Below are 113187 nucleotides of genomic sequence, written 5' to 3' on the forward strand. Positions count from 1 at the left end.
ATATTGTACAGAGTGTATACAGGACATCCAAAAGCACAATACCTTTTACCTACATATCTACTTGTACTTGGTTTTTTTTGTTTGTTTTGTGTGTTGTGTGTGTCTTTTTATACATATATTTCATTTTTATTTTGTTGTGCAATGCCATCTTTTCTATTTATTCTCTACTGCTGTACGTGGAGGAACAACTACATGATGATATATATATATATATATATATATATATATATGTATGTATATATATATATATATATATATATATATATATATATATATATATATATATATATATATATATATATATATATATATATATATATATATATATATATATATATAGGTAGCTGTCAGTCTCGAAGCAGATGTACAGTGTTTTTGTTCGTTTATTTCCTCTGCTACATGGCACAATGAGGTTGTGGGTCTGCTGAACAACAGGGTATTGTGATGTGACCGATTAGCTGTGGTCATGCAAAGCGTAAATGTGACGTAACCCCCGCAGGATCGCAGGTCATAGGACGGCAGAGGAGAGGCCAGATTGTTTGTCTACTTTTCTCCATCACTCAGGCGGTTTTATCGACAATTTGTGTGGAGAGTAATCTGCTCCTGTATTGTTAAACCCAAAGGCACAGACGATAACCCCTTTTAACTGTGTGTCCATCTCTCTCTGGAAAAGATAAAGCACAGTAAATGTTCTCGTCTGTCTCCCCCTCTGTGTTTATGTGTGCAGCAGGATCAACAACTGGGCACTTTAGGGTGACATTTTACTTGAAGACTTGCTTATTAATCAGCTATGCCTCATTTATAAGCACCATGTAAAATGTCCTACTTGCATTATACATGCCCGTAGACATACGTCATAATACTATTTCCAATGTGTAGGTATTGTAAATAAGCATATTGTACATCAATAAAATAGTAATCAGAGCTTCAAGTAAGATGTTACCCATGTAAAGAAACACTGTACCCACTGTCTTTCTGGGAGTAAGCCCTTTGTAACCAGGAAATGTTGTTACAGTAGAAGGTTTGGTGTTGCTATGTACTGTAATATACAGCTTAATGGTATACTGTATTTGACACATCCACTCTTCGGATCTATCGATAAGATAATACTAGCAAAATGTGAATATGTAACTAAAGGTTCCTCTTCATGGCTGTTACTTTTGATTTATTTTGTTCTTGAAGCTGAATTGTTATTGCTGTGTTGTACTTTGCACTAATGTGAGGTCCTGTTAAACTCAAAAATCTGCATTGTAAACATACCCTTTATCTGTTAGATGGCAGGGATGCTCACTTGTACTCTTCTTCTTTTTTTAATATGTTAACTTCAAAAACAAATGTGTAAAAAGAATATGATTTTATTTATATATTTGTTTCTCTTTATTTATTTATTTGTTGATTTATTACTTTACCTTTTGTTTGTTTTGATGCCAGATCGATGGAGTCCAGCCTTTGCGTTGTGGCCATATGAAGCGCTGAAGCTAAAAGAAAATGCTTAAAAAAAAAAGGTGGGGGGGGGGGTTGTAATAAGTTCCTGACTGAGCTCTAATGGGATGTATGGCTGTCAGCGGTGGTGCGCACACTGCATAAATATCAGCTTCACATATCTGGTTGCTCCACACAAATGCCAGATTGCGTGCGCATGTTTATGCAATCTGTTGTGCTGACGTTAACGGGAGGCTGTCATTCTTCATGTCCCTGCACGGAATACGATACAGCAGGGGAGGGGGGAAAAACAATGAGGCGGTGGCGGCAGCGTGCGAGAGCGGTATGGACATCAAGCCGGAGTGAGGGAGGGAGCCGTGCTATTTATAGACAGCGTGTGAAAATATGAAGTTCAACTGCAATAGTCGTGGCCTGTATATGATTCAGCCGTGCTTGTGCATGCGCGAGAGAAGATGAGGTGCATGTGAAGAGTGTGAGCTGAGTTTCTGGTCTGAGTGAGTGAAACGCTGGCAGGAATCAGGACGGACACCTCTGTCCCCGTCCTCCTGCGGCTTGTCTCATCTCATTCATCGATAGAGCAGATTCATTGCTGCCACCTGTGCGTGTGTGTATGTGTGTGCGTGTGTGCGTGTGTGTCTCAACCACTTTTTTGCATTTCTTCACTCTGGCCTGCATGAGGGTGTGTATGTGCATGCTTGTGTGTTGTTGTTGTGCCATCCAATGACGTGTCTGTCAGATGTTTGAAGCTTTCCTGTGGAGGATGCCTACACATTCTGCATGAGTCATCCTTCACAAGTCACCACTTTTAGACGCACACATACACAACAGTCGACAAAACTGGCGAAATGAGGCACACTTAACACAGAAACACAAACTGGAACACATTTTACATTCGCACAGGCCTTGTCAGTGAAGCCTCATTCTCTCATTGGCTGTTTTTGTGCTCTGCGCTGTTGTACAGTCCCCTCTGTCAGCAATCACTCCTCCATAAAACTCCTGTCCACCCCCTCAAATCTCAACTTCATTCCATATCCATCCATATTTTTATTTTTTTTTCTTTCACACATTTTCTTGTACATGTGCAATTGTGAGCAGGTTGCACTTGAACAGACTGAAAACCGACCTTGCTCACATCCGACTGTAGATAGTTGTAAATAATGTTCAAAGGACTTCAAATTTTAGAGATGTGAGGAGAGCGTGCGGCGCAAAGGATGCTGCGGTGGCGTCACCCGCATTTTGTTCTTATTCTTATTAAAAAATAAGTTCAGAGGCAATGACAGCAAAGGTAAAGGTTTTTGTCTACGTGAAAGCTATTCTGACTTTTTGGTTTGGATTTTTCAAAGTATGCTGTGAAAGAAACACCTAGAAAGACGAAACATGCTATGAAATAAATAACAATGGAAATATTTTTAGACTAATGTGTAATAGAACCATGAATTCGGAATAAATAACCCAAAACTGCTGCAGGAGTTATTCATGAAATTAACCTTTTTGAGTCAAAAACACTGATTTGATGTTTGATTGTTCATGGGTAAATTATGTATGTAGCCTTAAATTTGCACGTTATTCAATTCATAATGTAACACTCACATATTAAATATTGGCTGAGGAGCCTCCATGGACATTTACGCGGGCACACAGAAAAATGTCACTTCAAACCCGATGAAGCTCACCTCCGTTCGTTTGCCACCAGTGAGGAAACAGGGTACTTACTGGTCGTGTTGCAGAAGAGCGAGTGTGGTTCACATGTGTTCTTCCATAGCAGGATGGAAAACTGAAACAAAGAGCAAGCCAGTTGTCAAAGGGGGAAAAGCTGTGGGTCATTTCTAGCATCAGAGAGCAGGTCACAGTCACATCCGGTCGAACTTCATGTCCGAGGATCTGAAACGAATCGGTGCTGGAGGATGGAGACGGAGAAACACCCCCACTAAACCTGCCAAACTCTCTGGCTCACCCTTTTACATCTGATCGCCTCTTATCCTCACGAGCTGTTTTCTGCAGACGGGGGGGCGTGTAACGGGGGGCATCCAGCCTAGACTTTGTGGGTAAAGTAGTTTGGTTCAATCCTGTCGCTCTGGCCCTTCATTCCTGCATGGTCCCTATTGGTGTTCCAGCCAGCATGAGAACAAGGACACAAACTGTGAATCATATTTGTATTTTCTAAATAAATTCCTCAGCAGCATTTACGGCTTCGGTTTTGCTAATGGTTTGTTTCTTTTACGCACTTATTTGTTTTGTATATGATTCTCTTGTTTTCTTTTTTCTTGGTTGGAACTTTTTTTATTTTATTTAATTAATTATGATGTATAGATATTTATTCTAGCAATAGTCTTCCTATTAAAATATACTGTGCTGATGCATCCTCTGAATAACTGAAACTACACACACACACACACACACACACACACACACACACACACACACACATATATATATATATATATATATATATATATATATATATATATATATATATATATATATATATATATATATATAGATGATGATAATAATCAGATCTGCAAAATGATTTTCCTAATAAAAGTGTGAATTGAGGCATGTTTTCTGTCCTTTAAATGTTCCACCATTTGTGCAGCTGCTGCATTCAGAATCACCTCTGCACATCTATCCTGGTGTCTCTTTGGTCGTACACACAGACACTCAGAGAGACTCTCAAGGCGCGCATGAACACAATTGTTGATAGATGGTATTACTGTTAAGCTTTGCTACATGGCATAAACCCTTTGCCATTCTAAAACATGTGCATATTCATCAGATCAACTGTATGAATATAAAAGGAAGATTTTCCTCAGCTGGTAGCATGTTTGTCCCATTTAGTTCCCAGCAGGACTGGGTAAACTTAAACTTTGGTAATACTTGGCTGCTTTGTCCCTGCAGTGGTTTGTTTTATGGGTCTTTAAAGACACAACTATCAGGGTTTTTATTTTTCCATTTAAAACCTAAAAAAACAACAACCATAAAGCAAGATAACTGCTCCAGCCACATTAAGATGAAACTGGGGTGTATGGGGTCCCTAAATTGAAAAGTTTAACACTAAAATGACATTTGTGTAAAACCCATGCATTTCTTAACTTAAGTGGCCAGGTCAGAAATGATCAGCGTTGAAGAGTTCACTGAAAAGCTGATTAAGGAAAAGTACTGTTGTAACTTGTAGGGGGGAAAGAACTGTTAAATAATATTACAATAAAACTATCCAGAGGATCAAATTAAGTTCTAACAGTTAGAAGTTTCATTGCTATATAATGCTATTCAATGTAACTGCATAAAATAAACCAGACAATCCTGCGCTGTTAATAGAATGGATTTCCCTTATTTTAGCTGTATAAGATATCTATGATCGAAGCACAATTCTCAGACAAACCACGGGGCATAATAGATTAATATAATGGTGAGCAAATCTTAATATAAAAGAGGGATTTGATCTTTTTAAATAGCACAGTTCAAATGTTCATTCATGTTGTTGGCATACACTTAGCTAAATAGGTTACAGGCTGTAAACTGCACATTTGACTGGAGCTACAAACTCAAAAAATCCTCACAGAGCAAGCAGCCTATGCTCGTGTCTATAATTTGTTACTGCAAATGAATAATGCCTTCCCATCATAGCGTATTGAAAATGAGCTTCTGTTACACTAAGACGTAAGGAAAGTCATCTTGTCCTAACTACTCACAGTAATTGATACTTTCTGCTGTATTACATTGCACGGCAATAAGATCACCTTATTTGTAATTTCTCAGATAAAAAATAACGTATAAACGGATGCTTTTACTGTAAAGCACTTGCACCATGGTTTTGAAAAGTGCACTATAACTGATGTTATTATAATTAATATACTTGTGGACCTACAGTAAGATGTGGGACAACATACCTGCTTTTAAAACATCATTATCTCAGTATTTCTAATGGGGAAAGGGTTTCTTACCAAGGCTGCAGTGACTGTACAGACCATTTTACAGTAGCTGAATTCACACCGAGATGCCGGCTTGGCACTCCCCTCCTCCTCCTCCTCCTCCTCCTCCTCCTCCTCTCTCTGAACCCTCTAACATCTGCTCAGGGATGCTGTGCCTGGCGTGGTTGCCATGGAGACTGTGACGTTGACGACTGTTGTCGCATCAGTGTGGTGTGACCCTGGCGGGGACAGAGATGCGTTATGACAGGCAGAGGTCTCCCAAACTGCTTCTGGGGCCGCGCAACACCTAAAACTTTGCCACCCTGGGCCAGTGTAGCAACCTTTCAGCCGGATCCCAATGAGATAACCACAGACTGACACACATGCGCGATGTGGGAATAACTGGAGGTCTGTGGGCCAGGGATGAAAAGGTGTGTGGGTGTGTGTATTGGGGGGTGCCACCTCTTTAATAAACGGTGACTCATGGGCTTCCACTGCTGATTTCACTGCTTCTGATCCACTGTAACCTACTGCCTCCTCACCGGCACAGACAGGAGGGAGGGAGCGGGTTTGACATGGGAGGAGGAAGTGAGACAAATGAAGAAAGGAGATGGGGAGAGATGGAGCTAAAAGGTGAGGAAATTAAAGAGGAATGTATATGCATCAGCATGATTTCACACATCATTGGGAATGAGGCCAATGCGGTACTCTGACAGTTATAAATAGCTCTCCAATGGTTATAATAAGCAGCCAGAAAAGATGCTTTTAGATGTATAGGCTATGCGTAAATGGCTGAATGCGGCTAAAATCCCACACCAGCCTCACCATTTTCTTTTCTTATCATTTTTTTTTTTTTTTTTTTTTTTGGTCAAAGATGTGGAAGTATCCTACACATCAGACCTCTTGTGCTCAGCGCAGCCGGTCCAAGTTCAGCCAATGATCGCGCAGCAGATGCAGTTCTTTTAGCTTCGTGTGGAGGAGGAGTGGACTCCAGCTCTGTGGAAACGGAGCCTGCCAGGAATAGAAGGAGATGAGGGGAGAGGAGAAGAGAGGAGAGGAGTGGAGAGGCCCACTCCTCCCTGGAGAAGTGGGAGCTGCGGGTGGAGCAATAGCGCCGCAGCGTGGCAGCATGACGCACTTCCCTCGAATTGAGGAAATAAAAGGAAAGAAATAAAATCCCGCTTTTTACAGCAAAATGCACGAATCCAGACGTGCATACCTGTTGTCTTTGAACTGTCAGAAGGGGAATCGACAAGATAGAGCAATACATTTGAGCGCACCACTATTTGAATTGGTTCAACTAGGCTGCAAATATTTCATTAAAACACAGAATGCAAGTTGAATGCATTTAGAAGTTATGCCTATAAGTGGAATATGTCTGCAACATTTGAACAATGGAATCAACATTGCATTATGAGAAATAAAGATATTTTTTAAAGTACAGAGCTATTATATGGCAGTTCTATCCAGCTGAAGGCTGGAACCGAATCATGGGTGTTCTCAGTGTGAGGTGAGAGCGCGTTGCTCCCCTGTTGCACTTTGTTTACCCGATTTTGGTTGCAACAGATGACCCCAGACACTTTCCAATCAAAGTTTGCAGATTACTACGAGTCCACCTCAGAACTGGTGATTCACTCGGAGGCTGTTAATTTTGGGATTGTAACTAGAAATACGTCCACTTAAACTCTGTCTTCGGTTCACATGGCTGCAGACCTGTGTGAATGTTTGACAATGTTTATTTAGGAACCCCTGGGTTGAAACTGCTGTCACCGAATCGGATGGAAGGAGGAGGGGGAGAGGGAGGAGGGGGTGGAGGAGTGGAGGAGTGGACAGACACTGGTAACGGAGGGGGAGGCGTTTGGCTCGGTGAAGACGGGGAGTGAACGAGCGGAGAGGGTGAGAAACCAGCGGATCTGGCCCTTTAAATCACCAATACAGCGCAATCGGAGGTGAGTTTGGAGATATTCGACTATTTTTCTCACCCGTGTGTGATAATTGTAACGCATCTGTGCGCCTCTGCAAGCCCGGCTTCTCGTCTCCGAGGGCGGCCGCAGCGGAGAGGGGCTTCATCAGTGTCACGAATCCGGATTCCCCCAGCCCTTTGCCGGCAGAGAGGGTGGGGAGGACCTGGGACAGGGTCAGTGGAAGATTTCCTCCAGCTCGACTGGACTCTGAGGACGCAGAAGCCACAACTGCTGGCTCTTATATGCCAGAGTAGGCCATTTCCCCCCATCATTTTGCATAATAGCGGAGCATAATGGTATGCGCTCCGGTCTTATGCCCATTGCTGCTGGACAGGTTTATATTGGCTGTTGGAGCCTGCCTCCCTCCAAACATGTCACTACCCAGCTCCCACGGCTAACAATCAGGGCCTATTTGCAGAGCTGGAGCAGTGTGGTCTGATGTCTGGTCGGAAAAATATCTTTGATATGTGCACAAGGTCTGCCTGTGCTTGCGCGCCCGTGCGTATGTGTGTGTGTGTGTGTGTGCGTGCGATGCGTGGATAGCCATGGGAGAGAGAGGACATGCTGTTCTATCCATCAAAATGCCCGCATTGTGTTTTCACACGGCAGAGCACCGAGCAGGGCCTATAGCAGAGGACATGGCTCCGTACTGTAGGCCCGATCAGCGCTCGGGAGCCGCTGGGATCAATAAGGAGTGATGCATATTTGCGCGTCTTGAGAGGCTCAGTGGGCTCCCTGGTTGGTTGGCTCCGCTGGTTGGACGAAGGCCTGTCCGGCTCTGCTTGATGTTTTCTGGTCCAAGCAGACAGAAACAACTATCTTACTGTATATATTTGTTTTTTGTGTACCTTGCTTTCCAAGAACCGTTTTCCGTTTGGGGTGCCGGAGAGCAGAGCAGTGAACTGAGGCAGAAATTGATGCTTCTCATGGGTTCTTTTTGTTTTGTTGTTGTTGCGATTTATTTTCGTGAGCGAGTGTGGCTTTCTCCTCTCTGGTACATTCCAGAAAGTTTGAAAAATCAACAGGCTGAATAAATCAAAGCACTTGTGACTTGTGAACTAGTAAGTGGTTTAGCTGTGCATGACCACTGCCAACTGACTCGACATGTATCAGGTTCTTAAACAGTCATTTCTCAGTGTCTCATCACACTTTGTTTACTTCTGTATCATGGAGCATGTTACATTGTGCATGCTGCACATCAAATGCAAGATAAGCTCACAGTGTTCACCTTTTGTTGTGGGATATACACACCTGCTGGTTTTCTCAGTAAAGCCACACAAGGGGGGTGAATTCGGGACATTCAGTGAAAACTGACAAGATAATACAGGGTGTGTGTGTGTGTGTGTGTGTGTGTGTGTGTGTGTGTGTGTGTGTGTGTGTGTGTGTGTGTGTGTGTGTGTGTGTGTGTGTGTGTGTGTGTGTGTGTGTGTGTGTGCGCGCGTGCGTGCGTGTTACTTCAAAATATTTGTACTCATAAGAAATATGAGGGATAAAAGTCCAGTCTGCACAATACTGTGTGGTCAAACCTTTTTTTGTCAGGATTGGTCACATTCAGGTCTGGGTCAAAGGTTAATATAGGTAAATCTTTTTCACTAAAGTATCGTAACATCTGAGTAAACCCAAAATCCCGCCATGTTTCATTACTGATAATCTGTTGTTGCCAAATGTGAATGCTCTGTAAATATACGTATACATATGAGTCTTTTAATCAAGCATGAACCTAATGAAGGTTCAAACTTAACCAAATCATTTCAACAATATCAAAGGGCCATCCTGTAGTCAAAGGGGAATAATGTGTGTAGGTTTGCAATAATTGGGGGGAGTTTTAGTAAACTCCCTCAAAATAGGAGCCAATTGTTTTAAAATTTGGGATTGAGGTTTTAGTTGCAGGCCACTGAGTGACTGAGTGGGCAGAGACAACGTTTTTGTCAGGTATTTGTAATTTGTAACTCTCTCTCTCTCTCTCTCTCTCTCTCTCTCTCTCTCTCTCTCTCTCTCTCTCTCTCTCTCTCTCTCTCTCTCTCTCTCTATGTCTCTCTCTATGTCTCTCTCTCGTTCTCTCTCTCTCTCTCTCTCTCTCTCTCTCTCTTGCACACGCACACACAGGCACCCAAACGGACAAAAGCCCTAATTACTGACATGAATCCTTGAGCTACTCCACAGTCAGAGTAATTAAAGCAGGACTCTCCTCTGGAGAGAGAGAGAGAGGGTGACAGACGGAGTGACACAGTGAGAGACAGAGCGGTAATACACACATAGTGATGTATGCGAGGTGTATTTTGATCATATGTGCTGATTTATGTGTTGTGCTGAAGAGAGTCGAAAGCAACTGTGTCCCCTGATGAATGAATTTTCCTATATCAGATTAGAAAAGTGGTTCTATGGGTGTTTTGTTGGGAAAAATGAATTTATGATGATAGATTATCGATTATAGATAATGTGGGTTAAGATAGCAGTTTAGGAATGAGGCAAATACCAACTTTTATCTGAGCAGTAAGGCAATTGGAAATGTATTAATTCCCTCTTTGTAACGCACACTGTGTAATAATATTGTTCTGAAAATAGTTTTCTAATTTGAGTGTTGTTTTTAAAAAAAAAAAAAAGTTATTGTTGTTTTATCTCAGCAACCTCTCATCTCATTAAACTAGGGAATATGTGGAGTATGTTTTGTTTGAATTTTGGACTTCCTCATGGTTTTCACATTATAAGATAAGTTGGGATCCATAGAAACCAGAACTCTTCAACTGCTGGTTAGATGCTTCTAATTCAAAATAGGTTTTTATATATCACTGTCACTGCCACAACTGTTCCATTCATAGGAATTTGCATTGAAACCAGTTTTATCATTTTGATTGGTCACAATAAAGTTGGTTCTAAGCATACGTCAGATTATTCCTGCAGCTTCCTCCCTTCTTTTGCACCACAAACTCCAGCATTAGACCAATAACGGCGCTGTTAAGATTTCTAATGTGAATGTCTTTCAATTCAACCTCACCTGCTCCTCTCTCTTGCACAGAGACCAGCCGATGTAAGCTCGGCCGCCGCCCGGCTCCGTCATTCTGACTTGGCAACTCTGTTCCTGTTGTCCCTGCGTTGCTGAGGTCGTCTTTTCCATCCAGTCATATTAGTGTTCAGAGGGAGTCCTGTCTGCACACCATCAGTCAGGTAATGCTCTGTTTGTTGTGCCCACTGACTCATCTTTCATCTTCTATTTCCATTCAGCCTGCATGGCAAAAGTAAATCCACCTTTTCTTCGGCAGTGTGAAACATGCAGCCCGTGGGCTAAAAGCGGCCCGCAAGAGGATCCAATCTGGCCCACAGTATTCCCTGATGATTTTTATTTGTTTTTAACCAAAAATAACAGTTGTTTGCAAGTTGTCGACTGTCCCACTGTAAGAGTAAGAGTGAGGTTTACGATGCAAAACAATCTGATGGAAACAATCATCGTAACCAAGAATATATAAATCACTGCTGGAGCATTTAAAGCTCGCTGTTTAAAACCTTCACACGTTAAATCCAGCAGTTTGAGAAGCAAGAAGCTTTTGCCTGCATTAGTCTGAAAGAAACACTAAAGTTGATCAGATTTCATATCATATCTTGTGTTTTCTGAACATTTCAAGGATTTTTTATTAAAACTGATGAAAAAAGTTATTGCTCTTCTTAGTTGTCCGAACTGTTTGAGATTATACACAGATAAATGTGGTCCCTGAACTAAAATGAATTTACAAATTATATTTTTTAGATCCCCCCAAAAAATCCTTCAAAGGCATATTGTTAACTTAAAGATGCACTCTTGTACCATTATCAATCATGTTGTTTTATATACAGATGATAATCCCCAATAGCTTAAAGTAGATTTACAAAGCTTCTGTATCAACTTCTGTTCCAATTTAATTTCTCAATATACAGAAAATGTATTTAAAAAAAAATAAATCAATAAACTAAAAACAAAACAACAGTGGAAACAAGAAAGCTCCGTCTCACAAATGATTTGCACCAGCATGTAATCTCCTCACAGTGGCGCTGTAGCTCCATCACTGTGATCACAACTGAAACTCACTGGCTCAAAGCCTGATAAAACATTCTCATGACTGTACTTTACTCTTCATGAAGCTGTCAATTAGGGGCCATTTAAATAATTACCCGCAGGGTGGGTGTTGTTAAAAGTTATTTTAAAGCTCATCTAGAACTTTCCAATTTTAATTCTTTTAAGGGCTGTTGTGAAGAGTGAAATGAAAAAAATGTCACTTCCTTGACCAATAGTGCTGCAGTTTCTCCATTTTTTTCCCAATATATATTTTTTAAAATAGAGGTACACCTACTTGTGTACAAAATGTACAAGGCCATCTACTTCATACTTTCAAAAGGCAAAGGCAAGTTCATTCATATAACGCAAGTTAGACTGTAGATAATGTAAGGTGCTTTAACAAAAACTTGGAAATACATTTAAAAAATCAATAGAAACTTGGAATAAAACAAACAATAGAATTCAATTCAATTCAACTTTATTGGTTCAGGTAGGGTAAGGATAAAGGGATAAAGACCCTGGGCCGGGTCAGGCGGTGGGGATTTATTGATCATAAGTAATCAATTGGGAAGGCCACAGTGGACAGATTTAAAGTAGCCACAAATGATCCTTGACATATTTCCATATTTGCTTCAGTGGTAAGCGGCTGTAAAGAGTCTTCTTTTTCCTGATTTAAATCATAAGTCACGCTACTAAGTCATTAATGAGTATTTCCATGATGTGTGATAGTATTCGCTTCCATCTTTCATCTCATCTGTTCATTTAAAAGAGAAAACCCCTGATTTATACCTAAATCATAGATTTAGTGTTCCAGGGAAAATAAGTCAAATGCCGGCAATAAAATGTTAACACAGTAAATTATAATAAGTAGTTTTTGAGAAGAATACTTTTAGTTGAATAAATCACACTTACTTCTACTATTAGTTGAGTATGACATAACCGATGTAATAGAAGTTGTATTTGAGTACAAATATAGCATAAAAATCAGTGTGTTTCTCTTATTGTTGCTGTTTTCTTTCCATGTTTTTAGACATTCTGTTCTCATCATGAATTACACTCTGCAGCATGAGTATTTTTTTCTCTCTTTCTCATCCAGTTTTCTCCTGTGTTGGCGTATTCTGATGGATCAGTATGTCTACCACTAATAATATCGCCCAGGCCAGGAAACTGGTGGAACAGTTGAGGATTGAGGCAGGGATTGAACGCATTAAGGTAAGACAGTCATGCTGTGCTGCGCTCAAACCGCCTGTCACATTTATCTGTTCTGCCCTCATGCATTTATCATTACATCTTTCATTTCTTTTCTCCTTTCCTTTCCTTTCCTTTTTTTTTTTTTTTAATTTACCCACCACACAACTTTTTCTTTGCCCCTTTTCTGCTGCTCGCATCCCTTTCCCTTATTTATTCTCGCCCCCTTCGTCCCACCAGGTGTCCAAAGCGGCGGCAGACCTGATGAGTTACTGTGAGCAGCACGCTCGTAGCGACCCTCTGCTGGTGGGGGTCCCCACATCTGAAAACCCTTTCAAGGACAAGAAACCCTGCATCATCCTATAGCTGCACCCTGCTGTTCCTGTCCTCCCCCCGTCCACCCCCCACCCCCCACCCCACCCCAACACACACACACACACACACACACACACACACACACACACACACACACACACACACACACACACACACACACACACACACACACAGAAAAAACTTCAAGCGGCCCTATCTGATCTTAAATGGCTGCGTCAAGTATTCACACATGCAAAAATACATACACTCCCAAATTGGCCAAAGCGCCGTACCCCAGAGCAGCAGCGAGAGGTGAGGTATCTTGTGCTCGCAGTGGCTGAAATCAGTATATCACTGAGTATGATCCAAGGTGCTTTGGTAATATTCATATATCCTGGTGAATTAACTACAAGTGTCATCTTAACTTGAAAAGGGATTTGGACTTTAATGATCAGTAGGAAACCGGTATTGTTTTTTTTCCTTGTTTTGTTATGAAATGACTTGTTGGGTGAAGCATGAGCAGCCGTGCCATAGGCAGGGAGTAGGAGGATGCATGTGGGCAACAGAAAAGGGTGGTAGGCGCTAGGCCAACTGTGCCAAACACGAACTGGTATCCCATTAGCAGCTCAATAAATGCTCTCCTTTTCTTTTTTTTTTTTTTGTGGGAGTGAAAAACTCAGAGCTTTGTCGTCGAGCCTGTCAGTGTAAATCACGGTGGGTCTCACTTTGGAGCAAGTGGCTGAAGCCCCTTGGCCTTTAATGGACTCTAGCATGTTCCCACCCAAACCTGTAACAGACCTTCTCTGCCTGTGGCCTCACGATGGCTGTCCTCAGCCTTCGGGCCAAGCCTCCAGCTGTGCCAACCTGTACAAAAAGTTCCCTCCTGGTGGTGATCTGCTCCCACTGACCACTGCTGTTGGTCGAGATCACTCAGATCTGCACCACTGAGAGGAACACAGTGAGCGGCTCCACACTGAAGCTGTTAACCGCGGACGTTTACTGCATTTTTCTTAAGAAATACTTGTTTGTGAACTTAATGTATGTTTGGATATTTTTGTTGACAGATAAAAACAATACTGTACTTTTTTTTTTCCAGTTTTACTGCACTTGGGTGTTGCACCTGGCTGATCAGGTTTGGTTTCCTGCTTGTGTTCATGAAATAAGAGGAGATCCGGTTGAAAGCCAGGCGTGATACCTAACCAGATCTTAAACAAAGGTTTCTACTATATCAACTCAAGCTGTGCTTTACCCCGAGAGAGGGCGAGGTCAGTCTGTGGCCTCGCCCTCTCTCGGGGTAAAGCACAGCTTGAGTCATTCTCCTGGAGGAGATGCCCCAAACTTTAAAAAAAATGGAAATAAGTCATTATTTGATCGTTTCAATAGTCTCCTTCTTTAATGCATAATTATTGGGGCTATAAGCCACATCTTTAAAAGCTGGAGTGTCTGCAGTGTAACAGCTGACTTTAATGTGAGCTTGACCTGGTCCTGGTCCCCTGTTCGTGTCCTCTCCTCCACAGCACTCCTCCTCTGACAAACCAAACTTGATTGTAAAAACTGAAGATGAAGAAGAAACAAATGATGTTAAGAGAAACAAACTATATGTATAAACTTTCTTTCAGACATGTGCAGAAGTGATAAGTTGAAGAGTAGCTGTTTTGGGTTTATTCTTTGGAGTTTTCTTCTTTCTATGGAGTCCATGGAACTTGGTCAGTTGAGTATTACCCTGTACAGTGTTTGTAAGATACAAAATCTAAAACACAGAACAAACCTCTGTGGATATTGGATTTATTTTTTTTTTTTTAAGTACCTCTTATTCTGTTCTGTCATTCAGGATCATGTCTGTCTTCTTCTCTTTTTTTTTCAATCAGGCTTTCGAGGCTTGTGATAGTGGAGGTTGGTTTTGACCACAGATACAAACACAACTGATGAGGACAACATAATGTAACAGAAACAGAAGCCCCATCAGGCTCAGGATCGTGTCCTGTTAGAGGATGAATCAACATCGGACCTCATTCCAGTGGTCCAAAACCAACCGCCTGATCTGTCTTTCAACACCTGAGCCATCCACGTGTTTTAATCATTATTGTTTTGTTGGTTTATGGGCAACATGCAACTTGGATAACATGCACATATACACAGAACACACTCCTATACTCACTCTTGCAGGTGAGGGATGATTGTATGAGGTCAAAGAGGAACTGAGCTCTACAGCCTGTCATTTATTGTTAAATACTGATGGGAAAGCAGATTGCTGTCATCATATTTAGCACCTACTTGGGACTTTTGTGAGGAGAAACACCTTGTGGCAGAGCATGTTGGGGTCACACTGACTGCGTGTCACTGGGGTTCATTCCCCAGCTTCGCTGCTGACATGTCACCAGGTCGATGTGACCCGGCTGCTGTGTAAACTTTTGGGAGTCATCACAAGCTGAGGTCCAGAGATAGTGGCAGGCTGATTTTGTGGTTTTTTGGACAGAGCCGAGCGATGTGCGTCCTTGTTTCCAGTCTTCAGGCAAAGCTAAGGTGTCGGAGCGTTCTTGCATTAATGTTTTAAATGCTTAGGTATAGCTCTCAAGATGCAACTTTTGTGTTTGATACAGATTGAATTCGCTATTTTAGCACAAATCTTTCCCTGCAAGTCTAGGCTTGTGAAACAAAGCAATTCATCTCTTATTTAGCCCAAAGCAAGACAGCAGGCCTTTTCCCAAACTCTGTGTGTGTGTGTGTGTGTGTGTGTGTGTGTGTGTGTGTGTGTGTGTGTGTGTGTGTGTGTGTGTGTGTGTGTGTGTGTGTGTGTGTGTGTGTGTGTGTGTGTGTGTGTGTGTGTGTGTGTGTGTGTGTGTAGGTGCCGCAAGCTGAAAAGGATGATTTGGCAGAGTGGGCGGAAAGGAAAAAATAGAGATGCACGCACACATTTGCGTGGTGTGTGCGTGTGTGTGTGTTAGTGGGAGGGACACAGTGTGTGAGAGTGCAGCGTGCCACTGCCGCACGGTGTCACATAGTAATGTTACAGTACTGGACTCCTGTGGTTTCTGGGTCGGGGTCAGTCCGACCACAGTGCAGGTCATATGATGCTGCAAGCCAGAACAGCACGTCTGGTCCCTGCTTGGTGGTTTTATGAGGCAGTCAGGAGCTCGTGTGCCAGAAGAAGACAAAAGGATTCTGTCAGAAGATATAATTGTTCAACTGAAGTGTGGGAAGATTGACGTGATCAACAACAACTCTAACAATAGTCACGAGGCTGCTAGATTCACTTATTGAAGGACTTTATTTCGTCTTCTTAACTCTCTTGTCTTCAGTTCTGTATCTAACCCCCAGAGACCTGAAGCAACAATTTTAGGTTTAATAAAATATACATATTTGGTCTCTGGCTGGGAGTCGAAAGAGAAAATGAACCTTTGTTGAAATCCAACAGTTAGCTCAGCATGAAGACTGGAAACAAGTGGAAACTGGCACTGTTCAAATCTAACTTAAAAACTCACCTTCTACTTGTAATAGAAAACTAAATGTAGTATTTAGTTTTTTTTGCTAGTGGTGAGGTTTAGCTGGTAATGGTTGTTTGCTTTTTACCCTGTTTCAGATCAGGCATGTTGACTTAAAGCAACGGTTCTTAAAGTGCCCAGCAACAGGGAAAATCTGGAGAAGTAAGCGCAGGGTTAAACAGATTCATTGACGATGAATGAAAACTTTAATGCTGCGTATACTCATAGACACGATGCGTTACAAATATCGTTTCCCCGTCATTAGTGGCACATTCCTAACATTCTTAATGTTACATTACGCATCTGAACGTCACATTAACAATGTTAGGAATGTGCCACCAATGGCGGAACAATCATATTTGTAAAGCATCTTGCCTATGTTTAAACGCAGCATAAATAAGCATTTATGCAAAACCATTAGTTTAACAGAAGTGACAGTCGGTACATTAAAAAAAAACATTTCAAATTTGAAAGCTTGTGAAAAGCACGAGAAGAGTTATGCTTTTCATTGCCTATGGATCTCAACAGCCATTAACCATTATGTCTTAAAACGATATAGAAACCTGGCATTCAACCATGAAATACTAGAGCCAAAGTATGCATGAGTGTTTAGGGGGGCGTGCAATGTGGTTCAAGCCCTGTGGGGGGGATGGGAACCCTATGAGACACTATGAGAACCCCTCTCCTAAACTAACACGTTAGCTCATGCTTTGGATAGAGCAAGCATCCCTTTACTGTATGTGTATGAATAAGAAGTGACGATATATCTTATTCAGACTGCTATGAAGAGTTTATAAAATGTATAAAGAAAAAAATGACTTTACTAACAGAGATTTCAACATAAACCCCAAGGAACTGTTCATTTTAATTATTGCAAAACTGAAGAAAATGTGATTCCTTCCTAAGAAAAAAAAAAAAAAGAATAAAATGCAATCAGTTTTCAAGAAAGCTGAAGATGTTAACTCTTGCAACGGTCTGATTAATAAAGCAAGCATGCATAACATATCAGCACACACACATGCACACACGGAAGTTGCCCTCATAATTTCTTTTCTCAATCATTCCATCCCTGGTTGGGCTTCGATCAGCGACAGCCGGCCTGAGGTGCCGGTTCGGCTGACAGTGTGTCTGACTGACTGGTTGTTAGTTTGCCTTATAGTGGCGTATATTGCGTTAATGCTGGTCTTTGGGTTATCAGATCAACAGAATGAACAGTCTTAAAAGAGGAACACGCGGCTCAAGATGGACATCCATCGTTGTTGTGACTCAAAATGAGCCTGGTGAAATGAATTCATGGCTTGCTGAGGGGAGTTGTGACTCCTCGCTGGTGAACCTTCATATCAAACATCACTCAATTGGCTCTGAGCCCTTCCTGAGACTCATCTTTTGTGTTCTGATCTCCTGTGTATGCATACAGTATGTGTATCTTTTTGCCTTGATTAATTATGAAGAAAATATATCTATTTTTTGTAACTGTTCTCTGATGTGCCATAACTCATGTTTTCTTGCACACTGTTAATATTTTGTGGATATTGCTGTTAAAAAAAGATGATATTGAGAAGTAGATAACATTAATAAAAAGATGATATAATAACTCGTGTTTTTGTGCATTTTATTTATTTATTTTATTATTCAAGTGACCATAGTTAATATCTTCTGCATTTCTTTATTTTTCTTTCACTCACTGGTGACAGTCATACAATACATGAATTACTTGTCTTGCCAATCATCACAGTCGACACAGTAAATAATGAAGAACAGTGCTTGAGCAATGAAAATGATCCATTACATAATGTGAGACCGTAACTCAACCACATGCAGTTTGAGACTTTTCAAACTACAAATGGAGATAATATGTGATTCTGGTAAGTAAAATGCTTTCCAACATATTTCATCATGTGCAAATGATACATACTGGTATTTTACATTGACTTCCATGTACTGAAATAACCTCCAGGGTGTGATATTTCAACAAATGCCCTGGTATGGGTGTTGGGACCCACCATGTTTGCACTGTTGCCTCACAGTGAGCATCAGGAAAGCATCAGCAAAGCAAACATTCAATCAAAATCACTTGCATGAGACAAAAGTGTTGCATTGTGAGAGTTGAGAGGTGGGGCAATGTAGTTCAAGCTCTATCAGGGGGAGGCATTACGCCTTCTCCTACACTTTGAAATAGTCTAACTCTTTCCATATGTTTACGTCATTGAAGCTGAGGTTGGAAAATGTCCCTTGGACCCATGCATTTACAATGCAGGATGTTGCTGATGCATTGATTGTGTCACAAATTCATTAGTTGCAAAGGCAATACATTCTACACTTCTGGCTATTGCTTGTGAGACTTTCACTGTAATCTATTATTAAATTTGTGTTCACTTGGAAAGCATTAACATTTGATCTTACATTGCAGGACACATGCAAAAGGGACTTCTTGTTAATTCATTTATCAAAAAAACAAAAACAAAACGGTTGCACTACCTGCACAATTCTTTTGTCTTAATCCAAGACACCTGCAAAAGCAGCATGGAGCATGCCATATTTGGTCAGTTTTAGCTTCCAAGTTTCTCTTAACTAAGACACTATAATAAACATTATAGCTGTAAACATCAGTGTCTGCAATGCTGGGCAGAGCGTTTTACACACAGAGCAGGTAAAGTTCCTGATTGATCTTCTTGGTAATTATTAATAATAACACTTTGTTGCTCTATATTGGGTTTTTTTTTTCTGTGTGAACAGAACACACTGCCACTATGTTATAAGGTACACATGCACACACATACTGAGTAGCCTGATGGGTACATAGTGTGCAGTGCAAACATGAAAACATGATGCACTGACAAAGGAAACAAAAAGTACCACCAGATATAACCTCTGGTTTAGGTCATTTCACAGGAATGTCCTTATTGTCGTTCCTAAGAATCTAGTGTTCTTTTGATGCTCTGCTCCAACACTCACATATACCCCCTCCTCAGTCGGGCTACAAGTAAGGGCCAATCAGAATTAGGGTGGCAAAACTGCAACCAATCACAGAGTAGTCGGCTCACTAGTCACTCCTCTGCCCAGCTGATTGTAAACAAATGGGAGGTCCATGTGCCTGAATGTTCCCCTTTCCCCTGCTCTGCAGTCTGAGCTGTGAACAGACATGTGAGACAGACCAAAGGGAGGAGTGGAGCAGTAAACAGACTGCCATGAAACAGAGATACAGTGACATGGGTGGGGTTACAAACACACACACACACACACACACACACACACACACACACACACACACACACACACACACACACACACACACACACACACACACACACACACACACACACACACACACACACACACACACACACACACACACACACGCATACAGGGGTTTAGCTGCATTATATAACAAGACATGCACACAAATGGAATCTGACTTGATCAACAGGTGACTTTGGATCATTCCTCAAACTTGTTCCCTCGTTCCCAGACTTGTAGGGACGGTAAGTCCGCATCAGCTTGTTTTGCCAGTTTCTCCCAGTGCAAGTAGTTTCTATCTCCACCCAAATCAGTCTGCAAGGGCAGAGCAAACTGGCTCACAAAGGCTTTGCTTCATGTGCGCATGTATTTTCCATTACTACAAACCAAATGCAAACTGTAGCTGTGTGATTCAGCGGTTTCCATGACGCATGCAGGCTGTTTTGAAATTTGAGCAAAGACTCCCCCACAAAAAAAAGTCCATCGTTTATGAATACAATAATTTATTTCACTTAACAACATAAAATAACTCATACAATACAATTAATAAATTAACAGTGTGGCCATTCAATATTAATCATCAAAAAAGGCAGCATTCTTGAAGGCACAACAGATTGTGGTTTCTTTAATAAGTTAAAGCTGACCCGCTCTGATCCGACAAAGCAGTCTTAACAAAAATACATTCGGTTCTGAGCCCTTTTTTGCATTTTTTTTTTCCAGCCCTGCAAAGCCAATAAGTCCTGGGTATTGTGGCAATGATTCCTCTGCATGTTTAGCGTCTCATTCCAAGCATGTGCATACTGCACAGTACACTCAGTCTTTTCTAAAGAAAGACTCAAGTATTGCAAATGCATACCACACAGTCACACATGCATACACACACACGCACACATACACACACCCGTTCTCTCCAGAGACTCTCCCATGTCAAAACACAGGAATGTTGGGCATAGTTTCACCGTTACAACATTCCTGTCCAGTCAATAACAAGCTTTCCAGGTACTCACTGGGGTGTGGACACATTTCAAAGGTACTACTTCCTCAAATAATTATTGTCACACCCCGTGACCATTGTGAGGACCAACACAGACGCACGAAGCAGATACGTAGATTGGGTTTTACTGACATTGTAAGGACAATGTCGCTTGAATGTGAATCTGTGTCTCTGTCTATTGCACAAGACTGATAATAGGTCTCCAGCCCAACTGTTTCACCAGTCATTGAGAGGGAGTCCTTAACTTCCTTCTGTCTTCAGTCAGGATGGTGGACTGGGATGAACCCATCCGAGGACATTCCTGCTTGAGCATCAAGATACTTCAGATCAGTATCTGGACTCAGACAGTTCCTGTACGTTTTCGGGTGTCGGGACCCTTCAGCGCTCCTGAAGGATCAGTTCAGGCACCCACTGGTCAAGACGGCGGCTTTCTTGGCAGTAGGTCCCCACCTCTTGTAGTCTGCAGTGATCAGCTTGAGGGTTCTGCATGGAAAAAAACAAAACAAAAAACATTTTCAGGCACCGAGTTCAATTTGGCTGCAGACAACACCAGCAATTTACAAGTACATTTAAAATAACAAAGAACGAGAGTGCACATTTGAAAAGGTCTCAATAAGCGCAGCATGGAGATAAGCCCACTATAGCATTTCTACTGCGGCCTTGTAGTTACATAAGGGTCAGCTTATAGCCGGGTCAACGCACCGTAACCAGCATGCAGTGAAGGTCTCCGCGCTCCTCCTGATTTCTGTTTGCGTCCACAGCTCCCAGCAGCTGCTGGAGCCGCTGAGCCCCCGAAACCCGCAGAATGGTGATGCCGTTGTCACAGCAGAAGGACTGCAGCAGCGTGAAGTGGATCTGCAGGGCGACATCGTCTTCATCGTCCGCTGCCAGGACACACAGGACCACACTGTCTGGATCCCTGGGGAGGAAAGCAAAACACAGAATTAAAAAACAAAACAAAAGCTCCAACATTTGTGAAGAGTACAGAAGAGAAAAGCCTCCTCTTGTGGGTTATGAACACGATATGCATAGTTTCAAGACTCACGCATTGAGAAGCTTGGCTGATTCATAAATGCCAACAGTCAGGCAGTCTTGTTTCTGGGCTGTTACCAGCAACTCCACCAGAGCCAGGCCTACAGACTGCATCCTGAGGGGAAAAGACAGAACAATCAACTTCTGTGCACAGGAGCACAATAAAACCGAAACCGTTACATTATCTTAGTGTGAAAAGTCACTGAAGTTTTGCCAGTTTTAAGGCAACCAAATGAGCTTGTGATTACTCTTGGTTATGTGACACGTGGACGAGTGATGACGTAGGGAAATGCTAATAATATACATTGTAAATGAGCCTTGGGTCAGGCTGTGCAGCATGCATGCATGCCTGGTACTCTGCAAGGTTTTCCACACTTAAATATTATCTATACATATATTAACAATTTGAACTCAAAATGACTTGTGCATGAAATGAAATAAAGTCTCACATGGAAGATGTATGATGTAAATAATACCAAAGTGTTATGAGACATGCATGGAAAAACTCTGTCTTGCAGGAAGGAAAAGTCCTAAATCGGAGCATACTTGAGATCTGTGGTTTGATTACATGAAGGATCAGCAGTGCAAGGATCATTCCTTCCGGACAGGCACATGATGCCCACGCACGTCTGGGACAGACGTCTTACTTGTCGCTTTATTCTGGCAACCAGGGAAGAATGAAAACATAAGGAAAATAAGCCCATACCTGTTTTCGATAGATCCATAGGTTTCCTCGGGAATCATGATTGTGATTAAAAATGTAATTCCAGTGCGTAAAAGAGGCGAGGTGCTCCAGTTGTCTGCGGTTTCTCTCTGAGGCGCGTCTGCAGCGTTTGTTGTGGGCTGAGTTGCGAAACTGGATTTATACCGAGTCTGACTGGAGGGAGGCACCGAAACTAACAGGGCTCCGCCATTGGCTCTGAAGAAAACCCACGTCTTTCTTTGTCATGTGGGCTCCTGGGGTTTATTTGTTTGTTTTAGGAGACCCATTTCCACAGCACGAATGTGTATCTGCAGTGTCACTCTGACAGTCTGAATTACATGATGCAAAAATGCATGTCATTGGAAAAAACTAAATAGCCATAAATAGCCTAAATAGTCATATGATCACCACAAGATCCAGGCTTGTGCAACACCAGACCCTCATCTATTCATAACATTAAGTTTTCGTAACAGGACAATGATTGTACTACGATGGCTGACATCTAGCGGCTGACTGGGGGAACAACAACAAAAAAGTCTACATAACCTCTTGTAGTTAAACCATCATGAGTCACAGGCCATGCATGAAACTAGAAGGTCTCATGAGGACGAGCACAACCCTGCGAGACCGCATGCAACACAAATGCATCATTAATAATATTAGTGGAAAAAGCAGAATGTTCAGCCAATCGTAATCACGCGCACCATTGGGGAAACCTGATGAACCTGATGAGAAGTTGTAGGTTTTGTAATTACATCTAAAAGTCATATATGTAACTATCCTTTAACTACGACAGACTGAAAAATCTCACCCAACTTATTCTTTTACAGACTGGGAACAGCTTTCATACAGAGTAGCAACACTTTTTAGTATTATTCATAAATATTATTTTAGATTTTAACTTATTAACTGAGAAAAAAGAATCAAAATAGATCACGTTGTAGTTGTAGTTTTTATTCAATTTATCAAGCATTATGCAATCAAGGAGGGGTAATGTTTTAGTTCAGGGTAAATAGCAGATTATATTTATACATTCTGTTCCAGTTATGCATTTTGCTCGAAGTATATTTTGAAATATGTCAGAATTATTTTGGGAATGTGGGAGGATTCAATACCTTCTATGCCAACACGTGATGATTGTCTATATTGCAAACGATTATGTTAAAAAAACCCTAAACAAATTAAAAAAAATCAACCAAAAAAACATATTTATAAATTTTGCACAACACAATATTTCCCCAAATTCCTAACGAACAGTTTGGACATTTTCATTGCATCTGTAGAGCTCCTGCTGGTCATTGTCATCCTGATCCTGGTTCTCAAAAAAGCTGTCAGCAAAATTGAGCACGTGCTGCAGAGAAGATAGCAGCAGCATGTCGACGTCGTCATCTAGGTCCACCTCATTACTGTAGTTCTTCACAGGCAGCACACAGGACAGAGGGACACCCAGCGCCTCACTCAGCTCCTGAGCCTTTCAAGAAAATAAGACAAATGATGGTCATCGAATCAGTGATCACTAATTATGAGAGTGACAATTTAAGGTTAAGTTCTGCTTTTTCTTTTTTTTATATTGACAACTTCATTTTTAAATCTATGATCAGCTTTCGTAAGGTTTTTTTTTATCAAATCAAAATATTAAATAAGCACTGAACTCAAGCTGCTACAACACAATAAACTTGAATGTGGCTTTACCTTCTTCTGGATGTAAACACTGTGGTAAACATTCTTCAGATCCTGGGCCACCAGGGGACAGGCCTCGTCTACTTTAGTCATCAGCACAATCTGAGGAATTCCTATCAAAATGAAAAGAAGCGAGAATGAGGAGATGAAAACCGAGACGACGAGACAAACAAAGACTCTCACTTCCAAAGTCAAGTTGCTTAAGTCAATGAGAGAGTGAGGTAACTTCACTATATGAAGGGATACATGGAGGTAGAGTTGTATTGTACTTGTTTATGTTTAATTATCAAGCTGCCTCATGTTGTAACCTTTCTGATAACGACATGCATGATTGCTGACCCAGCTGGTTTGTCTTTTTCCGGATGGCCGCAAACTTGTCCAGCATGTTTTGAGGAAGGAGAGAGATGTTGGAGGTGTCGATGACGTATATAACACAGTGTATCTTGTCACTCAGAGTCGGGTCTTTCCGATAAGCAGGAGCGTCCTCCGTGAGAGGCGCGGCCGTGCTGAACTGAAAGTGAAAAGCGAAACCATCAGCGATTCCTCAAATTGTAGTTAAATCAGCTGCGCTGAAGTAGGTTTGAATAGAATACTGTACCTGATAGCGATCTCTGACGTGTCCCTTGTAGATGCTGACAATGTCTTCAATGTCCAAACCTCCATCTGCCTCGCCCTCCAGCCCCATTGTGTCACAGAGGATCAGAGGAATCGCTTTCCCACCCTTCCCTGACTTCATGGAGTAGGTGCGAAACTGTCAAGAGACATGAAATGTAATTCAAAGTAGGTGCATGTAGAGTCAGGATTATTGTCCGATAACCAACGGGGGAGGGGGGGCGGCGGCGGGGGGGGGGGGGGGGGGGGGGGGGGGGGGGGGACAAAATGCAACTCTAGATATTACTTCTTCTTTTTGCATTCTCTGTTGTTTTGCCCACAAATCACCATATTTTCAACAAAACACAGGTATAAAAGTGTTTTTGTCAGTACCTGGGTGGTCACACTCTTCATCATTGTGCCAGCAATGGCCTGGGCCATCATGTTGCCTCGAAATATCGAATTGATGGAGTTGAAAAAGCTGGACTTGCCGGTCCCAATGGGGCCAACCAGCAGCGCTCGGGCTTGATGCACTGTTCTCTTGTCAGGCTTGTAGCTCTGGATGGACTTCATCAACTCTGCCCTTCTCCTGCAAGGAAAATTAACTTTTACAGATATGCTACGCTTTGTGCCGAGAGGATACGGCCACATTTGACCTCAAACAATTATGTCCCAATGTAGTTGTACAGGCTACAACCCAAAGGACACTGCTGCGGTGGAATAACAACAATAATAACAGGGGAATTTCAATAAGTGTTTACATACTCAGATGTCCACTTGATGTTCCTCCAGGGTTTTGCCAAGAGACCTCCCAAGTCTGCATTATAACAACAGAAATACATCAAAATGTTAATATCTATTGGGATCACTTGTCTGTGTAGAAGTTAAGAGTTGGATTTGCCATTTTCTAATAGTTCCAAAGTGATTGTAAAACAGCCAATCATGTATCTACAATTTGAACTGTTTAGTCTACGTTAAAAAGAAAAAATCCAAGAGATTTGTAAAGAAGACAATGATACACACCTTCAACTCGATACACCTCCAACTCTGTCAGTTTCAAATCACTTCCGTGCATCTCTGTAACATCAAAGTTGTAGTCTTTGCCTGGAATGGACTCCACTTCAGGTTTGTCTTCTTTCATAAAATGCAGAGCGCCAAAATCTGGACCACCATCCCCATCGTGGAATGCTCGCTGTCCGTTGATCCCCGCCACTCTCAGCGGCTTGTTCCTCTGGGCAGTGATGCTGTAGAGGAATGCCTTGTTGTCGTGGACATCCTCGTCACTCTGGGTGTAATCTTTTGAGGTGTAAGCCCCGAAGACGAAGCCGGCTTCATTATAGGCGGCGATGACAGTGGGGCCCTGTTTGTCGCAGCGTGTGTGGAACTCTTCAGCAGTGTAGTCGTGGACGCTGGCTTTGTAGAGCAGGTGCAGTCTAACGTGATTGAAGAGAGAGAGCAGCTTCTTCTGCTGCTCTACAGACAGACGAGAAGTGACCACTGACATGTCGCAAGGGGAGGAACGTTCTCACTCACGTAATGGTGCAGATATTGTTGAAGAATCTCACGACAGGACACACCTTTCGCTAAATTGGGAGAGAAGAAAAATTGGTATGAATATCAGATTTATTAGAGAAAGACCACTTCAACACGTCTTAAGTGCTTTTATTAGACGTTTACTTTAGTATCTTCTATACTGCTTTATCTAATGTAATGTGTCTAAGGAGGGAACTTATCTAGAGGCACTGGACCTCAAACACATGTTTTGTGGACATTGAATTGACACGGGCGGAACTTGTAAACTGCACAGAAAGTCCTCATGCACAAACTCAAACCTGGGACATTAGCGATGTGACTTTATACTCTACAGTTAGCCTGTTTTCCAGTTGACAAATGATAATGTGAATACAATTGTATGTGAAATCTTGCCTAATCACTAGTATGTTTACTAATTCCTTCCTGTTTTAGGACAAGCATCCAACATTTGATACTGTGATGTGTTCAATTGCATGCACATAGCACATGATATTCACTGCTTATGAATTTATGACTGTCATGTTCAGAGAGCGAATTTTATAGTACATGACAATCACAGAAAACATCAAATACATACAATGTATACTGTTTCAGGTATCATCAACATGCCAAATGTCTGTGTGCTTTTATATAAAGCTCATATGTTAGATCAATTAATTTACTACAATTATATTTGAGTCATATCTCTTTTTGAAATCATGAGTAACACATGAATAAAACGCGTTGATCAATAGGGATTCATTATTTACTGCTTATATTAATTGTTTTTAATATAAAACTGAGGTTTAAATTGCATATAGAAACTTTTTGTGAGAAACCTCAACTCTGTTCTTGTACACAGGCCTATTCAGGAGTTCGATGTAATCGTGAACCATTCAGAGTGAAGAAAACTGTAAATAAAACATTTGTTTCAACTGAATCACACAATATAGCACATCATTAGAAATAGGAAGAGTTTTAGGGCCACTGAAGAAAAAAAAATCCGGAGGCTAAAAAAAAAAAAAAAACCTTCATGCACTCCAGAAAAAGTCGAAAATCAAAGTCGAGATTTTTTTTTTTTCACGGAGAGACCGTCTATCCATCCCTCATCCTTTGCCCATAGATGTGAAATCACTATATATAGTTGCTTACTGCTTATGGACATGTGATTTCACACAGGATTTCCTTGATTAATAAGAACACATTTAAATAAGCAGCCCGGGATCCGTGCCTTTGTCCTTCGTATTCGACGAACTTCCACGACAGAACAACACTGCAGGCTGCTCTGTCTCTTATAGTCCTGATACTGATAACTGCACCGTGTTTATGAGCTCAATTCCCTCCTGAAGCATCTTTTCACCACTTCATTAAACCGCATGATATGCATTTTGAGGAAGCAGTCACGCGCTGGCATGTGGATAGACGGACTTTCTTTTCCACCGTGAAAAAAAAATATCGACTTTGATTTTCGACTTTTTCTGGAGTGCGTGAAGGTTTTTTTTTTGTTTTTTTTTGCCTCCTTAAAAAAAAATCTCTACTTTGACTTTCGACTTTTTCTGAAGCGCATGAAGGTTTTTATTTCAGCCTCTGAATTTTTTTTTTCTTCAGTGGCCCTAAAACTCTACAAAACGAAACTAAATCATAATCTTTTTGTCTTGGTGGCATTCCAAACGAGGTTGTACAAGAAGAAAAACGTCTTCAGTTTCACTTTTACCTTGTGCCGTTTCCTTTGTTTCTGGGTTTTTACTTTACTTATTAAACGTTATACACACATAAATACAGTGGTAGGATTTTTACTTGATGCCTAAAAAGATATGCAACAGCAAACTAAAAGTCCAATTAGAATATAAGATGTGTCGTTATTTTCTTATGTGTAAACCTTCTGTTTAGACGAAGCAAAGGATCATTATTGATGGTTAATAATCACAGAAAATCCTTTATGGATAAGACACAAACCTGAAGAATGAGGCAGGTGGATGCAGTCAATTGTTTTCAACTCGGATAAAGCTGATCTTAACCTGTTATTCCGTGAAGGTTGAAACAAAAGTGAAACTATTTCTTTCTATGCCAAGCCCATTTTTCTCTCGAAGTGTCCACCAGGGGCCGGACTTGAGAAGACCTGAGCTAAGAAAGAGTCGATGAGCATATTCTGAAATAAACAAAATATGCAAGTTATTATCATAAGGACTTATAAAAACTGAAATAACACTCTGTCATTCATAATCACAGGGTGTTTTTCCAAAATGAAAAATAGAGAAGTTGGGTGTTTTGCAAAAAGAAAAAAAAAGAATTTGGAGGATGCGGGCATCGATCCCGCTACTTCTCGCATGCTAAGCGAGCGCTCTACCATTTGAGCTAATCCCCCGGTGACGCTATAGAAGTTTCGATTTGTTTTAAATCTCTTTATTCACACAATCACATCAGTCTACAATTCATACTTGTTGACATCATTTTTAAATATTTTTACAGACGATCACAAAGTTAAAAACTTGTCATGAGACATCCCACTCTGCCTCTCCTGCTGAAAACAAAGATTGTGAAGCTGCCATGGTGTAATCTGGTCTTCATTTGTACTAACTGACGTCAATCATTGCGTGTGAAGAGGAAGTGTAGGACTCGACTTACTATGTTTTTCATGGAAAATTTAGCACAATGCATATTCTGGCTTTGCAACACCAACGAACACTGTGAACAAAAAGAAATATCTGACCTATAAATACTGACAGTTGGGAAATGAAGAAGTCACACATACGTACACTGTATACACCGAGAAATTAAAATTTACACGGCCAACAACAACTAGATGAAGAAATAAACACACCAACTAAACAGTTCAAAAGCTTAAATGGTGCTCTAAATAATCCATGGCAGTCTTTTTGGTTAAAGTTTATTTTTAACCCCATGCATGTCTTTGTTGCGTTTCAATGGTGGGATGCATGCTGGTGGATCAGCATTATCATGCTGGTTGAGGAGATAAACAAGCATCAGACCTGCAAAGACATTATGATGGTTTTTGTTTAGTTTAGTTTAGTTTTGTTTTCAGCAGAGCTCACTCCCCCACAGTGCTTTGCTCACTTTCTTCATGAATATCATGAATGAAACAACATACAGTACATAGTTTAATACATGCGGGACACATACACATAATTACAATTCACTGGGCTACTGTGGGCTTCAGGTACGCTTTACCCACGATTACAACTCCATAACTCAACCCAACATTTCCAGTAAATTATTTGTACTGGCACATTTTTGTAGAGAAAATTCAGAAGCTGGGATAGTGATAACTTTGCACATTCAAATTAATGAGAATTGCTAAAAAATAAAATAAAAACTGAAACAATTTATCTTAGGAATAATACAAATGAGTGCCTTTAAAGTGTCTTATTACAAAATACCCTTCTGATTGTGAATGAAGTATTTTGGTGTAGCATTCAAGCGCTGAAGAAAATTGTGTCTTTGTGATTTCATGCTTTGGTACTGATGCACATTATGCCACATGCACATTTGTGTGACCACAAGGCAAAATAACAGCAGAGGTAATCTGAGTTTAATTTATGGGTCATTCATGGATATTTTGAAGGGAGAAGGTAAAAGAAGGACAGCAAAGTAAAAGATTTAGAATAAATTACATGTGATCTACATGCAAATAAAGCTTGTCAGTCTGTACACTTCGTACAAAATAAGAAAACTACTATGAAGTTAGTTTTGCAAATCAGCTGCGTATGTCATATACTGTATTGTCAATGTATGAGAAAAAACTAAAACATTGAGATTTGTGAAAAAACAAACAAACAAAAAAAAAACATAATGAGGAAAAGGGGAATGCATTCTGTCACCTATTTACTTCCAGAAGTTGAGCGGTTCCCCTTCCAGGATAAATTTCTCACATAAATACAATCAGAGCCTTATGTTCGCGTACATACAGGTCCCATTTCTACCCACCTTCGCCAAACGGTGACTTAATGCTATACAAAATATCTTTCTACAACATACTTTATGATTACTTCCACAATCACCAATTTTTGGAGTAAGACGGGCGAGTTAACGTTGATTTCTACAGAAGCATATGGGTGTAGTTCCTGATTGGCATGATTAGGAGCTCTTCTAATGGATTACAATTACAGGGCCACATTAAGTATGATTGCTGTAATGCTATTAAATGTGATGTAGCACTCTAATCCCTGCTGACAGATTAGTATTTGCACACTCTGTTCCAGTAATCTCAGACTCAGCGATTATCATCCACTCATTGCAGACAGACAGTTTAAAAGCACGTTTTTGCGAGTACTGCTCTTCAAGTTGATGCTTAAGCGACAACAATGCTTTTTAAAGCAGGTATGACACACAGTACAGCCCACCTCATGTCTGTTAAAAGGAGCTTACAACAAACACCTGACCACAACCATGCATGTGTCTTCAATGAAACACACAATGTACAAATCCCATTACAGGAAATGTCCCAAATTCATCAGACAAGACTTAAGTAGAAAGTAAAAGAATAATGCAAATCAATGCATTTGTTTTCTTTCCAATTAGCTTCAATTTGGTGGATAAACGTTGCGAGAAAAGCAGCAAAATGAACGTGGGCAGCAGACTATGTCACCTCAATGTTTCGGGGGGGGGAAAAAGCCTGTACATGGCCCCTATAAGCCTATTTTCTGTACTCTTTCATTCTTTTAAATTGACGTGTGCAGTTGACATGCTTCTGCAGCCAGAGTGAGCTCCTCTCCTGTTTTCCACAGGGTCATAGTTAAAAAGAAATCATGCAGACCCTCAAAGGGATGAGTGTTCTCCTTGGTGGAGTAGAAATAAGGGTCTTTGGATGCAACAAAAATGCACCAAAAGAAGTGAGATTGCATGAAGGAGTGCAAACAGAAGCTGCACCTTTCCCTTTAATCTTCTCTGACTCTATTTAACTATTACTCATTCAGTTCTTGCTAAAATCCTTCAACACATCAACCCCTATATTGTGTCTCCCCGTCTGCCTCAAAATTCAATCTTGCAGGCCGGAAATGTCTCATCCTGCATGGCAACAGTGCTGTTGGATCCCAAGACGGTGACGCCCAGTTCCCTCTGTCTGTCCAGGGTCTGCTGGTACCACTCCTGCATAGACACCGACTCAAAGGTGGGGATGAGAGTCACCTGGGGACAAACAAAATAGCATTTGACTGATGAACAACACTTACATTAGCCTTGTAAGGAAGTTGCAAACCTTCAGATGTGTGCATGTTAATCGTATGATTTCAGAATCTAAATTATATCACATACAGCTTGCTATTCAGCGACTGGAATTCAGCAGCAGACCAGTTTTCCTAGTAACACAGTCTTATATCAATTGATTAAATTCATTTGTGCAGTTGAATAGCCATCATTTGATTGGTTGAAAACATTTTTGAAATCACACAACGGGAGCTGCAGTTTGTTGTGAGAAAGAATAATGTGTTTTTGTAATAATGCCAAAGACACCAAGGTCACAGCATTCACTGTGTTGTCAGTAAATTATGTTGACAGCTGCAGTGTCATCAAAAGCAGTGATGAAACACCCTGAGTTTTAATTTATCACAGTGCTACAGTCTAATCTGAATCATTTATCATTTTGGGCAAAAACTTTACTCGAAACCCATTTTTCCCTTTTAAATTCAACACAATTCAATTCAATCTATTAAAGCCTTGATTTATTTACTAGTGAGTTGGAGGTTTCTTGTGAATCCTGATTCATTCTTGCGTTAGAAGCAAACTTGTGGAAGTGTAAACACTAATGCACACCAAACAAGCCCACTTGAAAGGAAGGTAAAGCTAGGCTTACAAATGAAGGTTGAATTAACATGTGTTGTTATGTACGTATTTCGATGAGTATACCATCATTCTGCTATATTTTAGTGGGACACCAGAACAAGCAACATGGATGAAAATTATGATATGTGTATATTTTTATGTGTTTTCTTCTAAACCAACAATGCTAAACTAAAAGGAAATGCTATTTTTTTTCCTCTGATTTCTCATAGTATCATAAACATGGTGTCTGTCCCTTTATTTTTTAGCAAAAGCTTTCTGCTTGCGAGCAATTGAACCATAATGACGATTTTATCATCAAAATGGGGGAAAATGTACTTGAACATAAGTGTACGAGCACAGTAAAGGATTCAAAATGACACTACGTATTTCAAACACATCTCAAATAAGTCCACAAAATCATACTCTATATAGTGAGATTCTATTTTGTAAATATAGTGTGAGATTCAGTCATGCATGGGCCAATTACAACAGGGCTAAAGACCATATATGGATTTATAAAAGTAGATATGGAGAAATATATTAGGCTGTACAAGTGTCTGTTTTAAAAACCCAAAACAAACCCAAAGTCTCTGTTAGATTGTTTTAGATATTATTTCTTTGCCGGTGTTAGATATTATACTTTTGTTAAAAATGAGAATGGAGTTGACCATGAAGGGACCATTACAGACGGGCACAATCGAAAGAATAATCAATTATTTCTATAATACACTAATGATAATATAAACTTTATGTCTAAAGTATGATTTTTATCTCCATCCATGAAATAAAAGAGTAAAGTCATGATGTGACAGATTGATACAATAGGTGGCAGCATGCACTTTAATGTTGGTTTGTAGCCTCCCATTAAACCAAAAAAAAAGAAGTCTGTTTTTGTTCCTGCAATCAAGCCTCAGCATCATAAAATCATTTAGTTTGTCCCGCTAGTCCTGTTTCTCTTTTGTATCATGGTGAGTTTGTTTTTGGATCATCTTCAATAAAGCGTCTTTTTGCTCCAGGATAGTTTGACAAAAGCTGCTTGGTTGATCCAGTGTCACTACATAGTTGTGGGTTAGGGTGAGCGTCAGTACAGACTGTACAACTACATCTCTTATTCTATACTGTATATATCTTGAGTGATCTGAAGGTAACTTAACATACAGTTTGTCCATACTGACAATATCAATAAATCAGAGGCAGCGAGACCTGAAAAGGGAACCACTCCTCTGACTCCTTTGTATATTTTAATAATTGAAGGGAGAATTCTCAGAGAGAATAAAATACCATTATAACTCCTCCACAGTGGTATTTAGCTGAGTGCACTAGAAGTAAGTGACAAATGAAATGTGATCCAGACTAAAATGCAATCTTTACCTCCTTTTGTCTCGATCAAAGCAGTCACACAATTAATGTGAATAAAACCCAGGAGGCAGTATCATGTGACCAAGAGAACAAAGCTTAAAACTGGAACATGAAGTACAGACACACATATTTATAAGTAGAAGAAAAGGTGAAACAATGAATAAATTTATCCAGGCACATCATTCATATCATGGAGACTTGCCACTGAAGACAAGACAGGAGATATGTTTACACACGTCTGTGTAAAACTAACTAACTAAATCATCACCGTGCTTGAGTGTTAATGTTCTGACCTGCATAGTATCACACCACAATGTCTTTCCATCCAGGAGAGCATCCAGTGTCTGCCTCATTAACTCCTCGCGCTCCGGACTGTCGCCGCTGACGATGTAGCAGGAGGAGCGAACACACCTGAAGAAGTCAACGCTGACCGTGTGGGAGGAGGCTCCGGAGGGAATATATGCCAGGTCCACGTACACGCTGACATCGCCAGCAGAGGTAGACTTTGAGCCTGTGACAGAAGTTGGAGATTAAACTAAGTTTCCAAACTCTGCTGACACCAAAGAAAGAAAGAAAAGTTTAAGGAGGAATCCACTCTGTATGATTTCACAGTCCATACCTGCATCATTTGAGGGTTTTGCTGGTGGTGAGCGAGTGCTGGAGGAGGGTGTACGAGTCAAGGAAACATTCCCCTTCATGACGCCACTTTGCCCCCCAGCCCTGGTTTTCCCTGAGCCGGTTTTTTGAGGGCTTTCAATAACCTGGTGTGAATAAAACAAAGTGTTTGTCAGAGGTAATTTTTACAATAAACAGATATATTCTTATTTCACTTGTTGGGGGTAAGATTGACAAGGTGTGCCAAATCATAATTATGATTGCGAATAAGGAAATAGAAAAGTTCACATTTCTGGGTGGGAAAAAATGCATTTGACCACTGTCTATGAGCTTCAATAATCTAACATAATGTTTTTCTATCTATTAACACAGCAGTATTTCCATAATTGTAGAAATGAAGTCTACTGCTTCACTACAATACGTGATTACAAACATGTTTGTCTTGTATCTGAAGATGTTTAATGGAGGTAATTATGTGGCTATTTCCTGACGTCCCAACAGGAAAATAGGCACTTAGCAATGTTGTGAATTCTCAGTTCTATGAGGACACCATAAATGGTTTGATTTCGAGATGTAATTTCAACAGTGTTGACAAAACATGGATATTTTAAATGTTATATTTGAAATATAAGTGGCACTGAAATGTGTATTTTCATCATCTGATGTGATTTGGTTTCAATTAATATTTTAGCTGTGAAATGATTGAAGAGGAGAAAAGAAGAGAGAAAGAAACTGTTAACACAGTGTTAAAGACTAGCTTTGAAGAAGCTCCAAACAAAAAGACTTTCCAGATTTTCACCAGGTATGAGTGTGAAAATGCTTGTCTACCATCAATCAAACAGTGTTTTAGGAAATTTCAGCTTCATGGACATTTCAGTGTGAACACTGTGTACGAGTGCAAACCTACATTTACACCAAATTGGCCACATTGGCGCTACGCTACATCAAACTGCAACTAAAACAAGGTCTTTATGAAGTGAAGATGTCGCCCACCTGAACTCATCTACAATGCACAGCTCCAAAATGGATTTGATTTTCTCCATAAACTCACCCCAGATGCTTTTTTCCCTCGCATGCCAGTGGATTTTGTTCTCTTCCCATGAGCATCAGACTCAGAGTGAGGAACTGGCATGGAGGTATCGGGCTGAGGAGGCAGGGGTGGACTGTCCCTGAGAGAAGCTGGAGGAGGGTCAGGGGGCAGCGCCTGGCTGGTATGGTGGTCATGTGGCGAGTTTGATGGCTCACTACACGATTCGTCCTCATCCGAGTCCAGAGCTCCGTCTGCTGTGGTGGACGGGCAGTCCTCCGTGCAGACAGGGGCGTTGGATTCACTAGGAGTTGTGTCCCTGTGGTTGTTGTTGTTGTTGCCATGATGATGTGAAGTCAAAGCTCCTCTGGAGGCCTCGCTGGCACCCGAGCTGGAGTCAGGTTGCTTGAAATGCTTGAACTCACAAGGAGAGACCAAGCATAAGTCCACATCGTGAGAAGGTGTATCAAAATGAAGCGCATTGGGGCCCAAAGGTCGGCCCATCTCTGAACCCTGGCCTGAAGATCTGGGGGGCTTCTTCATTGGTAAAGACATTCCCGCATAATGACTCCCGTTGGAGTGACTGTGATGGCTGCTGTCTTCTCCTTCTCTGTGAGTCAGAGACGTTGGTCCCTGCTCAAAGGACATGGACAGAGATTCATCTACTTCTGTTGACTGAGGTGAGCTCACCTCTGCAGGCATGGAGTGTGTAGTGGTGGTGGTGGTCAGTGATGGGGAAGGGTCCGAAGATCCTTCTTTGAATGAACCCAGTGAAAGGAAGCTCAGGTGTTTTTCCCTGGGATTTGTGTGGCTCTCTGGGGCACTTAGTTTGGGTGACTCTTTTGGCTGGTTACCATCGGCAGAGTCTGAGTTGCTCATCTCGGCCTGCAGCCTGCTAAGAGTAGCCCTGTTGCACCACACATCATCTGGGGACAGACAGTAAGGAGTGTGGCCCGCGCTGTTGGGCCTCGAGTCAGGGGAAGCCTGCTCCATGGTCTCCTCATCGGGGGCACGGTTCTCTGGCGAGGACTGCGAGGGGGGGCTGTGTCTCAAAGCCCCGTCCAGAAGAGTGTATTCAGTTGGAGTCAAGTCCAGCTGGACTGAATGCTCATTCTTTGGTAATGAGTTCAAGGGAGAGGGAAAACCGACAACCTTTGCAAGATTTTTTGTATTTTTACTCTGATCCACGGCGCTTTTCCGTAGCTCTGCATCTGCTTGCTCTCCAGCCCCCGCCTTATGTTGTACGCTATTATCACCACTCTCTCCACACATTATCCCTGGACCACTTACTGATCGTACAGCAGTGTTAATGGAGGTCTCTTTGCTCCTCTCATTTCCCAACACACTGCTTTTCTGCTGTCGTTCACCTGCTGATTCCACTATTCCCTCCGCAACATCAGTTTCCTCTCTTAGCCTGAGAAAGTCAGCCGTCATATCCTCAGGGGTTGACATTTTGGAGCTGCAGGGATTCTCCTCTGGCGCTTTCTCAGGCCTTTGATGCTGCTGCTGCTCAGTAACAGAACACTCTGGCTCTGGGGTTTTTGACAAAGCTCCATTGCTGTGTTTATCTGAGCTGTTATTTGGCAGTTCACTAGTCGCATGTACCTTCTTGGCATTATTTGCTTCCTTTCCCGATGCCTTTCGTGTTTTCTTCTCTCCCGTTTTTGAGTCATTTTTTGCTTCCTTTTTGAGCTTTGTCTTATTTTCAGTTTTTGGTTTGGATGGGACACCATTCTTTTTCGCCTTTTCATTTTTTGTAGCACCGTTCTCTTCTTTGTTGCTCGTCTTCTCCTCTTTTTTTCCATCCTTCCCAAAACCTTTTTTGGATATATTCTTCTCTGACAGTGGTCCTTTATGCTTTGAGCTCATATCTTTGTTCCTCATTTTGTCTGCATCTCTTGTACCAGTTCCATTTAATGCTTTTCCTTTTTCCTTTGAAGATAAATCCTTACTCTCTTCTTTGCCAACTCGCTCTTTCCCATGTTTGAGTGTACCTTCCTTCCCTTGTGACTTGCTGCTGTCCTGGCTCTCTGTCCTTTTAGCAGTTCTGTCTTCCCCGAGCCTCTCCAAGTCCCCAGTTGTCACGGTAGGCTTCTGCAAGAAGGCCAACCCCTTCAGTTTCTCTAGCCCCTGCAGCAGCTTTGCTTGGGGGGTGACACCAGGAAACAGCACCCTGACCACCTTCTCTTGAGGGCTGGCTGGATGCCACACAAGCAGGGCACACACTGAGGCCAAGGCGGTGAGAGGGAGGGGTTGGGATTTCAATGCCGATGACACTCCATCAGGCCAGTTTTGCATGAATGTCTGATACTCCTGGCTGTCTTTGCCTGGACTAAGGATGTATAAATCCAACTGTCCAACCCCCATCTTCTGAAACAAGGTTAGTGCCTCAATGGGGACCGCTTGTGGTCGAAACATTGGCTGTGGCCTGATGTCTAACTTCTTCAGCAGCTGCAGGGTTCTTTCCGCCTGGTGAGTGCTCTTCAATACATTCTCTGAACCTGAATGAATGGAGAAAGCATGTCAGTCCAAACTAACCGTATCATATTGTATTCGTGCAAGTATCATCGTGTTAGATTAAACCTTTTTACTATCATACTGAATTTCAAAGCAGCACTCACCAGGCTTTTGCTCCACCTGCAACATGCTGGGGGCATTAAAAAACACAACTCCAAGCTCTGGAGAAATGAGTCTCTTGGACAAGTCATCTGTACAAACAAATATTAAGATCTTCAAAATCACGCAAGAGCAATGTTTACATATTATTTCATGAAACAGCCTTATTATCTAACCTTTGACGTCAGAGTTCAGCTCCAGCTCAGCCACCTTTCTCTCTAGGAAGGAGACGGCACCGGGCAGGTTCTCTGTCCCAATGTGCGTGAGCAGAATTGCATCGACTCGGTCAAGGTGGCGGACCAGCTTCCAGAAACAGGCCTGAGAGTCTGAGCCTCCGTCCACCAGCAACGTAAACCCATTAACAGCAAAGAAGGCACAATCACCACGGCCGGCGGGGAACACGTAGCAGCAGGGACGAGACAGCTTAAGGAAACCCACAGTGGTAGGAGGAGGCAGGAGGTCAAAGGAGGAAGTAGGGCAGATGGTACCCAAAACCAGGGATGTGAACTCCCCCAGAGCCTCCATGGCAGGCAGCACCTCTGGGGGATTAATGTGGAGGTTGAAAGGACCCTGTAGGGGCTGGTTTCCCAAGAGAGTCTTGCTCCACTCGCCAATGTTGGGGCAGCTGATGGTTAAATTGATTTTATTGATGGAAAGAGAGGAGGCGGGGGTATCCTGATCTGAAAACTGAAAACAGAGGTGTTTTTCAGAATATATTCAAAGGGAGGCATAAGTATTTCTACATGAACACCATTTTCAACCTTTGGGCCATACGCACCAGTGCAAGGAATTGAAACAATCAAAATTTGTTTTACATTCAACCAAAAGAACCCCCACATAAAAAAGAAAAAGCTCTCTCTCTCTTTCTCAGGATTAAAGTTGACATACCTGCTCTATTAATATTTGTTTGAGCTGGTGTGGTGAAAACAGTCCTCTGTGAAACAGCAGTTCTCCGCTCGCCTCCACACTCAGGCCAGACAAGATTAACAGCTTATGAGCCGACTCCCTCGACAGCAGAGCGAACACCTGGCCAAGGCACAGAGATGGAAAAATCTGTTGTTATAAAAAGACCATTACCCAAATGAGCAAAACAGTAGGTGAGAAACTTCAGAATATAAATCCATAGAAAAGAATGTAAAACAACCATCGGACAAACTTTTTGAGTGGAGACAACCAGTTATGACAAGATCCCGAACCCGAAATCTAACAAAATGTGATTTTAAATAATTATCCAAGCTTTTGAATATGTGTTGGGGTTTTTAATCATGTAGAACTATCTCATTGATCAATGATAGAAGACATAATTGTAACGCAGCATCACTGTTTTTCTTTTAGTTTAATCAGCTGCCTCCCAAAGTTTCATCCCCTCACCTCTGAATGAACCTGTTCCTGAGACGGACTGATGAGCACCTGAGTGTCCAACACTCGGGTGCAGTGGCGCAGACTCTTCTGCCCTGAAGAGGCAGAGAGAGAGAGAGAAAAAACCCAGAGAGATGGAGAAAGGAGGACGCACAGATAGACAGTGAGGGGGCAGCAAACGAGAGGGATCAGAGGAGTCAGAGCTGAGGGAAACAAGTCGACAGGTCCGAGCGGCGAGCGAGAAGCCAGAAGCTAATGGAAAGGGAAAGAAGTCAAAGAGAGCATAAACTGGGACAACCGGGCCGGTGATTGACTTGCTGGGTGAAAAAGAGGAAGGAAGAAGAATGGAACAGCTGAGTCAGATAGACTGTCTGAGGATGAGATGCCAAGTTTACTTAATCTGCAGTGTGAACTGGATGAACGTCTAAGGATCTGAAGACAAACCCAGTGGACAGAATGGAGTAGAAGATAATGACCTCAATAAAGATAAGTTTGTGCTTATAGAAGAAAAGTGAGACGATGATGAAAGCTCAAGTTGTTTTTTGTAAGTTTTTATTTTTGTTCTGAAGTCTACACTTGGGGTCTTATTTTACCAAAGTTTAGAAGAATGTTATATATTTTTTAAAAACTACAACAATCAAAACCAGAACATTTCAAAAGGGGTTGTGTAAAACTTCAATTAATATCACAATTTTTACAACACGTTGAATTTCACCTTTCTGAGTTTTGTCACCTGTTTTTAGTGTTTGTCCGAAGCTCAGCTGACTGGCGACTGAGTTCAGCTATGCTGTTATCATAAACACCAAAGTGTTATTGATCTTCTCATCAAATTTTTGGCAAGACTAAATGGATTTTCCACGTTGCATCCAATGCATCACATACCTTTTAAAAAGATCAGATTAATTCAGGCACCAAAAACAACACACATGCTCTGATTATAACAGCATCCTAATGTATTTGCTATTAGCATAACTTTTCTGGGTGCCATTTTGTCCTGCATGGACTGCTTGTTATTGACTGTGTTTATCACTTCACAGCTCAGATGCAACATGACTGTCTGTTTGCTGTTTGTTTGCCTTTTCCACTGTGTTCTGCTGACTTTCGCTCTGCATAGACGCTGTAACACACACACAGCTTCTATTGTTTTCTGTACAGAGGGCCCACCCAAGTTTAACAATCACATGAGTGTTTGTCCACTTTCCTTCCTTCCTTCGACATTGACCCCAATCTGGCTGCGTTAGCATGTTTCCGTGTAGACAGGGACTTTCCTCAGGTGTCAAAGAGGTTTGGCAGGAGACATAGCTTAAAGTAGAATAAAGTATCTTACCCACGCCCTTAAAAGAGGCCGTATGATGGGAGAGGAACTCTTGCAGAAAGAGGTTCAGGTTGCATGATTTTAAGTCCACGTCCCATGATCGAATACCTGATGACACAAACGATCAATGTTGTCACATGAGGGAATATCATAAACATTTGTCACATGATTGCAACTTAGTGAGACCAAATAGCCAAAAATACATGTTTCTGGGCCGTGAGAGGAATGATCAGTGCCTGGAGGAAACCCCCACACACAGGGAAAGCAGGCAAACTCCACAAAGAAAGGTTTCCAGACCAAACCAAGTCTTTCTTGTTAGAGGGTAATAAGCATACTGGCCACTTCAACGAGCCTCATCTGTGCCTCATCTGATGAATGCCTTCTGAAAAGTGTTCTCGTATGCTATTATACTCTGGAAACACCTGGAAACAGTGTACTCAATGTTCCTCGAATTGATGTAACCCAATAACAAAGCACCCTTTATTGCATCTTGTGCTTAAACAAATGACCACATATGAATTTTATCCTTTTATTTTGCATAAATGTCTCTTCATACATCTTTTTGTTCATAGAAAGCTAATCTAATGACACAATACTTATAAACTGAATAAGAATTAATCTCAGTTTAATGAGTGTCTTTGTGGATTGATAAGATTTCACACTTCTCATATTATATGATGAACTCAAGCATATTTAAAGCAGATTGAGCACAATTTTTCTGTTTTGTAGGAATTTTCTTAAACACACATGATATCAAAGTGTATTCTTTAGTATTTAGAACTTTTGAACACACCTTTGGGAATTATATCTTTGCTCACATTTGTATACAAATTAAATGATCCATAAGAAATTATTGTACTATAATGACAACAATATGTACGAGCAACCTTGCAGATCACATTAAATCCATTGCAGAGGGGAAAAACAGAACTGTTCTTCTCCCATCATGAAAACTTAATGACATTTTTTGAGGTACATGGCTTTCACTGTAATGAAATGTTAACTGGTCCAGTCAGCCTTGGAGTATTTTTATGTCCATATCCCTCGCTTAGGCTTTCATTTCTGTGTCTATAAATGTTCAGCACCTTCCTTGTGAACACGAGGCTTTGCTGGTGATCACATTATCGAACTGTCTGCTACAGTTGTTGCTGCACAGCGATGCACAAAGGTTCGAAACACACTGTGTTGACTGAGTATACCGCACCCCAAACCCGCTTGCATAACTTGTAATATAAGATAAAGCGTTGCACAAACCAGCCGCTGCAGACTGTTTTCAATCATGAGGTGATGCTGCTGATGGTGGAGAGTCGCCAGATGACGCATCCTCGCTCAGCGGGATGGATGAAATTACATAAACACTGCAATCTGCTGCGTGGAAGAACATGAACCCCGCGGATGATTTAGAACTTACAGGTTTCCGAATTTTTAATTTCGATACGGAGGAGGAAAAAAGAAGAAAAGAAGAAGCAAAATGGCATTCCAGTGGCAAGCGGACCAAACCCACCTCGTTCAATCTCCCCGCTGATGTGCGCCGTCTGTCTGAGGCGATCCGTCCGTCCGATCACGATGAGCAGGGAGTATTTGTGGAGGCAGAAGTCGAGGTTTGCGGCCGCAGCGCGCCTCGGCTCCTCCCGGACCTCCCTCTCCAGCACCCGGCTGGACGCCATGTTAGAAACCTGCGCTTGGATGTGATGTCATTGAGGAAGAGAAAAATCCTGACAGCGCCTTTTAATAGCGAGAGATGACAGCTGGTGCGCCGGAATGCAGCCGAGCATCAGTGCATGTGTAGGAAGAGGCTGAATTATTGATGACACGTGGCAACAAAGAAACACGCAAAAAATAACCATCAATACATTTTTATTGATTAATCATCTTTTAAATTTGACTGTGTAAGCAACCAAAAAGGGATACTGATGATCCTCATTAACCAAAATATGCCTGCATTGCATATTATATCACCAGATCTTATTTTAGGGGGGGGGGAAACACGCAGACTACAAATCCTTGATTTTCAAAAGGTGATTTATTAACCTTTTAGTCTTACAAATAAAACAAATTTCCCAGAAAACAAACATATTAAAAGAAATTATGACGAAAACAACAATGGCATACTCATCTGTCCTTTCTAAGACATAAAGAACAGTCGGGGTTTATTAAAAAAACAAAAACATAATGGCATTTTATACATTACGCATAATCACAGAGAAAAACAACAACAGTGGCAGGCCTCCCTGTCATATCTCACATTCGCAGTGTTTTCACCACCAACCAACAGACGGCTCTGTCGTTTCAAACGTCTTTGTTTATTTTTCACAAACATTTAAGAACATAGAAGTTACAGGACGTCCCTCGTGGACAGCTGCACAGCGTGCCAATGCGCGCTCCTTTACGCACGGCGCATGGCTCCCCTGCGTCGCACTGCAATAGGAAAAGCAACTGCTGAAATGCACAGAGATATTTTTGGAAATCCCTCTAACATCAGTCCAAAGCAGAAACACTTCTAAAAATCTCACTGGTGTTTGTGGATATTGTAAGTCATCTCTTGTTGATCTTGAAATGCAGCCACACACTTTTTAAGGAGTTTGAATTATGTATTAGTTTACTTACAGAAGGTAACCAGCCAAGCTTTTTCTCTAGAGGCATCTCTTTGCTTCTCAACTTTTCCAAAACTTCTTGCAGTGCATCAATCTGAAAAAGGAAAATACCAGAAGAGAATAAAAACAGGAAACATTGATATTAGATTGAATCAATCATTAATGAATAGATCAATATTTATTCATGTAGCAATACAATCTGAAGATAAATAAAGGGCATTACAAGAAGAGAATATAATCAGGATGGAAGTAACGAATTACAAATACTCCCATTACTTTAATTAAGTTTCTTGGTGAACTTTTATATTTTGAGTATTTTTTATTCATTTACACTTTAGTACAATTAACACCATGTCATCTACTTTCAGAATCATAACTGGCTTTGGAGTGTGTTCACAATTTGAAATAATATCCCATGTTTGTCCTAATTGTGTTTTGAATGGAGACAATAACAATAATGCCAGTATATTTAAATGGATAGGACTGAGTCAAGTAATGAACCAATTACTTTTAAGTTTACTGAAACTCAAATAATTCTGGATGATTATATTTAGGGCCGTTATGACTAAATGCAAGAAACAGTAGTTACAAATCAAAACTACAATTATCACAGAAATTTCTCACCAGGTCTTTTTCTTGTTGGGTTTTAAGGGGGAAATCCATCGAGCGCGTCTCCAAAGAGGAGTCCTCTGCCAGAACCAGCCTCAGGTAGGCACAGCAGCAGGTGACCGCGAGGAGGAGCGTCTTTGCACTGACCATGGTGCTGAAACACAAGCAGGAGGGATCTTTCTCTTCAGCAAGGAGAAAAAACAGGCGAGAGCTTATGGGTGCGTGAAGGGCTGGAATTATTTCAACCAAAGATGCTGTCTTTATAGACGCTTTGCTGGTGCCATGACATCAGCCGCTGCTGAAATATTCATGGGAAGTCTTCGCATGGGTGACACTGCTCATCACCTTTGTACCTTTAACAGGAAGGAACTTAAAGAGGTGGTTCAGGGTGAATTTACTTTTCATTTAACGTGTTTGTCAGCGTAATCTCGGAAGGCAGCTCGAAATCAAACTTCTCATACACTTTTAATTCCAGTGAGTTTCAGTTGTATTGATGGAATAGATGCCAGATGGGTTTCTTTTGGTGCTAATATGTGGCTTACTGTGTGTGTACAATAAGCCCTCTTCAACTTAATCAACTTATATGTGACTCATAGGTGAGTCATCTTCATGTGTCAGAATCACACTGTGATCACAACATGCAGACTGAGAATCTGGTCCTGTCATAGCAACGTGATTATAGTGTTGGATAAATGTGTTAAAAAATAATGCATTAGTTTAATAGTTTATTTCAGCAATGTAGTATTAGTAAGCAGAAACACATCTTCTCCCATCAATATTTTTTTCCGATATTCTCTCTATGCCACCACTGTTTAACAAAGCTGAAATCAGACCTCAGGTTAACCCACACTGACAGCAATCTGTAATCAAGATCCAATTTCCTTTTGTAGAAATAACCTTAACCCTATCCACCTCTTTTATCTCCTCAAAGGTATTGTGTGCGCATGTTTGAGGCGGACGGGCCTGAGTTTACACACCGAGCCCCACATCAACGACAGATCCCATTACCTGTGAGAGGCCAATTCATTCAGCAGGGTGGAAAACAGACAGCAGAATGAGGACAGCAGTCCATAACAAATCTGACTCATGTACATTACAGTTGATCAGATGAAAACATGCGGTTCACACGGTGGTCTGGAAGTGAAAAACACCACAAACTTCAGAAAACACTTACAAATCCAAAAAAACACCTCCCTGAATTCCTAACTGTGCAGTTAGGAATTAAATTCTGTATCGATGATTACATGTTCACCGTTTACTCTTTCGCTTCAGAGTTTATGTGATGATGTATTAAATGGGAGGACACATTCCAATTGCATGTTCCTGTGGCAGAACTCATCTACATCACTGAAGCTAAAGCAACATTTGAAACTAAGGATGCTTAGTGACATTAGTCTCTCATTGACCATCCTCTCCATCACCATGTAAATATTTGAAGTCAATACAATGGGTCTGCAGTTTGTTGGCTTACTGGCCTAATTCCCAGGTTTCCTTAATGGGATTATCATTGCTTCCTTCCAGCTCTCTGGGATATTTCTTTCCTTCAACACTTTTTTAGATAGTCTCAAAAACTTCTTCGACCCTCCTCACTTAGATGTTGTGTAACACACTGTATTTCCATGGTGCAGTCCTCTTTGTTTTCCCCAGAGCAATATTTAACTCCATGTTAAAGGAAATATTATTATTGTCCTCGTCATTCCTCTTCCTTTGTAAAGTCACCAGATTGTCTGCCTTGGTCTCCCTCCTACCTCTTCAACCCTCCTCAGACAAATTATTTGAACTGTGAATCGAGACAAATGTTTTGCTTATTGTTATTATTATTCTTTTGTGTTTTATGGCAGTTTGCTACCTATTCCAAGGAGCATGTTTTGACTATTACCTCTGCTTTTTCCTTATCAGTTACTGCAACCCTTTGTACACTAACTTCCACTCGAGTGACATAACTTCCCATGTAGAGTTGCTGTACCCGATAAATATTCTGTTTTACAGACTGTATAAAGTCACTAAAACTGTTTCAATTGACTGGTTCTCCTTTTGTTTTGCAATGTTTCATAAAAATGTCTAAAGAATGTTTTTAAATGAACAACTAAGATTTAGTGGGTGAGAGAATGAGTGAATACCTAATAGCAGTTTACTACGATTATCTCAAAATATTCACTGATTGATCCAACAACATCAATATTTGGAGTATACACGTCAAAAAGCCTATCAGATCACTTGTCAGTCTTCACAGCAGAAATGGTTGCAGCGATCATCAGTCTACAGTGGGTGGAGGAGGTCAGACCAGATAGGGTGGTGGTATGCACAGACTCACTTGTTAGAAAGTCTACAATCAACACACAGCATTAGAGAAGGCATTGAAATTCAGTACAATCTGCACAGACTTCACAGGGGTGGCATTGAGGTACAGTTCTGCTGGGTGCCAGCTCATACAGGGGTGAAGGGCAATGAAGTGGCAGATAACCAAGCAAAAAAATCTCTGGATAAGAATCTAACAGTTACAATACCCTATGGAAAAGGAGAGGGTAAAACAATGATAAGGGAAAGAGAGACTCATTTAATAGGCAGAATATAAAGGTCGGTATGTGACGCTACACAATCACGTACAGTAGATGGCAGTATGCACCTGAAAGCTGTCTGCAATCCCCCAAATAAACGAAAGAAGACGAAGAACTAAGACTGACTTCCTTTACATTGAACACGTTACTTCCGGTTTCTGAAGAGGCGTCTCGGTGCGCCGTAATCGCTACTTTACTGATTTTCAGCTAGTTTCCTCCAACATTCCTGCGTTTTCGTCAGATTTCAAGCAGAAACAACAATGTCCGAAAGAAAAGTACTCAACGTAAGTATATGAGCTCCAGGTATGGTTTTCAATTTGGTGTAATTTGCTACAGCATAAACGCTCAAGTGAGGAAGGATGCTAATGTTAGCAGGTAACTTGTTATTACGTTTGTTTACGTTTGTCTCAAATGGACGGCGTTTTTTCTTATTTTTATTTTGTAAACATGTCAGCTTCACGGGCAAAATTGACTCATTTTTTGTCCGATGACTAACGCAAATGTCGGTGCTCTGTACAGAAATACTACCCTCCAGACTTCGATCCGTCTAAAATCCCCAAACTCAAACTCCCCAAAGATCGTCAGTATGTGGTACGATTGATGGCTCCCTTCAACATGAGGTGAGTCTGTCTGTCAGCAAATGTGTAGCTGCAGTTGTTGTTGTTGTCTTGATGCTGCTGCTCTTCTGTTATTGACATATATTTAGTGTTTAATGTCGATTTAGACTCAACTTTCAACAGTAAATACTAAAATCACAGACTTGTGCTATGGAGCAGTCGTGACTTATTTTCTTTAACTTCATTCAAAGTAATATTATGTTTTAGAACTTTTTAGCTCTCTTAATACACGATCCAAACCCTGTCTTTAGATCATGTAAACCTGCACTATTTGCTCCAAGTCGTTCAGTTTGTGTGATTGAATTGCATTTAGATCACCTTTCCCTACCAAGCCTTCCTTACTGAAATCAATCTATTTTATGGTAAACCTGTGGCACATATGTAGAGCACCACAATGCACATGCTTCTCAGATATTATCCTTACATCTTATTTGGACAAGGGGCTTTTATGTAAAGGTTTTACCAACTTACATTTTTAAACACTATTGTGATATTTTAAAAGTTGTTGGGATTGGTGAAGTTATGTTGACACTTTCCTTAGGCTCTGAGCTTTTCCGGTCAGAGGTGCTGTTCACCTCTTTATCTGTGAGGATCAATTTTCAACATGATCCAAAGATGATTGATCACTGGCTGTAAATTCAAATTAGTCACATTAGATTTATATTAATTATATTTGAAGGTGTTCTGCTTATTAAGTGTATTTATTGTAGAATTTGGGCTATCTGTTGTTTGAGTAAGCCCTGCCACCACACTATCATGAGCTTTACTTTTTAACTGCTTTGCAGGTGTAAAACATGCGGTGAGTACATCTACAAGGGGAAGAAGTTTAATGCACGCAAAGAGACAGTCCAGAATGAGCTTTACATGGGACTGCCAATATTCCGGTTCTACATCAAATGTACTCGGTGTCTTGCTGAGATTACATTCAAGGTGAGATGGTACGCTGTAGTTAGTTCAAACTTTTATTGGCCTGATTTTATGCAATTGTAATTTCTCATGGAGATATATGTCTTACATTGGTATTATAGACTGACCCAGAGAACACAGATTATGCCATGGAGCATGGTGCAACTCGAAATTTCCAGGCAGAGAAACTCCTTGAAGAGGAGGAGAAGAGAATCCAACAGGAGAGGGATGAGGAGGAGCTGAACAACCCCATGAAGGTCTGTATTTAAAAATCTGTCATTTGAAGAAAAAAAATTTTTTATTCATCATTCACGGGAATTAATAATTTATAGTTATACACTCCTCATTTAGGTGCTTGAGAACCGCACAAAGGATTCAAAGTTGGAGATGGAGGTGCTGGAGAACCTTCAAGAGCTGAAGGAGCTGAACCAGAGGCAGGCTCAGGTGGACTATGAAGGAATGATTGGCCAGTACAGAGAGCTGGAGAAGAGAGAGAGAGAAAGAGAAAAAGAAGAGGATGAGCGTGAGACAAAGTGAGTTTGGGAGGTTCTCAGAAAAATTAAGATTAAAACAAATATTTAACTATATTGCATTGTGCCTGTTTTACTAGAATCGACCCGTGAGTGCATTGACACAGGCCTGAGTATCACATAATGGAGTTCACACAGACACAACGTCAAACAAGTGATGGCACAGAAATGCCGATGAAATCAGTGATGAATGTGCTCACCTCCAGCAATAAAGCAACAAATATTTAGTTTTTAGATTTCCTGCCAATCAATACATCAGAACTACAGTTTTTACAACACATTCAACCGATCTGCACATTTTGCAAACAAGTTTGCTTTATTCAAAGTCAAAATTACTTTGAAAATCATTGAATTCAAAACATCAATATTGCACTTGTTACAGCGGTCTATGCACTTCCTTTGACCCTCATAGTTTAGTGATTCCACCCTTTTTTCCCTTGGAGCCCCCCCACCCCCAGGTTCTAGGTTCATTGAACACACTCACATTCACTAATATAAAAGCAATGGGCAGTTAGCTCTCTGCATTTCTCTGCTTGTACTTGTTGTGCATTCTCTGTGAGTTGCTTAAAAAAAATGGCTAACAGCCACGGCTTGTTTTTACAGCGAGATGTTGGAACGTGTCCTTATAAAAAGACTCCGAGACTCTGACTCTGATTCAGAAAATGAAGAGGAGAGCAGCGGCACACATCTAAATAAGACGAGCACGGACAAGCCAACAGATATTCTTACTTCTGAAAAACCACCGGAGGCACAGGTATTCAGAACCTATAATGATGGCACCAAGTTATTTTGAAGTATTTTTCCATAAATACTGTTAAGACGGATCATGGGAATGTTGTTGTACCTGCTTGGAAATCTCTGCTGACAATGTTCGTTTTGCCTACAGGCTGTAAGCTTCATGATTAATGTACTGGGTTTAACTGCTTTAACTCCTGCATTGACTCATGTCGTGTTGTGTGCCCAGGTTTCCTCGGCTGTGGGGGTGAAGAAGGCGAAGGTGGAGAGCTGGGGGAAGAGTGTTGGGATGCTGGGCGGCGGCGGAGTGCTCGGATCGCTGGTCGTACGAAAGAAACCAGCAGGAACTGCCAGCAAACCCACTGCAGTGGTGGCATCTGCAGCCGCCGCCTCACAAACGGGTAACACATCAGTATCTAATGTATTTTTTTACCATTTCGTAGTTTTTCATCAGGTGAATGATTTTTATTCCTCGTCACACATCTGTGCCTCTATATTCCTGCGCTATAATGTTTGCTTTTTATTTCTCCATTTTGGTTTACAGACTCAAAAGCGTCGACAGCCGACCCTGTGAATGCTTCTAAACCCATCGCCGCAAAAAATGGATCATCATCTCTCAGCCTGCTGGGGGCGTATTCCGACAGTGACAGCGAATAAGAAGATGATTTGAGTGACTGACACACAATGATCTGATGCTGTATAGCGCTTTGTGGACCGTTTGCGTTGGCGGACAGTTATTACCACGATTTTACTGTCGTCTGGCCAAATTCAATAAAGACACTCTGAACCAGTGAAGAACAGACTTTATTGGAAAATCTGATTTTTGAGTGGAAATATAGGCGACACATTTTCAGTGTTCAATAAAGATTTTAACTGCAACTTTTTCTAATGCAAGTATATTTTAATATTCCCTAAAACATGATAATGTATTTAGATCAGAACTGCAAGAACATTTGCTCCAACTAAACCAGGAATGTAAAGGCGGAAGCAGTTAATGTGTGATGTTTGGAGGGAGATCATTTCATATCGTCTTTCTCTTCCATTGTCATACATAACACAGCCTTGCATTTTGAAAGTCAAATTCATGGTATCAAACTTAAAAATAACCCACTATGCCAGCATAAGTTGTGTTTTGGTGCTGGAATCATTGAGGTGACGAGCTTTGAGAAGATGTTGACCAACTAGCTGAGAAGTGATGCTGATCGATGCTGTGTTTTTCTGAGTAAGGAGAATAATATATTCTCAAGATCTCACATTCTAAAGTAAATGGATTAGCATTTTGTGTAAGGTGGGAGCATCAATAGACTCATCCCATTTTTTAGTTCATTCAGTCATAACGTTTCGATCGATACCAAAATATGATACTTCCAATACCACGCCTGTCTGTTAAGTCTCATGTTGGAATATTGACATTTTCCATGTAGTTTCTATTTCCTGCTTGCTGGCGTAACTAGTTCTTCTATGTGTGAGGGGTAATACTGCTCTCTAAATGCATGTTAGAGTTCAAATGATGTGTTCAAATGTCTGACTGCTAACAGTCATTGTTTGGAACTGAGATAAAGAATCAGACAAAAAAAAACAACAACTTTGCCTTGGTGTCTTATTGGTGTTAATGTTGAGTGTGTGGTTATGTGTTTGTAGGTTGTACCCTTCCCGCGCCCATAGTGAGGTGGGATTGCCTCAAGCACCCCACTACCTTGAACAGGATAAAATGACATGGATTAAAATATATTTTAATGAATTTATCCTAATAGATAGTTTGGTGTCACTCTCACACTTTGTCCAAATAACATCGACACCAGCTATGTTTGTACTTCAAATTAAATAAGAGATCCCTGCTATTTAAAATTATCATTGTATTAGAGAAGCTGATGACATTTTCAGTCATTTTTAGTTATAGATATTAATAAGCTATAGAACTTCACTTCCAATACATATAGATGAGGAATGCTTTGAATAATTTTCAGTAGCAAGGCATGTAAAGATCCTGCAACAATTATCCTATTTTCTTGGAAAATGAATCCCTAATTGATACTGAAATAACCCTCTAAAGTCTTGTTTTCCTGCACTTCATTAAGTAGTTAGCGGTGCACAGAAGGTGAATGGCCTTGTTGACCTTGTTGACCTTGTTGACCAGGCTGCAGAGCTGCATGTGTGAGACAAAAGGATTTACCATGCTCAGTCTCCGTCTCCGGCTTTATTGCCGGCCCACTGGAACGAAGGCAGCTTTTAATACGTGAGCACTTCCCCTTTAAGGCGCCGTGAGACGAGCAGACTGTCTGCTCCGCTCCGGGATCACCTCGCCTCCCCTTTAAGGCGCCGTGCTGTGTGTGCTCCGCTCCGGCTAACATTAGCAGACTGACCCGCTTGGCTCAGGCTCAACATTGCGCCGATGTGATTGTTTATGTTTCCTCCAGAGCTGAACGGCAATAATATAAGCGGCGGATGGTGACCAGAAAAACGTGACTGGAGCGGGCTATGCAAAGAAACGAGGGTGAGCCGACAGAAGTAACGTTAAAGCGCCTCGACGTTAGCTCGTTTCCTGCTAACTTATTAGCTCACATACATGCAGAGCAACTGGATGTTAAGTTGTTACAAAATAAAATTTACAAAACGTTGAGTTTAATGTTTGGTTTGGTGTTACTGTATAAGAATCAAGCCTTACAGCCACTGTTATGGAGAAGTAAATGTTGGTAACCCTTTTAAATTAACCCCTGACGCTAACTAGCTGTTGTCAGATTGATCCTGAGATTTTCATTAAAATAGTTAAAATGAGATTTGATCACGGCCAAATCTAGGATTCATGTTGAAGGAGAAGGGAGTAAAGCTATCCCAATGTGTTTGGAAATGTTAGGTGATCTGCAGGACCTGTTGAGTATCAGACGACAGTATTTAGAGGCGAATGAAGGAGGTATAACTTCATATTTTTCACTGTAATGATAGTTTTTTTGCATTTAGAGATAGCATTTATTAGATATCAGGATATTGTTTTACTTATTGGTGCATATCAAGCTTCTTAGGTTTACCTTACATCACTAAAAAGACAGTGATCAGAGAACGATGGAGACACTTCTGCACATCCAAACTGATTTGCTAGTTGTAATGTAAAAATTAAAAATTTGTTGATGATGATAATAATAGGAAATAAACTCGTCAGCAATAGAAAAGGCAAATGTATTTCTATAGCACCATTCAGACACAAGGAAATAAAGAACATATATTAAAACAAGGTGCTTAAAAAAGGCATGAAATGGACAATTCAAAAGATAAATACATCATATAGATGTCAATTATAGTCATCAATGGGTTGGACTGCTCATTCTTCTGGGTATATGTTCAAAAAGCTTTTGGACATCTTCACAGATTTTTGTGCCTCCGTTTTATCAGATACACATCCATTCTGCAAGTCTTCTTGTTGGACTGAAAAGGCGTTTTGTCCCACCTGAGGTGGCGATCAACAGATGGGAATGTGTGTTCATAAAGGATGGACATGTTCAACAGTGATACTCAGAGTTTCTGTGGTGTTTACGCGACTTCCTGCTGGTACTCAAGACCAAGTTCAAGCCATCAGCCCAAATCTTTGATATAGAACAAGCTGTAGCCATGCTCTCATGCTGTTTTTTTTTTTTTTTTTTGCAAATTTCTGACTCCCAACATTCAAATATTGCTGCAGGAATCCTGATTCATCAGATCAAGCTGCATTTTCCAGTCTCAGTGACCGCTTTTTCTTACTTTCCGATCTGTCAGCAAGTGAAATTATAGCTTTTATCACACATACTTTTTACAGTCAGTTGTGTGACGTTGATCCAAAGCTTATGTGGTCGGAGACAGAAGTTAAAGGTATTTTCTTTCAAATTATAGCTATTGAAAGGACAACAGGTCGGTCAGTGTTGTTCATCTCAGATTTAAACTTGGCAGTGTTTCGAAGCACGCCATCATCTGAATACAACTCTGCCTCTCATCTTACGCTACAGCGCAAGTGTTTCTACTGTGATATTACCACCATCAGTTTAGTTACTCATAGAAGAAGGAAGTGATTAATATAAGCAGCAGGGAATGGGACTCACACCATGTTATGACCGTTAACTTTGATGAAAAACACTATAAAATTGTACGTACCGTTCAAACTATTGTATTAATTTTACAAAACAGAAAAGAACAGATGTAATGGACTTTGTGGCTTTTGAGTATATTTACTCCCTGTTGTAAGATACTCATGAAAATATAGTTTTCCACTTGTTTTGGTAAATCATATCAGGTAAATTAAGCAGTCTAGGTATTCATAGTTACATCAATAATGCAGATTTATAGCAGCATAATGTGTGTTTTTCAACTTTACCTTTAACCAAAATGACAGTGTCAACATTATTGTGGTTGTTTATCATGAATAGTTTTCCTGAAATAAAAAATAAATGGACTTAATTGGAGACTAAAACTTAATGGTTTAATGAAAACATACTGCAAGTGTAATAGAGATTAAATAAAATGATAAACTATTAGGGGTGTTAATCATTTTGGAGCTGAAGTTATCAAGAGCGACTGACTGTAATGAATCACAATTAGTGAACTTGTCATGAACACACAATAATCCCCAAATGAATTCTCTGAAATTGTTTATACTGCATCCGCGCCTGCTGAAGCTCTTCTGTGTCTTTAACAATTAGTGGTTGACTCTTGAGTAAGGATTTGGCATTTGGATAAAAATTTGTTTACATCAAGGTTCTTTTATTTACGTTATTCATGTAAAAGTAAATTAAACAAAATTTCCATGCAAAACAGCTTTTAGTGCATAATTCACAGACATTTTTATCAAAGCAGAAAAACTCAATAATATCACAATAGCAACAAAACTACTTTCAGAAAAGTATTTTAAAAACGATAAAGCCAGACTGAATTTGGATCCTGCCCAACAAAAATGGGCTTGACTGAGCAGAAAAAGTTTTTTATATATATATATATATGTGGGCATCTGGTGAAACAGAAAAAGTTCAGTAATTCATGTCATTGCAAACATCATAACTCTTGACATAACACTGAGTGGCTTTGCTTTCAGGTGATCCGTTAATGTGTTGCTTCAGAAATGGTTAAAGTCACTCTAATCCTTGTTTGTTTTTTGCTTCTCTAAATCAATCTGTTTACTGCCCCCTCCTCAGATCCATGGCAAAGTGGCTGAAGGACTACTTAAACTTTGGCAGCAAGCGTGACCCTCCGCAGCCCCCGAGGCCAGATTACACTGAGAGTGAGATTCTGAGGGCGTACAGGGCGCAGAAGGAGCTGGACTTCGAGGATCCTTACCAGCACTCTGATAAGGAGCACCAGAATGGAGGATTCAGCTCCTGTAGTGCCACAGTGAGCCTCCCTTCTTTCCCTGCGTTCGGTCCAGTCCTGCCTGATGGTGTCGAGGTACGACATGCATGTTTTTGCGCACCCGTTCATCGTTAAATATCTCTTGAAAGTAATCACACAGCCTGGTCGCACTCATTATTTGCATATTCGTGGTTCATAAAAAGTCCTCAAATCTGTTTCAATCAAAGCGGTGGTTTGCTCACGTTATCGTCAGGTGAAAGTCGTGTCTCCAAAACACCGACTAATCAAAGTGGACTCTCAGGAATTTGGTCGCTGTAAAGTCCCTCTGAGTCCTGTGACCGTTCAAGAAGAGCCTGTACGTATTGTTTTTCTGTGGCTTTTCTTTGCCCTTGTTTCTATGACATTTACTTTCACGTTGTCTCTTCTAGAGATATATATATATATATATTCGTAAAATGTGTCTTGTCTCTGTCCTTTCTACCCAGGTGGTTCCTTCTGCTCCAGCAGCATCAGACACTGACACAGACTATTCTGATCCGTTTGATGCGCGTCCAGACCCAAGAAACAGGCCAAACTGGGAGCCTAAACCTGCACCGACCGACTGCTGCAGCTATATGGAGCCATTCGAGGCTCAGCGGATTATTTCAGGTTAATTAATTGACTCTTTACAAGTCTGCCCAGCTCCTGATGACACGATTTCACGCGATAGGCTTCACACCGAGGCGTGAGCAACCACTCACCTTCTCGCCACTTCATTTCAGTAAATCTATGGAAAAGGTCAGAAGTAGATTGAACTAAAGGTCGTGAATTAAATTGTGTCTGGAACTTGAGTGAGGAGAGCCTGCGTTTGAATCCCAGTCGAACGACTTTTGATATAAAAACATCAAGTCTACGGAGTGATTTATCCAACCGCCTAAAAAAGAAGAGCAGCAGAATAAACAGCTGTGGATATAGTACAGAACATGGGAAAGTCATGTGTATCGAAACATGAAGCGTAATCAAGCTAAAGGACAAACTAGTCCCCTGGTAGTCACAAGAAGTATTAACAGCAAAACTTGCTTTTCATCTTGAGTAATCCCTGACAGGATGGTTAGTGGAAAGTGTTTGGAGTTCATATAAATGTTCATAAATATTTTCTAACTGTGTTGCAGTTAAAATGGCATTAAAAATTAAAATTCACACGCATTCTTCTTGCTGGGGGTGAAAAAAAGAGAATGCTCCGATTCCATGTCGTGTTTATTTGCAGCATCTCAACGCAGGTGAATCAGGTGGAAGGAGTTTCTCCCTCATCCAAGATGTTGATTCTGTGTCATAATTTAAATTTGCTGTAAATGTCTCCCGTGCAGAACTGCAAAACAGCATGATGTCAAACAAGTCTGTTGGCGGAGATGGTGGCCAGTTGTATGATAACCCGTACGAGGAGAGGACCCGTCACCACCATCGAGCTGCTGCACCAACACACCAAACCCCAAAGGCCGAGGCTGGACTGGGCCTGATGGACAGCAGGGAGAGCCGGCTGCCTCAGGACGACGAGAGGCCGGCTGATGAGTACGACCAGCCGTGGGAGTGGAAAAAGGACAACATCTCTAAAGCCCTTGCAGGTGAATAGTTGTGTTTCTGTGACATTAATCTATCTTGAACTAATTGTTTGGTGAAGCAACCTGTTTTCCTTCCTGCGCGGCCATAGTTCAGTTTGAAGGGGCAGAAAGGGAGCGCTCCCGTGCTCAGACCGAACAGACCAGACTGACCAAGACGGGCGCCATGCCTGCATCATCAGAGCCAACCACACTGCGGCTGGTTGGCGACACGCCTCCTCTTCTGGGAGAGAGAGTGGATCCGTTTCTGCCTCTGGAGAATCAAGTGTAAGTAGACAACATTTGTAAGAGTTGTCGTGCCAATCTTTCCCACAATTCCTTGTTCAGCCCGAACTTGAAATGTGTTTCCGCCACACAAACCCACACTTGGAGATCGGAGGGTAAAGAAGCGGTCTTTGTGAATGTTATGTAAAGCATTGCTCCGTTTCCTCCCGCTGGCCTGCAGATGGTACCACGGAGCGCTGAGCCGCTCGGATGCCGAGAGTCTTCTGACCCTGTGCAAAGAGAGCTCCTACTTGGTGAGGAACAGCCAGACCAGCCGAAACGACTTCTCGCTCTCCCTCAGGTAGACACTCCCGTTTACACGCTCACCCCAGCTGCACGGCAAAACAAAATAATTTAGAAATCATATAAGCCAATTTTAGTTTATCCTGTCTCTGCATGTCCCGGAACGGAAACAAAGATCCCACTTTCTTCATGATGTCTTAATTTGCAATGCTACTGCAATCTCTTACAGGGGAATTGTTCCCTGATTTTCTGCACTGCGCTGTTTCCAAAACTACCTGATCCAGTTTTTTTTCTCCTCCATTTGGGTATTGTTGTGGTCCGTGGGCGATGAGAGCACCTCCTCTGATCTGAGCCTTAAGGTGGCTTTTAATTGTGCATCATCTTCCTATTGTCTTTGTTTCCACGCAGCTCTTTAATTGATGCTGCTTATTTTTCCTTCTTTCCTCTTTGCAAATGTGCCTTTAGCTTTTGTCGTAACCGGCAGCAAAGCAACTTTTCTCCGTGACCTCGTCTGATTGCCGGATGCAACTGTAGCTGACAATCCCGTTACCCAGCTCAGTCTCTTCTCTCATTTCACATGATTGTGTAGGAGACCTGCGGTTGGCACGGATGCAAAAACACTATTTTGAGCCTCTTAAAGACGCAGTATGTCAAATTTAATTGATGCCATTTTTGTGCATTCTGTGGTGAGGCACTGCACTCCTGTCTTCAGTCCAGCTCTTTTGAATTAAGTTAATTAATAAGTAATTATTAAGACCTCCAGCATCCATATTGCTATTAACTCTGCTATTCTCCTTTTCTGGAAGACAGACGAGACGCTGGAGTGAGCTGATTAGCCCGCTAACTTCAGTACTCACACCTTTCATAAATGGCACAATGACTGTCGGTTCTTTTAGTATCTTGTTTCTAAATGGGGAAAAAATGACATGCTTTATGTTGAATAAAGAAAAAATATTGTGTAAATGTGAGGTTCACACTTCAGCCGTTTCCAGAGCTTTCCAGCTTACACTTGTGCTTTTACCAGCAAATAATAGTCAGAACAGCATCAAGGAGTTATGATGTAATCGGAGTACTGTACACCAAGCTGGGATGTTTTAATAGAATGTATTATTACTTCTACTACTGTCATATGGCTCCTTGGTGTTTCTGGTGAGTAAAGGTTAAAAAAAAACGACCTCCAGAGGCTTTGTGTTCCGAGCAAACTCTTGACGTTTGATGTTCGTCTTGTTCACTAATCCGCTTTGGTCTGGCCCGTCCAACTCTGACAGGAGCTGCAAAGGCTTCATGCACATGAAGTTCACTCAGTCTGCTGACGGGCGCTACGTTCTGGGAGAAAACAGCCCTCTGTTCTCAACCATCCCCGAGGTCATCCACTACTACACCACGCACAAGCTGCCAATCAGAGGAGCCGAACACATGTCACTACTGTACCCTGTCATAGTGCAGACGCTCTGACACACACACACATACACACACACACATACTGTCCCTCTGGTGCTACTGAAAACAATACATACTATATACTACAATAATTGCCAATTTGTGACTCTTTCCTACATGCGTGTTCACTGCCATCCTACCTGCACTGCTTTCAAGAGATTAGACTGTTTGGTGCCATTGTCCCTTTGTTTTAGTTTTTTTTTTATAGTAATCCCAGTATTTACACTGGCAGCTCAACGAGAGAGTTCAGTGCCTCATGAACCTATGCCTGTGAAATGGTATCATCACTGAAAATCCCTGTATCTTCATTTCACGGATCGATGAAGAAATCCTCTGTTGGTTGTACGATTTCTTGCTTTTAGGTTGAGGAGAAAAAGACGAACGCCAGTCTCGAGCTGCCTTGAGACAGTAGAGCTGATATAATATTGCATGGAGATTTGTACCTTGTAGCCATGCAGAGTCAGATGTGAGGTAGACGATACTGCTGGGTTACCTAAAGGATAATAGAAGTGGGGACTTTTTTTTTTTTTTTTTTTGCCCATAGTCAAGGTGACGTTTTTTCAGAAGCAGCTATTTTCGTGTGAATTATAAAACTGAGAGGTGAAGGTGGTAGTGTAAAGATTTCATCTAGACATAGATGTTGCAGACGCTCTTGACGGCGTGCTAGGATTATATACATTGCTGTTATTATCGTTCAAAATGTTATTTACTAGACAAACCAAACGCTACATAATCAGCCCAGGCCATGTATCAGCTCTGGGGTTCCTCTCCCGCCTGTGAATGTTCTACGGTGCTGTCGCCCCGCAGTGTTCTCGGTTCATCGTGTTAATGTGTGAACGACACAGAGTGACAGTATTATGTCAGACGTAACGTGTTAACGTCGCACAATAACGCTCTTCCTGCAATACTAGTTTAGAGAATAATGACGACAGTATTATATCGAGAAGCTTGTGGCTTTGTGATCATGAATATTAAAGATGCTTTGTTTAGTTTATTTACTGTGTACTGTTTTATAAGATTTTAAATGTTTAAAATAAAAGTGTTTGTTTTCAAATTGTGTGTTTTTTTAAAAAAAGATAAAGAATCTTTGTACTGATACATCCTGTGAGGCATTGTAGGAGGTAGTAAATTGTTGTATATTCCATCCGGTGCAAACCACGACACCACTGAGAGTTCTGCAGATTCAGAAGTGATTCGTTTTATTTCGCCTCAACGATAAAAGGCGTTTATGTGGAAGAAGGAGAAGGAATACCGACTCATCCCACTTCAACACATTGAGGCTGTTTGGTGTAACGTCACCTGATATCATGGCAACCAGGAGGCGTCGGTGTCACCAAGAGAAGCAGCGACTGCAGGTCCACACCAGGTAAAATAGAAACTTTCCACTGGAAGCCGAGGAAAAGTACGTATCAGTTGTTTGTACTTCTCCATGTCACGTGTTTTATGTAGGATGGAACGCGTGGTTAATCACTGTTAGAGGGAGTTTTAAGAGGTGTTATGCCTTTATGTTGGACGCAATAACGGCCTGATTATTAATGCAAAATGTCTGTTTCAGCCGTCCTCCACCTTGGTATTTTATAAACATTAAGTTCACGTTGATAAAACAGGAGCAGGTAAACCAGAGAATTTTCTAGTATATTTAAGCACACTCAATTCATTTCCACGAGGATCTAAAGTATATATGATGCAGTTCTTGACAGGTACAGCTCTGCAAAAAAAAAAAAAACGCTGATTAAGATCGGTCTGGGGTTTGTCTTGAGGTATAACTTTGAGCTCAACGACAATCTCATTTGACTTACTTTAGTCTGCAGTCTGTCTTCTGTCCAACACTTTTACGAGTAGTAACAGTACATGTGTACAATTGTAGAAAAAAGGCATGGAGACAAGTTCTTGCCAGACTTTCTGATCTTAAAATTGCACAAGTTGGTTCTTTGGGTCAGTTTAGTGTTGGATCAGATTTCAGTCCCTGAAGGTAAAAGTAGACGTGATGCAGTATCTGGTTAAACTATCTCCAAATCATCTTTTACTTTTTAAAGGTACAACTGTCATTTATTGAAGAAGGTAAAACGCTTTGATGTTAAATCAGCTTCAGCAAAAACCAGCCTGTGAGTCACTGTGGTGTCCAGTCTCGTGTCACTCCTGACAAAAAAAGATCCTGATCAATCACACGTCGCACTTCTACACAGTTAAAGGTTAAACATTTGAGCGCATGTGTGTCTTTCGTTTATCCTTTCAGCTTCGTCTCATCCTGAACAACAACTTTAAAGCATCGTCTGGTCTCTTCGTTGTGCCTTATCTTCATCATAGTCTCTCTGTAATAACAAAGGTCACGTAGGTGTTTCTGTGACGACGTGTTTTCATGGCGACTCGGATACAGCAGCTCGCGCAACCAAAGCCCGACCGACTCCGATTCCCTGACCGGTGGGTCTGACTGACGCCCTTTGACCTCCCTGTGAGTAACGCTGCCCGACCCAGAGTCACTCTCCTGTTTATTTTACAGTCGCTCTGTTTACTGGCTGGATACATTGCCACCAGAAAGGACTGGATCCACCACCAACATTGGTAAACTCTCACCTATTTCCTTTTAGATTTCCTCTTACCTCTTTTTTTTTTTTTTCTGCTTTTTGCTTCTTTTAAGTGACATGTGGCTCTTTGGGCCTTCAGACTCAGTTTATTATTACATGAATTGAAAACCTTGATAATTTATATTTCAGTAACGGCTAACCACTGACCTAAAACAGTGCAGCTCCTAACTGCAGTTACTAAGTTTATTAGATTTTGAAGATTGATGAGAGTATGTGCTACCGTTACAGACATGTTTTATTTCATGTGAGGAGCAAAAATGCCTCAAATGAAAGGCTTAGAAATGAGAGTACAATTATTTTTGCTTTGTTTTTATCAGCGTTAACCCCTCGATGGTTGGATTTGTGTAAAAGCAAAAGATTCTGCTCTCAAGTCACGTAACTATACTCTCATTTTTCATTTATTTGCAAAGCACGCTTCTTTTTGATATTCTTCTTTTGTCGGCACATTCGATGCCATTCCTCCCAAAACACCAGCCCAGTTTCTCTCTATCCTCTTCAAGTGCCTTTAACCCCTTCCTCTGTTTCTCTCATGTGTCGCTCCTCATTGTGTTGTCTGGGTTTCCTTCCTCAGAAATTCTCCAATCCGGGTGGTGAGTGACTGTGCTCTGAAGGCCGTTCCTTCACAAAGGTTGACCCATCTTGCTCAGCCACGGGCCCCTGTGATTGGCTGGCAGCGAGCCCGTCAGCTGCCGGTTCCTGTGCGTAACATTCCTGTGTTTTCTGACAGAAACTCGTCACGTTCAGGGTTAGGGCTAGTCTTTTATTTAACCAAAAGAAAGATTTTCAACCAAACGAGGGTCATTGTGGTTCACAATACGCCTCATTTAATTGACTTTGCCTCTTCAGCTGAGGCCTCTGGATTTCTCCAGTTTCACATTTTCCCGGGTGCAGAGTTATTTTCTTTTTGAGGTTTTCACATTCTGCAAAGTCTGCAAAGTCCAACACATGTTGACTAGAGTAACATCACAATCACGATAATTCGTGATTGTGATGTTACTCCATGTACTTATGGTGTATTTGATATGAAGGTGGAGCTCACCAAAGTCAGTAAACTCAATCATCTGATAACCGTCAATGTTGATTGACTTTTATTGTATATTTGATTTATATATATATTTTTGAATATTTGAAATCAGGCTCAAATTAATCAAAATATGACATCTGTAAGACTGAAACTTCGAATAATTAGCATTTCCCTGTGCGATATTGTGTGGTTTGTGGTTTGTGTTGCAGTTGAGCAGAGGGACCCAGACTGCAGTTGCAACTCCACGAATTTGCCAGCTTGCGCAACCGACAATAAGACGGGTTAATGACGGATCCAGCCAAAAAGGCAAACCCGGACCTGTGACCCACATTCCCTGCAAAGCAAATGCACACATAGAGCTACTCGCGAGTAAGTGAGTCAATCATCTGTTGGTGAACGTGTGTCCGATTTCGCCCCTGCAACTTTGTTTTTCCTCCCCCAGCCCCGAAGCATGACCATCCCATGTTCAGAGGGGAGCGCTCGGTGTGCTGGCCCATCTCCAGAACAGCAAGACACCACGTAGCCAGCCACAGACTCCTTGACCTGTCCACTCCAAAAGAGAGGAAGGCTCTGTTTGAGGGATATGACCCATACGTTGTCAGCCGGGCAGCTCGCTCCGCCAGCCCCTCGCCCCGGATCCAGCAGCTGTGTTTGCCTCTGCCTCGCAAATGTATCTCACAGTAGGAAAGAAGCCTGGATTTAATCTGATTTTGTATCGCCTAAGATGACAATTGCATGTTGTTTGCGCTGCCAGGTGAATGTATACGATATTAAAGTAGTACTGTCCAACAGCTACATTCTAGAAATGTCCATAATTCCCCACCTTGTGGAAAAATAAACCTCTCACAGTGTGTTTTCCCTGAAAAGAGACTCTCGGGGGAAGGTGCAGAAGAAACGTGGTTTTAAGTGGAAGTCTTTATCAAGCAAGATGTTGTTGGCTTCGGCTTTTTAAGAAGAAATCACAATAAACAGAAAAGTCAGTGAGTTTTATTGCCAATTCTGCCGTACATACAACACATTCTAGAATGACTTGCCCCGCATACAGTGTAGACATATATCACCCAAAATGAAGAATATAGGCAAAATATATCACCCAAAGTAGAATAAAAGAAGAAAAATGGCAAATATGGGCAAGAAAGTGTAACAAGAATAAATGTGCAATATATTTGTACAATATACATGCCTTAGAATACGCTATACTTGTCCATGGAAGGTAAAACGATGACTCCAAATTAGAAAATAATCTTTACAGTTGTAAACAGTTTATAGTTGTATGTAAAGACCTGGCAGGTTTCTGATCAGAAGCCTGTAACTATGGCAGGAGAAGTACAAGAAGAGCTCTACTGTTTTCTGGATCTCAATTTTTAATAACTTATGATAAGGGAGCTCTGCCATTCAACTATAATGTGGATTTACAGAAGCGTTGGTTTAGGACTAGGAAATGCTTTACCTCAATGGGAAGGATTCACAGAGATAATGGCGTGTGTGTGTTTGTGTACACATAATTCGCCTTCAAATGTGATTATGTGTGGCAGTCGCAGACGTCACAGGATCAAAACCCAATATTCAGATAAGGTAAACAGCAGGGGAAGTGATTTCCCTTTACCTGAAATTGCTTTGAGACGTCCGGCAACATGCGAGCGAAAGACACTAATCGTATAAATTACCAGGAGGGAAACTAACATGAAATGAATCGTTATTCTTCGCGTCATGACGAATACCAACTTGTTTTCGACGGTGAAAGTGTCACCTTAAATGTGAGTCTTCCACGAGCCCCCGTGGGTCCTCGAGCCTCAGTGGGAGCCACGTGCTGGAGCGGAGGCGGGGCGACGTGCACAGAGTCAGAGAGAGAGAAGAGAGTTTGTATTTTCTCCACAGATCAAACTCGGCAACTTTCTGACAAATCTGCAACTGGATCTGAGCAACTTTCCTGCAGCAGCGTGAGTGTTTTTATTTTTTATTTTACCCAAATATTCAAACCCTCCACTCAGCAACTTGTATAGGAAGTTTTCACAGTCTGCTTGTTTAAATGCTAAATTTTCAGTTTAAAAAATCTGAGTTCCTAGTTAAAGCGATTGTGCATTAATGTTCGCGATTAGTTGACTGATGTGCAGCAGGAGTCGGCTGGTTGCATGTATATTTGCTGCAACTGCACTGTTCAAACTGAATTGTAGTACCTTTTTAATTACAAATAAATAACATCCACTCGAAAGATTATTTTTGTGTTTGTTGGGTTGTGTCATGCTTCTTGGCAATAAACATATAATTCGAAATCCTTTTCATCCTCATTTAAGATGATGCCATGTTTGTAAGGAACCTGTTGCTAAGTCTCTGGAGAAATGTAAGTTATTCATTTATTAAGTCTTGGTAAAGCCTATTTATTTACAATATTTATTTATTTATTTATATAATGAATGAATTTACCAAATACAAATGTACTTATTTTGGTGCTTAGTTTATTGCAGCTTTTTATTTGTATACAACATGACCAATGACATAGGCGACAACTTGGTGCAATAAAGAAGGTCTCCCAGCAGGTGCCAGAACTCTCCCTGACCATAAACTATTGAATAGAAAAACAGTTTTAGCCTGATCGTAAAAGAAGAGACTGTTTTCCTGCCAAAGAGCCTGATATCTCTGATATTATTCATGTACGATATTAAAGTCAGCGTTCTGCTTCTGCACTTGTGTGAAATAATAATGTGACACAGTTTTAGTCTCAAGATTTTTGATGAATATAATGTTGTTTTTTTCATTCCCGGGAAACAGTTACAGACAGACATTGTGATTCTTGTCCTCAGTCAACTTATTTGAATGGAAGACACAAGACCATTAAAACCTTTAAAGACCTTTAAAAGAACCTTCAGATTGATCCTAAAACACACAGGAAGGCAATGCAATGCCTTTCAAACCGGTGTCATGTGATCCCACTTTCTGGTCCTCCTCAACAGTAGTCTGTCCCACTTGGTAGCACCAACTGCTATGCTGTCCTTAAATGCACTTAACATGTCTGGGACACATTGTCATCAGTGCAGCAAACCACCAGCAGAAACCAATCTCAAAGGAAACAAGTAAGATATAAAATAATAGCCATCATCAAGCGGGCTGACTGGAGCAAGACCATTAGAAACGTTTGGCTCGACTTTTACAGGAGCCTGCAGGAAGGTACAGAGTGAGAGAGACACAAAACCTATGGGGAGCATTTGTAGCATGGCGAGTTAAAGAGAAGAGACGAGCTCGGTGCAGAAAAACATGTTGACACTAGCTTACTGTGAATGATTACCAAAGCGCTCGTGTAGTTTGTTAAATCCATTTCAACAAGCAGCTCTGAATGACGTCGATCAAAAATGTCCATTCAAATCTGAACATTTTATTTTGCGTATGCATATGAGTTATTGTTGGACTTTCAGTGTTTATTTTTGGTACAATTGATATAAAATATTCTTTTGGTTGAGTCATTTTCTTGTTGAAGATTGTGAAACAATTTCAGCGTGTTGAAGCTGTACAGTTGATTTATAATGACGCCGTCTCTGCCAAGCCACTCCTTACAAATGATGGTTTCACATTGCATCTCTTGTTTATTGACGTTTGGATTTATTTGGTAGATTTCAGTGGTAACAGAACAAGATATTCGTCAATGTTCTTTGGAAATGGTGGCAAACCAGTTGGACGCAGCCGCTTCTTCTCCTGAGGCCTCCCTATGCTGACACCCAGCTTCATTCTCAACATTTTGTGACAGGACCGTCAAGCTGTAAACGTCTCTGGAAAGTGTGTGAGACAGCGGTCGGTGTTTATGGAGGCGAGCCAGGCTGGGGTGCTGATCTTCCTGACGGGGGTGGGTCTCTCATCAGGTAAGGCCCCTCAAATCGAGATCGTTGGAGAATGTAAAGACGTCAATTTGATTTCCACTTTTCTAGCTTTTAACACCACCATTTTATTATTTCAACACCACAATGAAGTGAAACATTCATCCGTAGATGCATGATTGTTGTAAATGAGCAAAAAAGATCATTTAGATTCACTGATGTAAATACAAAGATAAAGGTAATACTATTCATTTCAGTGGCTTTGCCCATTAACATATCAGTTTCACAGTGTAAACCGGACCAAAATCAGAGTAGTTTGAGAATTTACAGCTATAATAGTACTTGTGAGAACAAGCAAGTAATGCTACTCTTACTAACTAAATGTAATTACTTTTAAAGTACCACAGAGGACTTAATCAAATACAGTACTTATAATTTATCCATCTTTTAAACCAGCCAATAAGCATTTCAGTCAAAACAAAGGGGCAGAAAAACAAAACAGTAATTGTGGGATTATGCAAATTCAAAGCAGAATTCTTTTTTATTTCAGACATGTGGAGAACCCGCTTGATGGGAACCTTTATATAAGCTGATATATTTGCAATATAACAAAGAGAGAACATGGATTTCTCATTAAAGGCTATTAGTTATGTAACCGCTCTTCAGACACTACAGAGATTCATTTGCACCATTTATCATAAAAAGGTAATCGCAAGTTGAATTCCAGCTTTGCTAGGCGTGATGTGAGCGCAGTTATCATGCACCGACTCGCCTGAGCCTACTAGTTGCACCCCAAGGGAAAAGTTAGCTGTTATCTTCTCATCTATCATGATGGATGTGACACTGATATCATAGCTACAGTGTTTTCACATGCAGACGCGCAAGCGCTGACATGCTGTCGGCTGCTATAAACGGTCATGGTCCTAATGAATGTGGAGCCGCTCATTGTGGTCAGCTATTATGAAACGGGGGGGGGGGGGGACGCAGTAACCGAGTAGCTCTGTGGCCACGCATGGCGTAGAGTGCCCACCTCTTACCTTTATGTTGTTGTTCCATCCATTCAATCGATTAAGTCATCCACAATGTGTCACAAATTGCTTCCTTTTGTAATATTAACACGATCTCAACCTTCTGATGCTGTTTCTTCAGCTTGAACGGATTTACGTCATAATGGCAACCTAACACTCCAGCTTCTCCCTAGTTTCAGTCCCTCCCCCAGTTTTATCCTCAGCGTCATCCAACGCCTCGTCCCAGGCCCCGCAGCTGATCAACTGTGTGTTCTATGAACGTGCGAACGTCACCTGCCACTGGAAGCCCAGAAATGCCTCGAAGATAAACTACACTCTGAAGATCTGGGAATACAAGCGGTAAGAAACAACAGCGCACACGCTGAAAAAGTCATTGCTCAGTCTGAAAGGTTTGTACAACAACGGTAACGAGAACCTGAAGGAAATCCTGCAGATCTATAGATCATTTGACATGTGATGTAGGAAGGTAATGATGACACACCAGTAACCGATACGACAAAGTAAAAGCATCAGAGGAAAAACTTACTACAACAACAAAGTAGTAGATATTTGTCTGGATTGGACAAACTGATCTAATCTGAAGAGTTGTTTTAAATCTGATAGTGGAGAGGGTGTAACTATGTTGTTTTGGGGAGCTTTATATATTGGATTAGTTTGTTTTGTATTTAATTTGAGGGATCAATCTGAAGGGTATCTGGTGTGCGTATGGTTTTAAGCCCAACATTCAAACCTCTCATCAAACTTCTCAGTGGACCCTTGATGCCAATATGGAAGCATCTTCTTTGAATATTTCTCCACTTGATTTGTCAGTATTTTCGTAGCATGTGCGCTTTATATTTTAACCACCTTAAAATCGTGTTGGCTCATTGTCTCGGTTACTTAGTCATTAAGATAAAGCGACTTCAGCATCTACATTTTCCATTAATAAAAGAATTTAGATTTTTTTTAGTATGCCTAACTTTGAAGAACAGGTATTGGTTAACGGTGTAAATATAAAGAATATAATGATTTATTTGTTCATAATTCCTCTCTGCTCTACCAAATTACCTCAATAAGTAAATAAAGGAGTTATCCCAAGTTTCATTTCCTTTCTAAAACGTGAAGATTCATTTTCTATTTGAATTTAACTGCAGTGTTTAAGAGATGCAGGAACTATTTTTAATGTCATTTTGTAATGATGAAATGATTTTGGAATAAAAGCAACAGGGCACCTGTGATCAGAAATTGATTTCCCACTGAAGGAATACTTATCATTAAACTGACTGTGGTATTTGGAACGCCGACGTCATGGACACACTTTTCTAGTTTCCGGCCTTCGGTAGAAAGGATTTCTATCCAGACTGACTTCTTTTTTGTTTGTTTGTTCAGTGATTCACCCACAAACACGTTTTCACTGCTTGTGCTGTTCATCTGCCCAATCTTACATTTGAATCTTTCATTCGTGCAAGGTTTCGATGGTGTGGTTGATACCATCGGATTGTGAAACTTTGACAGGTTCCACTTCCTGTGTATATGTGTGTGTTTTTTGAAGATCTTGCCAACAACATGGGGTTTCAAAATGATGATAATCACAAAGAAAAAATTCTTATGTACGTATTGCTGCTGTTGGAACGGAAGTTTTTGCACTAGAAATTATGGTGCCACGTCATTATGAGGATTACAAATGGATGAAAATCATCCAGATTGAATCAGCACCGCCAAGCGATGCAGTTAACAGCAGCTAATAGTACAGTGAGCTGATCGTAGTGGACCACTGTTTGTGCGCACTTCTCAAATAGAGTTGACAAAAATATACACTTGTCTGCTGTTGCTGCAGCGTTTTTCATTGTTTACCTCCAACTTAAGGACGCACACATATTGAGAACGCTTTGATAAGCGAGTGACCCTATAGTTACTTTATTTAGAGCTATACTAAAATATAAATAGTGAGAGTTCCTGTACATTATTAAACTTGCATTACAAAAACAGTCACTTTAGCCTCTGGGGACTCATGTTGCTACTTGGACAAAACGTGAGGTTCCCATCATTTCGAATTTTTATTAAACGGAAGGTGAGATTTAGAAAAAGATCAAAGTTAGAGTCGAGAACATAGTTTAAAGGAAGTTTGCAGGAAATAAATGTAGATTGAAAATTCAAGCAATGTCCACAGAATAAAGAGAAACATCGTGAGTTTGTGTGTGTGTGTGTGTGTGTGTGTATGTGTATGTGTATGTGTATGTGTATGTGTATGTGTATGTGTGTGTGTATGTGTATGTGTGTGTGTGTGTGTGTGTGTATGTGTATGTGTATGTGTATGTGTATGTGTATGTGTATGTGTGTGTGTGTGTGTGTGTGTGTGTGTGTATGTGTATGTGTATGTGTATGTGTGTGTGTGTGTGTGTGTGTGTGTGTGTGTGTGTGTGTACATGCATGTAGGCAGGACCCTCCACCCAACATCAGTTTGCTGAACTGCACTACGACCAGCACCAAGTGCACCGTGGAACTGGACGGGTTGACCACCAGAGAAGTGTACTGTGTTGCAGTCATAGCTCACATGAGTCCTCACGACATTTCATCAGTTTCTCGATGTCAGAGCGGGAGGATGGAAGGTGACGATGTTGCACAACTCTGACTCACACCTTCATATTTGGTTGTTGGCTCCCCGGCTTTTTCCTCACTTTGATTTCCTTGTGTTTCTCAGTGAAATTGTCCTCGGTGGTTTTGAAGTACGTCATGCCTCTCCGTGGGTCGTCTCAATGTTTCAGCTTGGAGTGGTACTACCCTAAGCCAAGTGAATTTCCAGTGTCAAATGAAGAAATCAAATCTGGATTGTTGAATTCCCAAATTGAGTTCAGAGCACAAGGGGAGGTGAGCCATTGCAAAATATGCACATGTTGGGATTTGTCATGCATTCTCGTCTTATTTTGTTCTGTTCTTCTGTCCTGGGCAGCACCGCGGTGAGGTGAAAAATGTGAACGTGACAGGTCCCTGGTTTACGGTTTGCGGGTTCAGACCCAATACCGCATATGACATCAAACTTCGACATCGCTACCAGAGTGAGGCGAGCCCATGGAGCAAGTGGAGCAATCCCGTTGAGGGACGGACAGGAGAGGCTGGTAAGACCCGCTGTCATAATGCTTCTACTCAGTACTTAAATCTGGGCTGTTTTTGTAGCAACATTCACATGGAGAAAACAAAACAGGCATAAAAGATGCTGTGTGTAAATGCTGTTATCCCTCCCTCTGGGAATTACACCACTATATATATTTTCTTATTTACTGATTTATTCACCATATCGGAAAATGCAAACGCAAGAAGTTCACAAAGTGTTATTCTATATGTCTTATTTCTTCCCACTTTGTCATAATCCAAAAATGTCCCGATCTGTTTAGGATTTTAGGAGAAACAAAGCCCACAGGACAACAGCAAAACGCTCTGTAGAGTCCAATAGACCACACGTAGGGAGACGAGCTCCTGTCGTCCCCTTGAGAAGCTGCTCCATGCTCATATTTAGAAAGTGAAGACAGTGAACAAAAGTGTGCACAAACGTCTTCCCCCCAAATACGATTACATCTCTTCATTAGTATGAGCCAACATCTTTCTGTCCTTTCTTCTAAAAGCACCTTCTGCTGCTCCAGTGTTCTGGAGGCGAGTGAGAGAAAGTCCTCAGAGCGGACGGAGACTCGTCACACTGCTTTGGAAGGTGTGTGTGTGTGTGTGTGTGTGTGTGTGTGTGTGTGTGTGTGTGTGTGTGTGTGTGTGTGTGTGTGTGTGTGTGTGTGTGTGTGTGTGTGTGTGTGTGTGTGTGTGTGTGTGCTTGATTTATTTGCACTCATTATAGCTGGTGATTGTCATTCGGTGCCTCAGGATTCAATAAACGTGTGAATGTGATTAGTTTTTCATCACCTCTTCCGAATGTGTTGACGCAAAACAGTTTTTTTGTGTGTGTCTGTATTTACTCATTTATTGAATTGCATTTTGATTTGTGTGAAGATTGTCTCATTAAATCCTTCATATTACTACAGCAATCCACTCTTATTCTTTCCTTTCCATTGTCAATCCACTATTTAGCCTTTGCCACTGGCCAACGGCAGAGTTCTCTTCTACAATGTGACTTGTCGGACAGAAAGTGGCGTGGTCCTGAGCAACCTTGATGGATGTAGACATTTGGACATGACGGAAACATCCTGTAGCTTACACCTTCCTGTTGATCGTTGCTCCTGCAACCTGACGGCCTCCAACTCTAGGGGGTCTTCCCCAGAAGCCCGCCTGTGGCTCCCTGAAGCCTCCGAACAAGGTAAAACCTCACTTCAGACATTTTATTGACGGGAAAATGCTCAAAAATATGCAAAACCTTTTCTCTTGGGAGTAATAAATCACCTTGTGGAACAGTAATATTTGTTAGTCTGTATCAAAAACAAGCAATGCGTTCTTTTTGTCTAGATTAATATACCATAAACTATGATACTTATCTAATTCTGGAACATTTTACACTACATATTAATTACATTTACCTGGTTAACTAAAGAAAAGAAGAACCCAAGTCTTTCCATGTCCAAGTTACAATACGAGAATAAACTTACATGACAAAGCAACAAAATGAAAATGCAAGTACTGGAAACTGTAAAAACATTTAAAACATGTGCACATAGCAGGAGTCTGCAGCCACATGGGACCTTTTAGCCTCGTGTAGGTTTGACAAAATTACATTGAAAACATTATATATATTTTTTATATAATGTTGCTGTTGTACTTTAAGCCAATTCAAGGTGCCGGTGAATAATGTTGAGTTTTTGATCCAACTCCTGGTGAGGTGTGACGATGGATAATCTCTTCTCACGGCTTTTATTTGTTCACTTTATTACACCATATTTTCTCTATTGTAGTGTCAATTTTCACTTTGTGTTTCTTTTTTTGCCAAATTCTAAATTATTTGCTTTAATATTCACGAATGTCTTCCACTAGCAAGTTGCCTCCTGAGACGACTGTTCACGACCACTCTCATCACACACGACTGCTTCACCGCCACGAGTCCCAAATGGGCTCATCAAAACGTACCTTCCTTTGTCCTGTTAAATATGAGCATATTTGGAGAAAGAAAACACTCCCTCCTTCCACTTTCCCGCTCAACAAGAGAAATGAATTGTTATCCATGTCACCTTACAGCACCACAACGCGCTACACTGTCAACCCAAATCACTTATGACCCAAGGTTAATGTATAAATGTATAAATCACAACCAAAACCCACTTTTAACTTCGTTTGAATGAGACCCCAAAGAAGAGGCAGCTCAGACTGACAGTGTGGGGCTGTACTGAGGATGAGGAGACGCTGCCTTCAATTCTCCCGATAGTCCGGATCAACAGGGCAAACAGCAACTTGCACACACTGAGACAAGCACAAACACACACAGACCTGGTACAGCTTAGAGCCCTGAGGCCGTACCACAAGTCCAACTCCCTACTGTTGTGCTTTATTCAGTCGCTCCATGGTGGCCGTCAGCAGATGAATAAGGAAATGATGCTGCAGTATATCCAGCAGATTGTTCTCATGTTGGCACATGATGCCCTCATGCTATTATTATTATTATTATTATTATTATTATTATTATTATTATTATTATTATTATTATTATTATTATTATTATTATTATTATTATTATTATTATTATTATTATAGTAGTAGCAGTGAATTAATACTCACACAAAGTGAAAGCACAGTCTATGAGAGTAAGTGTGATCCTAATAAATCAAACTGTTAAATGTTCCCTTTGCGCTGCACTTTACAAAAGTTTGATGTCTTGCTCAAGGAAAGCAAAAGTGAAAGCGAATGTTATCATTTTTTTAAATCAACATTAAAAGCTCTGATAATACATTTGTCTTGTCTCTATGGTAAATCCTTATTCTCCCACACGCCTGACACATTGACAAGTGAGTAAACAGAAGAAGAAACAGTTCCGGTCTTTGAAAAGTTGAAAAGACAAAGAAACATCTGCCCCACCTACTCATCTTTCTGAAAGCCGGCGCTTTCACTGTCTCATTTGACGCTTTTCTTTTTCACCCCGGCGTCCAAGATTGTGAGCGACATCAAGGAGGAAGAGTCTGAAATGGTGTGCTGCTATTTGTTATTGTGGGGGAAAAAGACAAAAGCATCACAGGAGACAGCTAGAAGGACGATGTGGAAAAAAAGAAGCGTTAAATTGTTTTTCCTTTTAGCTGTAAGTTCCTCCAATCATTCAATTGGGGCGGTAAACGACTCCCATTACCACCATGATATTCAAAAACATAGAAATCGAGGTTTTAAATAATTATCCGGCTCATAGAGTTTGATAGTTTTGCAGATTTTTGCATGAAATACGACATTTGTGCTGCAAATTCTGTCTCAGAGATTCATTTGTCCTGTAATTAGTTTGCCCTTTAATCCAGACACGACACGATTTAAAATGGCAAATGCCACAAATCTAGATATATGAATATTACATCACATGTGTTTGATGCATGGGCCATCCAGTGGTGTAGTGGTCAGTAGTGACTAGCACTGCTGCATGTCCCTGGTTTAAGTCCAAGTTGGGCTTTGTCTTAATGCATAAGTGTGTTTTACCCCCTCATCATGACTGTTATCATGAATGTTTTAGCAAGAAGAAGAATATCCCCACCGAGTGGTTAAAAGTAAATCATTGTACCAGACAGCAGTGTGAACCATTAACAGTTTTTTAATAAATTCATTTCTCATTTCTCATGCACTGGAAAGGAACAAACAATCTTTCATTATGTCTCTTCTTCTCTTCAGCACCGACAGCCCCGAGCCACGTCAGCGTGAATCCGCTGAACGACAGCAGCTTGGAAGTTGGTTGGGCGGCTCCGGTGAATGTGTCGGCGAGCGGCTTCGTGGTGGAATGGTTCGCCGTCGGAGAGAAACGCGGCGGCATCGCACACTGGGAAAAACTCAGTCGGTCCAGCAGAACTCTGATAATCACAGGTATTCGGCGAGGAACGCCTCCGCACAAAGAGAGTGGCTGGTTCAGGTTCAAACACGATGGCCACACTGGACTAGTGATACTTTATGGTCGATACCGTCTTGTTTCAGAGGGAATAAAGCCGATGGAGCGCTACGCCGTGTCGGTCAGAGCGCTGTGTGGAGAGCAGCAGGTGGCGGGGGGAAACAGGACGCGCCATATTTATACACGAGAAGGAGGTAAGTGAGGTCCGGTGTTCATTCTGGGGGGGGGGGGGGGGGGGGGGGGGGGGGGGTCATGCTCAGAAAATACTCTTAATGGATGTGAATGTTAATCATTTGAAATACAGTCAGGAGAGACTTTCATTTCAATTAGTTCACTGATGTATTTATTTTCTTCATTTATTCATTCAAATAAAAGAGTACGGACAAAAAAGTTGGTTTTTTTATTGTGTATGCTGGAATATGAGGGGGAAAAAAAAGTTAACAGAAGGAATACCTGCTTTATTTAATTATAAAACGGTGCAAAGTGCAGAACATGTGTTTAAAGGTTCAACGATTTCTTTCCAATCAGAAACTTTTGCATTTGATTGAACTTCTGCTTGATGTGCATGAAGTTAAAGTCTTTCATCTGATTCAGATTTAAATGATGGAATCTGCCGAACGAATAGAATAGAAAACCATTAAAAAGAAAATTGAAGACTGTAACTTGATTTTGTATTTTTCTAATTAGTGTGAGGTGAGATTAAAATAAAGATTTTATGGATCATAAATGTAACTCTGAGGATGAACATTAGACAAGCTGCTGGGAGACACCAGAAATTGGTTTGAGACTTTAGTACAAACAAGAGACAAGAAGTATAGCAGGATGGCAACTTCATGCCAAACGAGTAAATAAAAAACAACTAAATCTCAAACTAACCATTTTCGATTTATCCCATCAAACCCCCCCCCCCCCCCCCCACACACACACACACACACACACATATTCTGTAACTTGTTTCATCCACAATTCATGTCCAACCTGATAATAATGCTCACCAACATGTAAAAAATTATTTTTAACAACATGACCGAGGTGTATAAAAGATAAATCACAACAAAAACCTCTAAAATCCTGCCATGTATAAAGAGAAGAGACTTATATTTGATTATTCCTCCTTATTATCACCATCCTCCTCACACAACCTGCTTATCTCTCTCGCTCTCTCTCACAGCGCCCTCTGCTGGCCCTAACGTGACAGTTACCCAAACCTCCAGCCACACAGTGGAACTCAGCTGGAATCCTCTTCCTGTAGATCAGCTTCGTGGTTTCCTTCAAAACTACAGCCTGTACATCACAACCCGCCATGAACCATCGAGAAGTGAGTGTGCGCGCGCACACACACACACACACACACACACACACACACACACACACACACACACACACACACACACACACACACACACACACACACACACACACACACACCAAGACTCCCTCTTCGATGACTCAGCTCTCCGCAGCACCTTTTACTCTTTGTCTCCCACTTTGTGAATGATTCCTGCAGACCTCACGGTGGCCTGCGGTTCTGACACACTCCACACTCTGGAGAATCTGTCACCTGGAAACTATAAATTCTCTGTGGGGGCGAACACTGGCGGCGGCTCTGGACCTGCAGGGACCGGGGTCAGCGTGCACATAGGTGAAGAGAGGGCACGCTCACACACTTCAAACAGCTTCATGTTGGATTATCTTTAACTCTGCTGTTTCTGTGTGTGAAGCCTCTGAAACCCCAACGGTGACGTACGTCCTTCTTTCACTCATTCTGACGCCGCTGCTGCTGGCGTTGATGGCCTCCTTGACACGTATTAAGATGTAAGACGTTTATCCCTCTCATGCAAGTGGAAGCTCTCTGTACCTCAAATCAAGGATTCAGAATAATGGATTAATAAAGCGTCACCATGTCTCTCTTTCTCTGACGTTAAGGATGAACAAGACGCTGTGGAAAGCCATCCCTGATCCATCACACAGCTCTGTGTCCCACTGGATCCCCAAAACTGACTTGGAGGTAACATGAGTCATTTTCCTTCAACCTCATCTGACCTTATTATATTTCACTCTTCACTCAACGTTCCGTCGGTCATCAGCAGTCGGATTTGACACACATTTTCAATGAATGACGAGGCTCCATTCTAGTGTTTTTGTTTATTTCCGTTCACTCATCCAACCTTCCATTATAATTCATTCTTGAACCGATGGAGAGCTCCTCTCTCTGGCTTTTTTAAAATAGTCAGGTTCGTCGGGTTAATCTAAACTTGCGCAAACAATCTATCCACTGATAATTTCCTTAAAAACTCACTATTATTTTATTGGTTGATTACAATTCTATGTGGAGTAATCCCATCAAGAACTTTATTAGTAAAGCATCTATTTTATATTTTGTTTCTACACTTAGTTCAGCCTTGTAATGACTAAAGTTGCCTCATCAATAAATAATTGTCACACAAGGTACAGGTTTGTCAGATGCTTCATATAATTCTGAGTTTTACGGAATATTAACGGCTGATAACCTTCCAAGGAAACCTCAAATAAAATGTTTTGGGGATTTTTTCATGGTCACAGATGATTAAAAAAAAAAGAAGCTTGCCTTGCCAGTGTGCTGGCTGAAAACACTGCTGGTGCAGATGTAGAAAAAAAAAATAAAAAGTCAAGTTGAAAAGTGTTAGATTTTCTTTTAAGTGAGTGGCACAAATCTAGACTAATTCTAGTATTTATTGTGATGACTTTATGAGTGCCTGAGTTTGAATCCCAGTTGCAGCAGGGGTAAAATCAAACTCATTCTATGGCACAAATTGAAGTGACTTTGTAAAACGGAGCAGTCTGATAGACTTAAACAAGAATCCATCGAAGTGAGGAGATGAACTCGGGAATATTTTCTAACCTGCTTCTGGGTATAAAAATTCCGTCGTGTTGTCAGATATTCCAAAGCAGATGAGGAGACTGTGTGATCCGTTTGGATTCACTGGCACTTGATGAGTGAATTGTCTCACTATTTTACTACAGAGTTGATGTTTCATCTTTAGGTGACCAGTAAACATGTTTTGATGTTCCCGCTCTAGCAAAAGAAGCAGTTTGTCTTCCCAGACCAACCCGAGGTGAAGTTTTCTGAAATCCTTCTGCTCAACAAGCCGGAGACGCCCGATCCGGACCAGGACCAAGGCTATCGGAGCATCAGCTACGTCCGGACCTATTCCTGCAAGCAGCCCGAGAGCACGTTGCTGAGAAACCTGAGCGAAGTCAAGACATCGTCCATCCCAAACCTCCCCGCTCATCCTTTCATCTTATCTAACATCTTTTATTCCCACCTTCCTAAAGATCTGCCTCCGCCTCTCGTGTCCTCCTGCGGCCTTCGGTCCGGTGACTGGCGGCACGGCACTCTTCGCGTTGGAGACTTGACGCCGCTGCCAGGTGGCGCCATCGAGTCGTCTGATCTCCCTCCAGCATACATCTTCTGCCCCGGACTGAAGCAGCACCAGAGCCTCGGTTCCTTATCTAACCTCGGCAGTGTGTCTCATCCCTGCTTCTCCCAACAGGCTGAGGTCGCGTCATCTAAACAGCCCGTTTCTCAAAGCACCTTCTACTCGCTGCCGTCACTCCAACACAACATTTTCGGCCCATCCACTGCTCCTTCCAACCCTTTTGCCACGTCGTTTCCACCTTTTTCAAACTCTATTTTCATGGATCCTTCCTACTGCCCACTCCAGTGTGACCCTTACATCCCCTCTGATGCTTAAACGCTTCGCAGTGTCAAAATGTCGCTGTCGCTGGAGTTACGATGAAAAGGTGTTGTGTTTGATGATTTTGTTTATTTGTAATCAATCTGAGCCGTTCATATTATAGAAGCGCTGAGCATGTTTCTCCATCAACACCTTCACTTCACTACAAAGTGAGACTTTCTCCATTAAATCCATATTTGCCTCATCAAATACCAGACAAAACCATGTTTACTGATTCTTATCCGTTAACTCAAGTCCAAACAGATTACTGGGGGTTTTCTTTTTCTTTATTTTGAAGAAGTCGAATTGGTACATTTCTTTTTACCAATGTCCATTTTACAAGAATACCTATTTTAATGCCAATGCTTGCTCTTCCATTGAAGTGCTTTTGCCATGTCTGCTTTTGGACGGTGGTACAACTACTGAAGTTAAAGCTGTGAATGTTTCACGAGTAGTGTGACGTAATGCCAGACACATTTTAATAAGAATGATAAAAGATTCTAAATATACACAAGCAACTACAAAATTGATTTTTAAAAAAATCACCCAAATTATGCAAATATATTTATATTTTGTACAGAAATGCGCTGAAATTAGATTTTATTTTATTTTTTAACCACTTGAATGTGTACGAGGTTGCTTTCTGTAAAAGTTGTGCTTTGTATATGAACCTCAACCATTTACTGAATGTATTGACACTGCAGTACACCGCATGAAATGTGAACGTGAGCAGTTTACGGAGGACGTTGCACCTGCAGGTGTTCAAAATAGACTGACCTGTGAGTTGCTGTCATACATATTGAAACCAGCAGAGGGTGCTCCTGCAAGCCTTACTTGTGGATTCTTGTCGTCGATGTGTGTGTTTTGCTTGTGAGTTCAACAGATGCGTAAAAGACGACACCGGTGTTACTAATCTGTTGGGCTCGGTTTGAACTCATGACTTTGTATTTGTTCCAGATTTGCACAGAACAGGGACTCGGGCCTCGAGCTCTGAAGACTGAAAGCTCAGGGCGCTTTTTTTTTGTTTGTTTGTTATGTGTATGTTTTGTGAATATTTTAACCCTACATATTGGAGAGAGAAAATAAATTACACAACCTATTTAATGTCAAACTTTTCTAAGATTTCCTATGTTTTTCTACCACAAGCACAACATTTTAGACTATGGTAGCCACACAGGAAGGACGTACCAGCAGTTTCGAGTCTGGGTTTGAAGTCTTTTCTGTGAGGAGTTTGCATGTTCCTCCTGCGCATGCATGAGTTCCTCCTGCAGTCCAAACAGATTCATTTGAGAATCACGTGAAAATTAAATAGCCTGTAGGTGAAAATGCGAGCGTGTTATGACACATTGTGTGTGTCCACTGAGTAATATTTATTGTAATTTTACAACTTACATCACATAGTATTGGAGGACAAGAAGTACTGATCTTGTTCAGAATGCTAAATCAAGATGTGCTGAAACATTTAAGTTCAAAAATAGTTGGACAATTTGCAAATTTCTTAACTTTCTAGTAAATTGATTGTACAAAGATGTCATATACTGGCATCCATATCCTGAATATATCCTGCTGTTTATCTCTTTCAGTGACACTTTAGACTAGATGATGATTTCCAGTTAGTTTCCAGTTCTTCCAGGAGGAAGAAGGAAAAAAAAAAAGCAAAAATTACAAATATTTAATGATCTCACTGCAAGTTTTTTCTCTCTGTCTTTGTTCAACTTTTGATCTTCGAACTTTTTCTCCTGATATCCAAACCAATGCATACTTGCTGACACTGATTCATCTCCACATTCAAAGCTTCCACAAACTGACACCTAAAAAGCAAATTCTGAAATGTATTCCTCGCTCAAATTATAACTTCTTTCCCCATAAATAAACAACAACTCCGTCATTTTAATGATTTTTTAATTGTCACGTCTGTGTATCTATATCCCTGTAGCTTCACATTTTACCGCCCTCAAAACTCCCCTGCAGCCTTTTACTTGATGCCTTATTTGGAAGCGTTTCTGCGCGGTTTAGTTTAGTGCCAAAATTACGCACAGCGTCTTGCTTTCCATCCGTCTCACCGAATAAACAAACTACACTGCCGGTTGGATTCGGTGTCCAACGTGCAATACATTAAAAGAGAAAGTACTGTCGTAAGTTTTCCCTCTTATCCAGCGAGACAAATCCAACAATAACGCGCCCCCCTCCGCGCGTAAAGAGGCAGGACGTAGGGAGGGGAGGGGGGGGCGCGCGCGCCGCGCGCAACGCTCACCTGCAACAAGCGGCGCTAGCAGAGCAGACACGCACACGGACAGAAAGACAAACACCAAGAGGGCAGGTACACCGAGGAGCCGGAAGAGCCGGAAGATTTGTCCTGATAGTACCTGGTCCAAAAGTCACACCAAGTTGTTTCCTACTATACGAGCGCTCTTTTCCACGTTTTAACAACAACTCTGTATATTTATGAGAGAAACGCGGTGTCGGAGGAAACATGCCGGAGCAAGGAAAGAAGCTGATTCTGATCGTGGTGGATATTCTCTGCGTCTTTGTAGGTGAGTGCTTTGCTGCTTTCTACTCTCGTTTTCCCTTCCTCCTTTTTCCTTCTCGCAACATGGCTGAAAACGTGAACACGTTAGAGTTGTAGCTGATTTACTTTTTACATTTAAAAAAAAAAAAAATTATATTTAAAAGAATCAGTTTTGCGCAATGACGTACAACAAGCGTCTGGTTTGTGGATCCACAAGAATCAATCCCACTTGTTGCTTCAGGTGTTCCCCGCGAGATTACAAGTGAATTAAAATAAAACGTGCGGCCAGTGTGTTTAAATTTTTTGCAATTGAAAACTAGGAGCAATTTTGGTTTTAAACTGCGCAGCTCAGACTTAAACTTTACAAGTAATCAATGGTCTCTGTCTTGTTCAAACAAGCCAGAGAGAATCTTTCCCAACTCTGATCAAGAATGCTGCTGGCTGATCTCTGAGATTCACTGAAATAATGCCAGCAGAGATAATAACAAACAAACGCATGTTTTAATCTCATTCATCAGCCTCATGGGTTGGAGTTGATGCCGGCAGCTCATCACAGGAGAAGTTCGGCTCCATGTGCACATCTTTGTCACTTGAGCTCATTTCATTAAAATGTCCAGTCCTCTGTGGGACACATGCTTTCCCTGCGTATTTCCCCCTCCTGGACCAACAACCTGTTTTTAAAGTGAGGTCAAGAGGAAGAGCAGAGGTTACTGTCAGGGAATCTGCCTGTATAATCATATCTGCATGTAACCTTTAAATTCCTGTTTTGGAAACTTGAGAGTGTGTGTGTGTGTGTGTGTGTGTTCATCTGTTGAAGGTGGGCTCCTGACAATGTGTGTGTATCTTGAGTCCTCTGCATAGAACAACAGGACTTGTTGCGACTTGCTCTGCACTCTTGAAGAAGACACAAGTTTCCATGCAGTTTGTGTCGCATCTTGTCACTTGTCCTGCGATGTTGTGCTGCAGGCGGAGGACGTAAAGAAGAGCGCCTCGCACTGAACATTCCTATTCGCTTTGGGGTAACTTTCTGCCCCTGGCGAAATGTGGAGGTAAACCCACAACCTGGCTGCAGCGTGAAGGCATCCGTGTCCGTGTGTGTGTATGTTGAATGTATGCGTCCACAGCAGTTGTTGATGCATGTGGCGACTGAGAGAGGAATGATAATGACAGTTCTTCACGGTCCTCAACAAGCCCACTGCCAATATCTGCATGTTCATTTTGCTCAAGATGAGACCGAAAGTTTTCTTTCTGTGACAAACACTCTTTCAGAGAGGATATGGGGAAATTACAAAAGAAATGGTGGTTCATTGATTTACGCACACATGTGGAAAAAGCCCCCATGAATAAGTGCTGATTCAACATTTTACGCACACTGTGCTGGAATTGAAGATGACACATCACCATAAAGTAAATTTGATGACAAATCTCTCACAAGTTGCCTGATAAATCATTTCAGTTGTGAAAGTGAGGCTTGTGCAAATCAGTCATTTTTTTAACTTATGAGTGTGGGAAAATGTATGTTCCTGCAGTCGTTCTACCAATACTTGCACATTTTGCTCAAACTGAATTGCTGTGTTACTTTAGATAGACGTTTGCCACACTTTATTTTTTCTGATCGTCAGCTGCCGGTCAGTGTGAGCGAGTGAAGTAGCATCAGGTTTGATCTCTCTCACCTACCAAAGACTGTGATTGTGTGTTCGTGAGTGATTTGTGTGATTGTGTGTGAGAGACACTGCAGGAATGTGCTGAATGTCCAGATTGTAACTAATCTGCTCAGTGTTTTATTCCTCCCTCTTCCTCTCTGCAGTCAAACCTTCATCCTGCCATTATTTCTTACTGCACACACACACACACACAAACTTTTATATATACACAAGTGTACTAGAAAGCCACTTCCTCCATCTCACACACCGTAGATTACATTTTTTGCCTTAAAGGGACATTGCATTGACACCCATTTATTTCTTGGAGACATACTTTAAACTACTAAGCCTAACTTAACTTTACTTTAGTATTTCCAGCATTCAAGTAAAAAAAAAAATAAAAATCGAGAACAAATAGTGCAAATTAAACATTATGCAAGTTTTATTGCTGCTTCTTGTTGCAAAATGATGAAGAAGCAAATCTTTTATTTGTGCATCATTATTTTCTTTCTAAATTTTGCTGCATCCAAAGTACATGAATGACTGGACTTTCAGATGTACTTGTTGACGGCTCAAATAATGTTGTCTACTGCGGTGTTTCTCTTCAGGTCATATGCTGCCACTTCCCAGGCTGCATGATGTTTGCAAAATTCACCTCAAACAGAACTGATCCTAAATCACTTCACTCTCGGTAATCTAACCAGCTCTCTCGGCCCTCTGGGCTCTCGGCGTTCTATAAGTTTGCAATATTTATGGAACGCGTGTGAGCCGAGGAAAAGCCGTTACTTCGACTTTGAAAAGTCATCATACGGGCTACAATGGATCCTTTTGGTGAGCTGGGTTTCGCCCACAAGCCGTATGTTTGACATCCCTGGTGTCACATGCCGTCATCTCAACCTTCACAGATTTTCCCCAATGAGACTTGAGATTTGTTCAAACAAGGAGAACAGCACCCATAATATTTAGGTGTCTGTTTACACAACAGTGGTGCTCAGAGCCGTTCTGAATAATACAACTTTTTCAGAACGCCTTCAAAGGTGCAACTTTATGAAAATACCCTACCTCTCTCATCGTGTAGACAATCTGAAGTGACACTTTCTGGTAATGCACAGGCGCCTTTATGACGGCGGAAACGCTGCTATTGGACATGCCCACTACAGACACAGTAAATTGTTGTTTTGCACATGAGCGAATAACAACAATCTTTCCTCCAGGGTGACACTCATGACACTCGGTCCATATTCTCCTGGGAGAATTGGTAGTTTTACAGTTGACGGTCATCTTAATCGCACTCCTCCTCACCATTGTTAATGTTTACGGTCTATTGTTCTTTGCACACTTGTGGTTCCGTTACAAAAGCAAACAACAGTGCCCTCTAATGGTCCAAACTTAAAATCACAACGACGTGCTTTTCAGCAATTCCACCATCGCCGCTTTAAATGGACGTCGTTTTCATAGCGTTGCCGTGTAGAGACGAAACCTAATTGAAATGAAAAGACAAAACCGATTGTGTCTTCTCTTGAAACGTTGTCGTGTAAACCGCTGTGCAGAGTCTCTACATGCTAGCTAACATTTTTTAAATATTCCTGTAGAGTTTTGAAAGTTTAGCTTCATACTATTCAACTGATGAGATACTAAAATTAACACGCACAAAAAAAGTTTAATTCAGGGTCACTGGTCGCCTAGCAACCGTGATAGCAGGCGTTTAATATGGTGTCGAGTTGAAAACAAAGCAGGAGGAAACGTTTTGGTTGTGTTTCACTCGAAAACTATTAATACCGCAAACGTTAAGCGTTATTTGCGTTCAGGTCAAGTTTTCCTTGAAGCACTTTCATTCGGGTGCCGTTTGCTTCAGACCTGGTTTCCCCAACTTCCCCACACCCAAGGACTTAAAACAAGAACAAGCTACCCTAAGACGACCGTCTCTTTTATTTGCTGTACAAACAAGGGAATTCAAGCATTTCCTCATCTAAATGTCAGCAAGAAAGTGAATGAACCCATTTCCAAAAGGTCAAACTCCTCTTTTAATCCTCACCCTTTGTTTAGGAAGTGTTCCGTTTCCACATGTTTATCTCGCAAAGCTCAACAGCTCCGCGCCGTGATTAAACGTTGTTTGTCTCGATGCTTCGCGAGAAGAGCTGCGGTCTCTTCCAGCGGCCCGTCAACACGATGGAGTCCAGCTGCTGCAGTGACTTCATCCGACTCCTCTTTGTCTTATCTCGTCTCATTCGCAGAAAAGAAAAAAAAAAAAGTCTTGAGAAATAACATCATTTCAAACAGTCCAGAAGCTTCTTTTTTTTTTTTTTCACTTCTCGGCTTAGAAGAGGCAGCAAACCCAAACCTTTAGTTTAGAAGAAACTCAACACATTGAATTTTATGATTTATAGTTTCTTCAACTTTGCTTAAGCATCCATCTGTACTGTTTTCAAGGTTGGAGTGGAAAAGAGTCAAAATGAATTGAAATTGAATGTTAGATTTTTACTTAACCAGTATATATGATGGAATAAATTGAGACTGCGTTTCTTTTTTTTGCATACAATTGGAAATATATATGGAAAATGATCGTTTAATGCATTAAACACACACACACACACACACACACACACACACACACTATCTTCTGCAAACACGTGTCAGAGTCAAGTGGGAAGTGTTGACTTGTGCTCCCTGGCATTCCTGTGTGAAAAGGGATGTGTGTTCACATAAACTTTCCATTTGCAGTGAAACTTCATTGTCCTTTTCGCGGTTTCAGGAGTTTCACTTTGTGCTTTGGTGGTTTCATGTGACTGGGCACTAGATCTGTTTATATGTTTGTGTGTTCTAAAAGTAAAAGTCACACACAATGTTTATTCAACCTACATTAAAAAAAAAAAAAAACATCTGGAGGAATAGGTGAGTTTAATTATCCAGATTTTCACTGGAAAAGAAAGTAATATTCTACGACCATGAACGGCTTTATCAAGTGTTTCAACATGATTTAAACATTAAAGGTTTTGTTCATCAGTAAAAATAGAGGAAATAATGATCGGTGCCTATATGTGCATGTTTGCGCAAAGGTAGAGAAAGTTTTCTCGAGGTGACAAAAACAAAGTGAGTTACTGGCCTTGATATTTCATAGATCACAAGAAACTGAATCGCAAGAACTCCTTCGAGGAAATGGGGGTTGAAGGGTGAGCGTAGGTGGTAAGTCCGTTTATGTGCCCCCTTCAGATGGGGGAAGAAAGCAGTGTTGCTCAGACGATGAAAAGAAAGACGTCGTTCTTGTCTCTCGGCTCGGGGAGAGAAAACACATTTTGATGCCGTAAACATCATTTGCAGGTTTTAAAATGTTCTCACTCCTTCACAAAGTGGCTTCTAACTTCCAGTTTACCCTAACGGTTCACATCATCTCTACTAAAGCGTTTGTTTTTCTCTTTCTTTGCTGGTGTAATTTCATTCACAAGGACAAAAGTAGCAGAACTGCAGCTCGGACTTGTTAAAATGCTTGAAAAAGTATTTGTTGGTAAAAACATTGTTTATGATTACATGTCGCACATGAATGAAAACGCAAAACGTTCGTTGTGTGTCGGTTTTCCGTTCACACGACAACGGTGCTTGGAGCCACAGATTTCAGTTAATCGTGGCTCTAGATCAGGTGATTTGTTTATCTCCAAATCGGGACGATTGATTTTCAACCTGACGAGAGCGCCACAAACATTTATTCAGCTTTGAAGGAATTCTCAATCAAATGTGTAATGCGGCTGGAAACGACAGGAAAAGACCGTACTTACAAAATCAAAGAAAATACAACTCGCATATAAAGTTATGGATATATCGCCCCCCGCACCCACCCACCCCCCGTGTAGTTCTGCAACAAAGCTTTTTCTTTTTCTCAGCGTTGTTGAGGACTTTCCCAGGAAAAATCCCCGACCTCTCAGGAAATGATGCACGTTGTTTGGAAGTCAAAGATTAACTGTCCAAAAAAGAAAAAAGAAAAGTCCTGAACAATGATGACAGTTATAGACAAACTGGATACAAACATGTGAAACTTCAGGCCGTTCTTTCTAACGTCATTTTTTTTTTTGGGAGAATGCAGCACAGACAAGAAACACAAAGTTTCCCAAAAAATCAACCAGTGAAAGGATTTTCAACTGGTTGAATATTTCAATATGTAGTTTTATTTAAACCCACCCTGGTGTGATGTGAAGCACCAGTCACAAATCCCTGTTAGCCAACAAACCGTGAGGTCGCTCAGATCTCACAGTCATCTGCTGAGACTCAAACACGCAGCCTTCAGACAGACGCTCACATACATCACCGTCACATATTTCTGCTTCCGTCTCCAACGTGTGTGTGTGTGTGTGTGTGTGTGTGTGTGTGTGTGTGTGTGTGTGTGTGTGTGTGTGTGTGTGTGTGTGTGTGTGTGTGTGTGTGTGTGTGTGTGTGTGTGTGTGTGTGTGTGTGTGTGTGTGTGTGTGTGTGTGTGTGTGTGTGTGTGTGTGTGTGTGTGTGTGTGTGTGTGTGTGTGTGTGTGTGTGTGTGTGTGTGTGTGTGTGTGTGTGTGTGTGAGACTCATCTTGAGCTCTGAATAACAGGAACACTTCCCCCTTCCCGCAGGGTCAGAGGTTAAGGGGAAGTTATACTTGTGTCTGATCCCAAATTCCATGATGTTTATTTTCTCTAAAGTGGAATCGGGGCTGCGTTCTAACAGGAGATCGGGAAAGCGTAAAACAATAATTTCAGAAGTGGACAACATGAACTGATGTCTTTCCTCCGTTGTACTTGAAAGTGGTAAAGATGGCGTTAAATCATTCAACATTATCCTACAAAGTCATGCGCAGAAGCTGCTCTCATCACTGCACTTTCCTGAACTATTGTGGCATTAATTCGCTCTCCCAGTCCTGCAATACCAGTTTGAACCACAAGGTTACGCATAGAGTCTCTCAAAGACACAGCAAGACTTGACACTTGTCTGTCTATGTAAATTCACCAATTAGTAGTGAAAGTGACTTGTGAAAATTAAAGTGCAGCGTTTTGGTTCAGTGGTTAGCTCTGTTGCGTCACATCGAGAAAACCCCGCTTCACTGTCTTTCCTAGTTGTGTCTGTATATTCTCAGTATGTTTGGATTAGTTTTCTCTGGGTTCTTCCCTCCACAATCCAAACACACATACAGCCCACAGTGGCTTCCAAAAGTATCCATACCCCTTGAACCTTCCCACATTTTGTCACATTACAACCACACATGTAAACATATTTTATGTGGTGGACCAACAATTACGCGGCGTGTTGTGTGTTTAAGATGCTGCTTTTCATTTCCAGCTCCGTCTGCAAGCCTAACTTGTATATGGATGAGCTTATAATGGTGTTAGTACACTTTTAAAGCCAGGACGAATATTTCCTGCTTTGACGATGTAATCCACACTAACTAACCTACATTTGTTCATATGAAGAACTTTCAGTCCGTCTGCGATATCGTGAGTCATAGTTGGACAGTTTGAAATGACGGTGTTTCGAGCCGATTGCTGTTTTCACTGCATTGATTTGTGCTTCAGTTGTATTTCGTGTCAATGACCTTCCTGATGGGGGGAGGAAAACACAAAACCAGTTCACTCGGATGAATGTGATCGCCTCCAATTGACCTTTTGACGGGAACAGAAAATGTCACAAAATAACATGTAGCTCGTAACTTTTTTCTCACTGGTTTCCCTCACAGTGGGCTCGTACAAGTATTCCTACAACTGCTTCTATCCCAATATTGTTATTGCTTTTATTAATATACGTCACTTTGGGCTTGTTTCATAGATATCTGTATTTGTGGGTTAAGTGTTTATTTTTTGTTTTTGGTGCATGTTCCTAAAATATCCTCTCATATTCACAATTTGTCATACAGGTATTTTAGATATATTTGTGAAACATTTGGTACATGATGTATCTTCAACAGGAATCAAAATTTGATTTGCAATAATGTTCACCTCTCACCCGTTTGATGCTGTTGTTCAAGATTTTTGTGGTTTCAATTTGATAGAATGTTGTTTGTTTTCAAAGCCTGGGTGCTCGTTCCTCTCGTACCTGTAAAAGTGACCCCAGTAAACGATGTGTTTCACCTGCTGACATATAGAATTTGCGGCCCCATTCTTCCACATTAAGCCACATCATCATTAACAGTGAGTCAGGCTTTATGAATGAAATATCATTGATAATTAATTTTGATATATAATTTAAATTGGATTTCATGTCTCCACATCGCTTCACTCTAACAAAATCCTAATTTAGTGAAAAGTTAGGTGTGACTATGCACAGATTCATTGCATTGGGGGTGGAGCAGCTGTAACCATTGGTGTGTGAACAGTCAATGTGACTAACAGTATAAAGAACTTTGAGACTGAAATAAGTGAAGCAAATCAACCTACTTCTTGCATCAGGTCCAGTAAAAAGTCTCTTGATAAAATAGACTAATAAAATTCCTACCTGGCTCATTATCTAACTAAAGAGGTGATAGCTCTTTCATAGCAGAGGAGAGTTCACTAAACGAGATGTATGAATAATAAATGGTCTTCCTGAGAGAAGTTTTAAACTTTACTTTTGAGCTTGAGGTTTTCTGTTCTGAGTACTTCATGTGAATACAAACTGTACAAACATATCACAAGTTGTAATTCACCTTAGACAGAATAAGAGCAGGTGATTCAATCAGTGAAGTGAGAAATGATCTGACCCAGAAGAAGAAAGCAGGAAAGCTCTTCGGCGTTTCACATTTTAGGAGATATTTCTGTTGTAAGTTCAACACCCCCTTTTTCTTTTCAGCCTCTGACAGAAGAGCCTGCCCCACCAGCACAGGCCTACAAAAACATACCGGGCCTTCTGTCATAATAGAGGAGATAAAAACTGCTCAGATAATCGGAACTCTCCATAGGCTCGGCTCCCAGAAATGTTTCATGCGACTGCGATGTGAAGGTGTGGGAGGGGAGGGGAGGGTTGACTTTCTCACTGATTTTGTGGCTAAATAAACTTGGCGGTGTGTTTTTGGAAGCCATTGCCCAACCCTGGCAGTGTGTAGTCACTGGAGAATTGTGTCAAACAAGCAGTATCTTATCTAAATGTTATCCTTGCACCCTGCAGAACAAACACTGGTTGGGCTTCACTTCAAAGGGGAGCTGAGAGCACGCTTGACCTGCTGGAATAATGAAGGCGGTGATGTGCAGAGCCGGGGGGGGGGGGGGGCGGGGGGCTTCCTTCTGATGGAAATACATTCCCCCTAATGAGGAAACGGTTTGCCATCAAGGATCATTAGTGGCACTTGTTCAGACATGGAGATGAGTATCACATCAGAGTGAATGCAGCTTCCTCCTCAGACGGGGATCTCAAGTGCTGCAACGGTGACAAAGTGCAGGGCGTTTCCTCCTGATGGCTTTATAAAAAGACGGTTAATAGAAAATGAACGTGCAGCTTTGTGGGGTGGGGGGAAGCAGCTCTTTACATATTAAAGTCATAAAAGCTCCATCAATCTGCTGCAAGTACGTAGATGATGAGTGTGTGTTGCACAGTACTAGTTAAAAAACCCAACATTGTATGTACTTTTGATTAGCATATTTTAGGGTGTGTGTCCTTGTACATGCCTGACAGATGAGTAATGAGAACTCTGTAAATATAGTCAAAACTGTCTTCTGAGTTGTTTTTAAGTTAATCTAGTCATAGACTAGCCATAGCTGTCCCTACTACCAACTGATTAAAGTTAATCAGCACTTGGTCAGCTTATTTCAAATTTCTGACCTTGACGCTTTGGATACCCTGTGATATTTTGTATAATCGCCAAGTGAATAACAACTGTAATCACATATTTTAAGTCGGAAAACTGGTTGTGTACTTTGTTTATTTTGGATGTTAGTACTGTGCGTTAGGCGTTATTTTCCCCGCGCAGTCTTGCAGTTTTCTGTCACGTATGATGAATTGATCTTTATCGATCCCCTTGTGGAAACGACTTTTCTGCATTTAACTCGGCCTATTCATAGTTAACTTTAACTATCCATACGGAGCAGGGGGCCGCAGGGTCAAGGGTCAACATTTGATTTTACTAGATTATTTCTTTGTCGCTATAATACTTCTTCCCAATAGATCTTACACCAAATTGAAAGCCTGATTATTTGTCATCTGTGCCACTTTTGTAAGGGACATGCATTTGGGGGCTGAGTGGCAGAGCTGACTTTGGGTCCTGCATATGAAATATTTGCCGGCTTTTGATGACTGATCATGTTTGTTGTTGGTTGGATGATCGACATCTGAAGACAATATTTATTGGTTCAACAAATAGGGGCCTCAGTAGTGCGTGGAGGAACCTGAAAGACCCACAACACCTTCTAGTTTATCAAGCGAGGGAAATGTTCCTCCACATGAAGATATTTCTTTCAGTGTTTTCCATTTGCCGTTGAACGACTGTCATCACCTGATGGTACCAGAAGCTGATAACCAGAGTCGGTAACGGCAAAGAAAAGCTGCTTTTGCATTAGCAGAGAAGATTTGGCTGTCTTCCTAATTTTCCTATGCGCTCAACCCAAATACTGAGCTCTGCTGCTCATCCCACAAATGCATGTCACTCATAGAAGCGGCACGGAATAAAGGGGAAATGAACAGATTTTCCAGTGATCGTCACAACAAAGAAATATTCCACCAAACAATGATTTTCTTACAAACATAAATTCCCCAACATTTGTGGTATTCCTGCATCGGGAAGGATGCGCACATCCTGTTAAGCTCCATTAAAATAGTTTTGTTTTGCTGATTTCCAGTTGAATTTGTTAATGATGCACTTTTATTTAGACTTCATCCCAAACCATAGAGGTGCATTTTGATCATGCATTTTGTGCTGAAAGAAAGCCCCAAAAAAAAGTGTTGTAATAGGTTGGTTCAATCTGTACAATTCTGTCTTATAATTCTTGACAATGTAACCATAGTTATCAGAGTTTAAATGTGAAGGGGTTTGACAATGTTTGAGCCTTGAACTAAATGACAAAACAAATAAGATTTTAAGTATATTGTGATTTGAGCCGCATCCCTTTAACTCATCTTAAAAGTGCAGCTGATAATATACAACACTTTTATTATTAGTGCACGGTAACTTTTCATTTACAAATGTTCGGGAAACCTGAGCTCGGCTTCTCCGAGCTTTTTCTGCACCGGTGTTGTTCCGCCCGGTGTTTTTGCCAGTACGTTAGTGTAGATAAGCTGTAAGTGGCCATTACATCAACAGTCCACAAATAGTTGATTCCACAATGGGAGAGATATCATTTTGCCTCCACATGCCAGTATCAACACAAACTGTTAAAACATGCAGGACCGTTTCACCCTCTCTCCTGCGTAGCAGGAGCCAGAGGAGAGGAAACGCTGCTTGTACAAGTTTCCACCCGATAAGACGCTCGAGTGTGCACAAGAACAAACTGTTTTCTGAATTACATGTGTGCGATATGTCTTTTTTAACCTTTTAATCTGTCTGTGCTCGTGTGTGTTCATGGGGTTTAATTTCATCCTGTTGTCGGCAGAGACACCCGCAGCAGGAAGGAAGCAATCTCTTAGTGAAGAGCAGCTCTTGCGGCGATTCCCAATAAATATGCAGCTCCTGCTTGAGAAAACAAACTCCATCCATCCCTCGCTGTTATTAGCTTCGGCGGTTCAGCAGGAAGTTCTTGAAAACAGGAAAACAATTCAAAGGTCACAGAGCGAAAGTTTGTGACATGAGTCCTGCAGGTTGGACCATTGTCCGGCTGAGATTTAGGAGACAGCTTTACGTCCTCTGGCCGCCGCGACTTCGCTCTTCTTTTGTTTGCGCAGGCCGAAAACCGTCGAGGCCAAACTTTCCGTCACAGAAAGGCAGACGCAATCCGCTTCACATTATAGTCCCATAAAATGTACTTTTCTTAAGATGTCTGCCTGTTAAAAAGCTGTTGAGGTCTGACAGGTGTGTGTGTGTGTGTGTGTGTGTGGGTGTGTGTCCTCGTCCAGTCCTCAGCTCCCAGGCCCCCGGCTCTATAAACCGTGACCCCCGATGTCAAAGGTCACGGCTGTCGCGTTCTACGCATTTCCATTGCGACAGGCGGTTCCTCTCTAGAGATAGTGTGACCCGTGGAGATTAAGCCGCCACTGCTGATGACAAATTCATTCACTGGACGGAGTCTGGCCGTGTGTTTTTAGCTGTTTCCTGAGCTGCAGCTCATCCAGCCGAGCTGACGATGTCCGTTCTGCTCTCCCTGCCGCTCACCCACAACCGTAATATTAACATGGGACGCTCAAAATAATTCACTTATTCTGTTTCAAATAGAGAAAACGTCTATCTAGTACAGCCTCTTCAGGCGGTGAGTGTTGCGGGGAGATGGAGGAAGTTTACAACCAGGGCAAATATGAGCATTTATACACGAGTTTGGCTCATTTAAAATCAGAAAATGACTTGAAAGTGCTGTTTGAAAACCGACACGGGGAGAACGTGCAAACTTTCACACTTCAGATTTAAAATACAAGCCCTTGTTTTTGAACACAACTATGACCCATTTAATACACCACTTGGGATCGTGACGGGAAGCCTGGAGGAGAGAAAAAAATGAAAACAATTTGTTTAAATAAAGTGATTTGTTAAGTAGGATCACGTTCAACCTTCACTCGGTACGTACTCAGATTATCTCATAATGCGCATTGACGTCCGTCTTGTTCACCTTGTGTGTATTATTGAGTTGCTTGCAGCAGATTGCCGGATGTGTCGATATATGTCAATGTCGCCTCTCTCTCTTTGTGCAGCGGCTCTGCCCTCGGCCATCCTCACGCTGATGTTCACTCCTTACCAGAGAGGGATCGACTGCGATGACAAGAGCATCAGCTACCCCTACAGGAGGGACACCATCTCTCACGGGAGCATGGCTGCAGTCACCATCACATGCTCCATCGTCATTGTGAGTCCCGGTGTCTTGTGTGTCTGAGCCCATAAGAGCTCTGCCGTCATGCACACATCTCACAAGGGTATTTATTAATATACTGTATTGGTATAATAGATTTGTACTGTAGTTTGCAATGCATTGTGGGCTGTTCAACATAAAACAATGGCGCACATACTGTAAACAGTATGTTAACGTGATAAATTACAGTAAACTGCAGTATTTTTTAAATTTGCTGCGTGCCCAAATCAAGAGGGAAAGTTCCCCGGCCACAGCGTTGAGGAAAATGTGTTACATGAACAACAAGTCCTGCTTTCTCTTGAACTTTTGGATTGTGCATCGACAAATAACAAGGTAATTAAAACCTAATTTATTTATCTTCCTTCCCAGGAGAATACAACTAAGATGATGTTTGAAATAGAAGTGTTGCTCAGCAACTTATCTGGCAAGTTGGTGTGTGATTATCAATGACGGCAATATATTAATGGGTGATATATTTAACTTTTTTTAATGGTTAATTTAACTTACTGCTCTTCCTTTGAAGGAGTGAGTCAGTTTACGTGTCACATTATCACAACCAGACAAGGCAGCAAGGCAGAAGAGATTCAGAGCACATGCATGAGCGAGCAGAGTGAATGAAGGAATTATTACAAGTAAACTCCAGTTGGATGATCAAACAGAGAAATGACGAAACGAAAGGGCTTTTTTTTTTTACTTTCTGTGGAGTTTGAATGAAATTTTCTAAACGTTGTCTAAAAGCAATTAAGCTAACATTAACCCTTGTTCTGTAAAAAAAAAAAAAAAAAAAAAGTTTTACATGAAGTATAATGATTTTTTTTAAATAAGACTGCGAGAAATAGGTTTCCTTTAAAAGAAACATTACAACAAGCTCAGGTAGGACAGATTCATCTCTGATTCATCAGTACAGAGGCAGCATAACAATTTCTAAATGACAACACCAACTGTATAAATTATTAACCATAGTTGCTTTTATTTTGAAAAGAAATATCACATTTAGTTTTATAGTTGTTTCTTTCTTTCTTTTATATTTTCAAGTACTTTCTGTTGGGTCTGCTGTAGCCTGCAGGCTGTGTGTGCAGGATTCCATGATGATGGATGATGCCCCCCCCCCCCCTTATCTTTCAAAATAAATAAATTTAATCAATATTCAAAGGGGCCAGAGGCCTGGGATTGGGCCGACCCCGGCGGGCCAGAGGCCGGAGTGCGAGGTCCCGATCAAGGCTGCTTGCAGCTTTAGTTTCCTCTGTATGAGATGCCTCAGTGTTCAGTCCAATTATTTGATCCATAGTAGTTTGATATGATAAGATAAGACACTGTACATAAAACAAAAAAATAGTGTGTGAAACATTTAAAACTTTTGGTGTTTTTTCAAGTTTGGTAAGGTCTCTGACATGTAATCTAAAATGTATAGTTTATTGCCATTACGTCCAGCACACACTGTTTGGTAGTTTTTATTTTACTGCTCAGATGTCCCACATTAAGAAAACATAGAAATTCAAACGGTTTTCATTTCTTTTTGTTAAATTGTTTTTGTAGTTTTACAGAAACACTTTTCATGTTGACACTGCCTGTTTAAATAGACATTTGTGTGATTTATATACTTTGTGAATTGTTTATTGATTATTTAGCCTGAGTTCAAACACTTCCCTGTAGCCCACAGAACACTGTTCATTTTGAATATTGAGATTTTAAATATTGCTGAGTCACTGTATTATGCCTGTAAACTGTGACATGTAACCCCAGAATGTTTCTGTAAATGAATAAGCTGTGAAATTGGTCAACAGCATGGAGACGGCAAAATCACAGTACATTGGTGGCGTCTCTGCTGCCAGTACTTTACTGTAAACAGAAATAAATACAGAAATATACTGTATTTCACAATTACAGTAATAAGCCGTGAAGTCATTTCACAGTACAAGTAGTGTAAAATAAGGGTACTGTGCTGGCGTCTCTGCTCTTATTCACAGAATCGCCTCTCAACCCTCATTCAGTATTCTTCCTCTCACAGATCACCACGGGAGAGGCCTACCTGGTGCACACCAACCGCCTGCACTCCAACTCCCATTTCAACCAGTACCTCGCCGCCCTCTACAAGGTGGTGGGCACCTTCCTGTTCGGGGCGGCCGTCAGCCAGTCGCTCACCGACCTGGCCAAGTTCACCATCGGCCGCCCGCGTCCGAACTTCCTGTCGGTGTGCGCGCCGGTCACATGTAACGGATACATGCCGCAGATCAACTGCACTGGAAACCTGCGCAATGCGACTGAGTCCAGGTGAAGAGACGCGGCACGACACACAAACGACGCCGCGTGGCAATATAGCACTGCGGTGGAAAGGTGTATGCACACTTTTTTTTATAAAGGGAGCCGCATATAGATAAATATACGAGCCAGGCCACTCGCTAAGGGTTGAACATTTGTTTTAGGTCTCATACAGCCGTTCTGAAACTCCACAAGGCCACGACGGATGGAATTATGAACCCAACATGAATTTCCCTCAGACATTTTTTTCCTGAAACAATGACTCAATATGGAGATGGGTTAAGGTCAAAAAAGTGAATATTAATAGATAACAGATGCACAAAAGACTTTGCAATGTAATCATTATACTGTTAGAGTTTATCACAGCTCAGATGTTTGAGGTAGAGTCTAAAGTCACAAGACACATCAGGTATAAAACCTATATTCTAGTTTTTGTTGAAGTCTGGGTGGCTGACCCAAGAAACTCAGTTCCTGAGTAAAAGTCTAGGTCACAGAGGAAACTTCTGTTTTTTATCTTTTTAAGCAGGTAGGTACCTGTGTGTGTGTATATATATATTTTTTAGGAATTCTAAACTTGATTACAAAATTATGTAATGAAAAATGTTTTTTTTTTTTTTTTTTACAAGATTGTCATTCCAGGGGCCGGAGGCCCTCCACACTACGACTGTCCAATCACACACAAGATTCACCAACATGTCACACTTTCTAACATGAGCTTCTTGGGAAAAATCCCCAAATCAGTGATAGACTGACAGAAAAAGTCACTCGTTGCACTTTTTTTTTAATTTTTATTTTTTTTTCACAATTCCGTGAAAACTAAATAAATTTAGTAAAAAGGGTTATTGAAGATATGTCAAACAAATGATGCTTGATAAATCCCCCAGAGCTGCAGTTCCCCCATAGACCATCACTCAGACACTTCATCGTGGAGGCATTAGAAAAGTTTAAGTTATGTAGTCAGCAGTAAGTTTTTGTTTTGGTCTGATTGGCCAGAAAATGTGTATTCAACAAAAATCTAAACCAAGTCATTCTTTTGTGTTCATTGTTGGCACCTTTGTTCACAGCTTTTATTTGCTTCAAACATGCTGTAAGCATAATGTCAAATAAACCTTGAATGTACATTATATATGATTGTAACTCAGGTTGTCATTCAACTAGATCTTTGCTTGGATTTGCACTTTTTGAAGTTGTGGGGTGATGAGATATAAAATATATATATTTTTTTTTAATGTACTCAGGTTGTTCTATTTCAGAACTAAGAAAAACTGTGATTTGTTGAGGCTTTTACCACCAAGGCTATATTGCTCTTTTGCAACCTTTTAGTAGCTCACATTCAACACTCAAAAATCTCTCGTATCCAGCGATATGGTCCTCAAGAAGTAAATCGGATGAATGAACATTTTGTTATTGACTATGTGCACAGGTTGTTTTTTTTCTTTATATTTTGTTACAAGGCTTTCCAGCAGCAGTACTATTAAAAAAACAACAACACTTTATTACTGAAGATGTCACATTAAAATCTCTTGTATTTGGGTCATTAATTGTTTTTCACATTATGGGGGAACCTCATTCATGATCTCTTACGTTAATCCAGAGTGTAAAATATCCCTTATGTTACTGTTTTATCTCCTTTTGTTCCTCAGGTTATCGTTTTACTCCGGCCACTCGTCCTTCGGGATGTACTGCATGCTCTTTCTCTCGGTGAGTGTGAGTGTGAGTGTGAGTCATTACGTGACCATGAAATGACTGTTTACCTAAAACATACACAAGCGAGCCAAAACAGAAGAAGGTGGTCGACACGGACGCAGGGCTCCGCTTTAAAAACACCATTGTTGAAATACTACACACGCTACAATGGCCGGAAAGTGACACATTTTAATGGTTTAATCCCGGTTCGGGAATTTTAGTTGTGACCGACGAGCTGCTGATGCAACTACTGCTTTGATATTCTCACAGAATAATTTAGTGTGAAGACAAGTTTGTGTCATTTCATCTGAAATTTTACAACTTTTTTTTTTTTTTTTAAATTCCTGAAGCTTGCAGATTTAACGATTTTTTAAAAAAGCATGAATCATCGTGCATATTGTTTGGGAAATGAATGCATTAATTTACATAATTCCAGTTCACAGGTCTGCATTGTTGTCCTCGACGCAGCCCTGAAGTGATTTGAAAGCTGTGTTTTTGTGCTGCGCAGCTCTACGTCCAGGCCAGGATGCAGGGGAAGTGGACCAGGCTGGTCCGACCCACCATCCAGTTCTTCCTGGTGGCCTTCTCTTTATATGTGGGATACACGCGCGTCTCCGACTTTAAACACCACCCCACTGACGTGCTGGTGGGCCTGCTGCAGGGGGCGCTCATCGCCGTGCTCAATGTGAGTGCAAATACGCCGAATTGACCTTTTTCAAGCGTTCATCATGGAAGGAGCATCAAGTCAACTTTTAAGATGCTAAACATCTCGTTTCCTTAAAGGGAGTTAAGTCCCAGGATACATGAAGTGTGTGCTGATTCTACATGTTACATTCAGTATGGCTGTGATGGGATGTATTTTTGGCGTCAACTCTTAGTGATGAAACATTTCCTTCGAGTAGAAATGTCTAGAAGATCAAGGCTGATTCCCAATGTAAAACAGAGTTTCGAAATATGTTCATAAATGCATTTCTACATTTATTTATTTCGCAACCGCAGCACTTTTTTCTCCCTTGTATTTCTTTAAAGTGGACGGCGCATATGAAAACCAAAACATTTGCAGTACTCTGTTCTACTCTCATCGTCACTCGTCTTTCTTTCAGGTCCGCTACGTGTCCGACTTCTTCAAGCAGCGCCCCCTTCCCTGCACGCGGCCGGAGACCGCCGAGACCGAGCGCCTGGAGCGTAAGCCGAGTCCGCAGGCTGCAGACTCGCAACACGGGAACCACTACAACTGCTCCGGACCCGTATGAGGGGGGTCCGGCGAGCTGCTCACAGCGCTCACAGCTGCTCTTACTAACCAGGACACGCCCCCACCCACCCCTCCACCCCCCACCAGCTCCTAACCACAGCTTTGTTACAAGAGCACATGTACAGAAAGCAAAACAAACAGAAACTGGGGCCACTCTCTCACAGCTCTGAAATCGGTGTTGTTAAAACCTGTTGGAACAAAAGCTCCATCTTTTGTGTGTGTGTGTGTGTGTGTGTGTGTGTGTGTGTGTGTGTGTGTGTGTGTGTGTGTGTGTGTGTGTGTGTGTGTGTGTGTGTGTGTGTGTGTGTGTGTGTGTGTGTGTGTGTGTGTGTGTGTGTGTGTGTGTGTGTGTGTGCAACACTGTGCAATGGTTTTATATAGATATATATATTATTTTAAATATTTTGTTTTTTAAGTCCATCACATCTGACAAGTGAAATATTTCAGATTTGTGGGAGATGATTTATGCTGTGAGCTAAAGCGAAAAAGTGACTGACTGTATCTTTTAATTCTTCTTCTTCTTCTTTTTTTTTTTTTAACATTTTTCTGTTCTTGAGAGGCGTGACAATCCTCTCGGAGGCTGAATGTTTTCCACTTTGTTTGTCAGATAGGACTGTTGCTATGTTATCTACACTGGAGCTAGATTTATCCCGCCTGTCCACGACGGAGTCGTTTTGGTTCTCTGCAGGAGTCTCCACAGTCTTCAGAAGATGCGCAGGTGTGAACTGCTTTCACTGCCATAGAGTATACGTACGTGACGATGTATAAAGCTAACCTTTTTATCATCTGTTTATAATTACTTTTATCTAATAAATTGTATAGCTTTGTAAGAATGTATTGCCACTAATTTGCTGTGACTTTAGATTTACCGCGGACGACATTTCTTTAACGATTTAAAAAAAATATATAAAAAATGACAGTCGGAGATGTAATCGGGTCACGTGTGTCCCACCAACTTTATTTTTTTATTTTTTTATTGTTTTGAGGGGGAAACGGCATTTCAAGCCTGAAAACGAGTGACTACACCTTCCCGAACCTCTTCCTTCCCCCCTCATAACAACGTGTGTCATCTATTGTCAAACTGTACATAATGTAATCAATTTCTTTCCCTCGGCTTGTGTATTTTCTGTAGTTTCTTCATAAACATTATCCGGCAGTGCTCGGTGTCTGTGTGCTTACTTCAACACTTTCTAGGCAATGTAGAAGCAATTTTTGATGGACTATAGAGTTCACATTATATGATTGGTTTTTCCACTGATTTACCAGCCCTTACAAAGCGCTTTACAATGTTAGTCACATTCACCCATTTATGCACACATTCACAGTGCTGGTTATAGGGTTATATATATATATATACACACTTCATTGCCATGAGTCTGTTTACATGCTACTTAATAACACTTGAACAGGCACCAGATTGGCTGTTCATACACCATCGTATACTGTTGTTTAGAAGTGCTTTTTTTAGCACTTTATAGCAAGAGTGGGTATTTGCTCTTCATAGGCACAGTATAGGCCGGCGATAAGGAGCCTGAAATGCACCTTAAAGACACTATATAGACTGTTCATATGCTACTTTATATTGGCTGTTTGTAGGCACTCTATAGCCTTTGTATAAAGTCTTTATAAACACTTTTTTCTTACATTATAGGCACTTTATAGTAACGGCATAATCTGTTTATTTGGTCTTCATAGGTTGTCCTGTGTGGACTCTGAAGACACTGCATATCCTGCATTCTATAGAGCCCTACTTGCTGCTCTGCACAGGCCACTTGAACAAGACAAAAACGCAGAGGAGGTATTGACGGTGACGTCCAGTGAGGAGGGAATACTCTAGACTTCTCAGTTTTCATTGAGCGTCCGTGTGCTCCTCCTAAAAAGAGCGAACACACCGACGCAGGGTTCATGTCTGAGCCTGCCAGCTGACGGTTGTGGGATTCCTCACTGCCAGAGGAATGGGGCTGTGGAGCCACGTCACACCTGTTTTACGAGCGTCGTCGCAGGAGGATGATCTGACTTTCCACAACCAGTTCAAGAACTACTGATGACTGCATGGGGTTGAAGTGGAAAATCATTTGGACCGATAGAGCGCCAACAGCTCTTATAATCATTACCCTGGAAATATAGTGGCAGACGCAGAATGAAGAGATTTTACACAATTGTGGACCTTAAAGTGCCTTTCATATTTACTAAAGTCAAAGGTACAGCAAGACAGCCAAACTTGCCCACCCGTTCCAACCCGAGCAGCTTTCATTTGGCATCAGACACCTCATCCTGAGAGATGTGACAAAGCAGGAGGGAATTTGCACCAGTCACTCCTCTAAACACCCCCTTGTATCAGTGAAATAACAAACCTCATCCCAATCGGGCTGCAGAGGAGTGAACGGACGCACCAGATGTTTGTGCTCAGGATTGTTACATTCTCCGACCCCGTGCTTCACGAGATGGGAGCTGGAAGTGATTTCGACACGCTTGACCACCTTGGACGTCCGAGCTGTTTTCAGCATTACTGCACCAAAGTGATAACAGACCGTGGCATTCTCAGGATTGACTTCTGAAGTGTCCATTAACCCGGATCCCATAAGACCAGTGAGCGCTCACAGTTTGATAAGTTGAGCTCGTGAGATTATTGAACAGTTTATTCAGTGTAAATGGGACAATGATCTCTCAATCATCAAAAAACAAAAACAAAATAAAAATCACAGATGGACACTCTCAATCACATCTTTTATTTGTAAGGCACCAGAGAAGCTTCCTTACTGCTAAAAGTTTGATTCATTCTCATTTGATTACACAGTTGCTTGTTTACATTTTGTTGTGTGGTTTTTTTTTTTTTGTAATACATTTTATCATTTTTTTTTTAATTTTTGCCGCAGGTAATTTTAAATGAGACTGTGTTCATAAACATGTTTAACTGTTTTTTTTTTTTTTGTTTGCACAAAAAAAAAAAAAAAAAAAAAAAACATTTACAAACCTAGAAAACAAAGTTAAGTGTTTCAGCCTACTGAGAGAATGAATTTGGAGGGAGGAGGGGGGGGGGGGGGGGGGCGGGAAAAAACGACATGGTATACAACATTGTGCCTCTCGTACTGTAGGCTGGTAATGCACACATACAACACCAAAGTCTTCCATGATACACACACGTTAAAAAGCAGCTTTGAAACATACAAAAATGCTTTAAAAAATATGTATATTGATATATTCATATGTATACAAATTGGCCCTTCACAGCAAAACAAACACACATACCATTCACATGTCTGAGCTTTACCGGGGGAGGTTTTCTGCAGAGGCTGACGTCACTATAAAGAGTGCAAACTGATCTGTTCTCGCACTCCGTATCAGAAAGTCAGGCCTCCTGGGAGGAAAACCTGTCAGCTCCCCGGCACCAGCACAGACAAGAAGAAGAAAAACAAAAGAGCACTGAACCACAACTTAAGTGCTTTTCAAGTTGAACTACAGAAGGGAGGGTTTCTTTTTTTTAAGCTCCGGTTTCCAAGGTGCTCGATGGTGGGTTGTCAAAGCTCTGGAAGCAAAAGTGAATCAGAGCTGCTGTCGGCAGGCATCCTGGAAATCTGGAGCTGTGGTCAAGACTATCTATCGTGCTCTTTTGGGCTTTTGTGTCAAACTTTTCCGCTAAACTAACAGCTGTAAACTCAAGGAAATATTAGAAAAATAGTTATGCTAATGATTGGGAGTGCTGATTGAACATATGCACCGTAAACTACTGCAAGTATTTAGTTTCAAACGCCCAATAAGTCTAGTATTTAATATTTTGTGTACTTCTGTTCATAACCAACACATTGATTGAAGGATAGTAGTATTAGATAATGTGCACGCAACCTTTAATGGAAAATGTCAGATTTTTGACAGTGATGTGCCTCGATATCTGATTCTATTAGTAACATATCTTTATCCAGGCCTTAAATTTAATGGTCACAATGTTACATTGACACACACTTGAGTGTGTGTGCTGTAAAGGGTTAAATGCTTTGTGTGTGTCCACCTTCACTTTGTGCTATTGATGAGTTAAAAAAACAAAACTGCACTGCTGCCCTCTGCTGGCCAAACCACAGCTGTGACGTAATCCCACACTGTACACTGTAAATGAAATACCAACGCAATAGTTTAGGAAATCATACAAATGAATGAATCAAACACTGATTTTGAAATGCAAACAGCCAATCACACCGGCAAAAACTAATCGCAGTGTTTTCACGTTGTCTCTCCAATATCGATTACTTTAACTGTGACTGGCTGCTCCATTTGCAACACATTTTTAACACGACTGTTCCACAATACAACGTAAGTCACAAGTGGGATGAAATATCATTGAGCTGAACCTTAAAGGTGAGGATTGATTTAATAGTGTCCACCTAACATCCATTTAGTTTATAATATGCCAAGATTAATCATAGTCTGACTATGCTGTTGTGTGGTGTTTTAACTGATGCTTTCAGAGCTTTAGCAAACCACTTCAAACAGATTGTTCCAACAAGTGAGGGTGGGGGGTGGGGGGGGGGGGGAATTAATTGAGCAGGGTCCATTTTCTCCTTTGTAGTCACGTAGGAATCTAACAGGACAGGAAATGGCGGGCGCCTGAAACCGTCTCAAAATGAACTGAGGATCTCTGCTCACCGACAGGATTATAGTACTCATCTGTTCGTCCGTTGTGAAAATAAGATCCTGTTCAAGTCATGTTAAGGAGTGGACCAGTGTGGGATGAAAGGACAGGAGCTGGTGGATGAGGAGAATACAAAAAGGTGCTTAAAGGAAAAAAACAAAGTTAAATAAACAAGTATTTTCTTCTTTCCAGTCACATTCACTCAAACACACAGACACCTTTTAAAAGTCTAATTATAGCCTGTTTCACTTCACAAAAACAACATGTCAAAAATAAAATAGTTTTTTTTTTTCTTTTTTCTTTTTCAGAGCTTTACTTCTTGTCATGGTCCGTCCCATGCAGCGCGCACAGCAGCAAGAGCTAGGCCTACGAAACAATAACGACCTCTAAACTGGGCATCTTAGCGTCTGTACATACTAGATTTTGTAATGGAATAAACTCCCATAGTTCTGGGACTGAGGTACGCAGCTTGGGTAACGCATCCATTGGTTGGTCTTACAAAAACACGAAAACAGTGATAAGATAAGGTGGTTTATGTTTGAAAGCCTTGAATGCACCCGTTAAGTGAACTTTCCCTTTAAAAACATTACACTTAACAGCGGATCAAGCTTTAGTTTGGCTCGAGAGCATTGTTCAATGGTGTTGCTAACCTAACAGCTTCAGTCTAGATTTTTCAATCAAAAAAAGAAAAAAAGAAAAAAAAAGAAAAGAAAAAGGCGGCGGTGGTTTTGCACACGATTACTGGAGCAGAAAATTTACAGGAGATGTTGATAAAGCTGCTTATTGTGGCTCACAGACAGCAGCAGAAACAATCAAGGGGTCTAGAGAGGACATGGAGATAGATGCTGCAGACAAATCTGCTTTAAAAAACAAACAAAAAAAAATACAGGCAGATCCAGGAGAAGGCTGTTAGGGTTTGTCTTCAGCAGAAATCATTTATCTTGGTTAAGCCTTAGAATGGCTTAAACTAAAAAACAAACAAAACAAAAACAAACAAACAAAAAAAAAAAAGCATCTAAGTCTAGAAGCCTGAACAGAGTCTATTACCACTAAATAATATGAACAAATAACGCTCAGCCATTCAGGAGTTTCATCCTCTGAACATCGGAAGTTTCAGCTCTTTCCTCTTTGCTCGTCATCGTCATCCCTGCAGTTACTCTCCGACACACAGCAGACAGGCAGCCAGACTTACATCAATCTCCATCTACGGTTACAGTTTAAGCTTTCTTTTTCTTGACACTAATGACTCCATATCCCTCACCCCATCCCGCGCCCCCACCCCCCACCCTCTAACCTCCTCGCCTTGCCTGCACTAGTCAGACTTGTCCCCGTCCTCCGCTCTGGGCGCCCTCTCGGCGGCGTCCCTGGCCTTGTCCTCCTTCACCACCTGGGGCTGGCCGTGGGAATAGTTGGCCAAGATGGAGGAGAGGGAGAGCAGGCCGGAGCTGGAGGACACGGCGGGCAGTGTGGGAGGGGTGAGGCCGAGAGGGAGCGGGGTCACAGGCAGGGCCAGGCCCTGGAGCTGGGACAGGTGTTGCACCTGGAGCTGTTGCTGAAAAACACACAGACGGTAAAGGAAGAGCGAGTTCAGACGGAGCTTCTCCTCCAAAGGAAGCAACTGGAAAACTGTCAGATTTGTTCCCAGAAATGCTCCAACAATCTAAGTCTGATCAAGCCACATCCAAGCTTCCATTTTTGGGTCATCTCATTGAAAGGATTGTTTTTAAGCAACTTCATGTTTTTTTTGGTCCAAAACAAACTCTTTGATGCTTTTCAGTCTGGATTCTGGCCACACAACAGGAATGAATAACGAAGCATGAAAAAAAATAAATAAATTGCTTTGATACTTTTGGATCTCAGTGCTTCGTTCAACACAGACGGTGGCACTGAACTAAATAGTTATTATGAATCTGAGTGAACTCAGATCACATGTGGGGTTCTTCTGGGATTGGCCCTCAGGCTGCATCTACATGTTGCCATGAGCTCAAATCACTTAATATTTAGATGGTGAGGACTCACATTACATTACGGAGTCATTGAATTACTACAGTCCCCTAAATGTCTTTTTACCTTGCTTCACGTCTTTGTGAAGCACTTTGACTTGCCTTGTATCTTGAAGGCTGCTGTCTAAATAAACAGGGCAAACTTGAAAGATGAGTAATTAAATTTGACATTAGTAGTTTAAGAGCCGTTTTTCTTTAACAAACTGCTCTACGTTCCAAGAGGTTACTGGTTCTTTTGGTTAACCAGTGATACTAGATTGTCTAAAGCTTTAAGTGTGTCCCTCCGTGATTCCCTGTGACGGACTGGCGGCCTGTCTGGGGTGGACCCTGCCTTCCCTTAATATAAGCTGAAATTGGCTCCAATGCTCAGTGACCTTAATTTAGATAAAGAGGGAGAAGAGAATGGATAAATTGAGATGGGAAAGGCACCGCGGTGCTCTGGTCAGCTGTCTTGAGGCTACATTGTTGATAGACTGTCACTAACGGGTCCACAAAGCCAGAAAAATCTAAAATTCACAGATTTACGTCACTGACCCGTATGATGGAGTTCATCTCCGGAGGTGTGACCTGCTTGGCCCTCTCTATGGCGCCCATGACTTGCTGTTGATGCTGAAACAAAAGAGATTGGACAAAAACAAAACCCCAAATTATCAAGGTACTTATTGTACAACAATTACAATCAGCATCAGAATATAATTACCCAATAATACAATATTGGGTAATTAAAAGACACTTAACCAGACACAATCTAAGAACCTTTGGGTGAAATTGTTACTGTTATTACCTCCTGCGACAGGTAAGGCAGCACCTGAGCACAGATCCCATTCAGTCTCTTCACTATTTCAGCCTGTCAAAGGAAAAAAAGAAATAAACATTAAGAAATAATAACCACGGCTATAACATGTTGATGGATAACAGGAGAGAGTGATTACCTGTTTGTGCATTTCTATGTTCAAACCATAGGACATTTCGTAATACTGCAAAGAAAACACAAAACAGTGACAACTTCCAAATCCAAATGAATGACAATAGTCTTGTTGAAATTCTATCGAACCTCACAAAGTACTGACGGATCCAGACGTTTTATCTACATCAGCAGGTGAATGATCAATATGTGATTAAACACAACTGATGTACTAAAAAGGAGACCAACTAGATCAGGGGTCATCAAATTAGTTGACTACAGTCTGGGTCCGGACCCAGATGCTGTCCCATCCGGACACGGACCTCCCTCCAACCAAAGCAGAATGTTATGATTAAAAAACTGACGGGCTGCTTCTTTTTCAACCGGCGCAGCTTTTTTAGTCTTTACGGTAACAGTTTAGTGGATGAGGAAATGCACGGACAAATTGTGACATAATCCGTCACGCATGATACCAAGGAACCAATCAAATCTGTTTATATCAGGGGCGAAACTTTGACACAGAGCAAACATTGTAACTGAGAAGAGACGGAGAAAGATAGAGAGCGGTGGAGAGAGTGAGAGAAAAACAGAGAGAGAGACAGGAAAAAGACGGGTGACACAGAGATGGTTGAGGATAAATAGGGATCAGATGGAGCTCTCCAAAAAAATAAGTATCGACAGTAAAAATAGAGCATTTATTACTGAATGGACAGACATTTCTGTTCATTCTTCCCACTGGCAGCCCTAAACATGTGTCTCATTTGCTCACAAACCATTGTACTTATTAAAGAGCCAATGTAAAACTGCATTAAGATACAAAACACAGCGGTTTTGATCAGACTAAACAACTCAAATCAGTGGTGAGATCACAGAAAATCAGTACTCTGAGAGTCCAGTATGACCTGTCCACCAGGATCCTAACACACACATTCACACAGATGCGTCTCCTTTTGTTAACTTTATTAATAAGCATTACATTGACAGCTTCAGCTTTGGACAGCAGCTCATCATGGTCATTCAGATTCATTTCTCCTCACATACATCTGGAGAGTCTAAAAGGAAGGCACACAGACTTTCAATGGGTAAATGCTGGGCCTCTCCCGGTGCTAATGGTTGATCTCTAAGCAGATGTGGCCCTGAAAGAGCAGTTTGTAAGAACTGACGCTTCCACTTTCTGACTCCAAATAGTCCCCGAGACACTTTCCCAGGTTTGAGGACATCCTGACCTTGTTTGGCTCCACACACAACTGTGAGGCAGCTTTCTCAGCAAAGAACACAAAGAAAACAAAATGTGGTTCCAGGCTCACCAATGAGCACCTCCACCTGTGTCTGACAATGGTTCTGACTCCACTGAAGCTCTGGGTGAAAATCTGTCCAGGAGAAGCAAGAACTCAGTTTCCTCACTGAGGAAAAAAGCGAGCCTTTCTCCAGACGCGAGCATGTGTTTAGATTTATCATCTGTAAAATGTATTATTGTTCTGCAGTCAAGCATTGTATTTTCACATTTTATGTATTTTCTCTTTCAGTAAATGACAGAACATTATATCAGCAGCCGTGCATATACTTTCAGTTCCATGTTACAACATATTAAATGTTGTCAAAACGTTTTTGAATTGCACTGAATTGATTTGATTTGACAATCAGCTGTTGATTAAATGCAGATGTTGATAGAACTACCAGCGCCTGTTCAGGGTTGCCAGGCGCTGGAGTCGAATCCAGCTAACTATGGGCGAGGGCAGGATACACCATGGACAGGTCTCCAGTCCATCACATAACACAGAGACAGACAACATCACATTCACACCTCGGGGCAATTTAGAGTCACTAATGAACCTCACAGCATGTTTTTGGTCAGTGGGAGGAAACCGGAGTACATTCGGATAAATACAACACTAAATGGCTAGACGTTCTGATCTTCCGGACCTTTGCATCAAGAAATTTGGTCAAAGTTGAATACCCCTGATCTAGATATTCCTGATGTATGATTTATAAGCAGATATCACAGCACTAAAAGCTTTTCTTATACTGATGTCTACTTAGAAAATAAAAGAATGATCACACTCACCATGATATAGTGACGCTGCATCTCTGACTTTTCAGAAGCCAGTTTATCGCACTCCAACTTCAAACTGGGGGGAAGAAAAATACACCAACAATTATCACTTTGAACACATACATTTGTGGTGTCATGCTCACATTTATTTATGCTGTTAAACGGTTCAGTCATGGGGGTGATACTGATTAAGAATCACAAGAAGAGTAGGATTTTTTCTTTCCCCTACTACTTTTCAAAGATGATTACAAAATTTTGTTTTTTTTCTGAAGAACTTGTCATAATGTGCATATCTGGAATAAAACTAATAACACACTAGCGCATGATTATTTTACTGCTTAGTTTAATTTTGATGATACAACTCATTCGTCAGAAATTAATGAGTGACTTTTGCCGTCTCTTTCTCCAGGTTAAAGTCAACTTTTAATATCTGTGAGTTCTTGAATGTTAAAGTGTGTTTCACTGTGCATATTGCCAATGTGTAGCATGATTGTGAATCTTGGATTGTTGTACTCAGATCCATCTTAATGGAAATTATTTGGGCCTGAAGATCCATTTCTTTGTTTTCTGTTTAAATGCATATCATATCTGGTCTAAGAGCTTTGCTGATCAGAAAGTACATATGGTATATCAGAACCTGCCAGGATATAAACAAGTTAATGCAGCTGGTAAACTCTGAACTCACACCTCTTTTTTTTCCTGGTTTTTATCAAGGATGTGTGTACAGACCTATGTTCTTTCACAAAACACATCCCACTCAATTCAGTTATGACGCTCAATTTAATTGACCAATTAATCCATTTTGATTTCATATTTTATCCTTGATCTTGTCTCCTGATGTTATCGTTTGCATTTATTCTAAGTCCTTTAATCACACTGACTTCTATCTACACCAGGCATTTTTCCCCACTGTGTTTTTGTGATTGTAAAACATGAAGAGGCACTTTGACCAAAAGCACCAGGGACATTTAGTTCTAGGAAAACTGTCTTCAAGGAAGTAAAAAGGTTCCTGCACCCATTGTCGTTTTCAGTGTTCATCACAGCATGGAATATAAATGCAATACACCTCCAATCCAGAGGGGGTGATAACAAGACCTAGTGATACAACAACTCCGGTTGATGGACACTGAGGAGGTTCAACTTGGTGATTAAACAGATCTATTGGGACAACACTGAGAAGGAAAAAAGCCCTCGCAGCAAGACTGATCCTAAATGGCAGAAATGCTTGAGTCCTCCATTTGATCAAAACTACAATTGCTAAACATATATGTCAAATTTACTCAATTACATACTGTATGTTCAGCACTGCAGACTTGATCAAAAAAACTGCAACTTTATGAGGGGTAAAACAACAACTCCAGGATTCAATATATAAACCTAGTCATGTGGTCAAAACGCTCAAAGTTCCCATGACGGTTGCTTGTGCCTGGGGAAAGTTCCAGTGGTAAAAGTGCCATATCAAATCATAAAAAAGTGTGTGTGGTTGTGTTCATGCATACCTGTGGTACTGTGCTTGGAGGAACTGGAACTCATCCTTGATGCGATCACAGGAATCAGAAGTGGTGAACTTGAGAGGTTGACCGGATTGAGAGGATGCCTAAGAAAAAAGAAGTTGATTTTTTTTTTGTGTGGATGAGATCCATAAATCATCTTCACATATAAACCCTTAAAACACGTAGTTCTCACATCCTGGACTGGTCAGGTCCAACCTGCTAGCCTTGATTGACCACTGTCCTCTTCCGCATCCAATTTAAGACAAGGAAGAGATTGCAGTTCATTCTGCTGGGGTTTTAATGAAAGTGTGTTTGGGTTTGTTTTGAAACAGCGGTTTGACCCCTTGGATTAACCCTTTGAGAGGATAGCCCAAATGAAGGTCAGCCTGAACTGGGCCTCGTGTCTGAGCGAGAGCGGACGGCACAAAGTGACATCACGGCGGAGGCGGCGAGGTGATTAATAGCGACCCGTTATCAGTCGGCGCTCAACAGACATCCGCAGCTGTCCTTAAACTGATATGGAACATCTGTCAGCACAGAACCACATGCTCAGACCTCAAAGTGTGCTGATTGAAGAAATGTGTTTACAGAAGGCGGAGTGTGCCCATGCTGACCATATGTGAGAGGTATTTAGAGGCTGCATTAGAAGTCGGGTTATGTATAGCTAGACTATACTTAAACCATCAGTCCAAAGCTGTAATCCAGGGTTTATCTGGTTCCCTAAACCTCATTACTCTCTAAGTAAGTGGCACAAGGGTGAGAGGTTTCCAGTTGGATTATGGGATTCAACAGAGAGGATGGAGTCACCCGGTTACACAGAAGGGTGAGAATCAGCATGAAATATAGAAAGAAATGCATTAATGGGGAAAATGTAGAGGTTAAAATACTCATTTCAATATTTGAAAGAGGGAATTGAAGCATCCTTGACTTCAGGCTAATTAACCAAGATGAGAAGGCTTTACATTGTAGATATTTAATCAACTGTCTGGTAAGGATATAACCCTTTATCACATTTAGTCTGTAAATTGGTTGTGCCAATGACACTTAATCCCATATTCTGGCATTCTTAAGACAATGTTTTTGATGACTAAAACAACAGGACAGTATCACACTTTAGGATTTGAAATCAGTAAATTTTGGAGTAGATTAGCTTGTAATCTGGATTTTTGTTTCCCATAATTGAACAGAGGATAAACAAATCACAACTTATTGCAATTAATCAGTTCATTTTGAAGGCACTGCTTGGAGTTATAGATATAAATGACAATTCAAGCAAGTAATTAACAGAATGCAAGACTGAAATGAATCAGAGACAATTTGTGGGAGTGTTTGCTGTAGCACCCCAGTTTAAATAATATCCTTTATACACTTCAGTGGGCAATTGTGAATGCATTTCACTTGACACTTCTAATTTTTTCGCTCGGACATTTTCACCTTTCACCATAACGTTTATATTATATCACCCTCCTGCAATCAGAGGTTGTGATTGCAGAGACATGTGGGAAACCACACTGGACCACCTCTGCTCTGTGAAGTGGTTAAGTGAGTAAAAATAAATAAAAGCACAAGTATAATATCACTACATGCGAACAAGTATATTTTAGGAATAGTAAATTTTAGAATAATATTAAATAAGAAATGGCTCTTTAAAAACTTGGATCTTGCAGAAGTACTTGATAACTGCAAACCACTGAGGGCAGTATAGTTTGGGACAATAATTTATTTTTTTAAAAAGTCTAGAGATTCACATTATCATGTACATTTCATTCTTCTTGATAAAATAGGTGAAACAGAACACCTCAATGATAAAATAATAAATGTTTGTGCCTAAATCACTGCATCTTTAAATCTGCATATTAACAGTAGACGTAATATTGTGCACTTCAGGAAAACGTTGACTTTGTAATTAGCTAAAGACAAAAGAGTGAAAACAGAATCATCAAAATAAACTGGCCTAATGGGTTGTAAAGCATCAGTGAAAACAATATCCAACATTGTGTATTTCTGTGTCGTTAATGTCACAATTAGCAGGATTTTGTTGGAAACAATATCAAATGTGAATGTGAAGGCTAAACTGTTCCTCGTCATCCATTAGAAGTAGACATGCATGTGGTGGATTATGAAAATATTAGCCCTTTAAAAAGTCAACAGCTACATTTTACACAAACACGTGATAACAATGAGGACACGAGGCTCATTTTCAGCAGCAACTTTACGGCTGATTATATCCAAATCATTCCCTCAGCCTTTCATCTGTACTTGTATTTGTCCGGATTTGTCTGCAGGCAGGTGGAAGAGCGGCCACATGAAGCTAAACAGCTAAACTTGCGCTCGCCGCCATCAACTTAAATTCGCTGTTTTCCTGGGGACGCTAGCTAGCAACACGTCGAGTCTGGAGGCAGACGCAGGTGTTAGCTCGCGTTAGACGCCGTCTAAAAGTTTCAAGCCGCCGTGGTTTTCGACGCGTAACGTCGTGCAAAGGCGGCGAGGAGATGCTGGAAGCGGTGCGGTGTTCCCGAGCCGAGCTGACAGCTACCTGCAGCCGAGCAGCGGCGCCGCGTATCAGCTGCTGTCGGTGCTAAAGCTAGCCGTTAGCTCGGCTCCCACCCGGGACAAGTTGGCCCGGACAACTTACCGAGTGCCTGGATTGAGGAAACATCATGTCAGCAGTGTGTTCCGCCGTCTTCCCTCGGTCTGCTCGAGCTGCCGGGCTAGCAGGCTAAGCTAAAAGGTCCCCAGATATTACTAAATGATCGGAGACGCTGCTCGCACTTTGTACTCTGTCATCCTTTAAAATAACGTTAGCTAACGTCAAAGCTGCGGGAGCTCGAGATCGTGTTGTGGCGCGTGCAGTCCGAAAAACCGCCGCCTCCGAGGATGGACGCGCGAGGCGAGGGTTTAAAAAGCCTCTTCAAAGGAGCACGGGGCTTTTTTGGGATATCGGTAACGCTGCGCCTCCCCGGGGAAACCCTGGATGTTGACACATGAGCCCCTGACTTTCCTCTGCTTTGAAGAGAAGAGCAGCATCAGCCGGAAAACAAACCAAGCCGCGGAGGAGCGGGCGCCCCGTGTGACACACCGCTGAACTGACCGAGCCAGGGCCGCACAGAGCGGGGCGGGGGCCGCCGGAGAGCCCCCCCCCCCCCCCCTCCACACACACACACACACACACACACACACACACACACACACACACACACACACACACACACACACACACCTCCAGAGAGCCTGGGCCGGACACAGCGAGGAGGGGGCCGCCAGAGAGCCCCCCCTTTGACCTTCACCATTTTAAACACATCCACTTTTAGCACTTTATAGAACTTATGCACGCACCTTTTCCAGGGATACTGTGATTTATATTTTTTTTTTTTTGCTGTATTTTATTACATGTTTGATCTAATCTGGATTTTATATGTATGGCTTTTCCAACTGTGTTGGTTTGATTTTATCTACCCTCTGTCTTTAACTCTAATTTGTAACCTCCTCTCATCCAGTCAACTGTAATTGACTGATATATCATGCAGTCAAATATATCGTTTTATTCTGCTCTTAATTCCGTTTGTCATTAACGTATTTGCATTACGTTTGAATGCAAATATATTTTTGTGCCTCTGCAAGTGAATTAGCAAGATCACTTGTAGAAAAGCACATTATGATTACATTAGAAAATTAACAGTTTAAAAATAATAATTTGGATTCATGGAAGTGAGAAAAGTTTACAGCGTCCTGCAGTATGACTTTATCGCCGCTGTGAAAGTCCAGAAAAGACACAAAACAAGCTTGTCAACAGAAAAAAACTGTTTTTATAGTTAAAAATACATTTCTATTCCATTCTCCACTTTGCCAAAATCTGAATTGGTAAATACTTTAATCCACTTAATTCTCATTTGGTGGGCCTGGTTTTTTCTCAGTTGCCATGGCAAAAAAGAAAAAAAGAAAAAAAAGAAGATTAATAAATGCAGTGATGTCAATTTACACTCCTTAACACTAGGTGGCAATATTGCATTGTAATGCAAGTTAGTAACCACAATTCTACAATGTAGAAGAAGGCCCCAAAGTTCGTCTGAATACTGAGGACAATGGAGGAGCAAAAAGACATATACATTTTATTTCATATCTGTGCAGAGATATGAGTTTTGATTTCAAATCATGCTTTTAATTGACAAATGAAATACTTCACTCTCCATGTGATGGACATTTAGTCTTATCAAAATTTGTGTGTGCATACAGTAATATTCAAGTCAGATATCTTTGGCTTTAAAGTGTTTCAATTCAATGGATTTGTGAAATTGAATGTTTTTGTCACAAGGTGCAACAGTGGATCCTGGAGCCAAGCAAAACCCAGTTGTAGTCTAAGGGCACTATTTAAATATATGAACGTTTTTGTCCGTGTCTTTATATTTGATCAATTGCTCTATTTTCAGATTTGTTCTGCACTTCCACATACCCAAAGGGAATTTTTCTATGGGAATAAGAACATAACCACTTCAAATGCAGACAGTGTGCTACAGAACACCCCCCCCCCCCACAGGAATTCATGAAACCAACTCAACACACACAATCAGCAAGTATAGGAACAAATTTATTTCAATTTAAAACAGATACCTTGTCATTATGTTTCTCTCTTAGAAGGCGGCAATGATCGTAAGTCATGTTTGAATGAGGATCAGGCAACAGTGGTTGAAACAAATACATGAAACACATAAAAAAATATGGCAAGAGTTATGTAAATCAATAATCGATAACCAACTGATTGAACCCCTTCATCGAGGGCTCTGCTTCAGTGAAAACATCCAGGCCCTCACTTCCAACACAAAATAAACAGCACATGCAGTTATAATTACAGTTTCTTAAAAAACAGCAGATTATTTTTTTTAAATCTTCAATCTTAAATACAGAATAAAGTCTTTGTGTGAACTTAATCATCTATCCTTTTAGTCTCTGGTGCATTTTATTTAAAAAGGGGGACCATCTCAGGTGGTCCTTCTGATGACGACCACAGCGTTGGCACTTGGAGAGAGCCTGGCTCTAGAGAGAGTGGGGTTGGCACACTCAGTATAATACATAATTTACATTTGGTTTACATAAAAAAGAAAAAGAAAAAAACAAAACATTTTATACACACCACTACACAATTGACCTTCAGGTTTCATTGGAGTGAGA

General features: G+C 41.2%; 10 protein-coding genes across 13 annotated transcripts; 5 read left to right on the plus strand and 5 right to left on the minus strand.

Moving 5' to 3' along the window:
• Window positions 1-7186: 7186 nt before the first annotated feature.
• gng7 (guanine nucleotide binding protein (G protein), gamma 7) lies at window positions 7187-12899 on the plus strand (the record flags this gene model as incomplete). Of its 2 annotated transcripts, none has more annotated exons than XM_080480902.1 (4): window positions 7187-7303; window positions 10335-10483; window positions 12442-12557; window positions 12774-12899. In XM_080480902.1, the coding sequence occupies exons 3-4, from the start codon at window positions 12477-12479 to the stop codon at window positions 12897-12899; spliced, it is 207 nt and encodes a 68-aa protein (XP_080337028.1). In that variant the 5' UTR covers window positions 7187-7303; window positions 10335-10483; window positions 12442-12476. The 2 variants fall into 2 exon arrangements, with proteins under 2 accessions (XP_080337028.1, XP_080337029.1); XM_080480903.1 differs by lacking the exon at window positions 7187-7303 and adding an exon at window positions 7393-7491.
• A 7156-nt stretch (window positions 12900-20055) lies between these two features.
• Window positions 20056-22627, minus strand: gadd45bb (growth arrest and DNA-damage-inducible, beta b). Its single transcript, XM_080479499.1, has 4 exons — window positions 22300-22627; window positions 21607-21708; window positions 21264-21480; window positions 20056-21044 (listed from the first exon to the last, which is right to left on the minus strand). Exons 1-4 carry the CDS (start codon window positions 22335-22337, stop codon window positions 20940-20942), a joined length of 462 nt encoding a protein of 153 aa, XP_080335625.1. The 5' UTR covers window positions 22338-22627; the 3' UTR covers window positions 20056-20939.
• Window positions 22628-23230: 603 nt separating this feature from the next.
• LOC308119591 (interferon-induced protein 44-like) lies at window positions 23231-28165 on the minus strand. Its single transcript, XM_080479696.1, has 8 exons — window positions 28036-28165; window positions 25591-26150; window positions 25333-25384; window positions 24961-25156; window positions 24575-24727; window positions 24316-24487; window positions 23989-24089; window positions 23231-23767 (listed from the first exon to the last, which is right to left on the minus strand). Exons 2-8 carry the CDS (start codon window positions 26069-26071, stop codon window positions 23543-23545), a joined length of 1380 nt encoding a protein of 459 aa, XP_080335822.1. The 5' UTR covers window positions 26072-26150; window positions 28036-28165; the 3' UTR covers window positions 23231-23542.
• A 291-nt stretch (window positions 28166-28456) lies between these two features.
• map1sb (microtubule-associated protein 1Sb) lies at window positions 28457-41970 on the minus strand. 2 transcript variants are annotated; one of them, XM_080480801.1, is made up of 10 exons: window positions 41653-41970; window positions 40161-40256; window positions 38846-38928; window positions 38363-38500; window positions 37651-38161; window positions 37480-37566; window positions 34883-37359; window positions 33836-33977; window positions 33510-33727; window positions 28457-31224 (listed from the first exon to the last, which is right to left on the minus strand). In XM_080480801.1, exons 1-10 carry the CDS (start codon window positions 41813-41815, stop codon window positions 31069-31071), a joined length of 4071 nt encoding a protein of 1356 aa, XP_080336927.1. In that variant the 5' UTR covers window positions 41816-41970; the 3' UTR covers window positions 28457-31068. The 2 variants fall into 2 exon arrangements, with proteins under 2 accessions (XP_080336927.1, XP_080336928.1); XM_080480802.1 differs by lacking the exon at window positions 38846-38928 and having other exon boundaries at window positions 41653-41826.
• Window positions 41971-42458: 488 nt separating this feature from the next.
• On the minus strand, window positions 42459-43501 carry LOC308119371 (cocaine- and amphetamine-regulated transcript protein; the record flags this gene model as incomplete). The annotated part of the gene is made up of 3 exons (XM_080479328.1): window positions 42459-42566; window positions 42756-42836; window positions 43367-43501. The coding sequence occupies 3 exons, from the start codon at window positions 43499-43501 to the stop codon at window positions 42459-42461; spliced, it is 324 nt and encodes a 107-aa protein (XP_080335454.1).
• A 2520-nt stretch (window positions 43502-46021) lies between these two features.
• On the plus strand, window positions 46022-49576 carry yju2 (YJU2 splicing factor homolog). Its single transcript, XM_080479282.1, has 8 exons — window positions 46022-46193; window positions 46429-46529; window positions 47312-47456; window positions 47555-47689; window positions 47784-47965; window positions 48566-48716; window positions 48927-49098; window positions 49242-49576. Exons 1-8 carry the CDS (start codon window positions 46170-46172, stop codon window positions 49352-49354), a joined length of 1023 nt encoding a protein of 340 aa, XP_080335408.1. The 5' UTR covers window positions 46022-46169; the 3' UTR covers window positions 49355-49576.
• A 1434-nt stretch (window positions 49577-51010) lies between these two features.
• Window positions 51011-58597, plus strand: shda (Src homology 2 domain containing transforming protein D, a). Its single transcript, XM_080480195.1, has 8 exons — window positions 51011-51191; window positions 53851-54100; window positions 54258-54359; window positions 54490-54652; window positions 55351-55605; window positions 55692-55866; window positions 56045-56164; window positions 57375-58597. Exons 2-8 carry the CDS (start codon window positions 53855-53857, stop codon window positions 57559-57561), a joined length of 1248 nt encoding a protein of 415 aa, XP_080336321.1. The 5' UTR covers window positions 51011-51191; window positions 53851-53854; the 3' UTR covers window positions 57562-58597.
• Window positions 58598-63035: 4438 nt separating this feature from the next.
• LOC308120183 (interleukin-31 receptor subunit alpha) lies at window positions 63036-77799 on the plus strand. The gene is made up of 15 exons (XM_080480635.1): window positions 63036-63095; window positions 64895-65006; window positions 66163-66328; window positions 68405-68577; window positions 68670-68836; window positions 68919-69084; window positions 69589-69671; window positions 70040-70265; window positions 72758-72946; window positions 73055-73162; window positions 74140-74286; window positions 74476-74610; window positions 74690-74783; window positions 74895-74976; window positions 76028-77799. The coding sequence occupies exons 2-15, from the start codon at window positions 64949-64951 to the stop codon at window positions 76700-76702; spliced, it is 2469 nt and encodes an 822-aa protein (XP_080336761.1). The 5' UTR covers window positions 63036-63095; window positions 64895-64948; the 3' UTR covers window positions 76703-77799.
• A 1137-nt stretch (window positions 77800-78936) lies between these two features.
• On the plus strand, window positions 78937-98102 carry LOC308120099 (phospholipid phosphatase 2-like). 2 transcript variants are annotated; one of them, XM_080480507.1, is made up of 6 exons: window positions 78937-79218; window positions 91593-91744; window positions 93756-94018; window positions 95650-95707; window positions 96201-96377; window positions 96796-98102. In XM_080480507.1, exons 1-6 carry the CDS (start codon window positions 79158-79160, stop codon window positions 96943-96945), a joined length of 861 nt encoding a protein of 286 aa, XP_080336633.1. In that variant the 5' UTR covers window positions 78937-79157; the 3' UTR covers window positions 96946-98102. The 2 variants fall into 2 exon arrangements, with proteins under 2 accessions (XP_080336633.1, XP_080336632.1); XM_080480506.1 differs by having other exon boundaries at window positions 79007-79214; window positions 96796-97061.
• Window positions 98103-101873: 3771 nt separating this feature from the next.
• On the minus strand, window positions 101874-111070 carry LOC308120100 (TLE family member 5-like). The gene is made up of 7 exons (XM_080480508.1): window positions 110657-111070; window positions 108028-108125; window positions 106541-106604; window positions 104504-104548; window positions 104356-104418; window positions 104106-104180; window positions 101874-103120 (listed from the first exon to the last, which is right to left on the minus strand). The coding sequence occupies exons 1-7, from the start codon at window positions 110681-110683 to the stop codon at window positions 102881-102883; spliced, it is 612 nt and encodes a 203-aa protein (XP_080336634.1). The 5' UTR covers window positions 110684-111070; the 3' UTR covers window positions 101874-102880.
• Between the last annotated feature and the right edge of the window lie 2117 nt (window positions 111071-113187).

Source organism: Lipophrys pholis (genome assembly GCF_963383615.2).
Source record: "Lipophrys pholis genome assembly, chromosome: 14".
Lineage (NCBI taxonomy): Eukaryota > Metazoa > Chordata > Actinopteri > Blenniiformes > Blenniidae > Lipophrys > Lipophrys pholis.

Excerpts from the sequence above, each read along its gene's own strand:
- gadd45bb (XM_080479499.1), bottom strand. The coding sequence starts at position 22,337 with ATGATTCCCGAGGAAACCTATGGATCTATCGAAAACAG. Across the intron at positions 21,709-22,299 it reads TATGGATCTATCGAAAACAG|GATGCAGTCTGTAGGCCTGG; the intron begins GTATGGGCTTAT and ends TTTTCCCCTCAG. Across the intron at positions 21,481-21,606 it reads TCAGCCAAGCTTCTCAATGC|GGATCCAGACAGTGTGGTCC; the intron begins GTGAGTCTTGAA and ends TTTCCTCCCCAG.
- LOC308119591 (XM_080479696.1), bottom strand. The coding sequence starts at position 26,071 with ATGTCAGTGGTCACTTCTCGTCTGTCTGTAGAGCAGCAGAAGAAGCTG. Across the intron at positions 25,385-25,590 it reads GGAGGTGTATCGAGTTGAAG|ACTTGGGAGGTCTCTTGGCA; the intron begins GTGTGTATCATT and ends GTTATAATGCAG. Across the intron at positions 24,728-24,960 it reads TGAAGAGTGTGACCACCCAG|TTTCGCACCTACTCCATGAA; the intron begins GTACTGACAAAA and ends GTCTCTTGACAG.
- map1sb (XM_080480801.1), bottom strand. The coding sequence starts at position 41,815 with ATGGCGTCCAGCCGGGTGCTGGAGAGGGAGGTCCGGGAGGAGCCGAGG. Across the intron at positions 38,501-38,845 it reads AGGAACAGGTTCATTCAGAG|GTGTTCGCTCTGCTGTCGAG; the intron begins GTGAGGGGATGA and ends TGCCTTGGCCAG. Across the intron at positions 37,360-37,479 it reads GCAGGTGGAGCAAAAGCCTG|GTTCAGAGAATGTATTGAAG; the intron begins GTGAGTGCTGCT and ends CCATTCATTCAG.
- yju2 (XM_080479282.1), top strand. The coding sequence starts at position 46,170 with ATGTCCGAAAGAAAAGTACTCAAC. Across the intron at positions 47,966-48,565 it reads GAGGATGAGCGTGAGACAAA|CGAGATGTTGGAACGTGTCC; the intron begins GTGAGTTTGGGA and ends TTGTTTTTACAG. Across the intron at positions 49,099-49,241 it reads AGCCGCCGCCTCACAAACGG|ACTCAAAAGCGTCGACAGCC; the intron begins GTAACACATCAG and ends TTTGGTTTACAG.
- shda (XM_080480195.1), top strand. The coding sequence starts at position 53,855 with ATGGCAAAGTGGCTGAAGGACTACTTAAACTTTGGCAGCAAGCGTGAC. Across the intron at positions 54,101-54,257 it reads TCCTGCCTGATGGTGTCGAG|GTGAAAGTCGTGTCTCCAAA; the intron begins GTACGACATGCA and ends CGTTATCGTCAG. Across the intron at positions 55,867-56,044 it reads CTGCCTCTGGAGAATCAAGT|ATGGTACCACGGAGCGCTGA; the intron begins GTAAGTAGACAA and ends GCTGGCCTGCAG.
- LOC308120183 (XM_080480635.1), top strand. The coding sequence starts at position 64,949 with ATGGAGGCGAGCCAGGCTGGGGTGCTGATCTTCCTGACGGGGGTGGGT. Across the intron at positions 65,007-66,162 it reads GGGGGTGGGTCTCTCATCAG|TTTCAGTCCCTCCCCCAGTT; the intron begins GTAAGGCCCCTC and ends GCTTCTCCCTAG. Across the intron at positions 74,611-74,689 it reads CGGGGTCAGCGTGCACATAG|CCTCTGAAACCCCAACGGTG; the intron begins GTGAAGAGAGGG and ends CTGTGTGTGAAG.
- LOC308120099 (XM_080480506.1), top strand. The coding sequence starts at position 79,130 with ATGAGAGAAACGCGGTGTCGGAGGAAACATGCCGGAGCAAGGAAAGAA. Across the intron at positions 94,019-95,649 it reads CGCAATGCGACTGAGTCCAG|GTTATCGTTTTACTCCGGCC; the intron begins GTGAAGAGACGC and ends TTTGTTCCTCAG. Across the intron at positions 96,378-96,795 it reads CGCTCATCGCCGTGCTCAAT|GTCCGCTACGTGTCCGACTT; the intron begins GTGAGTGCAAAT and ends TCTTTCTTTCAG.
- LOC308120100 (XM_080480508.1), bottom strand. The coding sequence starts at position 110,683 with ATGATGTTTCCTCAATCCAGGCACTCG. Across the intron at positions 106,605-108,027 it reads CTCCAAGCACAGTACCACAG|TTTGAAGTTGGAGTGCGATA; the intron begins GTATGCATGAAC and ends TCTTCCCCCCAG. Across the intron at positions 104,181-104,355 it reads TGCCTTACCTGTCGCAGGAG|CATCAACAGCAAGTCATGGG; the intron begins GTAATAACAGTA and ends CTTTTGTTTCAG.